General features: G+C 55.7%; 1 protein-coding gene across 1 annotated transcript; it reads right to left on the minus strand.

Moving 5' to 3' along the window:
* Positions 1-14,891: 14,891 nt before the first annotated feature.
* Unc5b (unc-5 netrin receptor B) lies at positions 14,892-90,787 on the minus strand. The gene is made up of 17 exons (XM_046419880.2): positions 90,270-90,787; positions 32,721-32,945; positions 29,922-30,065; positions 29,470-29,573; positions 28,648-28,828; positions 27,864-28,031; positions 27,096-27,260; positions 26,914-26,946; positions 24,600-24,794; positions 23,963-24,355; positions 23,285-23,372; positions 22,139-22,307; positions 21,810-22,043; positions 20,769-20,918; positions 20,186-20,350; positions 19,204-19,385; positions 14,892-17,939 (listed from the first exon to the last, which is right to left on the minus strand). The coding sequence occupies exons 1-17, from the start codon at positions 90,346-90,348 to the stop codon at positions 17,774-17,776; spliced, it is 2,841 nt and encodes a 946-aa protein (XP_046275836.1). The 5' UTR covers positions 90,349-90,787; the 3' UTR covers positions 14,892-17,773.
* Positions 90,788-141,586: the final 50,799 nt, after the last annotated feature.

Raw genomic sequence — 141,586 nt, forward strand, 5'->3', positions numbered from 1 at the left:
GCCCCTGGGAATTGAACCCAGGGGTGCTTAACCACTGAGCCACACTCCCAGCCCTCCTGTATTTTTATTTTGAGTCAGGGTCTTGCTGAGTTGCTTAGGGCTCTGCTAAATTACTGAAGCTGACTTTGAACTCAAGATCCTCCTGCCTCAGTCTCAGGGAAGGATTGTTTCTTAAAAAGCAGAAGAAATCCTTTTTGGGGAAACTGTGGTTGGAGTTGACAACACTGGTTGTGTAGGATAGGAGATAAAGAAAAGAAGGTAGAATGTCCACCAAACAAGAGTGGATCGCCTCTTGATGCATCTTGAACGTCTGGGCACAGTGCACTGTGGTGGTTCCAGAGGCCTGCAGTCAGGGTGGAGGTGATCAAAGTTCACCTTGGGGCAGCAGCTGGAATCAAGCCTAAGCCCTGAGTCCTAATGGCCTTGGGACTCCATCTTGAAAGGTTGTTTCAGTATTACATTGAGACAGGACCAGGACAGGGGACAAAATGGCAGTTAAAGTCTGGGGCCTTTATTCATAATCTGCAGCTCAAAGTCTTTCTCCCCTCTTAGGAAGTACAGAATGTGCCTCTTCCTACTTTTTAATGGGTGGGAGCTGGGGGCGGGCACTGGATATTGAACCCAGGGGCACTTAACCACTGAGCCACATTCCCAGCCCTTTTTATTTTTTTATTTTGAGACAGAAGCTCGCTAAATTGCTAAGGGTGATCTTGAACTTGTGATCCCTCCTGCCTCAGCGTCTCTGCCTCTCAGCGTCTCGGATTTTAACAGTGGTCCACTTTATACTTTGAATACAGTGCTTGCTGCTCTGCCATTGAGACTTATTTTTTATGTATATTTTTTAGATAGACTTTATTTTATTCATTTATTTATATGAGGTGCTGAGAATCCAACCCAGTGTTCCACTCATGTAAGGCAAGCGCTCTACCACTGAGCACAATTCCAGCCCACTGTGACTTCTAAAATGGACATGTTTCTTTCTCCTCCACTCTCCCTGCTCCTCCCTAATCTCAGGGGAAGCAGGATGACCTTTCTTCCCCATCCTAGGCGGAGTGATCTGTCTTTGACACACACCCACCATAAGAAAAGAAGTAAGTCAGACTTAGGGAAGGCACCAGAAGATCTCAGAGATGACTGTCACCCAAATTAACAAGTGAATTATAACTCTGAACGGAGAACACTTGGAATGTGGACTTTGAAACACTTGTAAAGCCCCCGTTCCCCCTGGTAGGCAGAATCCCAGCCTTTGGGACAGGAGCCCCCTGAGCTCCTTTGCTAGCAAAGCAATAAAACTTCTTTTCCCTTTCTTCTCAAAACGGTGTCCTCATTATTGGATTGGCACTGGGGACAAGGTAGCTGATGGACTCCAGGGCAGAGACCAGGGAGGTGGGGACCTGAGGAGGCTGTGCAGGCAGCCCCAGGGCTGACTGGGGACTGGGATTGTCCTGGGTAGGCCACATCGGCCCCTTCTGATAAGTCCTGAGGAGTCCCAAAGAGGAGAGAAAATCATTTTCTCTTTACCCTTCATTGTGTGAGTTGGTGAGGACCCCTGAGACAAAAGACAGAGTGACAAGAGAAAAGCAGACTGAAGTTTATGACAGGTGCAGACACAGGAGACACTCAGAGAAACGAATCAGTCTCACAAATATGGCTTTGAGGTCGGCTGAAACCTAACCCTCAACCAGAAGGCGGAGAAGGCCGGGCGTGGCTCAGCGTGGGGCACCTGACTGGCAGGTGCCAGGCCTTTTCCCTCCCCATCAGGGAAAGGAAGAGGGGAGTTGGGGGGGGCCCTTATGAAAGGGGGGGCGGGGGGAGCAAACAAAAGTTTTGTTGTGCAGATTCCAGGGGCTCTGAGGGTCTGGCACAGATATAGTAGAGCAGAGAGGGAAGGAGATTTCCTTTACAGATGTAAATTTCCCTTGCAAAAAACAGCTCCTTGTTCTCAAGCTTTCCCTGTATCTGTAGTTTCTCCAGATAACCAGCCCATGATGATCCGTGTGCCAAAGGGCACGTTGTGGTCTCCCACAGTCCTAATTTGCAGTAGCTTCTCCTGTTCCCATCAGCACCTGAAATGGAGCGGCCACTCTCTTGTGCTGTGAAGGTCCCCCCTGCCTCGGGGTGGAGCTGGGGAATGTGGAACAGTGCCTCTGGGTAGTGTTGATGACAACCACCCCTTACGTGCAAGCGTAGTCAGGGTGCCAGGGGAATATTGTAAATGATGGATTGCTGGGCACCCACTAGCTGTCTTTATTGATTTTTTGATTGATTGATTTAGGTACCAGGGATTGAACCCAAGGGTGCTTAACCACTGAGCCACATCCCTAGCCCTTTTTATTTTAAGTCAGGGGTCTCATTAGACCCTCACTAAGTTGCTGATACAGTCTTTGAACTTGTGATGATCCTCCTGCCTCAGCCTGCTGGGATTGCCAGTCACCACCCCATGGCATCTTTATTCTTGTGCACGTGTAAAGAAAATGGAGGAGGAAGAAGGAGAAGGAGAAGAAGTAAGGGAGAAAGGAGAGAGGAAATGTCCGCACATCCCAAGCCCTGTTCACTACCCGGGTATTTTATAATTCCCAGCCTTCCATGAGCATCCTGTCTCTCCTTGACTCAGGAATGCCCTGAATGGTTCTGAGTGCTGAGTGGAAGCCGTCTTGCTAGTTCAACAGGACCTGCTCCTATCCCCAGGGAGCCAGTGACACCAGGGGCTGGCAGGTGGGGCCCGTAGGGAAGTCCCCGACTTGGGACTTGGTAGACAGAACCAGGCTTTGTAACCAGATGGCCCTGGGCTTGGGTGTCACTTTGGTGTCCCCAGGAAGCCAAGCCTCAGTTTCCTGTAAAGGGTGGGGTAATGTTGACCTAATAGCCTATGAGGCACACAGCAGGTGCCCAATAAATATCACTGGTTGCCTTCAAGGGAGGCTAGCTTGAGGATGCTGCAGGGGCCATGATGTAACCAGCCAAGTGATGTGACGCCCAGATGGTCACACTGATACCCTGTATCAGAAGACAGATTAACAAGAGGAAAGTGTAGCAGATCTATTTGAATGAAGTTCTGTGGGACCCAGGATCCTTCAGGAAAGAAGACCCAGAGACCAGAGAAAACAGTCTATTGTCAGGCTTAGTTCCACGAAGCGGGGACTGCCGCAGTCTGGCTGGGCACAAAATCACGAGCCACCACACAGCTTGTAGATTCAAACAGCAACTCTTTATTCCCAAACTCACACCAGCCGTCTACAATCACGTTCTGGGGAAATCCACGTTCTCTGCCCAAATCCATCCCCACTGGGCTTCTGTCTCCCAAAAAATACTATCTGAATCCCGTGAGAACTCAAGGGGAACTCAGGCAGCAGGATACGCCCTATTCCCAACAGGAATAACCTTAAACCTGGAACCACCCTAAACCCGGATACGCCCTGGTCCTTGAGCAAGGTCACCTACATGCAATGTCACTGCAAAATGTCCTATTTCCAGGAGTCCTTCCACTAAGCAACATGGGGTACGCTGGCAAGGAAATTGTCATACCTACTTGGCTAATGGCTCCCAGCAGGGGACACTGTGTAGAAATACCTAAAGGGCAAGCCAGCCCTGTCCACAAGAGGCCCCTTGGCCTCTGATCCACCTTCCTTCGTCTGAGATGAGGGCCTTCAAGAGAGAAGGCGAGAGTGCGGTATCCAGGTTTTAGGGCTGGCTTTGGGGAGAGGGCTCTCGTTCTGTGACCCAGGGCCAGTGGGAAAGAGGAGGACAGAAGGTTCAGAGGGTCCTTGCTTCTGAACTGCTCCTTAGGCCTTCCAAAAAAAACCCTTTATTTTTAAATTTTTGATACCAGGGATTAAACCCAGGGGCACTTAACCACTGAGTCACATCCCCAGCCCTTTTTTATATTTTATTTAGAGACAGGGTCTCTCTGCTTAGGCCTTCAATAAGTTGCTGAGGCTGGCTTTGAACTTGCGATCCTCCTGCCTCAGCCTCCTGAGCTGCTGATACCAACATCCTTTAGTTCAAAGTACTTAGCATGCCAACTACTCTATTACTATACTTGGGGCACAGCTTTGCCCCCCAAGGAGCTATGTCACTGAATCTCAGGACCCCATGAGTTGGGCACTATTGACTATCCCCTATTCCTTATGAGAACACTGGGGTACAGAGAAGTTAGTGGCGTGCTCAGAGCCACACAGCTGGTAAGTAGCACAACCAAGATTCAAATTGATGCATTTCTGCCTCCAGAGCCCAGCAGGGGCTCCTGGAAGTGTTTTGGTCCCCTTCTTCCAAGCCCAGAGCCCTGCAAGCTCCCCTCTTCCCTACCTGGAGTCTGCTCTCCTGCAGGTGGTTTTACTTGGCTCCATGGTGCAGGTGGTTCGAATCCCCTGAGCCTTAAGCCTCCCCCCCACCCCCCAGTCAGTTTAGGCAGCCATCATCCGGGAATCGGGTTTTGCAGGCTGATGCTGCCATCTTGTGGTGATGTCCTGTCACTGCAACAACCAGGCAGCGCTGATTCACCTGGGTCTCTTTCCAGGGTTCCTGGGGGTCCCCACGCAGGACCCAGGTCCTGGGAAGTAACATATCACCCATAACTGCTCACTCATAATTCCCCCATCACCGATTCTAACTCAACCCCACGCTGACTCTAATCACCTCCCTTTGCCACTTGCTGGTTCAGCAGCTCCTTTGGAAAGTTCTAGACTCCTGCGAACTCCAGCCCTTGGCCCTTCTGCTCCTCCATCCTCCAGGTGTCTCTTGCCTTCCGTCCTGAGCCAGCTCCGAGCCCCCAGTCGATCTCGGCATTGAAGTCCTAGCAGTGCCTAAACTCCACCACCATGGCCTCCTGCTGGTTCCGTGGGCCGCGGTTACCGCTGTTGGCCGGTGACGAGTCCTTGCTTCCCCAATGTTGAAGAATAACACCAGAGAAGCACTCCGAGGCAAGGTCAGAATGGAAAGTAGAAGTTTATTAAAGGACAGCAGAAAAGACTTCTCCCGGAGGAAGGAGGGGACCCAAGAGGTGGAATCCGTGGAAGTGCGGTTGTCTCCCCTTTTTATAGTTTTTGGTGATGGAATGTAGGTGGGAAGGCCCGAGGGGTGGGACACAGGTGGGCCAGAGGAGTAATCTGGGCAGGAGGGACTTCATTAACACTTCTTTGGGATGGGCTTTGGGCCTAGGGCTTTTCTGGGACTTCATTAACATTCCGTGAGTTGTCCTGTGTTTCCCGGAATTCATTCTCAGCATGGCCTCCATTTAGATCTCACTCGATATTAGACCCGGTTTACCTAACTACACTGACTGCCTAACTTTAAATCTGGCTTCATTGCCACGCCCCGATGGACACGCCCTGGGTGGACACGCCCTGGCCTCCCTGGAGTCACCAGCAGCCAGTGGGTCTGCTGGAATTCGCAGTTGCCAGGCAGAGACAGGCAGTCCCCAGCCCTCGTCCTGGCCCCTGCTCTCCAGGAGAACTGGACACACCGTCCTCTACTTGCTGACCCAGATGCTCTGGCTCCTGCGTCCTGCCTTACAGAGGAGACAGACGCCCCCAGTTCGCCATGTTCCTACTCCTCAGCCCCAGCTCTGCTCCACCCGCCCAGTCTCTCTCCTAAATTACAGCGGGCAGTCGTGGGCTCCCGCTAAGGCTGGCCCCTCCCGGGCTCCAGGTGCCTCCGCCTGCCCAGGCGCCTCCCAGCCCTCTGCCTTCTCAAGGCCGCACTCTACTGAATGCGGTCCACTGTCTTTTGTTTTCTTGGGTTGTGGTTGGGTTGTGGCTTTTTGTGGACATGTAACCTGTACCTAGACCAGTGGGCAAATCCTCGGTGCGGAGTTTATGAATGACCACAAAGTGGAGCACCCACACACCAGCACCCAGACCAAGGCACCAAGTGCTCTGGGGCCCCAGCAGCTCCTCGATTCTGGTCTCTGGCTCAAACCCAGGAGCCCTGCAGGCAGTGGTTGGTGTCCACCATTTATGATGCTGCAGCTGCTGTGGCCAGGGACGAGGTCTCGTCTCTTCCCTGGTGTCCGAGGCCTCACTCAGGAGACTCAAAGACTCAAAGACTAGGGTCACCTGAGCATCCTCACTTACATGTGTCTGGGTGACGCTGGCTGTTGGCAGGAACCTCAACTGGGATTATTGGCCACAACATGCGGCTTCTTTATTTGACTGCTCAGGCCTCCTCCTATCATGAGTGTGTCACAAGAGAGCGAGGAGGACATCTGGGTGCCCCCACCCACCACAGTACTGGGGGTTGAACCCAGGGGCACTTTCCCACTGAGCCACACTCCCAGCCTTTTTTATGTATGTATGTATGTATGTATTTTGAGACAGGCCCTTGCTGAGTTGCTGAGGCTGGCCTCAGCCTCCTGAGGCACTGGGATCACAGGTGTGCACCACGGCACATGGCAGAGATTCATACAGTGTTATGACCTGATCTTAGAAGTCACACAAGGTCTCTTCTGCTGTACCCTGTGGGTCAAGGAGTCACAAAGGTCCTCCTGAGTTCCAAGGAGAGGAACAGACTTCCCCTCTTGATTAAAAAGTGTCAAGATCAGTGGGAAGAAGAGCATATCAGATGGGTGATATTGTTGCAATTGTATTGGAAAATGTAACCTGCCCTGATGGTCACATAACCTATTATTCCTTATTCTGCTGATGGCATATAGTTATACATTTCCCCCCTAGTTTTTATTTTTCTAATTGCAGTTTAGTTACACTAGCATTACTTTGGATAGTGTTACCTTGATGTTGAAAGGTTAATAAAATAGGTACTTGTCACTCCGTTTTTCTATATGCTTAACAAAACACTGTTGAAATCCTGAGAACTGTTTGCTAATCTTGTTCCCAGAATGTGCTGTCCCCAACTGCCAAACTGCAGAATGCACTCCCTCACTCGGTTGCAGGCAAACTGCCCACTCGCCCTGACCCGTCAATGAACTTCCCTCCCTGCCGTCTCCAAGAAAAGTATATAAGCTCTGCTTAAACTGTTCCCAGTGCTCTATCTCTCTTTGCTCTAGTGAGCTCTGAGCCCCAGCATGCTGGTCCCCAAATAAACCCTTTTGCTGTTGCATGAGACAGTCTCTTGGTGGTCTCTTCCTCCGATGTTTCGCCGGTCCCTTACAATGTATCTTTTTTAGACCCTTTTAATTTTATCAGATGTCCTTGTATGTGTGATAGAAGGAGCAAATGTGACTCCATTTTGTTTTATGACTTCATCCTGTAAAACAACCATGCCAAGTAGAAGAGTCATGACTGGAGCAAGATGTTCTTTTCCTTTTGCTATAGAAACCTTTAAGAACACAGAACTACCTAATGGGGCATTGTTTCTGTAACTAGAGTAACAGGGCTCTGTTTCTGTAACTGGGGTGACTGGGCTAACTGTGATTGGTTAGGCTTCCCTCTGCTTGACTGCCCTGTCCCGCTTCTGTAACCTGGCTTGCTTGCATTGGCTAGACCCCCTGAACATCCCTTTTGCGGTTTTCAGGCTTATAAGGAGTGCCCTTGCAATTGTTCTCGGCTGATCAGGGGAACAGCTTTATGTTCTGGTCAGCCGCCACCTGTGTGCTTCAATAAAGGCTTGATTCGATTATACGTGAGTGGTCTGGAAGTCAGTTCATGAAACCCTGGGACAAAGCTTTAACTATAACATATGTAAGATGTGTTTCTTATAAGTGGCACTTTTTTTAAAAAGTCCATTCTGACTTCTTTACGTTGTACTTGGAGTCTTTTGTCCATTTACATTTAATATGATTATTGGTAGACAGAAACATTGGAGTTTAACTCCAGTGTTTTTTTTTTTTTTTATTATTATTAGCACAAATGGTCTAGGCTCCTTTTTCTCCTCTTCTTCCTCCTCCTCCTCCTCCTCCTTCTTCCATTGGGGCTTGAGTAATTGAAAAAAATTATTCATTTTTCACATTTTTGTGATTAATATTCAGTGGAGATTATACTCGAGTTCAATATCAATGAGCAAGTTTCCCACTTTCCCAGGTAATGGGGGTGCCTTCGAACACTTTAATTCCACTTACTGCACCCCAACTTTTGTGTTGCTATCTCAAATAATTATTCGGCATTATTTAATACTCACGAGGCACTGCATTTTCCCTTTCCACAGCCCCCGTTAATTTCTGTGTACTCGAAGGCGCCTTCCTTCGAGTATTCCTAGCACAGCATGGAATGCGATCTGGCCTGGGGCCTAAGGGACAAGAGTGTGTTCCAGGAGGCTGGTGGCCGCCTCTCTTTCACCTAGAAGTTGACCATTTGTCTGGACCTTGGACTCCCTTTCTTAGCTCTTGTGTGGGCTCTGGGAGCCATGTGTCCCCTGTGGGAGGATTTGTGTCCCCGTGAGTGTCAGGGAGCTAGTGAGTCCTGAATGGGCACAGGGAGAGGACGGGTGAAGGACAACCACAGGGGGCTTAACTGACAGGCAGGCCTCTGGGGTGGGGCCTGGCATGTCACCACCTCCCCCAACCTTAACTAATCACCCCCCCTTAAGAGAAACTATTAAGATCATGTCCCCCCTACAGGTGGCCTGACCCTTCATTGTCACTGAAACAATGTGGCAACCTCCAATTTCCCTGGCCACCAAACATGCAGACCCTCAGGAAGAAAGCCTGCGAGGGCTATTCAAAGGGTAGTTAGGGGTCAGGAAATTGAGACAAAAACAGGGGGACTCAGTTTTCCTCAAAACTCCAACTCCAACACCCCACCTTCTCCCTGCGGGTCCCCGCAGGTCCTAGGCTGCGAGTGGCCCTCCTTCTCGCTCTCTTCCTGCCCACAGCGCTGACCCCCACAAGCAGTCTTCCCAAAACAACCGACCGGAAGCCCTGCCTGGCTCAAGTCCACAGGATAGGTCACATTCCTCACAAACCACTGACCCTTTACCTGCCGGGGGAAAAACATGAGTTGTCCCAAAGAGAGGGGACTTCTGTGACCCTTCCACAGAGCAGGTCCCAGAACTCAGGGGAATTAGGAGAATTCTCCCTCACCGGGAAACCTGGAAGAACTGGTTCTGATTAGAACTAGTCAGCATGGATCAAAGTGACCTACAGTTGTCATGGCAGTGGGGACTTGAAAGTCCAATGTCATCTTGCTGTCAGTTGTCAAAAGTCGAGAAGTGGGCGCTGGGGATGTGGCTCAAGCGGTAGTGCGCTCACCTGGCATGTGCGGGACGCGCTGGGTTCGATCCTCAGCACCACAAACAAATAAAATAAAGATGTTGTGTCTGTCGAAAACTAAAAAAAAAAAAGTTGAGAAGGGGACCTGGGTGGGACTCTCTGGAAACCTCCTTAGGACCCCAAAATAAATCTGCAGGGTCGGAGGGACATGCTATCCTTCTGTCTACGGGGACCTCCTGTCACCCTTGGGAGTGTCACCCTTTGTCTTTTTCTACCCTTCAGTAAGCTCCTGCCTTCTACTCTGAGTGACATGTCTGAAATCTTTCTGTCACCACTGCAGGAACCGGCAAAGGAAGGGCCCCCAACTGCCCGAGCCTGGCAGCAGGCCCTGCCCCACAGCATGAAGTGGCAGGAGGACCCACTCTTGTCCTCCGGGGCTCTGTGTCTGCCCGTTCCCTCACCCCCTAGGCCCAACCAGTGGTCTGACTCTCAGAGGAAATCAGATGTCGGGCGGGACGAGGTCAGGTCTGCGCCTCTGGTCTCTGTGTTGGGATCTACCTTGGTGTGAAAGGGGACTCAGTGTCTGGGAGAACAAGGGACCTCTGTCTAGCGTGAGGTTTGACATGTCACCCCTAGTGTCAAAGACCCAGAATCAGCCTGTCCTTGGTGAGTGGGGAAAATGGGGTTCTGTGTCCACCAGATGCCTGGTCTCAAGGGTCAACGGAAGCAGGGTTCCTGCAGACGCCTGCAGTTCCTGTCTTGGTCCTGTCTGTGGCAGGTCCAGAGACATTTGACCGAGGGCCAGACCTCATAAATGATGGCGTGCCGAGGTGCCGATCTTCCTGCAGAGAGTTGGCTTTAGCTTCCAGCAGGAGGTGGGAGAGGGGTGAGGACGCTGGGTTCGGTCTTGCTGGCCCGAAGTGCCCCCTGTTGGCTTGCTCCTGGGCTGCGGGTTTGGAGACCTCGGGTGGGGCCTGGGCTCTTTACCAGGCTCCTGCCCCTGGGTGGGTCTGTCCAGGACTTTGCTGAGAGTCTCAGCGTCCCCGCTGCTTCTGTTGACACTGAGTGATGAGCAACCAGCCCATCGTAGGGCAGGAGAGAGATCATGGAAACCTCTCTGAGCTCCTCTCTGGGGGCTGGTTCCTCCCGCCCCTTCCTGGTGGTCTTCCCAGACTTCCCTTACCCCAACCTCACAACTCGGCTGGATTAGAATTATTTTTGTGGTACTGAGAATTGAACCCAGGGGTGCTCGACCACTGACCACACCCCAGCCCTTTTTATATTTTATTTGGAGACAGGGTCTCACTGAGTCGCTGAGGGACTCACTAAATTGCTGAGGCTGACTTTGAACTCGTGATCCTCCTGGCTCAGCCTCCTGAGCTGCTGGGATGACAGGCATGCGCCACCGGGCCTGTCCAGGAACTTGCAAACTTACAAACTTGCAGTCCTCCTGCCTCAGCCTCCTGAGTAGGTAGGATTTTACAGGCAGGCACCACTGAGTGGCCCTGGCATAATGTGGTGTATTTGTAAGTTGACTCTCTTCCTTCACCAGCCTCAGCGCAAAGCCCTGGTCCATGCGGCGGGGTCGTGGGGAGCTGGACTGACAGCAGAGCCCCGTCCTTCCCTTCTCCTGCAGTGGGGGCAGTGGACTCTAGAGATGGAGGCGGTTTGATGGTATCTGGAGGAGGCCAGCAAGGCTGTCCGTGTGAGGGTCATGCAGTATGGGGAGGCAGGGCTGCACTGGGCGATGCTCTCCTCCATGTGGGGCCCTTGAGGGAGCAGAGGAGGCGAGGGCCAAGGGCTCAGGACTCTGTCTTCCCAGCAGACAAACTCCGGAATCAGAGCAGCTCCAGGCCGGACAATCCCCTGCCTCAGAACCTTCTCATCACTTCCCCCCAGATCACAAACCAGGCGGGTCTGGTTTGACCTGCGCAGCGTTTAAAAGCCGTTTGTGCCAACGACAACATGTAGAACGGGTTCACATCCAAACCCTGACTTCTCAAGGCAGGAGAATGGGGCAGCCCTGGACACGGGCCCTTCCTGGCAGCCGCGGGTTACTGAGCCTGGCTGAGGCTGTCCTGTCCCAGAGCGCTGCCAGGCGGTCTCCAGTTAGCCACACTCCCCACCGCTCCCTATCGCATCTAGCTGCACTGCAGCCAACTGTGACGGGCCAGCGGACAGAAGGCCTGTCCCCCGGCTTCACTCCGGCAGAGCCCCATGCTGCCAAGAACAGGGGGAACAAGTGACCCGCGGAGACAGGCTGCGTCTCAAGAAACAACTGAGTGGGCGCATTTCTTCTAGTGTTGCTGCGGCCACTTCCCTCAGTCAAGGCACCAGCCACTGGACCCAGGAGACACTGGGTTTGATCCTTGCTCGATGGACAAAGTTCTGAGGCCTGGTTTCTGTGGCCCACCCCAATGTCAGGGAGCACATCTAGGTGGCCCCAGTTGGTGGCACATGCCCCTGGCTGACTCTGCACTATCTAACAGTACTGGCCCTGTCCCTGTGCGGGGCTCTGCTCTCTGTACCTGTGACCACACTGTTCCCTCCACCCCAACCTGCCCACCCTCACCTGCACAGGCACCTGTCTGTCAAGGCCACGCAGCTGGAAGGCCTCTCCATTCTTCGAGTCCTGTGGGATGTGCTGCTCAGGGCGAGTCCAGCCTGGCTCATCCCCGTTACCGTCAGGGTGTCCAGTGGGATCCAGGTCTTTGGCGTCCCAAACAAAGAATTAAGCAAGACACACACAAATAACAGGCAGAGGACAGGTTGACTGAAGGTGAAGGTGGAGGTGGAGGTGGAGGTGAAGGCAGTGCTCTGTGAGGCAGAGTGGACAGGGCTGAGCAAGAGAGAGGCTCAGGGCCCCGCGTCTGGAAACCAGTGTCTCCCCACGTGGACCTGATGGAAGACCTTGCAATTGTGCCCACTGGTTACATCTGGTGAGAATTTTGAATACCGCCCACTTTACCCCATGGGTCCGTTTTAAATGCTGAACCCGTGGCGGAGTCATCATGGTGGTAATCCTCAGTGGTGGGAACTGTCATGGTAATGGGACATCATAATCAGGGACGTGACCAGTATCCTCTCTTGTCCTCCAACAGCGACCTTCTTATACTCTGCCACCACCATCTTGGTGACCTGAAATCCTATGGAACACCCACACGCCCCAAGTGCTGTGCCCGCCTGTGACGGAGTCTCCAGGAATCACCGACCTTGCCTTGGGGAGGCCTCTTAAGTTAAGGAACCAGGTGGAGCATGTTCCGTCCCCAGCGACTGGGCTGGGCCACTCCATAGTGCTGCAGAGATGGCACCGACTCCTGGTGCACCTGCTGACACCGTCCCCAATTCCTGGGTTAGTGTTGCCAAGTTCTCTCTCTCTCTCTCTCTCTCTCTCTCTCTCTCTCTCACACACACACACACACACACACACAGACACACACAGTCTCAGCACCCTGGCAGACAGCAGCCTTCACGTCTAGTCTGTCACTTACAAAAGGACATCAGCATCTTCTCTTAGTAAGAAATTTCATAAAAGCAAGTGGCTGAGTCTCACGGGGTGGCCCACACCACCTTGACATTGGGGTCGGCCACAGAAACCAGGCCTCAGAACTTTGTCCATAGACCCAGGATCAATCACAGTGAGTCAGGAGGCTGAGGCAGGAGACCAGCCTCAGCAACTTAGCGAGATCCTCTCTCAAAATAAAAAGTCCTGGGATGCAGCTCGGTGGTAAGGCACCCTGGGATCAGTGCCTAGTACCGGGCGGGGGACAGGTGGCTGTGACCTTTGCCTCTGTGTCTCCACACATTGGCTAACCGAGAATCCACGTCTCAGAGAAGCCATCCAATGTGTAAGACATCGAACCTTCCAGAAAGCCTCTCTGATGCCGGGCCCAGTCGGGGCCGCGCTGAGCCTCCACAGCCCCTTGCCCACCTGCCTGCCCACCTCCAGGTGTGGCTGTGGAGTCCTGGGACCTAGGAGGGGCTGATGGATTTCGGAACGACTCCTTGACAAGGAAGCCTGGACCTCCACCCCACCCCCTTCCCAGCTTACACCTTGGAAAGCCAGCACCTGGGGTCCCTCTTCTCCAGCTCCTGCGTCCATGCAGGGCAGGGGTATGGGAGACGCAGCGTCCTGCCAGGAATGGGGACTCCTGGGCCAGTTCTAGGAAGGCTGGACTTTCCCCGTGCAGGGACTGGACAGGCGCTTCCCACCACAGCGGGAGGGGGCTCTGGTTGCTGCTGGGTGGGGGGCAGCAGGAGGCTGGGCACGGACAGCCCTGGGCCCGGGGCCTGCCTGACAGGGGTCTCAGAGTGGGGGAGTTCCAAGATGGACGGTGGACTCTCAGCAACCACAATGAGACCGACTTTCCTTCCTCTCTCTCTCTCTCTCTCTCTCTCTCTCTCCTTCTCCTTAATGGAACACAGGGACGCTATATGACTGAACTATGTCCCCAACTCTTTCTACTTTTTACTCTGAACAGGGTCTCACTAAGTTGCTCAGCTGGCCTTGAATTTGCCATCCTCCTGCCTCAGCCTCCTGAGTTACTGGGATTACAGGTGTGTGTCACTGTGCCCAGCTGGTACAGTGTCTGAGCCCCCCTGGGCGGGGTGTGTCCCCTCCTCCTTCTCCCTTGTGCGTGTTCTCTCTCTCTCTCTCTCTCTCTCACACACACACACACACACACACACACACACTGTCCAGGGCTCTGCCTCCCTACAAGGCCATTTGCTCCCTCAGACAGCAGGTCCGCCTGTCCTGGTAACTTCCCGTCTGAGACCCGCCCACAGCACATGCTCCCCACACAGAGGGATGGCTGGGACAGGCTCCAGGAGGTCAGGGCTGGCAGGGACCGTGGGCACCACGCACTTCAGGGCCTGAGCAGGTTGAGTTCCATGGCCAAATACACCATTGACACGGGTGGTCACAGGAGAGCAGCTTCCTCACGGGACTTTGGCCCTCCACCTGCTGATGGGCTTTGGGACTCTCCATGAAGGGGCCAGAGAGGCACTCACCCCAGACTTTAGGAGACCACAGGCTCTCCTCAGAGACACAGTGCATGCTGGGAAACGTGGGTCCAGCTCCAACTCACCCAAGGAAACCTGAGGACCATGTCGCAGAGGGGACCAGATTAAATGGCCTGTCACCAATAATACGGCATCTTTGTAAAAAATAGAAAAGGGGACTCCCCCATCCCCAGTTACCTCCGCCTCGGGAAACTTGACAGCACTGTATTGATTTTATTAGAACAAGACTCTGCTGCCATCTGCTGGAAACAGTAAGTGCACAGCTCTCTGCTGCCTGTGGGTGGTGCCTCGCCCACTCCGTGGGCTGCTGTTGTCCAGTGCGTAACCAGCCCAACCATGCATGGCAGCCCGGGGACCAAAGTCACAGGAGCCCAGTCTGCCCTTCAGCCCTGTCTCCCTGCATACCCTTCTCCTGGCCCAGGTGAGGGCTCTGAACTGACCCCTCTGCCTCAGCCCCCGGAGGTCTCTTCTGCACCGGGAGGCAGGGATGCTGGGGCCTCTCTCAACCCATGACCCAGCCCCTGGCAGACTCAAATGAGCCTTGAACAGTTCCATGATCCTGCATGCGGGCAGCATGACAGCACAGGGCCCAGGTGCAGAGCCACGGGACTCACTGTGGGGTCGTAGGGAAGTCCTTTTCCCTCTCTGTGTCAGTTTTCTGTTCTGCACAATGGGTGTGATCATGTGCAGGGCTCAGAGCTGAAGACCCACAGTGCCACCCTTCCCGATTGCTGATGACAGATGTCAAGAAGACAGCACACGACTTGGACTTTTTTATTAGACTAGGAAATATAATTTATTTCATAAAAATTAATTTTGTTACAATAGGAATGCTAAACGTTATGTACAGGTTGGAGTTTACAGAAAAAACACAGGGGGGATTGGGGGCCATCCCTGGGTCCTGTGCCCCTCTGGACATAGAACGGTGCCCATGACCCAGGCAGGGGTCCAGCCCTTTGTCCCAAGGACAGCGGCCCCCTTCCCAGGCTCCCGGTCACCTGTCCTCAGAGGCCTGCTAAGGGACCCGGCTCAGTTGCCTGGGAGCTGGGGAAGGGGACTGGGGGGCCTGGCTGGTCCAGATGAGGTGGCCCCTGGCCCGGGTGCCAAAGCCCGGGGCAGGGAAGGCAGAGGCACGTAGAGGATGCACTGACACCCTGTGGACTTGGGGGGACAGAGAAGGGTCCCCACCTCCAGGTGTGCAAACCTGGGGCGGAGAGGAGGCCACGCCCCCCACGCAGGTGGGGACAGGCGCAGCTTCCCAGAGGGGCATCCTGTGCCCAGGGAGAAACGCATGCGCACACACACCGAAGGGACGAGAGACGGGACACCCCTGTGCGGCCCTGACAGGCCCCTGCGGCACCCACGCTGCTGACGGGGACAGCACCCAGGCTGCTCCTCAGGAAGGAGTCAGAGCCGCCTCCGACCCCACCCCAAGATGGCAGTGTGGGGACGACTGCTGGAAGGGCCCAGCCGGTTGGTTCTGAGCTCCAGGCTCTGGTCCATAATTTCTGGAAGTCAGATTGGAACTGGCTGGCTGCCCCCACCACCACCAAGAGCCCCTGTCCTGGGAGGCGGAGGGGACATAGCAGGCAGATTGTGGTCAACTTTACCCATGAGGGGTCCCTTCCAAAACCCAGAGAATGGTGTGGGCCTCAGACAGCTGCAGGGCCTTCTAGGCATAAAAAGGATATTAGGCCCAGAGAAGGCAGTGATGTACCTAAGGTCACACAGCAGTTTCACCGCAGAGATGGAACTTAATTCCTGCTCTTGAGCTGCAGGTGGGTGTTTTAGAGCCTGTGAGGGGGCAGCACCAGCAGAGCCCACCATGGACTGTGATCTCCAGACAGGAAGAGGCCCTCACCTGTGCTGGTAAACAGTGGCGTGGGGCGGGGGCAACCCACAGGAGCCGGCGCTCTTGGTACAACAGGCTCACTGCAGCCCTAAGGCAGCGCCACAGAACCACCTGGGCCAGAGCCCAGAACCCGGCCGACCCCAGCACAGGCCCAGGGAAGGAATCCCCTCTACAGCCTCCAGCAGGCCTCCCCTGCCTGTGGCCAACCCCGCTCCAGTGGTGGGGGGAAGAAGCCCCAGGAGCCCCCAGGTCCACTGCAGGGAGGCCAGGCTGGGGACACGCTGGGACCGCAGCCCTAACACCTGCTCCCCTCTCAGGAGACCAAAGTGGCAAAGGCCAAGGTGCCAAGACTGACCCCTGCCTTGCCTTGGGGACCCAGGGGGAGGAGCCTTGGATGAACCCCCTGTCCACCGTGAGGTCCTGGTCTCTGCCCTGTGGTCAGGCCAAAAGGGGCCGGGAACTCGTTTCTCCTTAGAGGCCCTTGGAACATTCCAGAACAGGCTGGGGGGGGGGGGGCAGCTCCTCCATCCTGGGAGCCCCACCCACTTCCACACAGCAGTGATGGGGGGTTGAAGGAGGCGCCTGCTGGGATCAGAGGTGGGGCTTGGACTCCCCCCGACACTCCTGGGGGACATGCGGTCTCCCCACCCAGGCTGATAGCAACACCTGCCCCAACGCCACCCCAGAGCCATGTGGGGTGACAGGCCTCTGACAGCCCCTTCCGTTGCACGGGAGCAGAGGCTGGGCAAGGGCAGACCGTGGGTCCTGGGTGCCAGGAGTCCCCTGGTCTGAGACTGCTGGCTGCGGTGGGGCTGCAGTGACCCAGGCCCCTCCCCAGGAAGGAGGGGTCCTGGAGCGTGTGTCCTCGGCTCAGCTCCGGGGGCCACTCCAGGCCACACGCCTCCCAGGAGCCACCAGACCAAGAAGAGAGAAGGGCCTTCGCCCGGCCACAGCTGCCCGGGCCCCGACCTGCTCCTCCTGGGGTCTGCGGGCTGTGGGAGCGCCCTGTCCCTGTCCCTGGGGGCAACTCAGGGCCAAGAGCCTGCCTGACTGGCTCCCTTCACCGCTGGGGAACTGAGGCCTCGTCAGCCTTTAGTCCAAAGAGATCCCTCAGCAGCAGAGACCTTCAGTCTCAGAATCCGCTCAGTCTCTCCCTGACACACGCACACACTCACTCGGACAGAACACACCCACTCTCACCTGTACTGGGGGGAAAAAGTTTTCCATTTTTTTTTTTTTGTTCATTTTCTTTCTTTCTTTTTTTTCTTTTTCTTAAAAAGGACCTATCCAAATATCTGGATAAAAATGGTTTGCGTTTCCTAAGAAACTGGGCTTTCCCTTCCCTGGGGGGCGTTTCTCTTCCTGGCCCTGCTGGCCCGAGGCGCCTGCTTGTCCTCCTTCACTTCTTGCCTGTGGACGGGGAGCGATGGCCTGGACTGTGGGGACCGGGGGGAGAGGGAGAGGGAGTGGGGCTGGAGGAGTCCGCGGCGGAGGGAGAGGGAGTGTGAGAACGGAACCGACCCCAGGGACTCAGGAGGTGGGTGGAGGAAGGGCCACCTCCTGGCCCCGCGAAGTGCCCAGGGCCTGCCCCAGCTCCCACGGGGAGTGAGGCCAGGGGAGGCAGCAGGCTAGGAGCACCGGCCCTTTGGGCAGCGCAGGGCGTGGCTTTTCTAAGGCTGGTTGTGGTCGGAAGGGGGAGGAGCGGGGGCAACTCCACTGTCGGCCTCCATGAGGAGGCTACCCCGGCCTCCGTGCATGGCCTCTGCCTGTCCCTGATGGCCCGTGGTTCTGGGCACTCAGCAGTCCCCGTCAGTGGCCATGGCCACCAGCATCTCGCTCTTGCCCATCTCCTCCAAGGCACTCGCCAGGCTGTTGAGGTCCCCGTCGTCCTGCTGCAGAGCTTCCCAGAGGTCCAGGATCACGCCCGTGGGACTCGCTTTGGTGGCAAAGTAATTCAGGTACCTGGAGTGGGAAGGAGAGGGGCATGTGGCACCGGGAGCGCTCAGTGCCTCCCAGGAGCCTGGGGTGGAGGAAGCACAGGAGGTGGGAAACTGTGGGCTCCAGCGTCCCGTAGTCCTGGGTCTGAATCCCAGCGGACGGATTGGCCCCAGCAAGTCAGTGGCCCTCTCGGAGCCTCAGTCTCATCTCTTAAATGGGAACCTGTCAGTCACTCCTGGCATGGCAGACAGGATCCACGCTCACACAAAGCAAGGGTCTAGGCTTCTCTGGTCCTGTCCACAGGCACGGCGGGCTGGGGACGGGGCGACATGGCCAGTCTCTCTTCTGCCTTTGCCCGGTTCTCTTTTGGTACCAGATATTAAACCCAGGGGCTCTTTACCACAGAGCCACATCCCCAGCCATTTTTATTTTGGGACAGGGTCTCACTAAGTTGCTGGGGTTGGCTTTGAACTTGCAATCCTCCTGCCTCTGCCTCCCAAGCTGCTGGGGTGACAGGCCTGCGCCACCCACGGGGCTTCCTCCCCCTTTATTCCCTGCCTGGTCTTGCCCCGTGGACTTCCGAGAGCAGGAACAGGGCCTGCGCCGTCTGAGAGTCCTCACTCGTCATTTCTGTAAGACATCTTGTCTACGGCACCTGCTTGGGGCAGGGTGGACATTTTTCAATGAGTCACTTTTGTCATCATAGGCCTCTAGCATTGGAAGTTCTCACAAAGAGGTTTTTTTTTTTTTTTAAATTAAAAATATTTGTTTTTAGTTGCAGGCGGATTATGCAGGTGGATTATCCTTATCTATTCATTTATTTTTACGTGGTGCTGAGGACCGAACCCAGGGCCTCCCACGTGTGGGGTAAGCACTCTACTACTGAGTCCCAGCCCCAGCCTCACAATGAGTTTGACACCGAGGTGTGTTCTGTCACTGGGCAAGTGTTTTGGGGGCATCTGCTCTGTCCCTGGCACTGAGGTGCTGGTGGTGACCCCATCTAGCTGGTGCCTGGGCTTGGTCTGATTCTCAGGTCGTCCCACAGATGGGCAGGTGGGGCATTTTGCAGACCACGGTGGGAAGGCACAGCCTGGAGAGTGAGGTGGTCCTCAGCCTGCCTGGCTCGGAGGCTGGCGCTCGGAGCTCGACCCTCCACCCCGAAGCAGCATCCCCAGACTTAGCGCATCCAAACCGAGCTCCTGACCTGCCACCAATGGTGGAGACTGATGCCACCCCTGCCTACCAGACCGAGGACGAGGCCACCTGGGCTCTGGTCCCGGACACTCACCGGTCCATGGAGAGCTTCTGCGCCAGCAGCCGCCAGTCACTGCCCCTCGAGCTGGGGGCATCGAGGCTGTGGCATATCTTTTGGCGGATGGACAGCGGGATCTTGAAGGCATAGGGTCCCAGCTGGGTGGTGACGGCGCTGCCGGGCGCAGAGCAGAGGGCATCCAAGGAGCCAGCAGGAGTCTGGAGGGTGAGGAAAGAGGGCCACGGTGCTAGGCATCTGCTGCTCTGGGCTCCCTGCCCTGGACAGCAGCTCAGAGGCTGGGCCTCGCCCCTCCCTGGGGCAGCCGGCAGCTGCACAGGCCAGGGCCTCTTCCCCCAGGAGCAGACTCCTTCCCAAGCCCAAGGACGTGTGGCTGCTCCTCAGCCAGCAGGGGTGTGTCACCATAGGCTTCTATTGTCATCGTAGGTGCCTGCTCCTGGCTAAGGCTGACGGGTGGTCAGGAACCCGAGGAGCCCCACCACAGTGCAGCCCACGCAGACCAGTTTCTATAATGAGGAAAATACAGTCCAGAGGGGGCAGAGCCAGGTGCCCAGGGTCCCATGCTAGTGGGAGGCAGAGCTGGTGCAGGGCTCTTTCTACTGCACTGAGGAGGAGGAGCAGCATCGTCACCCTGGGTGGCTTGGGATTTTAACCTCAGTCTGGATTTACAGTGGCTGAGCATGGTGGCTCTGTCCTTGTGCTGACCTGGGTGCAAACCCAGTCCCATGGCTGTTGTGACTGTGGGATACCTGCCCTCCCCCAAACCTGCTTCCTCATCTTCCAGACGTGGACCATCAACTGTCTCCCTGGGGTCGTGCTGATTTAGTGAGGTGACGTGTGTCACCTGGTCACATGTACCTTGCACAGGAATGGCACACAGTGATGGTTGTTAACCAAGTGCCTGTTCTGACTTGGGAGGTGAAGGCGAGATGTCTTTGTGGGAGACCATTTCTGCCACGAGAGGGGGAGCCCGGGGCCGTGTGCCGCAGCCCCGCCTCACCTCGGCCAGCGTGGTGTGCAGCTGGACTATCTGGCCCTCCCCTTCCACCTGCCGCACGCAGATCTTGCAGGTGAGCTCGGTGGCGGCCAGGCTGTGCCGCTCCAGGGTGAACGTGCAGTGCACGGCCTTCTGGCTGCCACTCCAGATGTGACAGAAGGGGATCTCCTGCGGGAGGCAGCGGTCAGGGCCAGGCCAGTTCTCTGGGGCCTGGAGGCCAGGAGGGCGGGGCCCTCCGGGGCGTTCAGGTCTCCCCCCCAGAAGGAAAGGGGAGAAGAGCTGTGAAGCGCCCCTAAGCTGGCTGGCTGAGGGGGGTGCGTGGGTGTCTGAGCCGGGACACCTCAGGGAGCCGAGGGGGTCCCCGGCTGCAGGGTGGGGCAGAGGCAGTCAGGACAGTTGGCCAGGCACGCACACTCAGGTGGACGATGGGTGTGGGCTTTGTGTGATGTGGGAGAGTGACAGGCTGTCTCGGGCCCGGAGGCTGGGGTGTTCCTGAGGACGGCGCGGAGACCGGCCGGGCAAGACAGAGGGCGTGAGAGCCGTGAGGGGTGAGGCAGGAGCAGCCGGGTGCCCCCAGGCCCCCCACCTGGTACTTGGCCAGCAGCTTGCTCCTCCAGTGGGCATGGGGGACGTCGTGCAGGGAGAGGCGCAGGTTGTGGTAACTGTCCTTGAACAGCAGGGGCTTGGGCTCCTCCACCAGGTAGCCCCCCAGCGTCCGCTCCACCTCTAGCACCTCCTGCGGCCGGGGCGGGGGCAGGGGACTGCATCAGGCTTGGCCTTGGGCCCCTTCCACTAGCGGCTGAGGGGTGGGGCGCAGGGACCCACCTGAGCACGTGCAGGACCCGGGGGACCCGTGAGCGAGTGCTTTGGGTGAATGGATGTGTGGGTGGACCTATAGATGGCTGGGGGAAGAGATTGACGGTGTGGACAGACGGATGGAGAACTGCACGGACAGACAGGAAGAGAAAGAAGGCTGTGGAAGTCGGTGTGGAAATGGGTGGGACGTGAATAAAGGGATATTTGGAAGGAAACATAAAGGAATGGAAGGGAGATGGCGGGGGACAATGGGCTGTTACCGAGTAGGCCCATGAACAGAACTCAACATGGATGGACGGACAGACGAGGGTTTAAGAAGCAAGCCCATCAGTAGACCTTTTGTCTTGATCTCCACACTGTTCTCTGGCCAGAGTGGACCAGCCAGTGCCCAGCACCAAGAGATCCGGGCCTAAGAGCATTCCCCAGCAGCCTCCAGCCCTTCCCGGGCCGCCTGGGCTCCAGACAGGTGGTCCCAGCAGGAGACCCTGTCCCCCCGGCCCTTCACCTATGATGCCTCAGCCCACAACACGGAGCTTGACAGTCCCCCACAAGCCCAGGACGGACCACAGCCCAGGGAGGGAGGGGCAGGGGGCTGGCACTCTGCTCAGGCTGAATGCCACACTGGTGGCAGCAGCGCTGCTGTCTGGATGCCCTTCCCTGCTGTATTGGGCTCAGGTGTGAGGTCACCCTCCCCATCTGCCCTCCCGCAGACCAGCAGGAGCCCCGAGAGCCTCTGCCTGTCTCCCGCTTGGGGCTGCGGCCTGGGGCTGCGGCAGGAAGGGTGCCAGGCTGGGCCGAGGCCTGGCTGTACCTTCAGGGCCACGGGCGTGTCCTCGAGGCAGTAGACCCTGAGGCTGTACTCCAGGGAGGTGCACAGGGCCGGGGCGAAGACAGCCAGCTGCAGCCGCTTGCAGGCCGCGCGGGAGTAGGACTCGCCCGTGAAGACGTAGGTGCCCAGCTGGTCCAGCAGGACGTGGCAGGACCTGGCCTCCAGCTGGCAGTAGCAGGGGGTGTTCAGGGTCTCCTCGTCCAGGGTCACCACCTCCTGCAGGGCACAGAGGGTTGGAGTGCACCGGCCCTGGGCATCCTGGCGGGCCTCCGCGGGCCTCCCCGGCAGGTCGGGTAGCCTGGGCTCCTCACCTCCCAGTGGCCCTGGTGGGCCTGGGTCTTGAGCTGGAAGATCCAGTCACCAGCAGTGACCTCTGCACAGTGGGGCACCGTGAGGATGACTGGGCGGCACAGCAGGAGGCCCGTTGGCCCGCAGGTCACCGCGGGGCTCAGTACTGTCTGGGTCCCTTCTGACAGCGGGCTGGGGCCAAGCAGAGGGCAGGAAGGAGGCTGTGAGAGGAGGCTGAGGACTCGCAAGGGCACAGGCTATTCTGAGCCTCCAGCTCTGCCCACAGCCTGGGCCGAGGGCAAGGCTCTGCCACTGAGCTCCGGACCCCGAGGTTTTGGGGACGGAGGAGGTAGAGGAAATGGCGCACACCTTAAAGTTGTTTCCAGAGTTTTGTGGTCACACCAGAGCACTCTCACCACCAAGCCTTAGCACACGGCTTCAAAGGTTCTGCAATTTGGGGAACTTTTTTTTTTTTTGGTACCAGGGATTGAACCTGGTTCAATTGATTAAGGAGTGCTTAATCACTGAGCCACATCCCAGCCCTTTTTATATTTTATGTAGAGACAGGGTCTCCCTGAGTTCCTTAGGGCCTCAATGATAAGTTGCTGAGGCTGGCTTTGAACTCATAATCCTCCTGCCTCAGCCTCCCAAGTGGCTAGGATTATAGATCTGCGCCACCACACTTGGCGGGAACGTTCTTAACAGATATGGCTAAATCACCCTCCAGAAGGCTGGTACCAGTCTGTGCTCCCACCATCACGCCATGGAGGGCTACGTGCCTGGGCTCTGGGAGGATGAAGATATTATTGTTTGGAGAAAAAAAAAATCCTTGTGAATTCCTTAAGCAAAAATCATTCCCGATATCTCACGGATATTCATTAATTTCGACTACGAATCAGGTAGAATGTTTTCTCATAAACTACAGGTCACTGTGTGTGGTGGTGGGGAGGAGAGAGAGAGATCACTGGTTCATATCCTTTGCTCATTTTCATCTTGAGATGTTCAATTTTTCTTATTAGTTTATAAAGGCTTTTTACATAGTGAGGCTATTAGCCCTTGGTCCTATTTGTAACCTGTCTGTCAACCACTCTCCACTTCTATGATTTATGGGCAGGTGGCGGAGAGGGAGGCAGAGCCGGGCAGCCGGGGTAGGGTGGTTCTCTACTCACAGGGTGCTTTCCGCCTTGTTGATAAGCAGGTACATCTCGTAGAACTTGCCCTGGGGAATGGCTCCATTGGGCACCAGTAGGCTGACCCCTGGGGGGAGAGGGAGGTCAGCAGGGAGGGGGCGAGGGGGGAGGGAGTCAGGAGAACAGGGCTGGGAGGTGGCCAGCACAGGGCAGAGAGGGAAAGACATCCGAGTGCCAAGCAGTCACCAGCCAGGGACAGGGAGATGGGGCCTGGATGCAAGGAGAGGCCAAGTCATGGCCACTGCGGGCCTGTCCACTACATAGGGCCTCCGACACTGCCTGGTGCCTGAAGGCATCGGGCCCCTCACACCTAGCTCAGGGCAAAGGCGGGACGGTGCTGATGACCAGTTTTGCACCGAGGTGGGCGCCCTTTCTCCACTGGAACCCGGGACAGTGCTCTGCAGGGCTGCTGAACTGTCCCCGACCAACAGAGACGGTGAGCCTCTGTGAGTGGCTACCCAAGGTGCCCCTGGCCTGGAAGGAGCAGAGGAGGACTGAACCCCGGGTCTTCCAGTTGGCACCTCTATTTTACTGTCCCCTCTTGCCCTTGAACCCCACTGTCCCCATCTGAGAAATGGGGGGAGGGAAGCCCTGTTCTCTGCTGGCTGGGTGGTGAGCTGTGCAGAGGACTGGCCGAGAGGCAGGGGACAGGCCCACCTGTGCCCGGGAGGCTGAGCCTCCCACCCAGGCAACCGAAGGTGCCGCTGACGCTGCTGCCCGGGTCCCGGGCCAGGCCCAGGGGTTGCTGGGAGCCCAGGCTGGCGCTGCGCAGGTGCAGGAAGTGTGCATCTCGGGAGAAGTCGCCAGGGTAGGTGCCCGGCGGGTAGGTGACTCCCAGCAGGTCGGCCCCGTCTGGCCGGCCGGGCCCGGAGCTAGTGGTGCTGGAGCTGTAGACCTTGATCTTGAGGCTGGGCAGGGGGTCAAGCAGGGGCGAGTTGGTCATGGGGATCTTGTCGGCCGCGTCCTGCAGGGCGTACACTGGCCCACGGTAGGCGCCAGCGCTGGCTGTCAGGTCGGGGGGCACCGAGGGGTGCAGGAGCTGAGGGTTGCCTGTCGGAGGGGGGTGACGGTCAGACAGGCATGCCCCGCTGGCCGGGTCCTGCCCTGTCCTGGATAGGCGCCCTCCTGTCCCACCCAAGGTCCAGCTGCAAAGGCTCGACGGCCACCCACTGCGGGAAGCTCTGGGCAAGCTCTGGAGAAACCCTGGGAGGGAGAAGGCAGCCTGGGCTCTGGTCACCGCCATGCACCCCCAGGTCCCCAGCCCCCCCGCCCCCCCGCCTGCCCGGGTCCTTACTGGGCCTCGCAGTCTTGAAGTTGACTGGGTGGAAGCCCCCAGTGAGGGCAGCGGACGAGTCCGTGATGTCCGTGTCGAAGTCGCGACAGTTGCGGCGGTACACCACGGCGCCCACGGCCATGAGGACTGCCACCACCACCAAGATGGCCACCACGAGGCCCGCGTACAGGGCCACATCTCCTGAGGCCTCCAGGACTGCGGACACAGGAGGGCTACATGAGGGGCAGGCCTGCTGGCCCCGTGCTGAGGTCAACTGAGGTCTGCCGTGGCAGGCTGGGGACTCGGGCCAGCCTGGGAGCCTCTGAGTCAGTCAGTCAGTCTCTCTCTCTCTCTGTCTCTCTAGTATTTTTATACATTTTTAGTTGTCGATGGACCTTTATTTTATTTATTGACACGCGGTGCTGAGGAGGGGACCCAGGGCCTCCCACATGCCAGGCAAGCGCTCTGCCACCGAGCCCCAGCCCAGCCCCCAGCCAGTCTCTACACTAGTAAAATGGTCTCCAGACCCCGGCCAGCCTCCACCCGCCAGTGAACTCACTGCTTACTGCTGGGGAGACGGGGACTGTGACTCAGGGACGCTGGCCACATGATCTGTCCTATCAGAGCTGAGGTTTAAACTAGGGTCTCACTCTGAGCCTGCTGCACTCGCCATAGGACCACAGGTCCTGGCTTCACAAGTGCCTTCCAAGGGCTTTGCTGGGGGCGGGGGGGGGGGGGAGTGGCTGTGACATGAGCCATGGAGTGGGGGTGGTGGAAGACGGATGGGATGGACCCATGTGACACGGGGAGGCTGTAGCTGGGAACACCTCTCCAAGGCCAGGCAGGAAGGCGTCAAGACACAGGAGGCGAGGTCAACAGAACCTTCCATGATGACGGCAATGTTCTATGTCTACCGTGTCCACACGCAGCCACCAGAACATGTGGCTACTGAGCAACAGAACGGGCTGAAGCAAAAGCCCCATCAGTTCACTAAAACTGACTGGGAGCTGGGTGCAGTGGCGGACACCTGTAATCCCAGCAGCTCGGGAGGCCGAGGCAGGAGGATGGCCAGTTCAAAGCCGGCCCTAGCAAAAGTGAGGCCCTAAGCGGCTCAGGGAGACCCTGTCTCTAAATAAAATACAAAGTAGGGCTGTGGAGGGGGCTCAGTGGTCGAGGGCCCCTGAGTTCAATCCCCGGTACTCCCCTGATTTGGGTTTAATTTATTTAAATTTATTTAAATATAAGCTTCAAAAGCCACATGTGACCAGTGGCTATCACACTGGCCAGCTCAGGCAAAGCCAAGATGGCAGCCGTTGAAATGGCTGCTCTTCCGCTGGCCCCTTCTGGGAGCTCCAGGAAGCACCCTGTGCTGTGGGCCTCAGTTGTAAGGCCACTTCCCTCACCCGGATTCCCCCAGCCCCGGGGGTCAGCCCGAGCCTGATGTTGCAGTAGGCCATGGCCTTCCGCCTGGACGTCTGCTCACTTCCGACAGCTGCCTGGCCCCTGCCCGCCAGGGGTCCACGTTCTTGGGCTCCCCCGTGGACCACAGGTCCCTCGAAGGCCTGGGCTCCTACTTCCCGAGGCTCCTGGCACTGCTCCCCAGCGTGGTGTGGCTCTGAACCTGATGTCCTTGCCCGCACTGGGGCCACTTGCCTCATGATTTCAACTCTGTAATCAGCCACCAGCCTGGTCCCCTAGGGGGCTGGCCAAGGGCCCCACTGCTGGTCTCACGATTCCAGAATCACGTGGACGCTGCACTTCAGTTACCACAGCCAGCCTGCCGGACGCTTTACTGCTCTGGACTGTGCAGGTCCGTGGCCGTGGGGACCCGTGGGGACCCGTGGGGACCCGTGGGGCAGGGGCACAGGGCTCTCCGGACACAGGGCAGTGGGCATCTGGGGTGACTTGGGAGGTGTGGCCCAGCTGCAGGGTTGCAGTACAGGGCACTGGGGTGGACAGGTGGGGCCCTGCCCCACAGAGGGAGGCCAAGGGCACAGGGCTAAGAGCACCAGCTTTGGCCACAAATTCTGGCCTCAAGCTCTGGTTCTGCTGTTTCCGGGGGGGGGGGGGGGTCCCCGGGTAGGCCCCGCCTTCCCGCCGAGACTCAGTTTCCTGCCAGGCACGGGGGAGCCAGGGTTCTCTGGGGGCCTCCCCGTCAGCCCAGGGCCCGCCTGCCTGCCCATGATGGAGGGCAGACATGCAGCGTCCGAAGCAGGAGGAGCCCCAGGAGCTGGGCACGGTGGGCGCCGTCCATCTCCCTGCCCTGCCCCCACACCCGGAACCCCAGCCAGGGAGGACCGTGGGGTGAAAGAGGACAACTGTGAGGTGGACTTACGGTGGCTTTTGGGGTCGCTTAGAGTCCTCTTATCTGTTGAGGGAAATAAAGGGAGAGCCAGTGACACAGATGACAAGAAAGGGTGCAGAGAGGGCGATGGACACGGCGCAGGTGAGGGTCAGCTGTGGGGGCGGAGGCGAGGCTGGGGTGGGCGTCCTCCCCGGCCCCTGCCCCGGACTCACTCTGCATGCACAGCCCGTCCGTGCAGTTCTTGGAGTCCAGCAGGGTCCCGCTGCAGTCGCGGCCTCCGTTCTGGGGTGGGGGCGCCATACACTCGCGGCTGCGCCAGTGGGCGCACTCGGTGCTGCAGGCCGACCACTTGCTCCACTCTGTCCAGGCCCCGTCCACTGCAGGAGCAGGTGCAGGCGCGGTCACCCCGCAGTACATACACAGCGGCGCTTGCGCACACACCTCCGAGGAGGGACAGGGGGACAAGCCACAGAGAAACCCACACCACGGCCACGCAGCCTCGGGCTAGCAAGCGGCCACGGGCACCAGGTGGACAGAGAACACAGAAGTGCTCAGACACAACCAGATGCACAACTGCAAACCCAGAGGACAAGCCCCGCTGCCACCCGGACCCACAGCCACAGGGAGAAAACAGCCAGACACGCAGGGGCAGGCAGAAGGGGACGCAGGAGACAGAGGGTTAGACTGCTAGCAGGACAGGGCCCTGCGGACCGAGTGCATCAACACTTGTATACGGCAGCTCTGGAACCCTGGCCAGGGGCAGGGAAGAGGCCCAGGCTGCAGCCCAGAGCCTCCACCTCAATCTCAGCTGCAGCCCAGCCCAGCGAGAGGCCAGAGAGGGGAGCTCTGGGCCAGCCTGGGCGGCCCCCTTCCCTGTGGACACTGGGGAGAATGTGGACCTGACTCTGGCATGTCATGCAGGCAAGCGGGTTGGGGTGGGCTGGGTGTGGGCAGGGTGCCACCTGGCCAGCGGCCCTGACCTGGGCACACGGTGGTGCAGGCGGTTTTCTGGAAGGCCTGGCCCTCACAGAAGGCACCTCCGTTGAGCGGGGCGGGGTTGGTGCAGGTCCGGGTGCGCTTCTGCCAGCCTCGGCCACAGCGGTTGGAGCAGGGCGACCACTCTGCCCAGCTGGACCAGCCGCCATTCACTGTAGGGACAGCAGTCATCACCCAGGTGGCCTGGCTGTGGGTCACTGTGGCCCCCAAGCCCACGCCTCTCTGCGGAGACCTCCATGGGCAGGCTGAGCCGTGACACGGGCACCAGGAGGACCTGGGGGTCACTGTCTGCTCCCTGACCCATCATGCCGTGAGAAACAAAGGTCCAGAGAGGCCAGCACTTACCCAGGTCACCCACTCACAGCGGGCGACCTGGGACTCGCCTTGGGGCTGCATCCCAGGATGGGACTCTTTCTAGAACATTCTAGGACCACCTTAGCTATGGCTCTTTCCCTTGCACTCCTGAGGCCAAGGGGTCAGCAGAGAGCTGCACACAATCCCGGCAGCAGTCCCCAGCTGCCTGGCAGAGGTCTTCTTCAGGTGGCCAGGGGCTCTGGACCAGGGTCCAGTTCCGACTTGGAACCCAGGAAGGTCTGGCTTGGCCACTGATTTTTCTGTGTGACCTCGGGCAATTCACTTCCCCTCTCAGGGCTGCCCCCTCCCCACCTGATCAGGGGTCCCGCTGGCCTTGGGTTGGGGCAGGGTGGTGGGACATAGAGCCCCAGGCCCTCTCCCCCCCTCGGCCGTTCGCTCCCCGCAGAGCCCCACCGTAGACGATGACGGTGGCCGTGGTGCTCCGGCGCTTGGCCACGATGTTCTTGGCCACACAGGTGTAGTTGGCCGTGTCCGACAGGCGGGCCTGGCGGATGATGAGGTTGTGGTCGATGGTGATCAGGAAGTTGGTGTCCTGGGTGGGGTCGATGACATCCTCATTCCTGAGCCATTCCACCTGTGGGGTAGGAATGGGGGTGGTGAGGACACAGGGCCTGCCCCCTACCGGGGGGGTGGTGTGGGCCCACCTAGAGGGGTCTGGCCACGAACAGAGCTGAAGTCCTATCTGTGTCCTCCCCACAGTGCTGACCCAGGGAGGCACCTCCACTGGGCCGGGCACCAAGCTGGGAGCCCCGTCTTCGAGCGGGGCAGTCTGGGAGGAGACCCACCCCCAGGGCCCGAGTGAGGACGGGGAACGTGTCTGGAGCATGAGGACGGTGGCGAGAAGTGACGGGTGGGGGCACTGCCCTGGATCCAAGGGCCGGGTGGTGAGGGCAAAGGTCACCAGCCTTTGGGCTGGTGCACACGGGGACACACTGAGACCCCTTGGTATCCATAAAGCTGGGCCTTGGTTCTGGGTGGGAAGGCCTACTGGAGACGGGGCCCAGGTGCCCAAGGAGCCCTGGTGTCCCCACCGGTGGAGGGCCTGCTGGGGTATGGCCTGTGCCACCTTCTGCAGGGGTGATGGCTCCCCTCTCGGTTCTGAACCTCTCCCCATCTGTGACACGGGAGGCTGAGAGGCTATGGGCGCAGCGGCTGTGACAAGCGTGAGACCCGTCTGCTCTCAGCCTTACCTGGCACTGCCACGTCCCTACTCACCTCGGCCACAGGCACCCCCTCTGGGGGGCGGCACTGCAGGAGAACCTCGTGGTCCAGGGGCACTTCCTTGCCCAGAGGCTCCTGGTCGAAGTTCTTGCGCAGGTCTGGAGGGCAGAGGGCACAGTCAGGTGGGGGTAGAAGGGCACCCGAAGTAAACACCATGGCCACCAGGGGGCAGTGCAGCCAAGGGAATGGCTGACGTGCGCTGGGGGAACTGGGTTCCCTCCCTGAACTGTGGGTCCTTGGCCCAGGCGGCCCAGGTGGGCGAGAAAGCTGGCAGTTTCCTCTGCAGGTGAGGAGGGCCACCGGGAATGCCCATTTCTGGGTCTAGGAACCCTGTGAGCTGCAGGCGGGTTCCCAATGTCTGCAGAGGGCATCTACAGCCATAGAAGTGGGCTCCTCCTCTGGCATCCAGGGGAAGGGAGAGGCCCTGGAGGGGCCAGGGAGCTTACAGGCAATGCGCACGTAGGCCCGGCGACTCTTGGTGGTGCCCGCGGAGCTCCAGGCCACACACTGGCACCAGTAATCCTCCAGCCCAAAGAGCTCCTCCACCTGCTGCCGCGACACCTCGATCTGCACTTCACGCACCCGCAGGCCTGGGGGGGAGAGTGGGTCAGGGGCAGGCCACAGCCACCAGCTGGTCACTGCACCCATCTGCGACTGCCTGCCTGGCCTGGATCCCACATGCCACCCAACAGCCCTGGAGAGCTTGGCACTCATCTGGGGTCTCATCTCCAGACCCTTCAGTGGAAGGACCCAGACCTTCCATGTGGCCTCCAGGCCCTGCAGATTCTACTCCCTCTGCAAATCTCTTCCCCAAAACTCGTGGGAGGACCAAGACCACCTCCTCCAGGAAGCCTCCCTGTCTGCCTCCTGTTTCAGAATTCCTAAGACTGCACCCCGTTACCAGAATGTATCCTATCCAATCCTCACATGGATTGTTAAGTCCCTGAGGACACGACTGTATACATTGCTGTACATGGCACGGTGGTTAGATGGCTGGCCAGGTTTGAATCCAGGCCCCATCTCACTCCCCAGCTGTGTGACCTTCACTATGTTACTTAGTCTCTCTGAGCCTTGATTTCCCATCATAGTAAAACACAAAGGATAAACTCTAAATGACTCATGGCAATTAGCTTGTCAGAACCCAGCCCAGGTGGGCACAGATTGACTCTGGCAAGTTGTTTGGATCTTATTTAGCCCTTCCTTTCACATCAGAGAAACTGAGGCCCAGAGAGGGTAAGTGGCAGGCCCAAAGTCCCCCAGCAAGCTGCCAGTGGAGTGGGGGTCAGCTGTCTTGTATCTTGCCCAGGTTGAGATCTGTCCCCTAACACGCTACTTCTCTGGATCCATCCCAATAAAGTCATCGCTGTCACTCTCCCATATTGTCACAGGTGGGCTCCCAAATAGCAAGGAGAGCCCCAGCCCCAAAGGCAAAGGAGGTGACAGTGGTGTGTCAGAGAGGGTGGCCTGCAGTGCCAGCTGCCGGCTCCGAGATCAGAGTTGCTGGGCCCACAGAGCAGGCCGCGCCCCTCCTTCGCCAGCTGGGAATCAGGTGCAGGCCAGGGTCGCCCAGTGGAGGAGGTATCCGCCACACCCCGTAAGCCCGGCACCTTGTCCACGTCTCCCAAGTATGGTGGCTGAGTGGCAGGCCACGTGTGGCCGGGACATCCAGGGGGACCACCTGCATGAGTTGGCAGGAGCTGGGGAGTCCCCTCCTGCTGGCCTGGCCCAGAGCTCTGTGCTCCCAGGGGCCCCAGGAGCACGGCAGGGCTGGGGTGCAGAGCAGGAGCCGCGGCCAACCCGGCCTCACTGCTTCTCCGACAGTGGCCTGTGAGCCGCATCCACAAGTGCAGCCGACGGGGACAGTGTGCCCCAATTTCTGTGTGCCTGGTGGCAGGGAGTAGGGGCCTTGCCGTTACCGTTACCGACAGCCACGGGCTGTTATGACTCCTGCGAGTCATCCGAGAGGGGCCAAGCAGGCAGGAGGCGGCCAGGCTTTGCCTGGACCCCCGGCTGACCTCTAATACAGGCCAGAGGACAGAGGAGACTGGCGTTCAGATGTCTACCATCTCTTGTGCTAGATATGGTCCCCTGACACTGGGGCTCAGAGAGGTCGGTGACTTCCCCACAGCCACACAGCTAGAGAATGAGAATATCTGGGGGGTGTGAGAGTGTGTGTGTGTGTGTGTTTGCATGCATGCCTTTAAAGTGTTTTGATTTGGGGTAGGAATGGTAGCTTCAATCTATTTTTTATAAAACTGAATCGTGGTAAAATGCACATAACCAACAACGTGCTGTTGGAACCCTAACGTACAGTTGGGCAGCCTTGGTACATTCTGGGGTTTGGTTTTTAGTCTAGGTGAACCCCAAATACAGGTTTTTCATGCAAAATAGAAATCAGAGGAGGGGGGAAACAGGAGGGAACAGGGAGAAACAGAGAGGAGGAGAGAGGAAAAGAAAAGAGAGACACAAGGCAGGCTGGACGGACACACGGACACACACACACACACACACACACACACACGTCAAGGGAGGGCCGGGCAGTGGGGAGGAGCTGGGAGCTCAAGGAAGCTGCGGACACCGCAGTCCACTAGGGCCGGGGACACCCTTGGCCTGGGGCTGCTGGAGGGAACAGCAGTGAGTGTCCCCGCGGGGTGCCAAGCCTGTCACCCAGGCTTGCTGCGCTGTGGACGGGGTTGCTGGCCCCGGGTGTCCTCGGGAGGTGAGGAGCGGGCTCTGCCCCCTCTCCCTCCTTCCTTCCTGGGATTTGGGGGCACCCAGCACCACCTGCACGACATCTGCTTCTCATCGCAGCGTCGCGCCTCCCAACACTCAGGACGTTCATGCAAATCCCCAGCCCTGCTGGCCCCGAGCACAGGATAGGGGTCTGTCACTTGTGTGCAGGGAAAATGGTCCCTTCCACCACAGGAAGGGCCTGGAAAGTTAGGAGGGCCCTGGATTCTCGTGGGTGTCCCGGGGCCCAGGGCTGTGGACGGGGCTCCCCTCTCCAGGTGGGGGCAGAATCCCAGTCCCCCCAGAGCTGACCCCTGACCTGAGAAAGAAGGTGGAAAGAAAACGCAGGTGGGAAGGGATGTGGCAATGTCACCCCAGGCCAGGCGGGGACCCGTGGCCTGTCCTTGGGGAGATTCCCATCCAGGGTGACGCCCAGATGGGAATCTGAAGACCGAGGGTCGCGGCTGCGTCAGTGCGCGTGGAGCCCAGGCCAGAGCCTCGGCCACGGGACCCACCGGTGGCCTCGTCCAGCCCCTCCTGCGTGGCGTGGTCCTTCTGGCCGACCCACTCGCCATTGCACTTGAAGTAGACCTGCGTGGCGGGGCGGGCGCGGCAGCGCAGCTCCACGGGCTTGCTCTTCACCAGGTAGGCGTCCTGCGGCTCCTGCAGGAAGTGGGGCAGCGGCTCGGCCGGCGCCGACGGGAAGGAGTCGGGCAGCACCTGGCTGCCAGGGTCAGGGCCTGCGGAGTGGGAGACAGACGGCCGTGAGCCCAGGCTGGGGCCCGGGGCCCTCTGACCACCCTGGGGACTCCAGGGAGGCAGAGGACCCGCTGGGTGACCTAGCGAGCTCTTCACGCCTTGGGCCTCTGCCTCCCCATCGTCCTGCTCTTCAGAGGCCGAGCCTCTGGGCCCGTCCCAGGCTGGGAAAGCCAGGCAGCCCAGGGAGGCTGGCCCAGGGAGGCTGGCCCAGGGAGGCCGGCAAGGGCAGTCCCCAGGACCCCCCCAGCGGCCCCTGCCCTGGCCCTGCCGGGCCTCGCTTCCGTTCCCCATGGTGAAGGCACAACACGGGGGCTGGAAACCCGGGGAGGCTGGGACTTAAACCAGGCCAGCTCTGCCCTGGAGCCACAGCTGCCCTTTGCAGCCCCAGCCAGCCCGATGATGAGGTGGGGACAGCCAGGGCCTGCAGGGGCGAGGCGCCCTGGCGGGGTGGGGCGAGGGCACTAGGCCTGGCTCCCAGGTGCTCAGCCCCCACAGGCCTCCTCCTCTAGGGAGCCCCAGAGGCGAGGCCCTGTGGGACTCCACCTGGAGCCCTGCGGGACTCCACCTGGAGCCCTGCGGCTGGCCCCTCCCAAGGCGGCTCCCACCCAGCGGGTCCACGCCCACCCACGTGGATGAGGAAACTCCAGAGAACAGGCGAGGCTGTGCCCAGGGCAGTGCCGCCCAAAGAGGCCAAGTGGGAACGCCTGGGTCCCTGGAAAGAACAGCACCTCGGGAGGGGACAAACAGGAAGGGAGTAGCCAGACCGCGGGAGGAGGAGACCAGGCCCGGCCTGCGATTGGCTTGCCAGGCACTCAGGAAAACTGGCTTTCCAAAGCCAAGTGCCAAACAATCAGGAGGCTGGGGACAAGCCGTGGGGGGCCTGTCCTCTGGCTAACTGCTACAGAGGACCCAACAAAGGACGCCGTGGGGGGGGCACATCTGCCCGGCCCTCCACCAGCTGAGTCTACCTCCCACTGGGGTGGGAGGCCAAGAATGGACCCTGACCTGTCCACTCCAGGAGGCCATGGTGGCCTTTGGGAGTCTCCCTGTAGGCAGGGCCCAGGGGACACCTGGTTTTCCAAGAGCAAAATGAATAAAGCAAGTCTGGAGACCCTTATGTGACTGGGCTGCTGTCACTGGCTCCAGGCCCCGGGGGGTGTGTGTGAGAAAGATGGACAGACGGACCCAGGGACCTGAGGGAGAGAAGGAAGCCAGCCAAGAGCCCTGTTCCGTGTGACCCAGGGTGAGTGCCTGAATCTGCCCTGTCACCTCACCTCTGAAGAGGGCCAGGAGGCAGGGGGGCACAACCTCTCTGGGCTCTGGGGACCCCGTGACTGCCTCAGAGAGGGTCTGGACACAGGAGGCACCTGTTGCTGCATCTGGACCTCAAGGGCTCTCCAGGCAGCAGGAGCTGTTTTCTGCCCTTTCAACAGTTAGATCATCTCGTTTCTGAACGACCCCGTAAGGTGTCCTCTGTTCATCCTTATTTTATAAATTGAAGCTCAGAGAGATGAAGCAACTTGCCCAAGGTTGCACAGCTAGCAAAAGGCAAGGTTTGAATCCAAGAAACAGACTTCCGTGTTTGGGTGTCGCCCAGAACTCCTTGCCCTGTGGCTGTGGGTGTTCCTGCCCTTGGGGATCCCAGGAGCACCCTGACACTGGCCGGGACTTGCAACTGATGGCCTCTCTCATCAACAGCAGGGATGGGACCATCATTTTCATTCAAAACTGGACAAACTGAAGACCACCCAAACAGGGCCAGTGACTTGCCCTAGGCCCCCTGGTTTGGGGGCAGCTAACCTGGAAATGGCACTGAGGATTCCTGAGCCCAAGCCCGGCTTCCCGCACCTGCTCCCCTCTACAGGCTCTCGGAAGGCGCGTCAGCAGGCCTGGGGTGGCGGGGTGGCCAGCACGCTCATCCCCCTTCCAAGCACGGTGCCGGCCCCCGGCTGCCTGCTCTCTGCGGCACTGCAGGCCGTGTTTACGACGGTTTTATAACCCTAATGCCGCTCATTTATAAAGCGGGCGCAGATGCCATGGAGGAAGCAAACATTAGACATCCATTAGCGCAGGGCCGCGCCCGCAGCCCCGCCCCACCCCGCGCTCTGCCGGGCGCTGGTGCAGACATTCATCTCTGGCTTGGGCAGGGACACAGCCCGAGCTCTGCCTGGTGGCACGGGATGGCTCGGTATGGAGCTGGCTCCCCCTTGCCCACATCCCCATGGTCCAGGGGACAGAAAGGCAGGTGCGGACAGGAGGCCAGGGAAAAGAACCAAAGGACACCCCAGATTTAACGCCAGGGGAGCCTGCGAGGACGCGCTGGCTGGCACACAGTAGGTACGCAGCTGGTGGAAATCAAGCAGAGGCAAATGTGGAGGAGGGTGCCCTGCTGCGTAGGGCTGAACTGGCCCCTGCCCTTCCTTCTCCTGGGCCCTGTGGCTGAGGGAGGCTCGGCCAGTGGTCCAGCGGTGACCTAAGCCAGGCCCCGTGGTGCCAGGGGGGAGAGTAAAGGTGTTCAGGGGCCTGTGGGCCCTATTCTGCTGGGCACCATTCAGAGGACATGTCCTGTCCCCTCGGCGCATCCCACGACAGCCCTACATGGATCGGAAGTTTTTGTCTTTAGTATCTCAATAATTTTTTACGGCATTTCCAGGTCCCAGAGAAAGTCCCCAAAGCTGGAAACTGTTTAAGTAGCTACATCCCAACAGAAGTCTTTATATCCTAAACGCTAAGTAGCCTTTTGGAAAATGCTTAAATTGAGACAGAAACAGAATGTTTTCGCCCCATTCCTAAGTAGTCACAATGACATGCCGACGGGGATGTAGGCACCCACTGGGCACAGTGCCACCTCCCAACCACAGAAGCAGAGTGGACACCACCACCCCTACGACTTGGGTACTCCAAAGGGCCCAAAGCTCAGCTTTGCAAAATACCATGCCAAATCCAGGAGAGCAGTGATGTAATGCTGAAACTTGGAGCCACCTTCAGAGGTCGTTGCTGCAGTGTCCAACAGTGTCCCTTGGAGTGTGGAAATACCCTGTGGCACCCTGGGGTGCCATGGCATACAGTTTGGGAATCAGAATCCTGCGGGTACGGCACTGTGATCATCCCGTCTTTCAGACAGGGAAACTGAGACCAAAGTGTCTAAGTCATCGGTTGGGGGCTATGACACTGGCAAGAACAGAGCTGGGGTCAGATTCAGGGAACCTGTCTTCTACACTCCACTGGGTGGAAATTGGCACTTGTGTGCGCTACAGCTTATGTGCTGTGTGCCTACGTACCCGTGTGCAGGGGCTTCAGATACTCTACCTCCTCCCAGTCGTCAACGTGGGGATTATGTGCCCATTTTACAGAGGAAGGCACAGGCATCGAGGGACTTCAAGGGTCCCCTGGCAGTGGGACCAGTTCCTAATAACACAGCTCACTTGGGCCTACGTTGCAAACACCCCTTGCCGTTAAAGCCACCCGTGGGCTCGGAGCCACACGTGCTTGATCCCACCTCCTGGCTTCCCCACACCTCTGCGCATCTTTACTAAGGGTGCCTCCTGGAGCCGACCCAGCCCCTGCCAGGAGGGACATTTCCCACATACAGCGTGCGGCTGTGTGTGTCTCCGCGTGTGTCCTAATAGCAGTCCCAGACATAGTGACAGACGGTGAAACACAGGCAACCCAGCCCTGAAGGACGGAGCCCCAGCCTGCATCTCAGGGGACTGACACTGCCACGTGGCCTTTCCCTCTAAGGCCACCACCTTAAAACGAGGAGGCGGGCCAAGTCACTGCCTCAAGGCCCCCTCTGGCTCTTAACGCTCCGAGCTCTTCAGACCCCACGTGGGGTCTCTGTTCCCATGGGAGAGCATTCTCCTTCACAAAGCACGTGTGCCCAAGGTCGGGCGTCTTTCCTGCCATCGCCACTCCTGCGTGGCTCACCAGCCCAGCAGGCTGGCTGGTCCGGAGGGGGCTGTGGGTGGCCCTGGTAGGCGGATGAGAGGCATTTGCAGCAGACCCTCCAGCCACGCCCCACCGCCTCCCAAGCCTCAGATCAACATGAGCACCAGGGCCTCTGGGTGCTGCCTCCACTGGGGCCGTTTGAACCTGCCCTCCTACTCACCTGTACACCTGCCTGTGTCCACAGAGGTGACTTAAAGGGTCAGCTCATCCAACATCCCTGCCAAGCCCCCATCCAACTTTAACTGGCACACCCCCGGGGCTGGGCACGCTCTGCTGCCCTTCTCAGCCAGGTCTCCTCTGGTCGGACCCACCAGTTGGAAAAGTCTTCCTCGCTATGGCTGCAACCAGCCACTGCGACCTCTAACCTTCGAGGTCACACTGACCTGCACATCCTCTTGCCTGTGACAGTGCCCAGTGTCTGGGGGAGTAGCTGGCCCTCCCTGACCTGCCCATCTTCTTCTGAACATATAAGACAGTTTTGCACGCCCACTCTATCCTGGCTCCCTCATGGTCAAGGTCCCTGACTGGGGAGGGGAGGTGCCAGGATGCATCTGGCTGTCACCTTCTGCTTCTGGCAAGAGCATTTGGAATGGGGAGTTCAAAGGCTCCTTAACGATTCTGGTAGCTGCTCTCGGAGCGCAGGGACATACCACAGCCTTCTTGGTATCCCCATGAAGTCCAGGTCAGGGTACCTGTCTGGAGGGACGGTGGAGCTGGCAATCATGAAGGACAGGGCTTCTTCCCAGGGGCTGGCCTGAGCCACGCTCACAAGCCCCTAGGGCACGCAGGCTGAGGACACATGTCCCTTGGTCTGCTATCACCCGAGCCCCCAGAACCCTGTATTCTACCTGCTCAGAGAGGGAAAGTGACTAACGTGACATCACACAGGAAATGAATGGTTCAGCGCCAGAACCCAGTTTCTGATTTGGGGTTGAGTTAGGAAGATCAGGTCCAAAAGTAAGTACAGTCACAGTGGGACAGGGGACAAACGCTTTGGCTCTTTCCATTCCAGGTCCATCTCTGATCGGCCCTGATGTCTAGGGCAGAGGCCTCACTGCGAGGCAGCAATTGTGGGACAGGGAGGGCTTGGCTGGACACCCCCATGGCTGGCTTTTGTCCATGGTCCCCCAGGCTCAGCACTGGGGGGAGCAACCTGGGGCTGAGCAGGACAGGGAGGGGAGAAGGGGGCCAGGCGGGGGGGTGAGAAGAGAGAGACACCCCTGCTGGGCACATTTATCACGGGCAATCACAGTCTTTCTGGAGCCCCTGGACACCGGCTAATGCTCCGCAGACCTGACCTCCCACTGCATGGAAAATCTCCTCCATTCACCATGAGGCAGTTTGCGCAGTGGGGGTGCGGGGAGCTGGGGGAGAGGAGCCCGCTTATTATTATGTTTTAAAAACACACAACCCCACACGGTCAGACCCCTCCCTGGACACAAAGCCCTTCCTCCATCTGGCCCTGGCTCCTGCGGCTGTGGGGTTCGGGCTGGGGCCCCCTCAGAGGCAGCTACAATGGCCGCTACTGGTGACAAATGGGGGCTGGCGAGCCTGGGGGGCTGAGTTTTCCCTAACAAAGAAGGCCCCTAGCACAGCCCTTTCCCACACCCTCCACAGACCGTCCATGCCCAGGACGTCACTTCCTGTGCAGGCTGCAGGAAGTGGCCCAGCCAATGTGGGCAGCTGGGGCAGGGGCGTGCATCCTGAAGGGGGGTCCAGACGCTCCTGGGAAGCTGCTCCCTCCCAGGACTAAGGGGCTAGTGAAGGCGTGGACGGGGCGCTGGGACTGGACTAGGCCACCCACTCACACTGGGCTACCTGACTCACGGTGGCAGCTGGGGAGACTGACCCCACGCTCTCCTTCTGACTCTCAGCCGGGCCTGGGCCCCTGGGGCCATTTTAAGGCCCAGGTCTGATGGGGTCCCCACAGCTGGAGGCCTGGGCCCCGAGGAAAGGCTTTCTGTCCCCATCCCCATCCCCTCCCAGGCGAGGAGCTCGGAGCCCTCTGGTCTGCCCCGCTCTGGATACTGACCACCCATCCCACACCTGGCACTAAGAACCTGGGCGGCACACATCGCCCACACCACAGGCTGCTCCATTGTACAGAGGGGGAAACTGAGGCTCGGGGGAGTCACAGGCATGCTCAGTCAAGGTCACAACCACAAGAAAGCCAGCAGCTCTTGCCATGAAGCCATGATGGCCCCGAGGGACCAGCAGCTGCTCCCTGTCCTCCCAGGAGTTCCCAAGGGGAGGGGTCTCAGTTTCCTAATGACCCCCCACCTGTCCTCCCACCCTCTGTAGGCCTCACCCTCCCAAGGCCTGGACTGGTTGGGGGCACCCGTGCCCAAGAGGTCTGTAGGAGAGGCCTGGTGGCAGCCTGGCGCAGCCCCCCCAGGGAGCAGCTGGAGGAGGGGGACACTGGTTAGGCTCACCTGGGCCACAGGAGCCCATCCATTCTCTGGCATGCCACTGTCTGATGGAACCTCTCCTAAACATTGCCCTCTAGAAAAACTGGGCACTAGACTCCCTGGGGAGGAGAGGGGGACTTCATTTTTAAAATCCTTCCTTTGCCAGGTGGGTGCAGTGGCACATGCCTGTAATCCCAGCAGCTTGGGAGGCTGAGGCAGGAAGATCTCGAGTTCAAAGCCAGCCTCAGCAAAAAGCGAGGTCCTAGGCAACTCAGTGAGACCCTGTCTCTAAATAAAATACAAAATAGGGCTGGAGATGTGGCTCAGTGTTCGAGTGCTCCTCAGCTCAATCCCCAGTACCGCTCCCCTCAAAATCCTTCTTTAGCTTCTAATAAAAACACTCCCCCACTTTCTGATTACAAAGAAAATACCCTGGTATTGTCATCAATTTAGAAAAGATAACCATGAAAATAAGTCACCCCACTCCCAGCGCAGTCGAATCAACACTGTGTGTTGATCCTGTGACTTCTTTCAGGTGCCCAGATATTATTTAAACGGGTTCCGACCGCGTACAGTTGTGTAGTCTACAATTTCTTTTCAGAGCTCTTCACTAAATTAATAGCTATCAACTAAGTTCATCTGTTAAACCGAGAGCAAGGTGCACGGGGATCTCGCTGTCCCGTGCTCTAGGGGTCCCTCCATCTCGAGGTCACATTCTGCCTGTCTCTCACACAGTGGCACACATGGGGGTGAAGGCCAGCTGGGCTGGCTGCTCCTGACCTGGCTCTGGGGCCACTGAGCTTCTGTGGCATGCAGAGCCGGCACGGGAATCGGCTGGGCAGTGACCTCACGGTGGCAGTTTGGGTGCTGGGCAAAGATTCCCTTTCTCCTGGCAGAGTCAGACCCCCATGGAATGTCCTCTGACCCAGCAGCTGTCCAGGGCCGGGCTGAGCAGGACAGTGGTTCTGCGCCCTCTCCACACCACCCTGGGAAGCCCAGGGTCAGCCTGCCCGTGAGTGCCCTGGGCACAAGCTCCCCTGCATGCTCAGCACGAGCCCTGGGAAGGAGACCCTTCCTTGCAGAGGGAGGCGACCTCCAGCACGTCGCCCGGTGGAGGAACGCTGCCCTCCTTGCCCGCTGCACCAGGCCCTGGGCTGCAGGGTCCTCAGACCCGAGTCTAGCACCTTTGCTGCAGATGGGGGTCCTGAGGCCGGGGAGGGTTAACAACTGCTCCAAGGCAAACAGCCGGCCTGCGGCATCACATGGGCATGAAGGGAGAGAGACAGAGGCACCCCAACCCCAGCCTTCGCCAACCTGTGGAAAGTGGCGTGGGAGAGAGGGGGACCAGTGGGGCAAGACGGGCAGAGGCAGAAATGGAGTCACAGGAGAGGGGCAGAGAAAGAAACCCTGAGAGAGGCCGGCAGGGGCAGGGAGTGGGAGGGGCCTGCGGAGCTGGGGAGCAGCCTCTCTTCCCACTTTTCTGAACCTGAATCCATGGCTTCCTAATTGGGCCCCAGGGTGGAAAGAAGAGGGCAGACCTCTCTGGTCTCTCTCCACAAGGTGAGAACTGGGATGCATGGGCCCTAGGAGCACCTGAGACCAGAGGAGAGGAGTAACTTGCCTCAGGTCACACAGCAGGTTGGAGGCAAAGCTGGACTGGGCGGTGGCCACCCCGGAACCCAGTCTCTCTCTGATCCCACGGTGGGGAAGACCCTGGCCCTGGGTGTGGGTGATCGGCTAAGTCTTTGGCTGATGGGGATGAGGAGGTGGTAGCACTGGCCAAGGGGAAGGCCCCTGTGGCTGTGGAGATGCCTCAGGAGGGACATTTCCTGAGGGCCATGCTCCACCAAGCCCACAGTGGGACCCAGAGCAACGTCCACACCAGTGCTCAGTCAGCCTCCAGCCCAACTCCGCGGTCACGGGTGGTCCCTCTGCCTGCCGGCCACCACCCTCGACAATTGGTGCAGCTCCGTCTCAGTGCCCTCCTGGGTGGCAGCCGGGCGCCCTCCTCTGGCTTCCACAGCTACCAGCTGGGATTCCTTGTTCAGGCCCCCCTCATCCCACACTCTGCCACCTGAATCGCACTGCTCTGTCATGACGAACTTAGGGACACCACTTCCCTCTGGGCCTCAAATTTTTGGGGGATAGGGTATCAGGGACTGAACCCAGGGGTGCTTAACCTCTGAGCCACACCCCAGCCCTTTTAAATATTTTATTTAGAGACAGGGTCTCGCTGAGTTGCTTAGTGCCTCGCTAAGTTGCTGAGGCTGGCCTTGAACCTGTGAACCTCCTGCCTCAGCCTCCTGAGCTGCTGGGATTACAAGTGTGAGCCACCGAGTCTGGCCGGGCCTCAGTCTTCTTGGGGAAATGGGACCATTTCTACTTGCTTTGCTTCTCAGGGCTGTTGGGCACATCAAGGTCACAAGTATGGAGGTATTTCGCCAGCTGGGCAGCCCCGTGCCTGCACTGGTTTTCATGATGGCTTCTTGTGGTGAGAATTCGTGGGCGTGCCCTCGGGGTGCAGGGTGCAGCCTGCCATCTTGACCAGCGGCTCCCTGCCCCCACCCTGCGCTCTCAGCTGGCCACCCCGGGAGGACAGGAGCTGCAGAGGCTGATGCAAGCCGGGAGGAGGGAAGGAAACAGACTCGCGTGGGGGGACAGCCCCGGGAGACGGCCGCTGCCCTGCCCCCGGCTGGTTTGCACCTGCTGATGTAACCAGCCGGCCTGCTTGGCTCAGGGAGGCTCACTCACCCCCAAGCCGGCAGCCAGAGGCAGGCAGGGCAGGGGGCGGTGTGCAGGAGGCAGGGGGGGCCCAAGCTGGCACTGCACGAGGTCATCCAAAGAGCAGGACCCTGAGGCCAGTGGGAACCACCCTCAGGGCTGTCCCTGGCTCTGAGCCTGGGACCTAACAGGCCCTCAGGTGTCGGTTCCTTCCATGGATTTCTTGAGGGGAATAAGGAAACCTGGGGGGGGGGTGAAAACTGGATCCTCCAGAGGAAAACCCCAGCGCGGCCCTGAGTCAGCCGCCAGTTCACTGGGAGCCGTGGGCCAGTGCCTGACTCCTGGGCCTTGGTTCACTTGTCTATAGATCTTCGTGGTGCTCAAAGACTAAGCATGTCCCCAGGCCCCTTTGTTTTCTATTTTGAGACAGGGTCTTGCTAAGTTGCTTAGGGCCTCACTAAGATGGCCTCCAACCTGTGATCCTCCTGCCTCAGCCTCCCGAGATTCTGGGATTACAGGCATGTGCCACCACACTGGCCCACTTATCTTTAGAATGGGCATGATGTCACTGTGCCCACCTCAGAGACATATGAGGACAGAAGTGTGAAAGGGTGACATGACACTAAGGTATGTAGAGGGCTTGAGGGACTCAGGGACAGCTTGAGAGTAGGAGTGGGTACTCACTAGGAGCCTGGGACTCTGAGGCTGGACAGGGGAGGCAGGGCCCAGCAGCCATGCTCTCTGCCTGGCCGGGTTCCAGGTCTCCCCTTTGGGGAGGAAACCTTGGAAGAGGAGCACGTGGCTCCCCAGAGGCCTCCAAGGAGCCATGGAAAACAGGCAGGAGGCGGGGGTGTCGCTGCGTGGCAGAGCACCTGCCTTGACTAGCTCGTACACACACACACACACAGCACACACACACACCGCACACACACACACACACCGCACACACACACACCACACACACACACCGCACACACACACTGCACACACACACCACACACACACACACACCACACACATCACACACACCACACACACACATCCCACACCCCCACACACCCCCCACACACACACCCCACACCCACACCACACACACACACACCACACACACCCACACCACACCCACACCACCATACACACCCCCACCACACACCCCACACCCACACCACACACACACACACCACACACACACACCACACACACACACACCACACACCACATCCCCCCACACACACCACACACACACACCACACACACACACACCACACCCCCCACACACACACCCCACACCCACACCACACACACACACCACACACACACCACACACACACACACCACACACACACACACCACACACACACACACCACACACCACATCCCCCCACACACACCACACACACACACCACACACACACACACCACACCCCCCACACACACACCCCACACCCACACCACACACACACACCACACACACACACCACACACCACATCCCCCCACACACACCACACACACACACCACACACACACACACCACACCCCCCCCACACACACACCACACACACACACCGCACACACCACACACACATGCACACCCCCACCACACACCATCATACACACACACACCACACACACCACACACACACCCACACCACACACACACACACCCCACACCCACACCACACACACACACACCACACACACCACACACACACCCACACCACACACCCACACCACCACACACACCCCACACCCACACACACACACACACACACACACCGCACACACACCGCACACACACACTGCACACACACACCACACACACCACACACACACACCCCACACCCACACACACACACACACACACACCGCACACACACCACACACACACACACCACACACACACACACCACACACACACACACCCCACACCCACACACCACACACACCCACACACACCCACACCACACACCCCACATACACACCACACACAGATAAAACAACAGAGGAAGACTGAGAAGACGGCTCCTGGAAAGCCCAGGGCCTGGGGAGCGGGAGCCCGGGTCTGCGGCGCCCATGCCTCCCGCCTGCAGTTGCTGGGGTCGGCCTCTGGGGTGCCCCCTCTGGCTCTCCAGGCCCCGGGGCTGGTTCTCAGTCAAGCCTCTCGCTTGGTAAGACGGCCAGCCTCTCCGACCACCACAGGCCCGCTGGGAGGAGGCGTCCCGCTCAGCTGTCCCCCGCCCTCTTGGCTGGGGGAAGAGCCCCTGTGCTCCCTGCCCGCCTTGCCCAGTTCCGCCGGGCTGCCCCGAGGGAGGCTGGATTACTGGGGCTCTCAGGCCACGAAGATGCCCCCTTTCTTTAGCCGTCCCCGGGGCTGGCTGGTCGGCAGTGCTGGCCAGACCCAGGCTCTGTGCCAGGACTCCAGCACAGGATTCAGTGGAATCTGCCCGACGACCCCGCGGGCGCACGCTCCTACCCGTGTCCCCAGCGTGTCCCCAGCGTGGCGGGTGAGAGAACGGCGGCAGGGCTGGTCAAGACGGTGCCTAAAATCAGGGGAGGGAGGAAGGCTTGCAGCGTGGAATCGGGGTCTCTCTGACCCATGTTCTTTAACCCCTCTGCAGTGCTACCCAACAGGGCTGTGGGCTCCCCGCCCCGGCTGGGACTCAGGGGTGCGCTGGGCCTGAGAACGTGCGTTCCCCATCCGTCCCCGGGGGCCTGGGTGCCCACCAGGGCACTGAGCGCAGGCAGCTCCCCCTCGGCCCTGGAGACTTCTCCCAGGGACTGAAGGAATCACAGGTGGCTGGTGGAGCCGGTCAGGACCCAGGTGTGGTAACGCAGGGTGATAATGACAGCTATCGCCTGTGTTCTCACCTGGGCCTCCGGCTCATCTGCCAGCAGGGGACCACACTGTGGTGTTTCTAGCAGGGACCAAGCGCGATCACACACGTGAAGGGCCAGGGCAGTGCCCGGCGCATCAGAAGCCACGCGCCGTGATACAATGACCCAGGTTTATATCTACCCCTGCGCACCATCTCACCCCAGGACCCTGTGACACGGGCATCCGCCACCGCTACTGTTCACCTAAAGTCACCCAAAGTCACATGGTTGCTAGGTGGCAGAGGAGAGAATCTAAGCCGGTTTCGACCCCACTGGCAAGAACGGCCCTGGCAGAGGTGCCCCTCGGCCCGCCTCCCCGGGGAGGGTGGTGCTGTTTTCTTTTATTTCCTGCCACCTTTCCAGTGCACCCCACTCCCAGGTCACCCAGGGCGTCATCAATGTCACCCGTGAGGGGAGCACATCTGAAGTGGGGGAACCTGAGGCTGGCAGCCACCACCCTTGGTGGTCCTGGACGCCAGCTTCCCTCCCTGGCTGTGTTCCCTGGGCATCCACGGGAGGGGGGGTAGCTGGCTCAGCTTTTGACCCCGAGGTCACCAGCATCTCCTGAGAGCCCTGCCCCCAGGCTCCTGGCTCCAGGTTGCCCTGATGAAAGGGTTTCCAGGTGGCTAATTTTAGCTGAGGGACAGATATTTTCCCAGCCAGAGGCACCTCACTGGACAAATGGCCTGGGGTTTCCTCCCTGATTGTTCTCAGCTGGGGGCTGGGGGCTGGCTCCAGCTCAGAACAATTCCCTTTGTGTCTGCTTCCGGGTGGCCCTTACTCACAGAAAAGGAGACACCCTTAGGTTCTCAGCCCCCAGCTCCCCGCCCCCCACCCAGCCTGGGTCCTCCTCGCTCCACAGTCAGGGGCCTCCCCCCAAAGTGGCTCTGTTGGTTATAGGATCCTCAGGATTGGGGCAGAGAGGAAGGAAGGGCTCCGGCCTCAAGATGCCTCCTTGTGGACAGATGGGAAAGCTGTGGCCCAGAGATGGTGTGATTGGCCTAAGGCCACACAGCACTCTGGCAGAGCACTCTTGGACTGTGTGACATGCAGAACTCCTACTGCTCCCACCCAGCACAGGGACACCTGGGAGGATACCTGGGTCCTGACAGGCTCTGGCCCAGGCTGCGAGCCTCCCATGGACACACCTGGAATCTCAGAAGACCTAACACCTGTGTGGGCACCGCACAGTCCAACAGGGCTCCGGGCAGGGTCCTGCAGCCCCCTGCTGTGCTAAGCCCAGCAGGCCCCAGCGGGGTGACTAGGGTGACGGGGAGGGGGGGCACTCAAGGCAGGGGTAGTGGCCCTCTGCCACCCAGGGTGCGTGCCTTCACGTGTTTTTACCCGGGCTTTCTGCCTGGACTCCATCACTGAGTGCCTAATGTTGAGCCCCCAGGGCCAGCTGTGCACACAGTAGATGCTTAATGAGTGCTTCTTGAGTGATGAGTGTCCCTCCTGAGTTCCTCTGTGTCCTCTTCTCCCTGAGCAGTGGCCTCAAATCTTCCCTTGCCATGGAAGCCCGAGAAATGAGGCCCTTGAGGAAGACCAAGGCCCAGGGTGGCCTCCACCCCCAGCTCTGCCCCTGCTCCCCCCCAGCTCAGGGGCCCTCCCTGCCTCCACAGGCCTCCTCTGTAGCCTCCCTGAGCCGAGACCCAGCACGCTATAATTAGAGTCCTCCTTCCAGGCCCTGGTAATGAGGGGGTGTCGGGTGCCAGCCGTAATTACAGCCTGGTTAAAATGAACAGGAGCCGCCTCCCGCCAAATTACAGAGTCTGCAGCCGGACTCCCTCCTGCCCGCTCCCTTTTTATGGGGCTGGTTAAAGGAGGGACCGGAGTCGATGGGGAACCAGCTCGGGCCGGGGCTGCGGTCTTGGGAGAGTCGGGAGCTGGCAGTTTGGGCCTGTGCTGCTTTGAAGCCACCTTCCCACCTCCGCTGGCCCCACCCTGTCAAAATTCCCACGGCCTTCCTGCGGGAACCCCAGCGAGGGGCTGTGTCTGTTCCCAGCCCGGGTCACGGACTTTACGGTGGATGGGCACAGCAACCCACAAGACAGGTCCCCACCCCATCTTACCCGCCCAGGTTCAGTGCTGCAGTAACTCGCCCTGAAGCGCACAGTGGGTGAGGGACACGTCAGTGCTCCTGCCAGGCCCACGCGGGGGAAGATTCTGGAGCATGGGTACCCTGCATGCTGTGCCCCACTGCAGTGCCCGGGCCTCCCATTCATCCTGAGAGGGATGCAGTTGGCAGGCTGTGGCCCGAGAGGCCCAGCGGGGCCATCCTTCCCTTTTAGGGATAGAGCTCGGGCTGGGTGCAGCTCAGTGGGGGCCCTTGCCTAGCTAGAGGCCCTGGGCTCCTCCAGCTCTCCAATGCCACCTCAGGATCCACGGAGGCCGAGCTGCCGCCCGGGGGGCCTTTTCCACCCCAAGCCGGGCCTTGGCTCAGACCTTGGGGTGCCAGGGCGTGAAGGGCTACGCAGAGCACTGAGGCCAGGCTCTCCTGCCCGGCACCCCCAGGCTGGGGCGGCACGGCCGAGCCATGGTGGGGACTGGACAGAGGACTCTACAGGGCCGCGTGGGTCAACGTGATGGAGAAGGGATTCTCCCATCCCTGGCCTGGCTGGTCCCCGTCCCCCAGGGAATGGCGACCTCTCCCCATGGCCGCCAGTGCCTGGCAGCCCTCCCTGCCTCTTGGCCGGCTTTCCTCCCAGCTGGAAGGATGGCTCCTGCCACCCACTGCCCACTCGCCACGACCAGCCCGGGGTGACTCAGTCTCCCAGTTGCCGCCTGCTCCTCCTCCCCCTCCCCTCCTCAGCGCTCTCCGGGCCTCAATAGCGCCTTTGATCCCAGCTCTCAAGGCCCCTGAACAAGGGCAGCCTGTCGCCTCAGCAAGGTGCCAGGGACAGAGCTGTGACGAGGACAGGGTGGGCACGGCCCCCGTCACCAGGACGGCCCAGGTGCTACACCCAGAGGTGCCCCGTTTGGAAGGCCCGAGACTCTGGGGAGGCGCCTGGCTCACTTGGCTCTTCCGGCCAGGACCTGAGGGCATCTGCAGAAGGACACCTTAATTAGGAAAGAGGGCGGCTGGCCAACGGGCTGGACACACCCACGCCACCAGGGGCCTCTGCACGCCCAGCCCGGGCCGGGCCCTCTTGCCTGCTCCTGCGGCTCCACCTTGGGTCTTGGGAGGCCCCCTGCAGCAGCCCTGCTCGCCCACCTGGCGGGAGGCCCCTGTGGAGAAGTCACTCTGGGCAGGGGCAGAAGCAGTGGCCACCCTGTGCTGAGTCAGAGAGGGGAATGGGCACCGTGTGGCCACCCTGTAGACCCCAGTGCTGTCCACCAGAAGGAGCAATGGCCAGAGGCCTGCCTGGCTCCCCCAGCTCCGGCTCAGACTGCTCGGTCCCAGGAGATGTCCCCAGCAGGCCACCCTCGCACTCCCACGTGAGGAGGGCAGACCCAAAGCTGCCCTGGGCTGTCTGCCCCTGAACACGTCAGGAGGGAGCTGGGGCCTGGCTGGGAGTTGGCCACCGCACTGTGCTCCACCCTCCTCCCTGTGTGTCCCCAGGCAGGTCACAGGGCTCTGTGCCCTAATTTCCTCCTCTACAAAATGAGGTGATCCAGTGTCTCCCAGGCTTGTTGTTAAGGTAAACAGAATCACAGGGTGAAGGTAGTCAGTACAGGGTCTGCCCAGGCACTCAGGAAGCTCAACTTAGTTCAGGTTCAAATTCTCTCCACAGACTTCTGTTTTGTTTTGTTTGTTTGTTTGTTTTTTGATACCAGGGACTAAACTCAGGGGCACCACTGAGCCACATCCCCAGCCCTATTTGTATTTTATTTAGAGACAGGGTCTCACTGAATTGCTTAGGGCCTCTCTAAGTTGCTGAGGCTGGCTTTGAACTCATGATCCTCCTGTCTCAGTCTCCCGAGCCACAGGATTACAGGTGTGTGCCACGGGCTGGCTCTTCATCGACTTCTAATGCTGTGTGATCCTGGGCCAGCCACTTTACCTCTCTGAGCCCCACTTTCTTAATCTTTGGATATACACTTCTTATGGATACAAAAGTGCTTATATAAAGGGCTTTACAAACTATAAAGGGCTGTCATTACTCCTTTTCTGATGAACACTTCACCTCCCTCCACCCTGCCTGTGAGGGAAGGCTGGGCCATTTCTACTCTGGCTCACTCTAGGGGATTCTGGTGACACCTGGCTCACATGGCCACATATGGGCTGCCCACCCTAAGCTCAGCTCCTCCTGGACAGGGAGGTGACATCCTTGGGCAAGAGGAAGAAGTGGGGCTTGGGTGCTGGCTTGGAGGAGCACCTTCAGCTACCAGGAGGATGACCCACCAGGCGGGGCCCCACCCCTTGAGAAAGGGCGATGTTTCGGGCGGGGGTGGGGACACCTCAGTGGCCCGGGGGCAGGCAGGCCTGGGCAGGAGCTGCCTGGGCACAGCCATCCTTGCTTCTTTGCCCTCCCCTGAAGAATCCCAGAGGCGTTCCTTGGGAGGCCCCAGGCGGTGTGACTCTGGACAGGGCCCCTCCCCTCTGGGCCTCCTTCACAGGTGGCTTGTCCTGCTGCCCTGGGCTGCTCTGAGCAGAGGGTCCAGGACTGGCCCAGGGCAGCAGGCCCCGCTCACGGCTCAGAGCAGGCCAGGCCACCTGGAAGACCTGCAGGCTGGGTGAGGAGGGTGGGGTGGTCTCAAAACCCCCCAAAACCAGGACCCTCAAAACAAGAATGGGGAGTGGGCGCAGTGGTGTACCCCTGAAACCCCCACGAATCAGAGGCCGAGGCCGAAGGATCACAAGTTGGAGGCCAGTCTCGGTGGTTAAATGCCCCTGGGTTCAATCCGTGGTACAAAACACACACACACACACACACACACACACACACACCAAGAACGAGTGGCAGCACCAGGCCTTCCCCAGGCTCCCTGACCTGCAAGCTGTCTCCTGCCACCCTGGCTGGCCAGCATGTGGTCACCGGCAAGATGAAGCCACATAGGTTCCTCCAGCCCAGGCCGAGAGGAGGGAGCCCCGGCTCTGCCCTGTGCAGGACTGAGGACACCCATATCGCCGGGAGACTGAGGGCCGGCTCTCGGTGGAAAGGCCTGACACGCTCAGGACAGAACCTCCACATCGACAGGTGGCTTCGCCCCTCTGGGCCTCAGTTTTGTTTCCTTTGGGTACCAGGGATTGAACCGGGGTGCTGAACCACTGAGCCACACTCCCAGCCCTTCTTTTGTGTGTGTTTTATTTGGAGACAGGGTCTCACGGAGTTGCTTAGCACCTCACGGTTGCTGAGGCTGACTCTGAACTCAAGAGCCTTCTGTCTCAGCCGCCCGAGCTGCTGTGCCCGGCTGGGCCTCAGTTTCTTTACTTGTGAAATGCAGCTAAAGGGGGAGGGGGAAGGAAGAGTGTGACAGACCGGAGTCTTACTTCAGCAGCTGCACAAAGGAAACTCTCACAATGGTTCTCGGTGATGGCATGCTTTCCTTGGGAGTGCTGTCCAAGTCTCCTGCCTCAGTTTCCTCATCTGTGAAGTGGGTATCAGAATATCGCCTACTCCATGAGAACACTGGCCTGGCTCCCAGCCTTGGCAGGCACTGAGTATTTGTTGGAGTCACTGAGACCAGGTGACCTGGCGGAGTCTCCTGCACACCTGGCCACAGCCTGCCCATTTCCAGGGAGAGACCCAGCCTCCTCTCTGCCCTGCAACAGGCTCCTTGTTGTCAGGCCCCAGATGGCTGCAGGGCCCCAGCCAGGGACAGCACCTTCCACACCCACACGGCACCCCGAGCAGCACCTGGCATGAGGAGGAGGAGCGGGCACCCTTGCTTCTTCCCATTCCACCGTGGGGACTGTCACCGAGGGACTCACCCCTTAGGTGAATGGTCGGGAGGCCTGCAGGAGACGGGGCCGAGAGGTGCCAGGGGCCTGAGAATTGTAACTGAAGCCGACATGTCCTCGCCGAGGCTCAGAGCTCTCTGCCCAGGCTTCCCAGTGCTCTCCGGGCCCCCTGCCCCGGGAGGTGACACAGGGTCCACTTAACAGAGGAGAAAACCGAAGCTCAGGACAGGTGGGTGGGGCCGGCTGGTGCCCTCGCTGCCCAGGGCTGGCAAGCCGCCTGGTGGAGGCCATCGGAGAGAGCAAGCTGAGCCCCAGGGAGCTGGTGGCCCTTCGTCTGCGCGCCTCTGCACTGGGAGGGGCACCCGACAGCAGGTGCTGGACCCGCTCCCAGGTCCTCCTGCCAGGCCGCCCAAAGCCTCCTCCTCAGAAGGCACCTTAGTCCCTGCCTCCCGCTTGGCCACCGCTCTCCTCTTTGACCTCCCAAGGCCTCCCTCTCTGCCCCACTGCTCTCCACGTTGCCTGGAATGTTCTTGTGACACCCCAGGGAAGTGAGGACCTGGGCTCTTGTCTCAGCTCAGTCATCAACATGCTGTGTGACCTTGGACAAGTCCCTGACCCTCGCTGGGACCTTAGTTTTCCATCCGTCATTGAAGGGTTACACGAAAAGCTTAGATGTTCCATGAATATCAAAACCCCCTCACCAAGCACGGCTGGGCTGCCGCTGGGCAGCTGGGGCCTTGGGCTCCTGGCTCACCTCTTGGCTCCCCAGTGGGTCTCTGAAGAAGCTGCTCCAGGGACCGGGCTGCCGGGCACTGCCACCCTCTGGACTCCTGAGTAACCCGCCTGGGCTCCTTCTGTTCTCTCGGAGCCTTCTGTGCCTGTCTTTGGCCTCTGCCCAAGTTCCCTCCCTCCCCAGCCCACCCTCGCCTGGGGCTGGTGGTCCTCCCAACTGGCAGGACTAGTCCTCTCCGTGCAGCTTTCACCAGTCAGTAAGTACAGCAGGCCGGGGGGCGCACGGGGGACAAGTGGCCATAAATCACGCGGCCTGCCCCCAGCGGGCTACCAACAGCCCAGTGCGCCCAGAGTGCTGCTGGCTCAGCAGGTCCTCCCCTCCTGAGGAGCCAGCGGGCTGAGTGCTGGGTGGGGGGCAGTGGCTGGGAGGTGTGACAGATGCAGCCACCCACCTGGCCACCTCTGGGCATGACAGGGTGACCACAGCATCCTGGCTCCCTTGCAGCATCCCCTGCTGTCCAGAGGAAGAAGCAGGGGCCATGGCAAGTTACTGAGACTTAGCCTCAGTCTCCTTATCTGGGAAATGGGTGGCTCACGGGAGATAACTTGGGACTCTGTCATCACCAACAAGGCCCAGTGCAGAGCCAGCCAGAAAGGCCCAGGACACCACGGCTAGCCTTGCCCAGGGGACTGGGCAGGGAGGGACCACAGATGTTTAAAGCCACATCTTTAACCCCTTACTTCCCCCTTGCCTAGCTAGACAGGAACAGTGCTTCTGTTTGGGGGTGGGAGGACCCCGGAAGAGCTGCTGGGAGTCAGACCCACCACGGAGAAGGGCGAGGATGCCAACCTGGTTAGCGGCTGGCGGGGCGCAGGCGCCTTGGGCTTCCTCCGTGAGAAAAGTTTGGTTAAAAAAATTAAGTGAGATCACAGGGGTGATATTAAAAGAGCAAATTACTGTAAAGGGCTTCCGCTCATTCCAGATCCGGCTGCAGATGGATGGCGCTAATTACCAAGGAGGAGGAGTGGCCTGCCCTGCCCGTGCCGCGGTCCCCGGGGTGGGGGGGACTCTGGCAGGGAAAACCCTGAGTTCCTTTGGTCTGCAATCCACATTCCTCCCCAGAACCTGGGCCGTGGGGAGGCGGGGAGGCCTGTGCTCTGCAGAAACCCTTCCTTCCGACCCGCTCCCAGGCTGGGACCCCTGAGAATGACAGCTTGGGGTGACTCCTGCCGCAAATCCACAAAGCAACAGTACGAAGATGGGCTTTTGTCTTTATTTCCTAACATTGGTGTCCACTTCTAGGACGTTCCTTCTGGGAACTCCACTGCGCCCTGAGCAGGAGATGTCCACTGCAGTGTTATTTACCAGAGAGAAACACCTGAGCCCCGGCCACAGGCCAGGTAAAGGACACCCACAGGTGGGTCACCCTCAGTCAATGTGCCAATTAGGAAGTCACTAGTTACCCAGGAGAGGCTCCTGGGATAAAGGTGACTGAGGAGGTCACACCGTAAATGGAACCTGGACATGCCTGGGAGGAAATGTCGCCCTGTGCGTGCAGTGGCGGGGTCTGGTGGGATTGTGGGGGATTCTTTTCCAGATGCTTGTTTTCCATGTTTGGGGAACTACTGCAACATTATCTGGAATACAGAGGCAACCAACTGACCACTCTCGGACCAGAAGTGAGGCGCAGAGAGCCAGGGCTGGTGCTGTCTCGAACAGCCCCAGGGACTCTGGCAAGTGACCCTCAGGCTGCGGCAGTGAGGTCCAGCCCCAGACAGAGCGGCTGGGGGTGGCAGGTGGGGGTGGCGAGGCTCCTGCACCTGTTGCCACAGGAAGGCCTCCCTGGGGAGGCTCATTGTTCTTCGCCAGGAGGAAGGTGGGGGCAGGGCCAGCGGCTGGCTCCAAAGCCAGGAAATAAATCTTCCCCCAAACCCAGCATCTCCATTCAAGCCAGCTTACTGATGGGGACCCAGGGGGCCCGGGGACGGGGAGCAGCCTTTCCAGGACTCGTGAGAAAATCTCCCTGCTCTGGGCTCATGGCGTCTGGTGGACTCTGGGGACCCATCGCGGAGGTTTCCTCTGGCTGTTTCCTGGTATTGTCAGCCCCTTGTCCCCGACAGCAGCAGGACACCAGGCGCCCAAGGTCCCAGAGCCACCTTCTTTCTAGTCCTCCCTGGTCACCACAGACCACAGGAGCCCAGGCCTTGGTGTGGGGAGTGGGTCCAACAGCCATAGGCCATGTGGGATGTGACAGGCTGTGAGCAGGGGACCAGGCTGTGAGCAGGGGACGTCAGTTCACCAGGGAGCCCGGGTGAACTGACATGAATTTGCATAGCCACCTGCTGCAGCAGGAAGAGGCCTGAACCAGAGTCAGACCCTGGAGTCAGTCCCCAAAGACTAACGTGACAGGATCTCCAACATCCCTGTCCTCCCTGGGCGTCAGCTCCATCTGCGGAACAAGGGACTGCTGATCTGCCAGTCTGGGCGTGATGGGGCATGGGTGGAGCTCATGTGATATGGTGGCAGGAAGAACACCCCTGACGATGGCTGGGAGGGGTCCCCAGGAAATCCAAGTGACACCCACTTAGGGTAGGTGGTCCCTGAACACTCCCTGGGAGACATGCAGGAGCCGGCCTCTCCAGCCTCCCGGCTTCCTGCCCCGTCCACCGTGGTGCCCACCTCCAGCCCCAGGCTGAGGGGCGGCGGGGAGGGCAACGCGCAGGCTACTCCCCACCTCTCTCCCCCAGCAGCCCTGGGGAGGCCAGAAGCTCCTGGAAATGCTTTCAGCCGGGTGCCAGGGGGTGTGGCAGGGCCCCGGGGGCGGAGGGGACTCAGGACACACACATAAACACGCCACAGCACCACCACTGCTCCCAGCCCCTCAGTCTGCCCTCCGCCGCCCTGGCCCTCCCTGTAAGTCTGCCCATCCGCTCAGGCATGTCCAGGGCAACAGCCAGCGGAGGAGAACCTCATCCCCAGGGCCTCTGCTCTTGCTGCCCCTTGCGTCAGGATCCCCTGGGCATGGTGTCAGAGCTCCAGGTACTGCCAACCCCAGCAGGGCCTCGCGGGGGGTGGCCGGCAGGGCCGGGACAACCCAAGGGGCAAGGGGGCGGTGGGGTGACTTTAGTGACACTCCATCCTAGGGAGCGGGGCCTCTAGGGGTCCTGAGGCTGAAGTCCAGTGAGCGAGCCCGAGGGGGAGGGTAGAGGCCCAGGTGGCGGCCGGTAGGGGCTGGGGGTGGGTGGGGTGGGCAGGAGTAGGCTCTGAGCTTCACAGGAGCAGTGGCTCTGAGCTCACAGGAGGTCCTGGGGCCTGGTCACATCTTCTCCCCTCTTGTCCCTTGGGTTCTCCAGGAGACCTGTTCTCCTGCTGAGCCCCCAGCGGCTGCCCATGGAGAACAGTCTGCTGGGCTGTGAGCTGGGCCTGGCCAGCTCAGGGCTCCGGGGGTCACTTCCTTCCACTTCTGCAATGCACTTCCTGGCTGCCAGTGCCTCCCCTCTCCCTGCAGCTCAGGTCCTGTCTAACACGGGAAGTCTCAGGAGGGTCCAGCCTCAGCGAGTCACCTCCCAGAGCCTGTCTCCCTCACTCCAAAGAAGGACAAGCGCGCCCACCTCAGAGGGCTCTTCTGGGGTTACATTAGCCATGGATCCGTCAACCAACCCAGCACAGATCCCCGCCCATGATCAGAGGGGATCTGTCACTGTCAGCAGCGCCCAAGTATCAGGGTAGAGTGCTCCTGAGCCAGGAGCGCTCTCAAGCCTCTGTGGCAGCCGTGGGCACAGGTGGACTCTGGCTGGCCTGATGGGTGGCAGATCAAGCCCTGCCCACCCAGGTACAGAGCCACAAAGTGAGACAGCTCTGTGGCCTGCTGTTCTATCGCGGTTTCTGCTGCCCCAGACCCAAAGTGGTCCCGTTTGACAGATGAAAAACTGAGGCCAGGGGAGGGTAACAGATCAGCTTGAAGTCACACAGCGTGTGAGCAACTCTGAAGGGGCTAGACCCGGAAATATGAAACTCAAGATTTGGACACCACTGAAGAGTGTGTTCACACACACTCCTTTTCTTTTTTGAAGCACAGACGTTTGAGGAAATGTTGTAATATAAAGAATACCAAGAATACCAGCTTTAATACTGGGATATTTTTTGCTGGGGGTGTGGAGGAAGGTACTACACAGCACCATTTAACCAAATGGTCACTCTGATACACTTCGAAGACACAAAGTCCTAGGAAAGCATGGTCCATTTGAGAGGAAATCAAACGAGTGGCTTGACATATACATCACAACAACAACAACAAATTGAAGAAAAATAAACATCCCGCTCGATTCTTCCCTGCTGGTGAGGGGCAGCGCGCTGCAAGGCCCTGGAGGGTGGGAGTTGTTTCTAGATTCTTTCTTTTACCTGCTCAAGGTTGACTGCGTGGTCAGGTTCAGACGGGACGGAGCCCAGGGTCTGTGCAGGGACCGGGCACAGACTGCAGTTTTAATCACGGTGTCTGCGGGCGCGTGGGGAAGGGCCGGGAGACTGCTTTTAAAAGCAAACTTATTAAAGTGGAGGCCACCTTCCCAACACGATTCTCATTTCCCACCGTGGGGCAAATGGAAAATCGCCCTGTAGGATGGAGGGTCAGCTGTGCTCTGTGACCTGCAAGTCTGAGTCCAGGGCAGCTGTCAGGAGAAAATCCAATTTGCCTTTAAATGTCATTTCAGAGAATTTCAAGCACACCAACTACTTATGGTATGAAAGGGGAAAGGGTACAAATCTAAAAGCTACACAAAGACTTCGGGAAGCCAGATGCCGTGGCGCACACAGGTAATCCCAGAGGCTTGGGAGGCTGAGGAAGGAGGATCACAAGTTCAGCCAGCCTCAGCAACTTAGCAAGACCCTAAGCAACTCAGCGAGACCCTGTCTCAAAATCAAATATTAAAAAGGGCTGGGGATGTGGCTCAGTGGTTAAGCAAACCTGGACTCAATCCCTGGTACCCACCCCTGCAAAAAAAAAAAAAAAAGACTTAGGAAAACTACAGTCATAGGGATGAGTCTCAGACAGACACATCATCAGTGACTTGTACAGGTTTTCTTGGGCTGTCCCTGGGTCCCACAGAACAACTGAGAAGGACAAGGCTCATCACATGTGTGGGCATATGCCTTCCAGTGAGTGTGAGTCCCACTTATTTTGCTCTCTGTGGTTTCAATCACCACATTTGACTGAAAAACTATTAAAAGGAAAATTCTAAAAATAAACACTTTGTAACTTTAAAATCACACTCTGTTCTGAGCAGCATGATGAAATTTCACACCCTCCCCCCTGGGGTGTGAATCATTCCTTTGTCCAGCGTATCCATGTTCTATATGCTACCTGCCCTTTTGTCACTCAAGGCCACCTTCCCGATAGGATTCTCATTTCCCATCATGGGGCAAATGGAAAATCGTCCTGTAAGATAGAGGGTCAGCTGTGCTCTGCGACCTGCAAGTCTGAAGTCCAGGGCGGCTGTCTCCTGCGCCCATCTCCAATATCAGATTGGCTGCCATGGCGTCCATCACAGGGCTTGTGTTTGAGAAACTTGTATTTTACTGAATCGTGGCCCTGGAGCGCAGGAACAGTGATGCTGACGATGTGGAGATGACAAGGAGCCGTAAAGTGCTTCCTTGAGGTGAAAAGGTGGAAGTTTTCAACTTAGCAAGGAAAGAAAAAGAATCATTTGCTGAAGTTGCTAAGATCTATAAGAAATCACTGCTGTTAATCTCTTAGGTGCCAAGTTTATGAATTACACTTTGCCACAGGGGTGTGTGTGTGTGTGTGTAACTGATGTTGACCTTTGCAAATGAGTCCAGATGTGGCCCTGGAATTTTCAACACAAGACAGCCACCCTTGGGCTTTCTGAACATCCCCTGAGATGGCCACTGCTGCCCTCGGTTTGGAGGTGCAGGCCATTCAGGTCTGGGAGGCTGGGTTAGAGAAAGTCAGGGTCAGGCTGGGCCCTGAGAAGGTTCCGGACACCCCTGCCACCCTTGCAGGGCCACACCCCTGCCAGGCCAGATGGATGAGGAGGAGGCGGCTGAGGGAGAAGGGCACGGTGGGAATTCCCAAGACAGGGCCAGGTGAGCAGCCAAGCAGGGAGCATCCTGTTTGGGTCCAGCAGAATGGCCGGGGGCTTGGGGTTGCTCAGAGGAAGACCAGAGAACCAGGGGACAAATGTCCAGCCCACAGCTCCTGGGAGCAAGGCCATGGTAGGATGCCGTCAGCAGCCAGGTGGCTCAGGCCCAATAGGGTCCTACTCAGGAGCTGTGGGGTGCCTGCTGCCTGCTGCTGCAGCCGTCCCCCCACAGGACAGAGAGATGCCACCTGTGGCCCACACGCTGAGCACCTGGCTTCTGAGCATGGACATCTGCTTCCCACCCTACGCAGGCAGCAGAACCAGAGCCTGAGCCCAGCATGAGCAGAGGGAAATCCTGGCACAAGAATACAGAGGCCAGTGCCCTAGGAGGGGCCTCTCCAGAAGATTCCATCAGCCCTTCCCCACAACCCAACGCCTGCAGGCTTGACCCTCTGTGTAATGGACCACCCCTCAGCCGCAGGCCTGTGCTGCCCCCTGGACACCTGCCCCCTTCCCTCCTTGTTCTCTTGGGCTATCGGGGAGATGAGGAGGGGGAGGAGGGGGCTGGGGACATGCCAGGGACTCTCCTGGAGTCAGGGATGACAGCTGGGAAGCCACATCCTCAGGGAGGGCTCCAGACTCAAAGGGCCTTGCCTGGAGGGCCAGGGTCCCATCTCAGTTGAATAGGCTCAGAAACACGCAGAGGGACATCACTCTGCCACCATTGTTCCCACCCCCTGGGAAGGCCTCAGCCCTTGCAAGCTGGTGTGGGGCAGTCGGGTCAAGATTTGGGGGGCAGCCAGGAACTGGCAATCCCAAATGGGCTCCCCTTGACAGCAGGGCCAGGTCAGGGCAGGAGCTCAGGCTGTGCCGGGTGCTGGTGCCAAGGCCTGGTGGGCAGCGCGCCCGAGATGCAGGGGGAGTGGCAGGTGGTGCCAGCCGGGGCACGTGAGCAGGATGGACATGTGGCCGGGCCATGTTCTCATGCTGGGTTCAAGCCCAGGGTCAGTGCAAGGAGGGACTGAACCCTTAGACACAGAATGGCCTGCCTGGATGTCATTCAGAACCAATGCCCTCTTTGCCAGGAGCTATGTTGGGACCACCAGATGACAGGAGCATGGTGCGCGCCACGGGCCTCGGGGACGAGTGGGAGTAGAAGGACAGGACCGGCCAGGTGCGTGCTTTGCCTCTTTCTGTGCGTGTGAGAAGCTGTACCCACAGCCTTGTGGGTGCGGGTCAGTGTCCCCGGAAAGCACAGACGTCCTCATGACGGTGACGTGTACACGGTAGTTCTGGGTAAGGGTGTGAGCGCAAGAGGGACTTTAAACAAACGAACCCCAAAAGACCTCAGGCTGCAGAAAGAATGAGGAGCATCGAGGGCGGCGGATACAGCGGGTCTTCTGGGGACAGCCACACTAACTGTGTCCATTCTGCAGGATACATAAATGACTAATGTAAATTAAAGGATAATTGAAGCCCTTTAGGCCCAAATATTTAAATTATTTAACAGGAATAGGAGAGAGAGGGAGAGAGGGCTGAGTGTGACACCCAGAGAAAGCGCCAGCTCAGGGGCAGGCGAGGAAGGCCCCGCCCCCTCCCCTTGAAGGCCTCCTGCCGCCTCCCCCCCCTCGGGCTCTGTCTGCACTGCCTCCCTCCTGGCTGGGCCCCGGAGGGCTTTCCTGCTGGGTAAGCACTGCTGAGCCAGGCAGGCTGCGGACCAGGGTGGGGCACCCAGGGTGGGGCGACTTGGTTGCCTTTCTGCTCCCTGAGGCGGGGCCCAGGAAGACCCCAGGAGCTGAGGGCTGGTGCCAGGGGGCCTGGGTGGCTCCAGGAGACCCGCACCCCCTTCCCTGAGATACCCGGACCTGGCAAGGCAGTGCTAGAGATAAGGGGGGGGGGTCGCTAAGCCCACCCCCACCACGCAGGGAGGAAGAGAGGCCACCAGGAGGGGAATCAGCCACTAGCCAAGGGCACATGGGAGTCCCCAGCCTTTCTTCCTTCCCCTGAGGTCCTCAGATGGGTCCCCCAAGTCACTAGGAAGCCTTACTGGCCTGGTCCCCCCTCCAGGGCAAGCCCGGGGAGGGAGCAGGGCTCTCCCCTGGCCTCCGCCAACCTGCGGGCAGCCCACAGCCTGGTTCTTGGGGTTCTGCAGCAAGAACTGGCCATGCAAAGGGCCCTGAGGGGGGTGCGGTGGCTGCTCATGTCCCCTGACCAGGGCCTGGGGACAGAAGGTAAGAAGGCCCAGACTCTGGCCCCTGAAACGGACAGATTTGGCTGGGCTGGGCGGGAGGTCAGTGCGCACAGGGTCAGGTCTGGGAGCTCTGAGGCTGCGGCCTCGGGAGGACAGCACTGGCAATGCTGGGAGCCTCCATCAGGGCAGCCCTCAGTGGGCGGAAGGAAGAGCCAGGGCTGCCGGCCACCTCTCCTCTCCCGCGTGTCTGTGGAGGGGTGCCCTGGGGGCCGGCCAGGTGGACAGCACCTTCTCCGCGGCCCACTCTGCACATGCAGCTCTGGCCCGAGCCGCCTTCCCTGGTGTTCTGGAACATTCACTCTGCCATCGCTGTGACCTTCTGTCCTCAGATAAAGGCGGTGCCTTAGGAGCAGGGATGGACCTTTGCTATCTTTACTGTCTCAAGAAACCAGCGACGAGCTTCCTGAACAATCCTGCGGGGCCTGGACATGCCCCTGGTGGACAATCGTGGCCATCAACTTTGCCCTGGAATCTAGGCAAAGAGGCTTGGGGACGAACGCTCTGAGAGCAGGGGCAGGACCAGACGGGTCCCAGACGGCCTGCAGGGTGGGTCCTGGTCACACGGGGAAAAGGCAACGGAGCTCAGGGTCAGCCTTAACCATAGGATGGACACTCATGGCCTTTTCTCCCTCAGAGGAAGAGGGTGGGGTCCACGGGGGTGACCACAGGAGGCTCTGGACAAACAGTGTCAGGAGGAGTCCCTCGCCCTCATCCTCCACCTCTCCTCAAGTTTGACACACTCTGTCCATCCAGCTGTCCACCTGTCCTTCCCTCCTCTCCTCCTTCCTGCCTCTGCCAGCCCGCCTCTCACTGGTCACCCATGCCCTGGTTATGATGGATAGGAGCTGACCATGCACCTGGAGGACATGCTACTTGGCCACCTCCTGTAGCTCAAGGGGCTCAGCCAGCCTCGGGAGGGCTCCCCCACCATCCTGAGAGCCCCCTGCTGTGGTCTCACCTGCCCTGGGGCTAGGAAGGCCACCCAGGCAGTCCTCCACCCAGGCAGCCCTCGAGAAGGAACCCGCGGATCCTCTCCCCTCTGCCCTGCTGGGACCTCTCCACGTCCTCCCCCTCCCCAGGCTACAGTATGACCCCGCTGCCCACCACCTTGTCCAAGGATGACCTGCCAACTCCACCCTTCTTGGAGGCAGCCCCACCAATGGGTGGCTCTCTGAACGAAGGCTGCTTCAAGTCCCCACAGAGCCTTGTCTCAGGGCATCGACCATCCCCACCCTGGCCAGCCCTGCCAGGGTTTCTCTGTGGGAGGGGAGAAGGGAGACGAACCCCGGCAAGCGAGGCATTGGCTCTGTTATGCAATAGTCACCTTTTGGGATTTCCTGGTCCTCATGAGGACAGCAGAGTGGACACTGCTGTCCTTCAGTAGGAGGCAGGAGCTGGGAGCCAGGAAGGCCTGCAGACAGAGTGGGCCACAGCAGTCCCCAGGGGTCAGCCGGGGGAGGGCAGCGACAGGAGAGCCCAAGAAGCAGGCAGAAGGCTGGCCCTACACTTCTGGAGCACATGGCGGGGACAGGTTGGTGGCACACGGCCTGCTGAGCAACTGCCACCTGGGATGGGAAGGCGCACTCTTCGGACTCAGCCGTCCCTCCACTGCCCTGGTCAGAGGCTGCTGGGGAGCCTGGTCTCCCAGCCCACCCCCAGAAGGGCAGTTCAGACCCAACCTCCATGGGCTCTGGCCCTCGGGTGGCACCAGCAGGCTCTCGCGGCCTCTGCGGGGGAAGGCCTGATGGGGCCCGTCCCACTCAGCTCACATCAGCCTTGGAGCTGGAGTAGGCAGGAGCCTCGGGATCCTGACAGCCGGAAGCTGCCGCCTGGGGCCTCAGCATCCCACCGCGTCCAGGTGCAGCTGGACCCCTCCGACACCAGACCCAGCTTCCCACAGCCAGCGTCCCGGACAGGGCACACACCATGGAGGATAAAAAGAAATCTTTTCAAAAGTGGTCCCAGGGTGGGGGATGGAGGTCCGAGGGAAGGGATCCCGGGACAATAGTGAATGGAGCTGGGATTATTTCCTGAACTCTGACTCCTCGTGGGAACGGGGTTATGAAAAGCTTTTCTCAAAATGGCTATTATTGAGGGGGCCGTCCAAAATAAACACAAGCACGCACACACGGCGCCGGCAGGAAGTGGGAGACATCTGGGAGACATCTGGCTGCGGAGCCGGGAAGCGGGTCGGGAAGGGCCAGAGGGAGCTGGGAACGTCTGCGTGCTGTGGTCACCCACAGTCACCCATGGCCACGCCAGCACGCCCCCGCCCACCAGCCCCGCTGGGGACGCACATGCCCACATGCCCACGAACCCGTGGGAACCCACGGGAATCCGCAGGATCCCAGCTCACGGTGGCTGCAGGACGCGCACTCTGGGAAACGGACATCCTGGCTCTCAGCACCCTCCCTCCTCCCTCTTTGGGCTGCTGTGATCCTTCTGACTTGCCTCCGGGAATACACAGGCCAAGTGCTTCCCCACCACCTGTTCCCTGGTCACCTCCAGGAGCCACCGGGGAAACGTAGGGAGGAGGCCCGGCAGGGCTGGGGCAGACCTAGGCGAGTCTCCAGGCAACCCCAGGCCTCAGTTTCCCCCTCTGCCTGGCTCCCAGGGGAGGGAACAATAGAGAACGTCCACCCAGCTGACATCTGCCAGCCTCTGCCGTGCTGGCCCGTGGGGCTAGGTGCCGGCTGGTGGTTTAGGGGGTCATGATCACACGCCGGCACCCAGGTTTCGGGGGTTATGACACCCGAGTGGTCCTGGGGTAGGGAGCCACCTTCTCCCAGCAGGGCGCCTCCATGCTGCAGGTATGGACCTGTCACCATCCTATGGAGACCAGAGCTCAGAGGCTCTTGCTGATTGGGGGTCCTTTACTGTTTCTGTGTGACAATGTGATGTCACATTGTGCAGAGGGTTCCTCCAAAGACACCTGGATGGCAGAAACCTTGTTTTGTGCAATTGCGAGTCCTCAAAGATTATGTAGCCCAGTACCGGACCTGACAGAATAAGTGATGGGTCGACAGGGCCATGTGGGTTTGTAAAAGAACAGACTCCACAGACAGATTCTTTGGTGTAGATCCTGGTGCTGCCACCCACTAGCTGTGTGAGCTTAGGCAAGTTGCTTCACCTCTTTGGGCCTCGGTGTCCCCAATTATAAAATGAGAAGAACAATGCTGAGTTCCAAGGGTTAATTAAGTAGCATGACATGTCAACCCCCTCACACAGTGTCTGCTGCTTGGTTAGCATTTAATAAATAGAATAAGCTGCAGATTTTAAAAGTAGTCCCCATCCTGTGGCCTTAAGTGGTCACCACTGCTGTGTCACTTCCCTCCACACTGCACCAGGCAGCATGGGACAGGCAGACCGGGCTTTCAGGTGGGGTGGCCTGGGAGGAGGGGGCGTAGTCCTGGCTAAGGGCTGCTCTGTCCCAGGCACTTGCTGGCTGGCATCTCCCCAGAGGCTCTGAGAGCTGTGCTGTCCAGCCCAGGGCCACCAGCCTCACGTGGCAGCTGAAGCCTTAATTAAAATAAAAAAAACTCTGTCCCTTCAATGCACTAACCACATTCCCAGGGTGCAGCAGCGTGGCAGTGGCTACCATTGGGACAGCGTGGGTGGAGGACACACCCACTCCCCAGGAAGTCCCCTGGACACTGCTGCTCCTGAGTGTGGTTTGATGGCCTCAGTGCACAGGGGAGGACATGGAGCCCAAAAGCCCACTCTTCCTGCTCAGCCTGTAAGTGGCCCCAGCCGGTTGGGACAGCTGGGTCCTCATTAGGTGCTCCCCAACCCACCTGCTGGAAGGCAGGGACACACCTGGTGCTCTGCTGCTGACATGGCGGAGCCCATGTGGCCCACTGGTCCTCGCCCAGGCTCACTGAGGTGCCTCCCTTACTGTGTGCGAGATTCTGGGGCTGCTGACCCTGAGCTCAGATGTAGGGACCCAGGGGACAGAAGTGGCATGGGGGAGCCATGCCAGGGCCTGCCAAGCCAGTCCCAGCTCCGCAGAGGCAGCCAGGCCTTGTAGGGAACAAGAGCCACACGAAGCCACATTCCAGCTGCAGAGGTCCCCCAGGGAGCTTGTGTCCACAGGCTGCATCTGTGTCTCTCAGAGGGCAGGGAGGGGACAGCAGCCCAGGCGCTCTCCCTCCACCCCCACAGGGAGCAGAGCCCTGACCCCGTGGCACAGAACCCAGGTGCTGTCTGCGTGGCTGCTCCGTCTGCCCCCTCCCTCGGTGGCTTCCCTCTTTGGGCTGAACTACCTCTGGGGACCTCCAAGTGTCTCATCACAGATCTTACTACTTCCTGCTCACGTTGTTTTGCACCCTGAGTCTCAGTGTCCTCATCTACACAAAGGGACTTGTCCCACCTGGTGGCAAGACGGGCTGTGCCCCTGTGTGTGTGTGGGGGGGGCCTGGCTCTTGATCCACGGGCACAGAGAGGGCACAGAGAGGGGGACAGAGGCTCTCACAACTGACCTCCGGGCGCCTGCTCTCCCCAGCGCCTCCGGGCTGTGGGGTAGGCCCAGGAGGAAGGGCCAGGGCCTTGGCAGAGTGGCGGGACAGGGTGGGCCTCTCCGCAGGTCTCCAGCACCTGGATGTGAACCCAGCCAGCCAGAGTCTCCCTCCTGGCCTGGGGACTCCAGGCAGCCATGTGGCCTCTCCAGGCGAGGAGGGCATCCAAGGCCACTGCAGGACGACAGGCAGCAGTCTGGGCCATTATTATCCCTGTTGCTAGAAGTCACGATTCCTGTACACCTGGCCTTCCCTGGCCCTGATGGCCAGTGACACTGCTGTGACACTGTGTCCTGGGGCAGCCCTGAGAGACTCTGGGCCTCACCTTGGGCATGGGAACGGGAGGCCCCTTCTGCTCGGCTGGCCTGTGATGTAGAGATAGAGACCTCCTGGGGAGGGCCGGCCTAGGCCTGCTGTCTTGGAGCCAGGGACCACAGTCAGGAGAGCCCATCCTCCAGGGACAAAGTGAGATAAGGCCACTAAACACGTTTCTCCCTCGGGGCCCTCTCCGGCTAGGATCCTGCGGGCTACCCAGGCAGTGCTCAGCAGGGGAGGAAAGGCCCAGCTCCTGCCCACTGCGCACTGAGGCCTCCAGCTCATTCCTGAGCAGACCTGTACCACCTTGGACACCGGCCGTCACCAGGTTCCAAGGTGCAAGGTGATTCTGTGACCCAGAGCTGAGCTACGGCGCCCTGGGGGAGGACCTCAGCCTCCTTTGCAACAGGCCAGCTTGTGTAGACCACTGGGGGGCGCCATGGCGACGGCTCCTCTAGGGACCCCTTTGGCCTGGGTGAACCACGGAGCTTCCCTGGGCTGCGTGGGTGACGTCCCTCCAGTTGAGCTGCATCACAGCAAAAGGGGCTCAAGAGAGAGGAGACTTACGAGGACACGAAACCCCAGCCGAGGCCTGTTTCTCTGGGACTCAGTTTCTCCATCTGTAAAATGGGGACGGATCTTCCTACTTTAGGAGATTTTGAAGATGAGTGGCCCCACACAGTAGCATGCTGGGAACCAGTTCCTGGCACACAGGTAGGCCACCATGATGATGGACCTGGACACAGCAAGGCCAGAACCAAAGAAACCACAGCTTCTTGGATTCTAGGCTGGTAAACTCAGAGAGGCTTAGAGGCCAGCCCAAACCTGCCCTTGAGGCAGGAACCCCACGGAAGCCATCTTGGTGGTTGGGGACTGGTACCGGGAGCCCCCTCTTTCTTCTGAACTTCTTCTGACTTCTCGGCCACAGGCACTTCAGGTCAGACAGGGGGATGGCCAGAAACACCAAACACACCTCTGCTGCCCCTCCCCCGGGTCTCTTAAACATGAGCCTGAGTAGCCGGAGGGGGGGGGGGGAGACAGGCGTCTGCTGGGCCGGAGGAAATCATCGTTGCTGGCCTCTGCTTAGCCGTGACCCTAACAGGAAGTGATTAGGTGGGCCCTTGGGAGGCTGGAGTCTGGGGGAGCAGAGAGCAGGACGAGAGGCCTCGCTGCCCACGCCCGCAGCTGGCCCTGTGCCCCGTGGGAGCCCACAGAGGCTGCGAGGGCCCCGCAGCACCCAGAGCCCGCCCTCCTTCCCTCCTGGGTTCCCAGGATCCCCCTGACTGTGAACTCAAGAGGTGACGTCCAAAAGGAACCCAGTGACCTTGGTGCCTGCTGGCCCGGGGGCCAGGGAACAGAAGCCAGAAGATACAGAATGGCGTGCCACACTGATGGCTGTCCAAGTCATCCAAATACGCAGGGCCATGGCAGGAGGCGAGGGTGGCTGGGAGACGTGTGGCTAGCGATCTCTGGGGCTCCTGGGTGCAGGCAGGGCTTCCGGCGGGGAGGCTCAGCAGGGGCAGCGCCTACCATGCCACCCTCTCCCCGCCTGCAGCCCCTGCGGCTCTCACCAGCCGCAGAGCTCCGCCAGCTAGAGGAGTCCCCCCAGGTTGGGCAGCTCCCCAAGGGCAGGCCTGGGAAGGTTCACTCTGGGTGAGCACCAGCCCGGGAGACGGCGCTCACATGGAGACTCCCGGATGGAACTCTGACAGCTGCCCTGCCAGATCACCCAGGACCCTGGGCATCGCCACCACATAGGACCCACTGTCTGCCTCCAGGGGACACCTCGCTCAGGCACTGGGGGGACGGCTGGGCCCTGCCATGCTCAGCACCAAGTGCGACAGCAGCATCAAGAGGAACAGGGCCTCTCACTGCCCCTGGGACCTCCCATGAAGTCCCCGGGGTTGGGGGCATGCTGAGGAACACACCAGTGAGCCCCCAACTGCCAGGACCACACCCTGCCGCCCAGCCATCCTGCCCAGCCCATCCCTCTTTCATTCCTGTGCCTGTGTCCAGCCCTTTAACCTGCAGGAACTGTGGGGGACATCTGAGTGGGTGCTGCAGCAGGGAGGGAGCAGGTGGGGTGTGGGCTGGTCAGCCCTGGGGAGTGACCCACACTCAGTTCTGTGTCTCAGGCTGACAGGGCCAGCCCCGCTGGGTGGTGTGGGGGACCCTGCCGGGCCTCGAGGTGCTCCCCAGGACAGTCTACCCCTGCGATCCTCCGTCCACCCCCCCCAGGGACCCCCTCCCAGGCAGGCAGGCAGGAAGCAGGCTCTCCCCCTGGGCTGCGCCTGTGGGGAGCAGTCCCACCACTGTTTATTCAGTGTCTGAAGGGCCCACACTTCTGCCTGAGGGAGTCCCAGGCGGGGGCTGTTTGTGGTAAAGTTACTGAGGCGACTCTGGTCCCCTCCCAATTACCTGCCTGCAGGGGCCTCTCCCGCTGTCCTCAACTCTCCCAGCTCAGGTTTCCCCCTCCCCAGACCCAGGCAGCTGGCCAGATGAGGGAGATGGACAAATGGACTGGGCGGCGGGTACTGTTTTCTCTTGTCTTAAGATAAACACTGAATAGTCCCCTAAGAGAGAAGGAAGGACCGTATGAAGTCCAGGTAAAGACACTCGTATGAAGTCCAGGTAAAGACACTCGGAAGCCCAATAAAGCTGCGCCCTCCTGACCCAAGAGGCCACAGGCTGAGGACGGTGCACTTCCCCGCAGGCTACTGTGCACTGGGCACGGAAGCATTCGCACAGTGACAGCTGACACAATAACAGGCACTCAGGACGGGCCAGGCTTTGTGCCGAGGGCCTTCTGAGTATGTGCTCAGCCCACACCACCTGAAGCCGCCTGCCCCTCTACCCATTCCACAGACAGGAGGCCTGAGTCCGAGAGGTGAGATAAGGTAAGTGATCAGAGATTCAGATGCAGACCACGGACCCCAGAGACCCTAAGCCTTGAGTGACGCTGCGCTTGGAAGAAAAGCATTTGAACTTCGTGATGGCGTTAGGGGGCAGACTGCTATTAATTCCATTTTGGGGTTGAAGATGAGGCTCAGATGGGCTAAATAACTTGTCCACAGTCGCACGGTTAAGATCTCAAACAATGGGCTTTCAAACCAGTCTGTTACCGAGCTGTCCACATAAACATGAGTCTTGGTGGCTAAGAAGAAGGTGGCCAGGTGGCCTCTGCTCACCAAGTGGCCTCTGCTCATCAGGCTCCTCGGTCTCACACCCAAAAGGATCAAGCCCAGGCTCCGTGGTCTCTGCTGCTCCACACCCACTGGGGCCTCCTGGCCTTCGTCACTCTTGGCAGGCCCCTCTGCCCCCCCCCACTCCCACCTTACACCCTCTCCCTCCTCGGGGAGGCTCCTCCTGGAGCTGGGAAGATCTGAGCAATCTCCACCTGTGCCCTCCTCCCCTCAGCCAAGCAGAACTCTGTGAGCTTCTGGGGGACAGTTTTGGGTCCCTTTGGGGCTTGGCAAAGAAGAGAACTGTGACTCGTGGGGCTCCTGTGCTCAGGAGCAGGCCCCTGTGGCCTGTATGTGGAGGCACCCACAGAGCTTCAGGGCCCAGCCCGGGTCTCCAACCGCCCCCAGAGGAGCAGCAGGGACTTCTCTGCAGGAGCCACCAGGAACAGCAGCAGTGGACGCCGGGCTGCACGTGGGAGCTTGGGCAGGGAGGCCCTGTACCGAGGAGGCGGCCACTGTTGGTCTAAGGCCCAGCTCCGAGGGGCACTTTACGGCTCTCTGAGTGGGTGCTCTGCTGACAGCTTCTCCGGCGGGTACCTCCCGGCCTGGCTGCTTATTTACGAGCTGAGGCTCCGAGGGGGAGGTCAGGAATCCAGCCCACACCACCTGATCCTCAGCTCTGGCTCCGGGGCCAGGAAGCCATAAAAAATGATCTTGCCGTCCCTTCCCCCAAAGGGGGGGTGGTAGCAGAGGCTGGGGGCAGGGAAGACACAGGGTCTGTTTCAAAGCCTGCAAAAGTGAGCAGCCATGAAGGAGACCGCAGACCCTCGGCCTCCTCACACCGACGGCCCAGGCTCCTGCACCAGGCTTTGCCCAGCCCTGGGCTCCGGGCCTAAGCTGCCATTGTCAGCTGTACTCATATTTATGGGGCATCTACTTCAAGCCCGGGGGTCAGCTCCAACATCTCATTCAACCTTCACAGCATCCACGGGTGGCATCTGTGGACTCAGGTCTCCACTGTTCTCTGCTGTCCCCACCAGGCCTCCTCAGTTTACAGGTGATGTGTGTGTGAAGCCCAGAGAGGGAAAAGAACTTGCCCGAAGTCACACAGCATGGTAGTGGCAGAGCATGGGCCTGAACCTACCACTCCTGACCCCAGCACTCCTGACCCCAGTGCTCAGGGCCCATGATGCAGACTCCAGGAGAGAAAAGGGCAGGCTATTGCAAGATGGAGATGGGATGCTCCCTTCCGGTGGGAACTGGTCTTGTCGTCTATACCCTGCCTGAACGTGGTGGGGCACTCTGCAGGGCTGGAACTCTGGGATGGTGCCTGGTCCCAGGCCCAGCTAGTGGGGAGCTGCCCCTCCTTTCCATAGCAGCCCTGGCCATCCTTTAAAAGTCCAGTCCCAGAGCCGCAGGCTGGACTCCAGGAGCCCTCTAGCACCCCCCTAAGTGTCCTCAGCCCCCATCTGGCTTGGGAAGGGCCAGCGTCGCACAGGATGTGGCCGTCTGGCTGACTGCAGCCTCCACCACATCCCCTCTGGGCACCATCCAGGCCCAGTGCTGAGGAGCGCTGACCACGGAGTGACCCCGCCCTCTGTCCCCATCCCAGCCCACTCTGGCAGGGCCTCCAGTGCACATGCCCCTTCCTTCCCCCTGCAGAGGGTCAGTTCCACCCAGAGAACCAGCGCTCAGCCTCGGCTGGGCTGGGGCTCCAATTCCGGTGGCACTTGCAATGGCGCAGATGGGGGTAGGGGGTGGGCGGCTGCAGGCCTCGGGGAGGCCTGGGCCCCCTCCCTGGTGGCTCCCTGGTGAGGGGCTGTCTGCAGATAATCAGGGAACAGATTTGGAAAGAGGGAGGGAGAAAAAGCTCTCCGGCGCCAGACGGGATCCTTATCTTCAGGGGCAGAATGTCAGGGCGGTGGTGGCGGGAGGGCAGGGAGTCCAGCAAGAGGCCCAGGACTCCTGTTTCTGCAGCCAGGGAAGGCAGAGGGGACCCTCGGGGCCCTGGGAGGGCTGGGGGTGGGGGGCAGAATGTATGTGGGGGTGTTCTGGGCCAGAGAGCAGGAATCTGGCCCCTGGGGAGGGGACCTGGATGTCAAATCCTGCCCTCTCTGGCCCATCTCTACACACAAGGGTCTCGCCACGTGTTCAGACTGGCCCTGGGAACTCCAAAAATGAACACCCTGGAAGGGACCCAAGGTCCCCAGGTCCCCCAAGTCACCAACAAAGCAGCTGGGTGCTGGGTGCAACCATCCCAAAGAGCTAGCCCTGCCTGCGCCAGGAGACCTGGCCATGTTCTCTGAGGAGCTGCACCTCTGCACTCTTACCCAGAGGAACAGGACCAAAGTCCACCTGGGAGTATCCGCAGATACCATCAAGAAAAGTGAAGGGAGGGCTGTCCTGCCTGGGGCCTCGGCCTCGGGCCTCCGCCTCGGGCCTCCTGCTCCAGTGCTGGGCCCAGACCTTTCCCATGAAACCCCGCAGGAAGCAGGCTCTCTGATGGGCAAGTTTCCCCAGGGTGGCCCCAAAGCCACAGAACCAGGCAGCACTGATTCCTTAGCCTGGACTTCCCTGGGTCTGGGCTGATCCCAGGGATGAGGCTTCATCTCCATATGGGTCCCCAACCAAAGCTGGGCATGGTCAGGTGGGGGTCAAGGCACAGGCTCCAGACCTGGTTCAGATCCAGCCTCTACCAGCTTCTGGCCGTGTGACCCAGGACAAGTGTGCTGGACGCCCCAGCCTGGCTCAGCCTGCTCACCTATGACACAGAGGAGATGTCCTTTGGGTCTCATGTTCTGTGAACGTCCCACTTGACCTCACAGCCGGGGTCCTGACCCTGGGGAAACCTGACCCCTAACGAGAGCCAGGAAGCAACACAAGCACTCAGCTCAGTCAAGGAAACGGCAAAGTGCGCCCACGTGTTCTGGGGCCACCTGAGGCGGACTCTGGTCCTCTTTGTTCATCTCCCAGAGGGGAAAATGCCAGGAAGGGTCCTGACAGAAGGGAAGACCCAGGCTGGTTGGGCTGGGGATTCAAAGCAGCTCCCCCTGCCCCACCACCCGCCCAGGAGGGCCTGGCTGGCTTGTCCCCCAGCTGTCATGGGCAGGGGCTGGTCCTCATTAGCTGCTGTGGCAGCTGAGGGGACATGGAGATTGTGCAGGCTTCAGCTATGAACCAAAGCCAGGCCAGGCCAGGCTGGTCCCCTTTGGGCTGCAGTGCTGGACTGGGGGGATGGGAAGGAAAGGGGAGGCTAGGAGGTGGGGGTGGGGTGGACAGCTTGGCGGGGGAGGGGCAGGGGTGAGAGCTGGCTGGAGCCTCTAGCATTTTCCGGGCTATTATTCTGGGCAACTTTTTATTTATTCAGAGGTTGGGGATGCGGCTTAGCATCTGTCAGCTCAATATTTATTACAGACCCATCAGCCCTGGACTGTGGACCCCGTGATGGGGGCTGCCACAGGGCCCCCTCCCCCATCGTCTCCTCAGAGTCAGGACACACTGGAAACTCTGCAAGGAAAGAAGAAGGGCCCTTGCTTCCTGTCGGAGAGCCGGAAGCTCACTCTTGGTTCACCTTTAGGAAAACCGAGGTGTCAGGCAGGGTTTGCCTTGCTCAAGGTCACGGGGCACACTGATCCTGGGTCCCTGATCTCTCTGCTTTCAGGCCATCAGAACAAATGCCGTGAAGTGAAAACATCCCAGGTCACAGCCAGAGGTGTGACAGTGACCTGCCCACCAGTCCCCAACCAGGTGTAGACAGAGCTGGCAGGAAGCCTGGTGTAAGGTCACAGCTTTGCCTATGAGGTCCTCGAACCCCCACTGCACGGCAGGGTGACCAACCATGCCCACCTCACAGCCTGCAGGGACCGCAGGGAGGCCTGGGAAACTGTAGAGTGCTGTGCCGCTGGGATTTGTCACTCCTTTACATGCTGCATGGGCTGGACCGGGAAGAAGAGGCGGGGCGGGGACTGATGTCTGCCCACTGTCACCAAATCCCTTCTTACCACGGTTTCCAAGGCAAGACAGGAGGTGGCTGGCTCATTAATCAGCAGCAAGAGCCCCCTGTTAATGACTGAAGCCATATAAATGACCCAGAGCAACGCAGGGGGTGCCAACTGGCGGAACTCACGGTGACATCATACACCCATCCGGCTCCAAGCCTTCCAGCAGCCTGAGGTCAGCTCGCAGAGCCCTGGCACCTCCCCCACCAGCCACACACGGAGCCAAGAGGAGCCTGGCACTGCCAGGGCTGGGGCTGGGCCACCAGCTCGGATTCCACAAGTTCCTCCTTCCTCGTGCACCGCCCCCCACGGTGGCTTCTCCAGCAGCCCCCTGACTGCGTCTCAGCCCCGCATCCCCCAGGAACAAGGCTGCGGCTTCTCATGTAACAGGACGCTGTGGTGTGAACTTCTGGTAAATGAAGATCTTATTTAAAACTGTCAGGGGAGGGGAAGGCAGAGCTGCCGTCTGGCCAGGAAGAGGAGGTGCTGGGGGTGTTGTGCCCAGGGCCACCAGCTGTTCCTGGGGTGTCATCAGGAAGGGACCAAAGGGCCCTGGACCGTGCTCTGCATCACCTACGAGGCTCAAACAGGGTCTCCCCTTCTGGAGAGTCCGACAAGGAGGTCACCTCATTGGGGAACTCAGCCACGTGGAACAAAGTGGCTTGAGTTTGTAGGACTTCTCAAGAATGGCAGGACTTGGTTTAGAGAGCCCTGGGGGGTCAGCGGAGGCTGGGGTCCTCTACCTTAGCTGCCCAACAGGCCCTCAGAGGGAGCTCTGAAAGACCCAATGCCCAGCCAGGCCTTACAACCAGTTACCACGCAGCTAGGGCTGGGAGTCGCTCACCTGGAATCAACTTTGTCAGATCCACAGGCCACACCGGGCCTGGACCTGCAAACCAGAGCCACCCGCCAGAAGGCCAGGCATCCTGTGAATTTTGAACAACTGCTAGGAGTTCCCGTGCACCATGCAGGTTATTCATTCACTGGGCACCTGCTCATGGAGGGCCCGCCCTGCACTGGACACACCATTCTGGGGATCAGGGGGACATCACTGAGCGACATGGCCCGGCCCTCCTGGAGGGGGAGCCAGACCAGAAGCCCACAAACACTTCGGCACATAATTCCAGTTGGGAGTAGGTGCAGGGGGAGGGGAAGTGTCATTGTCATCGTCAAAGAGGCAGGAGATGAGGGCAGAAGGCTCTGAGGAAGGGACATATGAGCCAAGACTGAATGATAAGAAGGAGCCGGCCATGCCCAGGTCAGTGGGGCAGCACTCCGTGCCGGGCCAGGTTCACAGATGTGGGGAGTGATTCTCCTCTCCACGAGTGTGGAACCCACACTCTCACCAACCCCGCACCTCACGTTTGCCGCATGCCTGGCTGGACAGGAAGTGCTCGGGAGAGGCTGGCAGGCATGAGGGTGGCACCCGCTGCCCCTCCGGAAGTTCTACAGATTGCTGGGCCAGGAACCCAAGATCACGGGTTCAACCCCATCATTTAACAGATGGAGAAACTGAGGCTCAGAGGGGACGATACAGTCCACTGTGGAGCTTGCTTGCTGCTGTTGAGTCCCCTGTTGCTGGCTGCTCTCTGTCAACAACCCGCATCTTCCAGCCTGCGGGTACAGCCTGCAGCACAACCTACAGCCTGCAGCACACTCGGGAGCTGGGCTGGTGGGAGGTGGGGGGCCCCACAGGCCCAAAACCTCTCACACTGGAGGCACATCAAAGGCCAGACAGAATGGGGCCAGATAAGGTGATGGAATCTGGGATTTGGTGGGCTCTGGAATTTCCCTTAGGGGGAAGGCGGGTCCCAGCTGTCCACCCGCTGGAATCATCCAAGGGAGAAAATGACATAGAGTGGGTAGTCCACGTCCCCAAGTCAGACCTGATATGCACTCATGGACAGCGTGGCAGCAGGAAAGCAGGAAGGGGACTAGCCGTTGGAATGTCCCTGCTTAGGAGAGGCAAGCTGGGTCACATGGTGAATAGACCACTGAAACTGCTGGCTAACCTGGCCACCGGCCTGCTCTGGCTCCGCCCCGACTTCTACCTTTGCGGTGGAGCCAGGTCCAGCCTGCTCCAGTCGGTAACACTCAGGTGGACAGGTGTCCTCCAGGGGTGATCCTGAGGAGTCCACAAGGCTTTTCTCCATCTCTCTTTCTTTCTTTTTTTTTGGTACCAGGGATTGAACCCAGGGTCACTCAACCACTGAGCCACATCCCCAGCCCCTTTTTTTTGTATTTTATTTAGAGATAGGGTCTCACTGAGTTGCTTAAGGCCTCACTAAGTTGCTGAGGCTGGCTTTGAACTGCAATCCTCCTGCCTCAGCCTCCCAGGCCACAGGAATGACAGCCGGGTGCCATTTTCTTAACCTTTCTCAGCCACCAGCAGCCCAAGTCGTAGGTGGTAACTCGGGCAGGTTGGCTCTCTCCCCTCTGCCTCAGTTTCTCCATCTGTAAAAGGGAGGGAACACTTGTCCTGGTGATGTCGAGGGTTTGGTGAGCAGCTCAGAGCCAATGCTAAGGTGCTCTTGCAGATGGGGTCCTGCTGTGAGGACCGGGCACACCTGACATGTGACGGGTGGAGGGCAATGCTCATGCTGGCTCTTACCCAGGCCAACGGGGCACTGGGCCCTCCCGCGCCCCTTGGCGGAGTCAGCCAGGCTGCAGTTCCTAGGAAGCTCTGAGGACCGCACCTCCTGCCCCATAAGCACTAGAATTCCCTGGAGGAGCCCTGGACAGCAGGGAGATCAGGGAGTGAGATGGACCTGCCCAGGCCCCACCCTTTCCAGCAGAGATGGGCCTCTGGGGGGCGGGAGCACTCGGGTCCAGGGGGCCTCGACTGGAGGGCGGGGGATGGCCTCCTCTCCCTAAGAGGCCAGACCCTCTGCTGGCCCTGCCCCCTCCCTCTGCAAGCTCCACAGGATCCAGGGGCGGGGTGCAGGAGGACACTGTGGAGCCCGACCTTCCTGCGATGTCGGCCGGCCTGGGCCCCTGCAGCTCTGGAGGCGTGAGGTCTGGCTCAGCCCCTTCCCCCACAGCCCCGCTGACCGCCCCTGGGCTGCTGACCTTGCTCTCCGCGCCCAAGAACACTCTCATGATGACAAAGCGGCTGGCTGATGGCGGCTGGGACCCACCAGGAGGAAAGCGCCCGCTCCTGCTCTGCCCGCGGCCCACAGCTCCTTCCTGAGCCCATGACCGCTCCCCCTCTCAGGAGAGCACTTGGCAAGGCAGTGCAAAGTTATTCTACTCACTCAGCGCCCAGGCACTCCACTGGTGACCACTGAGTCCCCAGCACTTCCGGGGACATCAAGGGAGGTGTGTGGGGGAGGCAAGGAGACCCTGTATCAGGGAGCAGACGGGGGGGGGGGGTGCGGGGGGGCTCGTGGAAGCAGCACTGAATCTGGAGTCCAAGGCTCCTGGGTGAGGCTCTGGCACTAACGGCCAAGAGTACGGGGGTCACCCGGCTTCCCGCAGCCCCACCAGGTCTTCTCCTAAGACCCCCGTCCTCCCGGAGACACTGCGAGGACTCGACGCAGCAGCAGTGTGGGCAAAAGGGCCACGTCACACAGAGCAGGCCTGGTGGGTCCCTCCTGTGCCCACGCTCAAGCAGGGGGCCTTCCACACACCTGGTGTGCAGGGGGCATGCACTGAACAGACCCTCCCAGGTCAAGTTGACCGCAGTGAGCGAGCCTCTTCAGCATCTTCTGTGGCTGCGCGCGCGCATGTGTGTGTGTGTGTGTGTGTGTGTGTGTGTAAGAGAACAAGGAACTGGAGAAGCAGGACTGAGATTTCCTGAAGGCCCCCAAGCCACCTGCAGACCCTCAGGCAGATAACAAGTGAAACCACACGGCACAGCCAACCTCCCCTTTGCACTCACGGGCTGTGTGTGACCTCGGTCCCACCTTCACTCATGAAGCGAGTGGTGGGACCCACTGTCCCCATTTCACAGAAGAGGAAGTCCAGTCCAGGTGCTCAAGGATGTGCTCAGGACCACCGGGAGGCAGAAGCCATCGTCCATGTGGGGAGGGTCCTTGTGGGCAGCAGGGGGAACCTGCCCCCCTGGGCTCACTGCTTGGCTCTGTGAGCAGAGTTGGGGGACACCTGAGAGGAAGCAGGGCGTGGTCCCCAGGCCACGGACAGGGCGGGGATGCAGCTGAGGGTGCAGAGCCAGCCTGCGAGGATAAGGGCCTGGGTTTGATTCCCAGCGCGCACACACACACACACACACACACACACGCACACACACAAGGTATTGCCAAACTTCCTATCTAAAGGGTTCTACCAATTTTCCTCTCCACCCATGGCGTCTGGAAGTGCCAGTTCCCCGTCCCCCACAGTGGAAGTTCCACTGGGTTTTCCAGGCGGAGCAGACGGGCATCTCAGAGTCGCTCTGATTTTCTTTCTCCAGGAGTGAGCGAGCCGGTTGCAGCTGCTGTCGCACATCACTCTGTGAATCGTCTGTTCGTGTCTTCTTCCCACCTGTCAGGTTCCGACTCTTTGTCCCTTAACACTTGAGAGTACTTCATATCTCACTGCAGTCAAAATGGCCGTTATCAATAATATAAGCAACAACATACGTTGGCGAGGATGCGGGGAAAGGCACACTCACACATTGCTGGTGGGACTGCAAATTGGTGCAGCCAATATGCAAAGCAGTATGGAGACACCTCAGAAAACTTGGAATGGAACCACTATTTGACATGATTATCCCACTCCTCAGTTTATACCCGAAGGACCTAAAATCAGCACACTACAGTGACGCAGCCACATCAATGTTTAGAGCAGCTCAACTCACAGTAGTTAAGCTATGGAACCAACCCAGGTTCCCTTCAACAGATGAATGGATAAAGAAAATGTGGTACATATACACAATGGAGTATTACTCAGCCATAAAGAATGACTTTATGACATTTGCCAGTAAATGGATGAAACTGGAGACTATCATGTTAAGTGAAATAAACCAATCCCCCCCAAACCAAAGGCCTAATGTTCTCTCCGATATACAGAAATTAACACACAATTGATGGGGAAGATTCACTGGATTGGACAGGGTGGACTGGGGGGTCAGGAGGAGGAAAGAGAATGCGAAAGACTGTAGAATGAGTCAGACATAACTTTCCCATGTTCATGCATGAACACACGACCAGGGAAACTCCACACCATGTCCAACCACAGGAATGGGAAGTTATGCTCCCTGCATGAATGATGTCAAAATACATTCTACTGTCATGGATACTAAAAAGAACAAATAAAAAATTAGGAAACAGAGGACTTTATATACTAGGGATGGGAGCCTTTTGTCCACGGCACACATTACAGATATTTTCTATCAGTTTATGAAATGTGTGATCTTTTGGCTTTTTTTTTTTTTTGGTGGTGAACTGAACCTGGGTGGGACTGAACCCAGAGTCTGATGCAAGCTAAGGTCACGCTCCACCCTGAGCCACACCCCAGTCTAGTCTTTTCACTTTATTTAAGGTGTTTTGTAAATTATTTACCAAAAAAAATCTAAATTATACAAAAAAAAATGACCACTCTTGTGTTGCTTTGGACTTGGGAGTCATTGTTAGAAAGCCTTCTGTACCCAAAGTTGAAGAAGAGCTCACTCTTCAATGTTTTCATTGGGCAGTTGTATCCCTGATCACAGTCGCGTCTCTAATCCGCTCGGGTCTCAAGTTTCACTTTTTGCTGAATGGTCACCCATTGTCCCAGCACACTCATTAAGAAATCTTCCTTTAGCCCAGGATCTGAGTAACTGCCTTTTTCATATACTACGTTTCCACACGTGTTTGGGTCTGATTCTGAACTTTTTATTGTCTTTGTTCCATTTGCCGATTCTTGTATCATGTCACATGGTTGAAATCACAGAGGTTTTGTAAAATGTTTTGCTATCCGGTAGGAATAATTTTCTTGTTCTTTAGCTTTTTATTATGCTTCTAATTTTTTTCTCCTGCTCAATTGCATTGGCTACAGCCTCTAGCACCGTGTAGAACACTAGGAGAGGTGCTGGGAATCTGTCCATATGGTCTTGATGGAAATGCCTGCAGTGTTTTCCTCTCAAAGAAGACACTGACTTGAGGCCTAGGGTGTGTGTATGTGTGTGTGTGTGTGTGTGTGGTGTATTTTTTGGTACTGAGAATTGAACCCAGGGGCACTTAACCACTGAGCCCCCTCCCCTTTTCGTATTTTATTTAGAGACAGGGTCTCACTGAGTGCTTAGGGCCTTGCTAAGTTGCTGAGGCTGGCTTTGAACTCACAATCCTCCTGCTTCAGCCTCCCGAGCTGCTGGGAATATAGGCCTGTGCCACCACACTCAGTTAGGGTATACTTATCAGTCTTAAGAGTAGTCCTCAATTTTCTTGAGTGCTCGTATATGAATAGGTACAGAATTTTATCCAAGGTGTTTTAGCCCCTATGGAAATAATCATGATTTTGTTTCCTCAGGTTCATTAATAATGGTGCCTAAGCCGGGTGTGGTGGTAGAAGGGTCACAAGTTTGAGGTCAACCTGGGCAATTTAGGGAGATCCTATCTCAAAATAAAAATTAATAAAGGGCTGGGGATGTGGCTGTGTGACAGAACGCCCCTGTGCCTTCCCCGGGTGCCCTTCATCTGGCTGATGTTAATGATATTGATGGGTTAATTCTGAAGCACCCTTGAATGCCTGGAATAAGTCAGACATGGTGGAATGTACCGTTTAAAAGAGAAAGACAGAATGGGACTGAATCCCAGTGACCACAGCACCTTTTCCCTGTCCTCTAGGCAAGTCTGAGTCTGTCCTAAGGTGGTCTGTGCAGCAGGCTTCCTGATTCCCACTTCTCAGATGAGGAAACCGAGACCTTCCATAGGAAGCAGCCTGGTCAACAACACAGAGCTAGCAAATGAAGGAGTCAGGATGCAACCCTGGGTCTTGGTGACCCCAAAGGCCTTGATGATACGCAGGTAGCACGATTGTCTCTATTTGGAGTCATTTGAATGCACCTTCTCTGATCAGCTGTGGGAGGGCTATGTCTCCTTAGGAATTAGGGGGTGGAGAAGGGGCTCCCTACTTTGCAGAAGCCAGAGTGCTCCTCAAGCCAACCCAGGCTCAGCAGAGAAACGGGGTGAGGGGCTGACAGGGTGCTGCTGGCCAGGCGTGCTGTGGGCATACAGTCTTCGTGCCAAGGGAGCCGGCACTCCCCCCGGGCGCACCTGCACCCGCCAGCCTCAGCCCCGCTCTGCCTGGGCCTCTCTCTGCACAGGGGGAGAGCCACTGGAGAATGACACAGGTCCAGGGCCGGTGGGCTGGGAAGGAAGTGAGCTCTCCTGCCTGCTGGTCCGCCGGCCCCAGTTTTCTAAGAACGGGCGACCAGCCGAGGCTTACGTAACCTGGAGTGGGCACGGCAGATGGCGCCTGCTTCCAGCCCAGCGCTGACACTAACCTCCCCTGACGTGGCGCCCGGCCTCCTCTGCTCCGCCGTCCTGGGCACGCAGCAGGGCTCAGGGCACGGAGAGGGACGGCAAGTGGCCCAAATTCTTGTGATCTGGCTCAGGCCCTGGCCAGCCAGGAAGGCAGAGAAGCCAGAGCCCACCCTCCAGGAGGCAGGTTCCCAGGGACACTGGGCCCCTCCTCGCCGTCCCCAGCCGCCAGGTCCTGCAGGATGCACCGCACAGTCCCGGGGCCTCCGGCCCCTGCTCGGCCAGCCTCCTGCCTCCGGCACCGCCCTGGCCTTTCCTTTCCCAGCCCACTGCCACTCAGACTCTTTGGTTCCTTTTGCTGTAGGTAAACCGAGGCTCAAAGAGGGCAGGTGACTGGCCTGTCACAGACACAACTGCCTCCAGCCTCCTGGTCCAGGCACTCTCCAAACCCCTACGGAGGCAGGCCCTCCCCTTGCTGATAACCCCGGGCGGTCACCAGGTCACCTCATGGACCACACTAAACTACCCCATGGTGTCATGTGAACTTTGATGACTGGAAAGGGTCCCATAACTCCCCACGATGACCCCGGGCCACCTGGGGCTAATTTGCTCCATGTCGAGCGGGGAGCACTAAATAGAAAGAAGAAAGAGGGGTGACAGTGATTTGTGGGTTGATTTTCTTCCAGGCAGGAAGGGAAGGAACCGGACCTGCCCTGACCCTCTCATCCAACCTCCCCAACAGGGCACCTCGTTACAGGGCCCCACATTATCCACCCAGGCTTGGGGAGGTACAATGTGGGAGGCAGCCAGGGCAGGGTTTTAGGATTTCAGGGTGACCCTGTTCATTTGGATTGAAGAAGCACAGAGAGAGAAAGGTACTGGCCCAGGGCCACACAGCAGATTAGCCATGTGGCTGAGATTTGAATCCAGGTTTCCCAATTCTCAGCTCAGGGCTTTCTTTTGCTATTCCTTGATGTTTGTGTATGTGTGTGTGTGTGTGTGTGTGTGAGAGAGAGAGAGAGAGAGAGAGAGAGAGAGAGAGAGAGAGAGAGAGAACGAGGGTGGGGGAGACAGAAGCTGGATAGGCCAACTGGAAAATATGGGGCCAGATCAAGCTTGCAGTAGGGGTCACTGTGCCCAGCAGGCCTGGCTGACCTGGTTGCCAGGCAGGGACACCAGATCACCCTGCAGCAGGGGCTCCTGGCAGAGGCCGGTGGGTGCCCAGCTGTGAAGGTGGCACCTGGGCCAGGCTTGGCACCCAGGGACGTGGAGTCTCCAGGGTGCTCCCTGCACACTGGACATGGGGCCATGGAGAGCCTGGAGTGGCCAGACCTGCGGCAAGGACCGCTCAGTTCTGCCAAGAAGCTGGTGGCAGTTGCCAGGGACGGCTGGGGCCTGGCCTGGAGTCAGCCCCTGGCCCGGGCCTCCTCCTAACACCCGCTCTCAGCCCACACCTGCGGTAGGCCAGAGCCAGTGACCGTGCAAGGGGCGCTCTCTGGAGTCACCTGGAGTGGTCAGCGGGCTTGGGCGTGTGAACAGGCAGAAACATTCTGCTGGGGGCAGCCACAGCGAGCCACCCCACAGGCGGCCAGACCTGCTTTCTGCACAGCAAGGGGATTTAAGGATTTAGGGAGTAAAGTCTTTCCTACCTAGGGGCTTGACCACAGGAGCTTCCTGGTGACAGGAAGTGCTCGAGAAAGACAGCAGGGGGAGGGGGAGGGGGAATGAGACTCCAGGTCCCCTGGCCGCCCGCCCCTGCACAGCGGCAGGTCCCTGCCTGGCAGCACCACTGGCTCCTGGGTGTGCAAGGCTGCGCTGGCTGCTCACTCTGCACCTCCTGAGCACCTGCTGTGTACCCAGCGGGGTGCTGGAGCCACAGGTGAGTGAATCAGACAGACACTCCCTAGTGGCTCTGGGCCCCAGCAGGTCGTCTCCCTGGTCACCTCAGCCCACCCTGCCTCCAATCCTGTGGCCCCAGCTCTTGACAATGACAGACCCCCAGCCCATCTCCGTCACTGCTCACTCTGCCCTGCTGGGTCACAGAATGACCGAAGGTGGGGTGGGGGAGGGGCCAGAGCAACTTTCCTGGAATTTCTGACTCAACTTCTTGGAAGCCCGGCATCTCGCTGGGTGCCCGCGACGGGTGGCAGGCGCCTCTGATCACATTACAGGGCTGCTTCCCTCCTCTGCTCCTGAGCCGGTAATGCCTCCCGACGCCACCTGGGGCCTCTAGGGGCTGCAGGCTCCTGGGGATGGGAGCAGAGGACGTCCCTCCCAGCCCTGGAGACTCGGCCCGGCCAGGGCCTGCTCAGTGGGCACCCAGGAGCAGAAGACAGCCCCTCCCCTCCTGCGCTCACCCCCCCAGCCCCTACTCTCTGGCCAACGTGGAAGCTGCCACCAGGCCACCAGGGCCTGTCCTCTTGCTCTCCGGCCCAGAGGTGTGGCCGAGGCCCAGTCCTGGCCGGGGCAGCCAGGGTGGGGTGGTGAGACAGAGGGGGTGGCAGTGGTGGTCGGGAGCCCCACTCACAGGTTGGCTCCGGTCACATGGCTTCATTCCAGGAAGGCCAGCACCGGCCTGTCCCTCCATCTGTCCCCTGGAGGGACGCTGAGGTCCCAGGAAGATTCAGTCCTTCACTGCAAAGCCCTGGGCTCTCTCCACTGCAGTGAGAAGAGACCCCTGGGCCAAAAGTCTGGCTTTGCCAGATGACGAGACCCGAGCCAGCTGCTGGAATGTGGGGGTGCCAGATGCCCCTCCCTGCACCTTCTCGAACCCCGGCCAGCAAGGTCTTCCCTCTCCATTTGCCTCTGCTTATCCCCCAAGGGCTGGTCAAATGCCATTGTTCCCTCCTCCAGGAAGCCCTCCCTGACCACCCAGCCTATGAAAGCCTCCTTTCAACACCAGAGGCATTTTCTGTTGTGCCACCCCACAATTGGCACCAATGATGATGGTGACAATGATGATGAAGACAGTGAACATTCCTGAGCACTTCAGAACATGCAATGCACGTTATCTTAGTCATCCCTGCAACAATCAGATGAGATTGGTGCTATACTACTTCATTTCACAGATGATGAAATGAGAGCTCAGGGAAGGTAAGCAACTTGCTCTAGGACACACAGCCAGATGGCAATACAGTCAGGATTTGATCCCAAGTAGTCTGGGTGCACAGCCTGCCCTCCAAGTACAACACCAGAGCCCTTGGAGAATGCACATCTTGGGTCACTTATGATGGGTCCCTCCATCCCACACCCCTTGCACCCTAGTATCACAGGACTGGCACATGGTTAATACTGGCACAATTTTTCATACAAGCCCTTCAATTCTTAAAGGGCCAGAGCAAAGTTGTCCATCTCTGACCCCAAAGTACAGCACTTTCTCAGAATGAATGAAGGAGCACACGTTTTAGGGGCTGGAGTTCCAGTATCTGATGTGAGGACAAGAGTCCTCAGCCCCTTTCCCCACAATCAGCCCTCCCTTGTCCCTGAGAAATGAAAGTGAATGCGTGGGACCAGGTCTGGGTGGTCCCTTCTATCACACCCTCCACCTGAGCCCCAGGAGAGGTGTGGGGGGGGAACTGCCTCTGGAGGGGGCGTGTCCTTCTCTGCCTCCTGGGCCCCACCTGGATCTGGGGCTCTTGGTCTCTGAGGCAGGAGATGCTTAGAGAGCAGGAAAAGGGGACGGAGGTCTCCGGGGGAGATTTATGGCTTCAGAGAGAGGGAGAGAGAGAGACCCAGGGCCGCGTAATGCACACAAGGGCATTCCAGTCAATATATTGACTTTCCGGAGGGGCTCTGTAAACACGGGGCTCTGGGCCTAAGCCACCTCTGTGTCTTGCTGGCAGCTGGGGCCTCTTCCAATAGAACCAGACAGAAAAACACACAACTGTCAAGGATCCGCCTTCTACCTCTCCCCAACTCCAAACTCACAGACAGGGGGGAAACCAGCCAACCAGGACCCAGAGAGGGAAAGGTACTGGCCCAAGGTCACACAGCACAGTGAGGGCAGGAATGATCTTTCCTCCTTGGCCATGGGCTGCTGGGCCACACCACTCTCCCTTCAAGGGCTTCCATGCTAACAGTACCAGGGGTTGCTATGTGCTGTGCCATGCTGAGGGCTTTATGGTACATCAACTCATGTACCTGGGGGCAATCCTATGGCGATAACATTGGCACCCTCATTTTATAGATGAGTAAACTGAGGCACACAGCATTAGGTGAGCCACCTGAGGCCACCGGGTGATTGTGTGCCAATGTTGGGAGGCTCCATTGACCACAAAATCCCAGTTGGCCTGTGCTGGCAGCTAAGGCCTTGGGGCACAGCCTCGGTGAGGAGGGGCTCAGGACTAACAAGGGGTGATGACCAACGTGCCTCCCCTCTTACAGGCCACAGAGGCCCCCTTGCCTTCTTGCCCTCTCTGTGTTTGGGAAGGCAGGGCAGAGGCAGAGACACCTTCCAGGCCTCACCCCAACACCATCCCGAATCACGCCTACAAAGTATCTGCTGGGTCCCCTCCACTTAAGGCCACTGAGAGACTGAAGAATAAGAAGCTCTGACCTAGGTCCCAGCCCATGGGGCCAGCGGGAGCTGAGGGGGCACATCAGTGCAATCCAGAATGCCAGGAGTGGAAATGGGCCACACAGTAGTTCCCCAAGGAGTGCCACCCCAAGGTGGCAGCCAGAGTGGATGCTGACAGGGCCACATTTCCTGAGAGTGGGGCAGGTGGGGATGGCATCCCAGCTCTGTGCCCCAGCCAGCCAGCCCCATCCCACCCTCTCCAGGAAATGTTCTTAGAAAGACCAGAAAAGGACCAGACACAGTATCACCTGCCTATAATCCCAGTGGCTTTGGAGGCTGAGGCAGGAGGATTGCAAATTCAAAGCCAGCCTCAGCAATAGCAAGACCCTAAGCAACTCAATGAGACCCTGTTTCTATATAAAATACAAAATAGGGCTGGGGATGTGGCTCAGGAGTCAGGTGCCCCTGAGTTCAATCCCTGGTACCTCCACCCTCAAAAAAGGTCCAGAAGAGGAGAGAGTGGCCGCTGGGGCGCGCCACCACCCCCAGGAAGCCCTGAGGCTTAGATGGTTTTACTCTTCCTACAGGAATTGTCTGTTGCCCTCAGGTGACACCTGAGACTCTCTGAATGTCATTTAGCATTTCTGGAGTGGACATCAGCATCCCCCATGGATCTCCTTGAGGACCAGAGCCAGAGCCGCTGTGGCTTTGACCAGGGCTCCTGTCCTCAGCTTCCTAAGTGAGCCTCCACGTCCCAGATGGGGTTCTCACAGGGACAAAGTGAGTCCCACCTGTGACAGAGTTTTGTAGACTCCATGCGTCTGTTGCTGGGGCTGCTCCTGAGTGACACAACTCAGTCAGCGGCAGTCCTCAGTGGGGACAGAACTAGGAAAGCCAGGGAACCCTTCTGTGACCCAGGAAGGACAGGGGGCCCAGCACGCAGCTCCTTCAGTTTCAACTGCTTCCCCCAGGGCCTGCCAAGGTGCTGCTCGCCCTCAGAGAGCCCACCCCCTCAAGCTCCACCATCTCCCTTTCTAGAAAATTCTATAGGAGATCTCACTGCCCTTCTCTCCTTCCCAAGGGAGGTGAGCCTCCAAATCTCAGCCTCTCCCACTTATCTGGCAGGCCAGCAGGGAGCCGAGTGCGGAGACCCCATTCCTCTTGGGGCAGGAGCCCAACTCCTGGGTGGACTATGGCCCACCAACCTTCCTTCATCCATTTACAGCACCAGAACCATGCTCAGGTAGACTTGGGGGGGCGGGTGGTCCTGCCCTTCCAACAGCAAAACCCGGGACAAACCCTGCTCCTTGCTGGAGGGCAAATGTCCTGGGTCCCATCCTGAAGAGGAATCCCCAGCAGGACGCAGTGGATGGAGCTTCCCATGCCTGGCGGTGACTCACTGTCCCCACTTTACATACTTCTATTTATACACAAACACAGCACAGCCTCCCCCACACACCCAAACACACACACACACACACACACACACACACACACACACATCCTCCTGTACAGAAGACACAGACCTCAACACACCCGCCTGCTGCACCTCACCTCCACACACACCAACACCCCAGAGCAACAGGTCCTGCCCACCCCTCCTCCCTCCTCCTAATTCTCTCTCTCTCCTCCCCCCCCCACACACCCTCACACTGGGCGCAGCCCAGTGGAGGTGAGAAAGGGGGGCCGCGCTCGCTCCCCGCTAGGCGGTGGCGCTAGAGCTCCCAGGGCTGCAGCGGACCGATTTAGCTCGGCTGGGGAGGGAAGTGGCAAGAGGGAAGAAGGGGACAAGAAGGGGCGGGAGAGGGGCACGCGAGAGGGGCGCGCACGCTGACACCTGGTGACAGCGTGCGGGTGCAGCGGCGCTGGATCCAGCCCCCCGGAGCTGCGGAGCTGCTGATCAGGCGGCTTTGTGGAGGGGGGACCGCGGGGCTCGGAGCTTCGGGAGTGGAGGGAGAGAAACAAAAGGGGTGGGGGCGGGGAGGCGGCTGATTTACGGCGCACTCCAGCCAATGTTTTCACTGCCATTAGCATCGCCCAAGACCGGGAGCAGAGCAAGGGGTGCCGCGGGGACCTGTGGCTCGGAGCGCTCCACCTGGGTCTGTCTGCCCGCGGGGGCGCAGCGGCTGGGGCGGCTCTGGCCGGTCACCCAACTCCCAGCGAAGAGCCGCAGCTGGATCCGGGATGCCAGGCTTCTCCCCAAAAGCCCTAGGAGGGGGTCCCCATCAGGCCCCAAGGGGCAGGAGCGGGTGCCCCACAACCGACTCAGGAGTCCAAGGAGCAGTGCCAGAGCCCTTCCTCAGCCCGGAGAGGGCTCTCCTTGTATTATTCTAATTACAGTATTTTAAATTTCCTTTAAAAAAGGAAGAAACAAAAGCACAGAATGCATTGGTTTCGATTCATTTCGGCTTCCCAGCTTTAATGACTCCATTTGCGGAGGCTGTTTAGGAAACTGGGGAGGAGGAGGAGGAGGCCAGCAGAATTGCCAGCTCAGGCCTGGGCCTCTGGCTTTCTCCGCCCTTCTCCCTGGGGGCCATCTGCCTAGGCAGCAATTTCTCTGGGCTCAGGGCCACCAACCCCAAGTCCCTGCCTAGGACCTGTCCCTTGGCCCTTTCCTGTAGGCCTCAGCAGGCTTCAAGTTGTCTCTTCCACCCCAACCCAGGTCTGAGGTTCAAAGGATGGCACTGGAGCCTGCAAACCCTACAGAGACCTGTCCATTGGAAATCGCTAACCATGTTCTCCAAGCAGTTGGGATGGAGGGGATCAGCTTATCCCATGCCCATCCCCCAAGTGCTAGGCAGCCTACACACATGAACAGAAACCCTGGTGGCTCAGGGTGTGGGCCTGATAGATAGGAATGGGTGACTATCTCATTGCAGGAAAAAATCCAGGACAAAGTGGGCTGGGGAAGGTTGGACTCCCAAAATGTCAAGACAAAAAGTCAAGACACATTCTGTCCCCAACTTCACAAAGAGACACAGAGCTCTTAACTGTGAAGAGCTGCAGTCCTGGGGAGCTTTTACCTTCCCCAGGTCAGGCTGGGCACTAAGATCAGTGCTGGGGACTCCTGTGGTGCTACACAGGAGCACTTACCAGTCCTGAGGCCTTGCTCCTGACCTTTGGCCTGGTTCCATCCCTTGTGGTTCCAACTCTCCAAATGCCCCTCTTTCCCCAATCCCCGACGCCAGTCCCGGTCTAACTCAGCTGCCAAAGCAATGTCCCCTGCTGTAGGTGGTGCCTCAATTTTAGCATCTCAACCCCAGACCAACAGTGAGGTGGGAAGAAGGAAGGAGGCAGAAGCACTAGATTGAGGTTTGTGGGCCTGAGTGCAAATCCTGACTCTGTCCCTGAGTCCCAGTGTGACCTTGGGCCTGTCCCAAAGCTACCACAGTTAAATTAGTGGATTGGAAACAGGAGGATTTTTGATCCTGCAGAATTCCCAGTTGGTTTGGGGGAGGGGACAGAGCCTGAGGATAGTGATTACAGCAGAAATTCCTCCCCTCTCCCCTGCAGTGGTACTTTCACTTTAATGAGAAAACCCATTAAGACACTTGATTTTCCATTTGTTTAAGTGAGATGGGTGCTTGCTACAGTGTAGAGGGAGATAAGGACAGGCTGCACACACACCACGTGTGCACATACACCATGCACACACACACTGTGTGTGCACACACTGGCACATAAAGCTAGACACTAGGAAAACTCTGATTAACTGCACCTTCAAAAGAAGTATTATCAAGACACTCCGACTCTTCCCCAACCATCCCAGCCAGAGGCCCAGGAAAAGTTCATTAAAAGCTCGGGAAAGGTCGGAAGTGGTGGTACACACCTGTGATTCTAGTGGTGCAGGAGGATTGTGAGTTCAAAGCCAACCTCAGTAACTTAGCAGACCCTGTCATCATTAAAATACAAAAAAAGGGCTGGGGAGGTGCCCCAGGTTTCAATCCCTGGTGCTCCCCCCACCCTGTACTCCCACCCTGCGCCAAAAAAAAAAAAAAAGCTCTGAAGGGGTGGAAGAGAGGAGATTCTTAAAGCCAACTAGAGCATTGAGTGGCCTCCAGGGGCCAGCCACTTGCTGACATCTTCTTCTAAGGTTCCGGGGGTCCTATGGTTCCTGTTTTGATTTCTCTACCATCAAACTTTGTGGCTGGAAGAAATTCTCTGTGCTGAAAAGGAAGCTCATTCTTGGGATGGGGTTGGGGAGAGGAGAGAGGCGCCTGCCACTTCAAGGGAGCCTGGGTGCCCTCAGGAAAGAGCCCTCTGTAGGCCTGGCTTCCCCTGCCTTAGTTTGATAGGAGGCTCAAGGCAGCAGGGTAGATGGGGATGGAGGCGGGGCCTGTGTGGCTTGAATCAGCCTGGCTACTGGACAGGGGCCCTTACATACAAGGCCTGCAGTCTGTGTAGAGTGAAGGCAAAATTTGGGCAAAACCAACACTTTGGGACTTGGTTTTCCCCATCAGTGAAATGGGACTCGTGAGAGATCCATCGCAAAACCCAAGCAACACTCTGAGAGAAAGATGTTCAGTGCTCTTGGCATTGGGGGGAAAGGCTGTGTAGGAGGAAGGGCCATGCTCTACTCCTGAGGCAGGTTTCTAAGGGCGGCACATTCTGGGCAAAGGGAAGGCTGCAGGCCGAGCCCACCAATTGGCCCCTCTCCAGGCTGGTGGGCAGGCAGCCCCTGCAGCGCTAAGTAATGAGCACGATTCCAACAAGGCTTCTCCTTGCTAGTGAGAAATCAAAGCCGGGTATTAGAGGCCATTTCTGTCTGGGCACGGTTCGTGCCCAAATCCATCAAAGCCCCGGGCCTGGGGTTTCTTCTGGGGAAAGAGGGGCTGGATGCTTTGTTAAGCAGAAAAGGCAGGCCACCTCCAGTCTTCCTGGCCCAGCCCACCCACCCGGAGAACACCAGGTCCACCAGTCTTGGCTCTCTCCTGGCGGAGCCCTCACCCTCGGTAGCCTTGGTATTTATTCCTGATCCCACTGCCCTGCTGGTACACAAACAGCAACCCTGCCCATGTGCCACTTGAAGTCTTCATCTTACCCTTCAATCACCTCCTCAAACACCCTTAAACCAGAAACCAACACCCCAAGCCAGCACTCCCACAGCTAACTGCACCCTTTAAAGCAAGGTTGGTCATTCAGCCGCCTCCCTCCCCCCTTCCCCATCATTACCTTCAAACTTCAAAACACTGCTTTAAATACCAGAGTCTGCCCAAATCATAATTAACTTGGATCAAATGGTTGTTTGTTGTAACTTTTCAGCACACAGCTTGGGAAAAAAAAAAAGGTGGGGGATGTGCTAAAACCAAGCCCTCACTCCTGGCCGTGGGAATTATTAATTCCAGAGTGACGGATCTTTAGCTATTGGGGAGCAGAGGAGGAGAGCGGATGTCAACATCACAGGGGAAAGGGGGGGGGGGCTGCGTCATCGCGTCCACTTTCTGCTCCAGTTTTCCTGCCTGATTCTCAGCTTCAACTCAGAGAGGAATCGGTCGGTGAAGATTGTCCCCTCCTGTCCCCACCCCTTTCCCAGAGTGGGCGCCTCGGATTAGAGCCAGTCCACCTGCTTGGCTTAGGGTACCAGAGAGGATGCCTTCAGTGCGTCCATCGCCTCCCTGCCTAACCTGGAAGAGTCAGTTCACTTGGCCTCGCCAGTCCCGCTACAGGGCGGGCGAGACACGTACACATCAGTGCAGGTCGGGGGTTTTATATCAGGAACCCACCAACCCCCTTAAGGCATTTTCCTGGATCTGGAGCAGGTGCTGTACCGAGAGGCAAGCGCACCTGGTCTGTTCCCTGGACAGCAAGAATGTCAGTGACCCATTTAAATGGAAACTCAGCAGGATCTCTACCTACTCCCGCCCTCCTTCAATACACACACCAACACCCGAGGCGGGGGGCCTTCCAAACCTGCGAGCCCACCATCCCCGGAAAGCTGTGTGCAGGATTCAGCCCCTCCCCCTTCAATAGCCAAAGCCCTCCGCTCCGGCCTCCCCGGCTGGCGGAGCGCATCCTGCGCTTCCCGTACTGGGCAGGACTCTCGCTGCCTCCCTCTGGTCTGCAGATTCCAGGCATAGGAGCCTGGGCGAGCTGGGACCTGGACTAGGAAGTTGCAGGCGAACGGCAGACGGCGCACACCTGGTCCGCGTAGCGACAGTTCTTTTTCGGCGCCCTCGCCGCACGCTGGAAGGCAGGAGTCCCTTGGAGGTGGTTCCTCGCGGAGGCTCTGATCCCGAATCAAGGGGAAAGGTGCGATCCCTCCCAAGCGGGAACAGGAAGCTTCCGACTTACTCTAACCCACCCCTGGCCAGCGCCCCCAGTGAGGTGGCTGCGCCATCTACCACTTTAGTGGGGCAGAAAAACCAGCGTTCTAACTTGGGCACCCCTGCCGCTTTCCCGGTGCACCCAGACTCTACCAAAAACAACCTCAACTTTGGGGATGAGCGCAGTGAGACGCCAGGGTCCTTTCGTCCCCAGCCCCGAAGCCGCATCACTCCCTACCTGCTTGGCTCAGCCTCGGGTCCCAGCAGAGTAGCAGCGCCATCAGCAAAGCGCCCGGCGTTCCGCTGCGGGCCCACATGATCCCGCGGCCCGGCTCGGGTGCCTCTCCCCCAGGGCTTTCTCCCTGGCCCCAGCCTCGCCGCCGCCGTCTCCGCCGCCGCCGCCTCCTCCTCGCCGTCCTCCCCGGCGCCGGGCCGAGCCAGCCCGTGCCCTCGGTGGGAGCAGCGGCAGCCACGCTGCGCGGAGGGCCGCCCGGCGCTCGGAGCGCGATGGGTGCCGGGCGCGCACTCCGGAGCCAGGCTCCGGCGCGCCCCTCTTTTGCGCTCCTGCGGCTCCGGGGCTCCGAGCGGCTCTGCGGGCTCCGGCGCCCCGGCAGAGAAGTTGCGCGACCCGAGGGGAGTGCGCTCAGTGGCGCTCGCAGCGGCCGGCGCCGCGCCGTCCGAGTCCCGGAGCGCGCCTCTCCGCGCCCAGCCACTCCTAGCGGCCCCGGCGCCCTCACCGGCCCCCGCCGCCTGCCACAATGCCCAGCGCCGCTGAGAGTCTTAGAGTCAGCCAGCTGAGGCGGGGACCTCGCGGGGACGGGGCGGGGCCTGGAGGGCAGGGGCGGGGCCGGCGGGGGGCCCTCGAGGGGGAGCCCGACGGCCCTCCGCGTGGCCAAGCAGAGCTGGGGGTCCTTCAAGGGAGGTCCTCGAGAAACGCTGGACCCAGCGCATTGGAAAACCTGGCTGCTGGAAGAGGTCTGGAATCGGAGTCCACCCAATTTTCGTTTCCAAAATCTGAGCTAATGTACCTTCACGCCTTCCTTTAGTTTGGCTATATGTCAGCCTTCGCTTCTGATGATTAAACTCTGGACTCTCCCTTTTTGCATGGTCTATGCCTTCCACACGTGGAGGTCTTTACAGAAGAGGCTTCCTCAGACCTCAAACACCAAGTCCCGGCTAAGCTGGGGCTTAGAACTGTGAATGTGGGCACCTATTAGGATCATCCTGGTGGGTCCTACTTTTCTATATGATCTTTGGCAGACCTGTTTGCCAGACCACTGGGAACCCCTGTGGCATCTGATCCTAAAATTACAGTGTGTGTGTGTGGGGGGGGGGGTTGTCGTGGGGAGCGCTGTTTGCTGCTCAGTGCAAACTTGAACTCTCCCTTACCTGTGTGACTGTGAGTTACTTAACCATTCTGATGCTCCCTTCATCATGATCATCTGTAAAATGGAGAATAATGTTAACTATTTCACAAGAGAATGTAAAATTGAATAAGGAGAGACAGATAGATAACAGAAACTGCTATTCGAATGTCACAATCTCTTTCTAAGATCATCCCCTCCCAGCCAGTCTGATTCTTGGGGGGAAAGTCATGACCTCCCAAGAGTGAAGTGGGAGGTCAGGTGAGGTTTGACACATGGGTGGTGCCTTAGGATTGAAACCCAGAGACACAGGAGTGGATCAACACCACCAGCAGAGAGGTCCAGTGTGCCAGGCCCAGGACTAAGCACTTTATATGTATCATCTCAGTTAATTTTCATAACTCCCTGAAGCAAGAACTATTTTACATATGGGGGAACATACATATGCTCCATTTTACAGATGGGGGAACTGAGGCCCAAAGATGTAAAGTCATTTATTTGTCCAGCTGCAAATGGTGAAGCGAAGGCACCACGGGAGATGGGGCTGGGAAAAAACCCTCTGAGCCGGACTCCTCCTCCTGGACACCCTCTCCAGGGGCTGGATCAGTTCTGAGAAGGGGCTAGCAGCCAGCAAGCCGGTCCCCCGCTGCCTAGTCCTGAAAGAGATTTCCCTTTTCCCAGAATCCCTCCTCAAGTACAGGTGTGGCCTGCTTCAGGAAAGTGTGAGAGGAGTCAGGGAGGTCCAGCCAGGCCCGGGAGGGTGGGCTGCTGTAGGGGCCAAGTGTCTCAGGAGGGATTGGAGGAAAAAGGGCTTGGGGCCAGGCCTGCCAACTGGAAGGAGATCAGGCAGAGAAGCAACCAGGACCTGTCCTATCCATGTCCCCAGAGGGAAGATGAAAGAAGATTTGGCCCAACACCTCCTCCCCTCCCCCACAGTCTGGGGTCTGGAGCATGGGGGGGGGACACGGTGCTTGACTTCAGTCTACCTCTCCAGTCCTATGGCTGGGCACCCAGGATCAGGAAGGTGGATATGGGTGGAGTGGGACTCTCTGGGGAAGGACTTTGGTCAACTGAGAAAAGCCTCTGTAGGCCAAGGTAGGCGGGTTATTTTTAGCTTGGCCTGGAACAGCCCAGGCAAGAACAGTGGATGAGAGCCCAGAGCGTCACCGCCCCACCACACCCAGCCCGCTCCAGCCAGCCACACGCTGCAGGCACACAGCAGACACACGACCCTAGACACAGTCCCAGGCACACCCCCAGACACACCTACAGGAGCAAACATACTACAGAGACATGCAGGTGCACAGTGAGCTCCCTCCCAGGAAGGGCACATGTACAAATAGGTATCCGACCACAGAAACACCCACGGCCAAGGACATGTGAGTCAAAAAAGCAAACACACAGGCACACACATCTGAGGACACCAACAGCACATGACTCTAAAGACACATAGGTATTTAGCTACTTATGTGCCGCCAGGAAATAAACAGGCGTGACCCAAGACCCACACCAGTTCATCATCCACCGGACACAGGTGCATGGTCAAGGACACTGTGCCGGAGAGCCCAGCCAGGACCTCAGCACAGCCATGGCGTTCAGGGACTATAGGCGCCACCTCCATCCCAATCAAGGCCAGTGGGATATTGGAGACTTTTCTAAAAAGTTGCAGTCCTTGGAACTTTGTTGTTCAGGCTGTGACTTCCACACCAGCCCAAGTATCAGGTTTCGTGGCTTTGTGTAATTCCTGCCTGGGAAGAAGGGGGAGGGGCAGCAAGCAAAGGCAGAGCAGTCATTTTCCTGTCTCCTGCCAGACCCTGTCCCACTTTCCTCTTTCCACTCTGGATATATGCTTACAGAAAGTCCTGGGCTCGCCTCTCCCTCTAGGACTCCAGCATGGAGCAGGGAATGTCCCCATTATGCTCCAGTGCCTCTCCAGTCTCAGGGACCTCCCTTCTCCAGCCACCTGCCGCCCAGCCACACTGCAGGTGGGGCTCCGCCCTAGCCCAGGCCGGAAGAGCACCACAGGGAGTCAGACTGCCCAGAGTCACACCTCCACCTCCCAGGACTGGGGAATGGCAAAGCCCCCTCTGCTGGGGTGACAACTTCAGAGTAGCTGTGTTAGGACTTATTCCCCAACCTGTGCCCTGCTCACTGCGAAGACACTGCTGTGACTTAAGCAAGAGAGTGGCACAGGAGCTGCTGGAGGGCGGGGGCTCTGACTTTCCTGTTTACTGTGTTGTATTCAGTTCCAATCCGACGGCACATAGTAGGGATGTGGTTGATACTGATTGAGTGGATACATGAATGCATTGGCCTCCTTGAGGCTGGAGGCCAGCAGCCTCTGTGTGATACCAATGCTTTGAAGTCGGTTCCAGAGCCAGTTCTGACCCTTTGCAGAGCCTGCAGACCCTTCCAGGGGTTACTTTCATTTCTTCCCAAATCAGAAAAGAATACAGGAAACAGAGAGATCTGGAATCTGGAGTCAAACCCACAAGAGTGGCCCCAGCTCCAGTCGCTGCTCTTACCTGCAGGGAGAGCAGGGGTCAGTTAGGGAACCACTCCAAGAATCCGTTTCCTCCATCGTAAGATGCAAATAATAACTGCCTCATAGGATTAAAGGAATATGCATAAATCCTCTAATCTAGCTGAATAAAAGCTACCTATGTTATAATAATTATTTTTTGAAAGCAACTGTAGGGGCTCCCTGCAGGAGCGGCTGGAGATCGGGATTGGCGCCTCGCCCGTCGGCCGTTTCCGGCAAGTGCCACTAGGCGGCTCGCTGCCGCTTATGCCTCCCCAAGGCCGCCGCAGTCTTTCTCCTAATGCTGTGGGTCTGGGGAGAACTGTCCCCAGCCAAACCCTGCCTGAGGACCGCCTGCGACAGGGTTTCCGCCCCGGGTAGTCAGGGAAAGAGGATTATCAGACTACATGGTTTGCAGGATCTTGAGTGGGGAGGTTTGGAAATGAGCCTTGGTTGACCTGCCCGGTGAAGAACGGACCCCAGATGCCTAGACCCGGCAGAGGGCAGGTGCAGTAGGGTTGAAGTCCTTGGTGACAATGTTATCACAGCTAATGATGAGCACCATCGTCTGCATGCAAGGTTCTGTCTTAAATCCTCCACACGATGGTGTGATGGTGCCTGTGATGGGAACCGTCTTGCCCCCATTCACCAAATGAAGGAAAGGAGGCAGGGACAGGCCACCCACCCAAGGTCACGCACTGCTATTAGACGTCGCAGTGGAGACTCGTATCCAGACGGAATGGATCACAAGCTGGTCTCATTTTTTTTTTAATTGAGATAAAACTTACATAACACAACATGTACCATATTAACCATTTTAAAGTGCACGATCCAGTGGTTTTTAATATACTCATGAGTTTTACAGTCATGCTCACTGTCGAATTCGAAAAGATTTTCATCACCCCAAAAAGAAACCCCACGAGGTTAAGCAGTCACTCCCCCGCCCCTGACAACCACTAATCTACTTTCTGTCTCTATGGATTTGCTTCCTCTGGATAGTTCATATAAATCAAGTTATACAATATGTGGCCTGGGTCATTACACGTAGACTCAGCCTCTGCTAAATCTTTGACAATATTCCTTCTCCAGCCTGTCTTCCCCTATCTTCTCTCTGCCCCTCACGGGAAGGCCTTCTCCTGGGTACTCAGCAGTTAGTCACCAAAGCCTGAGGTCAGGCAGATTGGAGTTCAAATCCTGTCTCTATTTTGGGCAATTTATTCATTGTCTCTCAATTCTTTTTTAACTGGTGTTAATTTATAAAAGGTAACTGTTTATGTTAGAACACTTTTGGATTGACAGAAAGACTACAAATATTGTACAGAAAGTTCCTACGGGCCCCTGTGCAGTCAGTAACCTTTACTGTAGTGTGCTCACGGTGATTGGTGGACCAGTACGCATACGTCATTACCAGCTGAAGTTAATTCAGATTTTCTTAGTTGTGGTCCAGTGACCTTCTGTCCTGGGATCCTAATCCTGGGCCCCACATTGCTTCTGTGGTTGTTGCTGGCAGTTGAATCTGCCCTTGTTTCTGATGACCTTGACAGTGTTGAGGGTTATCGGTCAGGTACTTTGCACAATGTCCCGTCAACTGGGACTCGTTCATCTTGACATTCTTCATAATTTTGAACAAGGGACCTTGATTTTCTTGTCCCTCTTGGCCCTGAAAGTTCGTGTAGTGAATCCAGGTTTTGGGGTATGGGGCAGGGGAAAGGCAGGCTGAGCCCCCGGCTGGGACATGTGGCGGGCTGAGCCAGCAAGGCTCCGTGCTCCCTGGGGGGCTTCACTGCTCTGGAGAGGGTGTGCTTGGAACTAGACCTGGGGTGAGAAGGAGACTGTAAACATGGAGGAGGCCCGAGGAGGAGTTTCAGCATCCAGAACAGGATGAGCAAAGGCCCAGGAGCAGGAATGGGGTGGTCAGGAGGCAGCCAGGTCCTGGTCCTTTGATTCAAACAGTGTAACTAGATGCCACGGGAAGAGGAGGCCGAGAAGACAGGAGGGGACTCCCTCCCGCCAGGGTCAGCTCTGCCATGCCGGAGATGAGCCTGGATTCTGGAGAAAGCAGGGAGTCCCAGGTGCTGACTGAGCTGGAGAGAGTCCTCCTCCCCCGAGTGCCAGAGAAGCATCTTTTAAGACAGGTGTCAGAGCAGATGGAGTTAGCCCCGTGCTGACCCATGGTGGGGGCAGTGACCCCCATTTGAAAGCTGGGAACACTGAGACTTGCGTTTCCCTGCTTAGGGAGAGGCAGAGGCCAGATTCAGACCCAGGCAGCTGGTTTCAAAGTCCGCACATCTAATAAACCCAACCAACGCAGCACGCGGCTCCCTAAATACCCTCTGTTTGGTACTTCTCATCTTTTCTCTTTGATCCCCTCAATTGTTCTTGGAGGTAGGTGTTAATCGTGGGCACATTAAAGTAGAAACCAGGATTGCACATGGGAAAGGGACTTGGCTCAGATCCCATGGTGAGCGCAGATTCTGAGCTTGAGACAGGGTCCCATGGCCAGGCCACATCTGCAGCCTTTCCCAGGTCTTGCCCAAGTCACCGATGGCAAGTTACCCATGTAGAGGACAGGTTTAAGGATATCAGGTTAGACCTTTTAACCCTTCTCATGCTCTACTGTTTTAAACATTCCAGCTTAAATGCATTCAGGTGAACATCAAGTTCCTTTATCTAGTAAAAACATCTAGAACTGGGCATGGTGGCACATGTCTGTGATCCCAGCAACTCCGGAGGCTAAGCAGGAGGCCAGCCTCAACAACTTAGAGAGATGCTAAGCAACTGAACAAGACTGTGTCTCAAAATAAAAAATAAAAAGGGCTGGGGATGAGGTTCAGTGGTCAAGTGCCTCTGCATTCAATCCCTAATACTATATATATATATATACATATGTACATATACACACATACACATATAGCACTACATACTTCATATTTGTCTTTAAACTGTAATAGTACAGCTCTTGACACATAAAAACACCTTTTACCATTTCAGATATGCCCAATATCTGTATTGCTTATGTGATGTTTCCAATATTGTTCCTGTAATAATGCACTTTTAATCAAATGGAACTCAATATTTATGCTATCCAGAGAGAATAAGGTAAAGTGTGATAATATGAGATTTATATTTAAATAAACATTACTTACAAAATGCTATCTTGAGAATTATGTCTGTAAAGCTTTCATTTAGGCAGAAGGAGGATCACTTGAGTTATAGAAGTTCTTTCAACTAAAAATAAGAGAAGTCATTGATATTTTGGGATTGAACCCAGGGGCGTTCAACCACTGAGCCACATCTCCAGCCCATTTTTTTATATTTTATTTAGAGACAGGGGTTTCGCTGAGTGACTTAGGGCTTTGCTAGGTTTCTGAGGCTGGCCTTGAACTGCAATCCTCTTGCCCCAGCCTCCCGAGCTGCTGGGATCACAGGTGTGCGCCACCATGCCCTGCTAGTGGGAAGTGTTCTTGAGGAGATTCACACGATTCTGAAAAGGAGGAGAAAAAGAGGTCCTCGCCGTGAACTGTCTTCTGGGATGCATGGGCTTTTTTTTTTTTTTTCTTCATTATTACTATTGATAAAACATAGAGAACGAAACATACATCTTGGAAGAAGAGCAGAGGAAAGAAACGCTAGGGCAAAGTACAGCAGGCGTGCATGTGTTTTATGTGTGTGCGTGTGCTGTGTGCCGGCCCCTCGGGGGAGACAGCCAGAGACTTCCCTTTCTGTCTCCTGACCCCTCGATGAACGGCCACGGTGGAAGCGCTCATGCCGTCCAGCTTTCTGTGATCAACTCATCCTGTTACGAATATTCAGATTTCTCTTAGCTTTCTGCTGTCGGCCTGGTTCTTGAAGGTGGCCCTGCTGGCTCCTCATCTGCGCGTGCTGCTCTGATTTCTCCTGTCGTTCTGGCACCTCTAAGCAGGACTCGTGCTGTCAGCAGGAGCCTCCAGCCAAAGACTCTCAATGGGGCTGCGTTTTCAGGACTTTTACCTTTTCCTGCTCCTAGCTTGGTAAGTTGTATGATCTGATGTTTTTCAGTGAGTAGAAACGTCTGCTCCAAATTTAAGAGATCTATATAAAAATTCAGTGGCCCCTGCCCAGAGCAGCATCCCCCAAAGACATACGCGGGATGGAGGACTAGCCTGATTGGGGGGAGGGGGGCTGAAGGTCAAGGTCAAGGAAAGGAAGGTGCTGGACCAGGGCTTCCTCTTTCTAAAACTTTGAGATTGAGGTGTAATTTACATACAGTGGATTGCACAGATCTTAAGGGCACAATTTTATGAAATCCGACAGGTGAGAACGCCTAGTAACCATGACCCTCATCAAGATATGAACCTCGGCATCCTTTCAGGAAGTCCCCTCCTGTTGCTTCCCAGGTGACCCTCACCCCGCTGAGGCAGCTGTCCTCCTGATTTCTAACATGACAGGTGGGTTCTCGGGTTCCTGAAGGTCACATAAACAGAACGACATGACCTGTCTTCTCTGGGCTCCTCCCCTCTCTCGGTGACATGACAGATCCATCCAGGTTGTTTCCAGGAATGAAAGTTCATTTTTCATTATTTCTCAGTTTTGTTAGTTGTTCGAATCACCACCACCTGCTTACCCGTGCTTCTCTAGACATTTGGGTTGTCTCCCATGTTAGCCTAGCATGATCAAAGCTGCTACGAATGTTCTTTTTGGTACAGGGATCGAGCTCAGGGCACTAGACTGCTGAGCCACATCCCCAGCCCTTTTTTTTTTTTGTATTTTATTGATAGACAGGGTCTCACTGAGCTGTTTAGGGTCTCACTAAATTGCTGAGGATGGCTTTGAACTTGCGATCTCCTGCCTCTGCCTCCAGAGCTATACGAATATTCTTACGCAAATATTTTTGTGTGGACATGTTTTCATTTTTCTGCAGCGAATACTTAGGAGTACATTGCTGGGTCATCAAGTAAAGCATATAGTTAGCTTTATAGAAAATTGCCCAAACTGGTTCCCAGCACCAGGTGTTGTGACACATGCCTGTAATCCCAGCAGCTCCAGAGGCTGAGGCAGGAGGATCGCGAGTCCAAAGCCAGCCTCAGCAAAAGTGAGGCGCTAAGTAACTCAGGGAGACCCTGTACCAAAAAAGCAGAATTCAAACAAACAAAACCCTATTTTCCAAAGTCACTGTACTACTTTACACTCCCACCATCAATGTATGAGAGCCCAGTTGTCCCCCATCCTTGCCAACATTTGATATTGTTGGCCTTTTTCCATATTAGCCTGTGGGTGGGAAGTGCTCTCTTGCTTTAGTTTTATTTGGTGTTTCCCTGATGGCTAGTGAAGCTGAGCATATTTTCATGGGTTTATTATCCATTTCATAATCTTATTTTGTGGTAGGGTAGCAGGGATTGAACTCAGGGGCACTTGACCACTGAGCCTCATCCACAGCCCTATTTTGTATTTTATTTAGAGAGAGGGTCTCGCTGAGTTGCTTAGTGCCTCGCTTTTGCTGAGGCTGGCTTTGAACTTGTGATCCTCCTGCCTCAGCCTCCCAAGCCACTGGCACTATAGGTGTGTGTGCCACCGAGCCCCACTGATAATCTTATTTTTAAATGAAAGCTCTGTTCAAACCTATTGCCCAATTTTTATTTTTGAGTTGTGTTTTTATTATTGACTTTTAGGAGTTCCTTAAATATTGCAAATGATATACACATACTACTTTATCAGCAGTAGGTACCGTGAATATTTCCTCCTGTAGTCTGCTTTCCATCTGGTTAAAGGTGTCCTTCTTTCTTTCTTTACATTTTTTTTTCTTTTTGGGTACCAAAGACAGAACCCAGGGGTGCTCTGACCCAGAGCCACATCCCCAGCTCTTTTTAGTTTTTTATTTAGAGACAGGATGTTTCTAAATTGCTTAGGGCCTCACTAAGTTGCCTGGGCTGGCCTCGAACTTGCGATCCTCCTGCCTCAGCCTCCCTAGTTCCTGGGATCACAGATGAGTGCCACTGTGTCCAGCTTAGCAGTGTCTTCCAAAGAATCAAAGTTGTAAATTTTTGCAAAGATCAGCTCTTTAAGTTTTTCTTTTGTGATTGGTATATTTTGTGTCCTAAAGATAGCCTCCTGCTTCTCCTTTCATCAGTTTTATAGTAATCAGCCTTGTGCTGAGGTTTATTATCCACCGGGAATTATTTGTTTTGTGTTCAGCCAGGGGAGGGACTTTTCTCCATCTGATTATCCGGCTGTTCCAGCACCATCTCTTTGAAAAGACTTTCCTCTCCCTGTTGAATTGCTTTGGCTGCTTTTATCCAAATCAATGGTCTGTGTAAGTGTGGCTCTATTTCTGGGCTCTATTCTGTTCCTTAATTTGTCGTCCTGACCCCAACACTACACCACCTTTATTACTACAGGTTTATAGTTCATCTTTAAGCCTCTAACCCTGCTTTTTGCTTTCAATATTATTTTGTCACTTCTAAATCATTAACATTTCCATTACCTTTAGAACCAGCTTGTTAATTTTTATAAAAGCACCTTTGGAATATTGATAGGATGGCACTGAATATATACACATCTACTTGGAAGAATGAACCTCTTGATATTGAATTTTCCAAAGCGCAAACAGGCATCTCTCTCCGTGGTCTTAATTTTCCTCGGCATTGCTTTGTAGAGATCATGCCCATTTTTAATTACACGGGTGTGTGTGTATACATTGATTTTATGACATCAAAATGTCTTTAATGACTAGTTAGAAACAAATTATAAATACAAAATTAAATTAAAAAATAATAAGTGTTTTTATAATTCGCATCTTTTAATTGTTAGTCTAAAAAGACAATTGGTTTTATACACTGACCTTGTCCACTGTAGTTTACTAAAGTCACTAACTAGTACTAGTTGTTCTATCCTCTGTTCCTCTAGATTCTGAAGCCAGATTTAAAGTTAGGTAGTCAGTGTGGTTAGGTGAATCGGGTCTAATATCAGTGAAATCTAAAATGGAGGCCATGCTGAGAATGATTCTGGGAAACACAGGACAACTCGTGGAATGGAAAGGCCCTAGGCCAAAGTCCACCCCCAAAGAAATGTTAATGGAACCCAGGGAACAGCCCCAGCAGATTTGAAGATAGCCCATCCCAAAGAAGTGTTAATGAAGTCCTTGCTGCCCAGATTACCTTTGTCCCAACCCTTCCCCCTACATTCCATCACCAAAACTATAAAAAGGGGAGACAACCGCACTTCCACGGATTCCACCTCTTGGGTCCCCTTCTTCCTCCGGGAGAAGTCTTTTCTGCTGTCCTTTAATAAACTTCTACTTTCCACTCTGACCTTGCCTCTGCGTGCTTCTTTGGTGTTATTCTTCAACATTGGGGAAGCAAGGACTGGTCACCCGCCAACAGCGATAACAATTCTAGACAAACACAAACATATCGCCTATAAATAAAGGCATTTTTAACTCATTCCCTCCCAAGGCTATGAATTGCATTTATTTCTCTTGACTTATTGTACCGTCTGGAATCTCCAGTATAACACTGAACAGAAGTGTGAGAATGGACACTATTCACATGTGTGGGATCTTAGGTGGAAGGCTGTCAAGTTTCACCACTTTGGCTCTGTAGGTGTTAGCTCTGGGACTTTCAAAGCTGTTAGCATATTGAGGAGATTTCTTTTTATTCTATTCCCACTTCACTTAGTTATTTTTAAATATGAATGAGACCCAGGTAAGTGGTGCATGCCTATAATCCCAGCGGCAAGGGAGGCTGAGGCAGGAGGATCACAAGTTCCAGGTCAGCTTCAGGAATTTAGTGAGGCCCTAAGCAACTTAGGGAGACCCTGTCTCAAAACAAAAAAATAAAAAGGACTGGCAATGTGCCTCACTGGTTAAATGCCCCTGGGTTCAACCCCCAAACAACAACAAAACAAAACCCCAAAATATCAAAAACTATAGATGTGTATTAGATTTTGTCAAATGCTTTTCTGTATCTATTGATTCTCTCTCTCTCTCTGTCTCTCTGTATATAATTCCTTTTTTTTTTTTTTTTTGCATGTTTGGTATAGGGGACTGAACCCAGTGACACTCTACCATTGAGCTAAAACCCCAGCCCTTTTTGAGACAGGGTCTCACTAAATTGCCAAGGTTGGCCTCAAACTTGTAATCCTCCTGCTTCAGCCTCCCAAGTTGCTGGAATTATTGTTTTGTGTCACTGCACCTAACTTTATTTTTCAGACTTGGTCTCTCTAAATTGTCCAGACTGGTCTTGAACTCATGATCTTTCTGCCTCAGCCTCCTAAGTAGCTGGGTTTACAGGTCCGTGCCACTGTGCCTGGCAACAAGATCTTATATATTTGCTTCTACTATTAACTGGTGAATTGTACTGATTAATTTCCAAGCGTGAAACCAGCCTTCATTCCTAGATAAATCACATTTAGACATGATCAGTTTTCCCTATTATATGTTTCTGGATTCAATTTGCTAATACATTGCTGAAGAGGCTTGCAGCAATGTGCATGAGGTATATTGATCTGTGATAGTTATTATTTTTTGTAAGGTTTTGGTTTAGGGTCATAAAATGACCAGTGGAGGGCTTCCTCCTTTCCTGGTTTTCAAAAGAGTTTACGTAAGATTGGAATTGCCTCGTCCTCATATACCTGATAGAATCCACCAGTGAAGTCACTTGGGACTGGTGTTTCCTTGTGGAAGGTTTTCATCACGGTTTCAATTTTTAAATAGATTTTGAGCTATTGCTATTTTCCACTTCGTCTTGGACCAGTTTTGCGAGGTTGTACTTGGATGGAATCGATTACCTCATCTAAACATTACACACTTAAGTGCTCAGCTTTGCCACCTCTGGAACCTGAAAGGTGACATTCCACTTTTCCTTCTGATAGTGACAATTGGAGCTTCCTCTTGTTCTCTCCCCTCCCCCATTGTTAAATCTGGTTAAGGGTTTATGGATTGTATCAATTTTCCAAATAACTAGATTTTTTTTTTTACTGGGAATTGAACTCAGGGGCACTCGACCACTGAGCCACCTCCCCAGCCCTATTTTCTATTTTATTTAGAGACAGGGTCTCCCTTAGTTGCTCAGCACCTCACTCTTGCTGAGGCTGGCTTTGAACTTGCGATCCTCCTGCCTCAGCCTCCCAAGCTGCTGAGATCACAGGCGTGTGCCACCATGTCCAGCTCTAAATTGGTCTTTGATGCATTTTTCTCCAATTTGTTTTCTGTATTTTTGCTCTCCACTTTTTATTATTCCCTTTTACTTCCTGTGGGATCAATTTGGTCTTCTTTCTCTTCTGTCTTAACATAGATGGCTGGACAGTTGATATTAAGTCTTCATTTTATTTTATTTATTTATTTATTTTTTCAGAGTAGAAATTAGAAGTTTATTAGAGGACAGCAGAAAAGACTTCTCCCGGAGGAAGAAGGGGACCCAAGAGATGGAATCTCTAAGTCTTCATTTTAGAAGGACCTCACTTATATCCTCTAGATTTTTATATTTTGTTTTTTATTTCACTTAATTTATTCAAATAACCTACAAAAGGGGGAAAAAAAAGAAGAAAGCCAAGAAAACAAAAAAACAGAAGAACACATGAAATAAACAATAAGATGGCAGACTTCAGACGTACCGATTATTACTGTGTGTGTGTGTGTGTGCGCGTGTGTGTGTGTGTGTGTGTGTGTGCGCGCTGCTATGCATAAAACCTAGGGCTTGGTTCAAGCACTCCACCACTCTCCCCCTGAGCAACACTCCCAGCCCCCATCATTACTTTAAATGTAAATAATCTGCATATACCAATTAAGAGACAGGTTGGCAGGTAGATTTAAAAACATGTTTTGTGACTACGTGTACGTCTACAAGAAACTCAGGTCAAAGATAGCAATAGAAATAGCCAAAAGTAAAAAAAAAAAAAAAAAACAAGGGGAGATATACAGCATAAACAATTTTTAAAAAGCAGGAGTGTCTCCATCAGTATCAGGTAAAGTCGACTTCAGAGCAAAAAAATGACCTGGGACAAAAAGGGACATAAAATATTGGTATTAAGAAATAATGCCCCGGGCTGGGGATGTGGCTCAAGCGGTAGTGCGCTCGCCTGGCATGCGTGCGGCCCGGGTTCGATCCTCAGCACCACATACCAACAAAGATGTGTCCGCCGAAAACTAAAATAAATGTTAAAATTCTCTCTCTCGCTCGCTCTCTCTCTCTAAAAAAAAAAAGAAAGAAATAATGCCCCAAGAAAATTCAGAGGTTCTAAATGCATATCTACAAAACAGCAGAACTTCAAAATACACAAAGAAAACTGATAAAACTGGGAGGAGATAGAGGAACAGACAAATCTGCAATTAGAGTTGGAAACTCAAACGTCCCTCTCTCAGCAGCTGGTGAGATGCAGGCAGAGTTCCACAAGGACTAAAGGAACCAGGAACGGAACACCACCATGGGCAACAGGATCTGATCTTAATAGACTGTTCCATACATTAGTACAGCCATAATTCTTTCTAGTGTGCACAGAAAATGTGCAAAAGTAAACTACATCCTAGATGATAAAACAAAACCAACAATGAAAAGAATTGAAATCAGAGAGTCTGTTCTCTGACCACAATGGAATCCAACTGGAAACCAATACCATAAAAATAACAGGAAAACCTCCTAACACACAGGAATTAGATGCTTTAATAATCCATAGAGCCTACTGGAAATCCCCAAAGAAAACATTTTTTAAATACTTTTCGATCTGAATGAAAATGAAAATACAATAAACCACAATTTGTGAGATGCAGCTAAAGTTGTGTTGAGAGGGAAATCTATAGCACTGCGGACTCACGTCGGAAAGAAGATCTCAAGTCATTTCACTAGGTTTGGCCCAGGAATTATTTAGGAGTATATTATTTAATTTCTCAACATGTAGTATTTTGCAGATATATATATATTTTTTGTTATTGATATCTAATTTACCTAAGTGTGGTCACAGAATAAACTTCATGATTTCAGTCTTTTAAAATTTATTAATTTGTTTTCTGTATGAACATATATGCTCTACCTTGATATGTGCATATCTAAGAAATGGATTTTGAAATCAAGTGTAATATTTTATAAATGTCAGCTAGGTTGTTAGTTGAAAATAACCCATTGATTATTGAAACCTTTAACATCCTTATAAAATTTTAAATCTTTTTCTATCAAATATTGTAAGAATCGTGTTAAAATATCCAAATATAATATTCTTCCTTTATCCTGTAAATATTTATTTCTTGTATTTAAAGCTCAATTAAGTATATAGACATTCAGGGATGTCTGGTCTTCTTTTTTGCTGGGGCAGGGACAGGGTACCAGGGATTGAACTCAGGGGCACTGGACCACTGAGCCACATCCCCAGCCCTATTTTGTATTTATTTAAAGACAGGGTCTCACTGAGTTTTTAGCAGCTTGTCATTGCTGAGGCTGGCTTTGAACTCGCAACCCTCCTGCCTCAGCCTCCCAAGCTGCTGGGATTATAGGCATACACTACCACACCCAGCTGTGTCCCTCCCCTCCCCCCCACCTCCCTGGCTCAGCATACTTATTTTGAGATTCAATCATATTGTTGGGCTGTTCAGTAGTTTATTTTCATGTATTTACTTTTGCTAAGTAGTAATCTATCATATGGATCTATCACAATTCTCTTACCCAGTTACCTGTTGATGGACATCTGGGTAGTTGCAGTTTGGAACTACCACATCAATATTTCTCTTGGGTAAATTATCTAAGAATGGAATGCCTGGATTTATGGTAGGTGCTTGTTTTTTTTTTAATTTTGAGATACTGACAAGCTTTTTGCTAAAGTTTGGATTTGTTTTATTGTGTCCCCCTAAAGGTTCATGATCACAGGCTTGGTCTCCAGGGTGGAGGAGTTGGGAGGGCCTGTGGGTCTAGTGAAAGGCCTTGCTGGGGGTGCTGCCTTCAGAAGGGTTTAAAGTAGCTCTCTGTAATCCCCTGGGTGGTCTCCCCAGAGGGTTGTTATAAAAGGAGCACCACCCCCCACCCCAGCTGCCTTCTGTCTGGAGATGTAATCCCTTGCTCCTGCCCTTGCCCCCACCATTCCCCAAGGAGCCTTCACCAGGGCCTGCACTATGCTATCTGGACTTTCAACCTCCCAAACTGTGAGCTAAATATGCCTCCTTTTCTTCATAACTAGTCTGTGTCTATCCTAAGCCTTGGCATTTCCATATAAATTTTAAGACAGCTTATGGATTTCAACGAAAGAGTCCATTGGGGGTTTTATGATTGCACTGTTTCTACATATCAATTTGGAGAGAACTGATATCTTAATGGTATTAGGTCTTTAACTTCTGTCAACATTTTATAAGTCTTTAGTGTCCAGGCGTTTTCACCTCTTTTATCAGATTTATCCCTAAGAACCTCATATTGTGAGGCTATCGTACATTGTTCTTTAAAAAACTTAATTTACAATTGGTGATTGTCAGCATATCGAAATACAATCGACTTTTTTAAATGTATTGATCTCCTATCGTGCAACCTTGCTAAACTTACTTATTAATTCTTCTACCTTTTTTTGCAGATTCATCAGATTTCTGTGTTTTTTACACAGACTATCATGTTGTTTATGAATGAAGGAAGTTTTATTCATTTCTCACTGACTTGGTAGCCTCTTCTTTCTTTCACTTGCCAGACTTTGCTGGCTGCACCTGAATGTTGACTAGAAGGGGTCAGAGTAACACCTTTGTCTTGTTCCTGGTCTTCATTTAGTCCTTCACCACAAAATATGTTAGCTGTCATTTTTTGTAGTGCCCTTTATCAGATTGAAGAGGGTCTCCTCTATTCCTTATTTGCTGAGAATTTGTAACAGAAATGGAGGTTGCCATCCTACTGCCTCAGCCTCCCTAGTAGCTGGGATTACAAGCATGTGTTGCTGCAACCATCTTAATAGTCTTTGTTCTGAAATCTATTTTATCTGGTGTTGAAATAATCACTCCACAAATCTAGAGAGACAGAACATAGATTAGTGATTGCACAGAGCTTCAGGGTGGTGGTGGTGATGGTGGTGTGTGGGTAAGGGGCACTGGAATAACTACCAATGGATATGGGATTTCTTCCCCCCACCCTGCCTTTGGTACTGGGGATTGAATCCCAGTGGGGCTCTAACACTGAGCCACATCCCCAACCTTTTTATTTTTAATTTTGAGACACTAAATTGCTTAGGGCCTCACTAAGTTGCTGAGACTGGCCTTGAACTTGTAATCCTCCTGCCTCAGCCTCTCCAGTCATTGGGAATACAGGTATATATCACCTTGCTGGATGCATATGGGATTTCTTGGCGGTTTGCTTGTGGTGATGGTTGCAAATACTAGAAATGCTTGAATTACATATACTTTAAGTGACTTGTCTGCTGTAACTATCTCAATGATATATACGTATAATGTGTATGTATGAGGTTATATACCATATACATATGTTTGTGCGTAGTCACTAAAGCTTTCTTTTGGTTAGCATTTGCTGTTTCAGATAATTTTTCACTTCTATTATTTCCTCTTTTCATTTTAGAATTACTATTTATTTCTCCTCTGAAATATTCCATTCCTAAACCCTTTATGCCCACTTGTCCTATAAAATATTTGTAATAGTTATTTTAGACATTTTAACATAGAATGTACAAAAAACAACAAAGTCATCCATGGGTCTGCTTCTAGGGACTATGTTTTCTCTTAACGGTGGGTCATATTTCCGTGGTATGTTGTAAACGTTTAACCATCAGTTCTCTGAAGAAAAACAAGAACAAGAGGACAAAGAGGTGATGGCAATAGCAGCAGCAGCCCTGATGGGTAGCACTTGTCAATTTTCCTCGTGTAATTACTCCCTCCACAGCAGAGTTTAAGCCACCAACATAATGCAGCTTCTCAGCAGAGCTAGGAGCAGAAGGGCACAGTGGCCTTGGTAAACTGAGATGGCTGCAGCGTGCCTTTGCATATTTTCCTATTTCTTCATCTATATCAAAATATTTATTTTTTTCTAAATACCATCTATATTTTTTTAAAGTAGGGACTAAAATATAATTTGGCTTTTGTTTGCTCATTTCATTCACAAAGAGGAGGAGGACTGTCCTCTGTCTGAAGTGCAGGGCGAGGGGCAGATCAAGCCGATTCTTCCCAGATGGTGTCGATTGCTGCTGGGCTTCAACTTTAGATTGAGTCCACCTCTGATTATCTCTGTCCCCAGCTCACGTCCGTGGGCAGCTTTGGGTCCTGTTGTGTGAGCGGGAAAGGGCCGGGCTGCCATTTCAGGTGGCCTTCTGGTTTACCATTGGATTCAACCAACAGGCCCTTGATTTGGAAGGCTGGGGCAATGCCTGACACCTACTCTTCCCTCCCCCAAGAGCGATCGGGCCTAGGGGCAGACCAGAGGCTGCGGGAGCCGAGGGCTGGGACAGGATGGCTCTCAGGCCCCTCGTCTGGCCAATGGCTGCAGATGAACAGAGAGCACACCAAACTGCCTGGGGTCTGGTCTCCCTTAAAACCTCTTCTCCACTCCTCAGCCAGTGACCCTTTAAAGTGCCACCCAGATCCTACCATTTGCCCCTCCATGAGGGCCTTGCTTGTTTACCTTGTGTCCCCCCTGGGCAGAGGGCCTGTGTGTCTCCCCAGACTGCGCCCCTGCTCGGGGAACAGCTCCTAGGAACCAGGGCAGTGGGGCTGGGGGAGCAGCCTGGAGCACGAGACTGGGGGTGGGGCTGGGGAGGGTGTGGGTGGGGCAGGGATGGGGGAGGGGGGATAGGGGAGGGGTTGGACAGGGACAGGGGAGGGGCGGGGCAGGGACAGTGAAGAGGTGGGGCTGGGTGGAGCAGGGGTGAGGACCGGGTAGGCTCAGGTGCGAGCTGTGGGGCGAGCTCAGTGGCCTGGGCAGGTGGTGCCTGAGGACCGGCTGAGGTTAAGTTGATGAAGGGGGCTTGATTGTCATCCCGGCCCACGTGTGCCGGAAGCTGGGCTTGTTTTAACCAAGGTCTTACCTGAGGTGCCTCTTACAGATGTGTACCTGCATTTAACCAGATCAGAGCGTATCCTGAAGTATGGGGAGCCAAAGACATGCAGGGCTAGGGGTGGCATTTTAGACACTGTGAAACATTACAGGAGAAATATTTGGAGACACTTTGTGCCTAAGCAGAACCTCAAAGTCTTCCTGATATGCTGTGACCCGCTCCCAAGGGGGACGGCCACCTGAAGGGATGTGGCTGCTCCTAGGTGTCTGTTGTGGGAATGGTAGGACAGCTGCCCTGCTCATGCTGATGGTGACTCTCCCCTGCTCTCTGCGGTAGGCTTGTGCCCCTTTCTTAAAACTCATCCATCCCAGGGCTGGGGATGTGGCTCAACGTGCTCGCCTGGCATGTGCAGGGTGCTGGGTTCGATCCTCAGCACCACATAAAATAAAATAAAGGTGTCCACCGAAAACTGAAAAATAAATATTAAAAAACTTCTTAAAAAAAAAAAAACAAAAAAACTTATCCATCCCAACTCCTCATTTGGCCAAAACGGACCCAAAGCCCAGAGTGGGTTGTGACTTGCCTGAGGTCACACAGCAACAATCCTCTGGACTCCTGGTCATTGCTGCACCCCAGTGTTTTCCAACTGTGTTCCAGGGAGCCCCAGGTTCCCCAGCAGTGTCTCAGAAGCTGCTGCAGAGGGAGGCTCCACCTGCCTCCTTCGGACAAGCAGATCTCTGTGGAAGGGTCTGTGTGAAGAAAGGATTCTACAACTAAAAAAGGGTTTGGAAACCACAATGAACCTGGGCACAAGTGGCTGGAGACTTGGGAAAGATGGAGGAGGCAGGAGGATGGGCCCTCAGAGAGTCTGTACTGACATCATCCGCACCATCCCTGGGACAGCTTGGTCCAGGGAGGGAGGAGTGAGTTGATGACCTCCTGGGGAAGATGGTAGGGGAAGCGCATGCTCAGCACCTGGTCCAGGAGGAGGAGGAGGAGGAGGAGGAGGAGGGGGGAGGAGGAGGAGGAGGGGGGGGAGGAGGAAGGGGAGGAGGAAGAGGAGGGGAGGAGGAGGGGGAGGAGGAGGAGGGGTGCATCAATACAAAGCGCTTTCCTAGATGTTTGTTGATTGAATACATTAACAAGACGGCCCATTCCTGTAGAGACAGGCGGTGCTCAGAGACAGAGGACTGAAGGAAAACAGGAAGCAGGATGCTGGCAGCCTCTGCTTCACATCTGGATTTGCAAATCCAGCTCTCCACCAAATACCCATCCCCTTACTTGGTCTGTGGTGTCACCACTGTGCTGAGCTCTCCTACCTTCAAAGGGTGGCACAAGTGGCAATATTATCTTGCATCCCCTTCATAAAGGTTGGGAGTGGGATATAAGAGGGAAGTTCCAGGTGTCTTCCTACTTGGGAAAACAGGTACAGAGAAGCAAATTCATTTTCCCAAGGTCACACAGCCATTCCAGGTTAGTGCTACAGTCTCTAGAAACTGCCTTTTTCAAGAACTGGCCCTCTAGATTCTCTATGACAAGGACCAAGTCAAAGGTGACTTCAGGGACTGGGTAAAAACCTCTTTCTTGAAAAGCATCCAGAGAAATTAGAGAGAATGTGACAGGCCGGGCAAGCTGATCGGGTCCTCCCTTGGCCTTGGGAGAACGTAGCCCCAGATCCTCTGCCTCGGGCACCCCTGTGTGGCACTAGAGTTCCCAGCAGACCTGGGAGCCCGAGGTGGGTTCTGCACACTGGTGGCCAGAGCCCAGACATTTCCAGGCGGGAAAGGGGTCATGTTTCACTGCAGTGGTGTTCCTCTGCAGCATCAGAGCTGAAAGGTCTGACATGTGTCACATTTAAAGAACTGTCCCAGCTCTGTGTTCCCCTGGGGGCCCCTGCCAGCATCCAGCCACGAGAAGTTAGTTGAGACTGGTTGATGACACCTGCCTGGCCTGTCTGCACCGAGATCGGGAGGTGCGAGAGGAGGCAGGGAGAGTGGGAAGCTGGCTTTTCACGCCTGGCTGAACTAGCGCTTCTCTGGACATGGGGCCTGCTGACACCTGGAGGGGTGCAGAACCTAGAGACAGCGCCCCGACTCACACACCCCATTCCCCGACTCACACACCCCATTCCCCGACTCACACACCCCATACCTGGACTTGGGGCATCTTGAGAAGAACATACCATATCCTTTGCCTCAAAGCACATTTGCTCCCAAATTTGGGGTGAACACTGGGTGGTCTGGCAGCCCAAAGAGGGCCCTCCCCACTCTTGGGGAGCAAGAGGAAACCTTCCCAGGGCCACATTGGTCTGAATCGCCTAATGAGTCATGTATATTCTAATGCTAAATTTAGTCCTGCATCCAAGACCTGAACCACTGTCCAATAGAAGCCGAGTACAAGCCGCTCGTGGGCTTTTTTTTTTTTTTTGGTCACATACAGGAACTATTTCTTCCTTCAAGTATTTGTTGATATCTTTAGTTAAAAAAGAGAGTGCCAGGCATGGTGGTGCACGCCCGTAATCCCAGCAGCTCGGGAGGCAGAGGCAGGAGGATCCTGAGTTCAAAGCCAGCCTCAGCAACGGCAAGGCGCTAAGCAACTCAGTGAGACCCCGTCTCTAAATAAAATACAAAATAGGACTGGGGATGTGGCTCTGTGGTTGAGGGCCCCTGAGTTCAATTCCTGGTACCCCCCCAAAACAAACTATAACAACAAAAAAGTTCGTGTGCAGCTTGCACTCCATTTCTGGTGGATAGTGGTACGCGCCTTGGACACTGGTTGGCGGCTCTGGCCATTGCTGGATGCTCAGTGGCTGCTGGACTCACAGCGCAGACCTCCAGGGTGGTCTTAAATTTTGCCTTCAGCCTTAAACACACACCTCTCCTTCCCTCTGGCCTCTGCAGAGCTCCCTTCACAAGGCTGGTCCTTCCTGGATGCATGCCTAGGCCCTGTCTCCAGTCCCATGCTCCAGACCCTGTCCCCAGACCCCGTCTCCTCTGAGAAGGCTCCTGGTAAGGGAGCATGCGTGGAAGGGGCTCCCCATCATTCCAGAGCCTCAGGCTTCGTCCCTGCAGGAAGGGTTGAGCCAGATGGGCCCCCACCCTGACAGTCTCTGACTCTGGCCTCTGTCATTTCCTGTCCCTCCAGCCTGGGAGGACTGCTCTGTCACCACATGGAAAGTTGGCAGCAGAGGGACCCACCCTTCCCTTTCCCCTGAGCTCTGCCCATGTCCCCTTGTCCCTTGCAGGGAGGTAGACACAGCCACTTTGTTCTTAGAAGGCCATTGTCCTCACCGAGCCCCTCTCTGGGGCTGACCAGGCTTGTCAGAGTGTGTATGGGGGGACGGGCCAGCACAGCATGGCTCCCCCTCTTCACAGAGCTGAACCCCTTGGGAGAAGAGCAGCCAGGGTGTCACAGGAGGGCAAGCCAAGAGCACGAAGACTCTCCAGGAGCAGGAAGGGCACTTGCCCCACGAGTCACGCCTCCACTCTAACTCTGGGCCTCCTGAGCTCTCTGAGCCTCGGTCTTCCCATCTGCCCAACAGGACCTTCTAATTCTTGGAAGATGGTGACCTTTGAGAGGACAGGAGGGCAAGCTGGCAAATCCAGCCACACCTGGACAGTCCCTGCACCACCTGGAGCACCAGCTCAGCCACCCCCTGGGGGCCTTTTGCTCCCGAAGTCAGCCTCAGTGCACGGGATTTGAGCACTGTGCATCACAGGGACCCCACATCTCCACCAGGGCCTCCCCTGCCAACTGCCCGTCAACAGAGGGACCATCTCTCTCTGTCCCCCAGTCTCTTCTCCGTGGGAGGCTTTTCACCCCATTCCGTCCTGTGAGCTGACGATGTCCTGGGAGCTTGCAGGCCGAGTGGACTGGCCTCCCCAGCTCTTTCCAGGAAACACCCCCACTCTCCTCCAGTGCCTGTGACTCCTGGCAGCCAGGGGTCCTCAAACCCACCCTCCTGTAGTTTGTATTGCAAAAGCGTTAGAAAGGCCACAGTGCATTTCCTCACCCCACAGTCCCTGCCCCCAGAAGACAGCTCCCAGTCTGTCAGGGAGGGGAGATGGGCGCCCAGCTGGAGAAGTTGATAAAAGGAAGAGGCCATCTTCTTAGCAGGGGGCCAGAGGCCCCTCTTCACCGGGGATCCTGGGGGGCACTGTTTTAGTCAGCTTTCTGGCCACTGTGACCAAAAGACCTGACAAGAACAATTTCAGAGGAGGAAGAGTTTATTCGGGGCTCACAGTTTCAGAGGTCTCAGTCCACAGACGACCGACTCCATTCCTCGGGGCCTGAGGTGAGGCAGGACGTGACAGTGGCAGAGTACGGCGGAGGAGAGCTGCTCAGGACATGGCACAGGAAGTGGGGATGGAGGGGTGGGGGACACACACAGTAAGCTCAGCTCACAGAATACGAGCCCCAAAGGCACTCCCATGACCCACCTCGTCCAGCCACACCCTACCTGCCGCGCTTACCACCCCGTTAATCCCTATGGGTGCATCAACTGATTAGGGTGAAGGCTCTCCTAACCCATCGCTTCTCCTCTAGGCTTGCATTCCTCCCACATGGGCTTTTGGGGCCACCTCTTATCTAAACCACAGCAGGCACAGAGTGGGAACGTGATAGAAGGATCCAGAGAGGGAGGCCGCACTTAGGAGGTACCTGGTACTCACCTGTTGAACCACTGATCGAGTCTTCTAGAGCTGAGGCCAGGCCTGTGAAGCAGTCCTGGGCCACCCTAAGGCCAGGGGTGTGCCTGACGCTGCTTGGAAGGAGACCCTGCTCTGGGCGGGGGTGCCTGGGCCCTCATACCAGCCCTAGGCTCACCCTGTGTCTGCCGTCGGGTCGCTCGGGTCTGGTGTCAGGAACGTTTCTACCCTGCTTAGTTTGTTTTACAGTTTTTTAAATAATAGCTAGAAAAAAAGGGCGACCTATAGCCTCATCGCTTCTTTAGTTTTCAATCTATATTTATTTATTTATTTTTTTGGTATGAGGGATTGAACCCAGGGGCACTTTTTCACTTAGCCTCATCCCCAGTCCTTCTTATTTTTTATTTAGAGACAGGATCACACTAAGTTGCTCAGGGTCTTGCTAAAGTTTGCTGAGGCTGGCTTTGAACTCGTGATCCTCCTGCCTCAGCCTCCTGAGCCACTGTGACTATAGGCGTGTGCCACTGCGCCTGGCTGCTGCTTTAGTTTTAGGTGGTGGAAAGCAAGATGTGGTAATGAGTTGACAGTTTGGGGTACGTTTCTCCATCATGACCTACAATTGGACAGGTAATTTGTATTAATGTGGCTAACATATCTAATTTTTAAAAATGAGTATATGCTTTGTTTGGGGGTGGAACTTGCCTTTCCACTTAATATTACAACGTTGGTGCTCTTCCAGGTCAACACACAAACATCTACAGCACTTTTTTTTTTGTACTGGGGTGCTCAAGTACTGAGCCACATCCCCAGCCCTTTACGTTTAGAGAGGACCTCGCCAAGTTGCTTAGGGCCTTGCTAAGTTGCTGAAGCTGGCCTTGAACTTGCGATCCTCCTGCCTCAGCCTCTGAGTCCCCAGCAGATCCCTGCCATTCTGCTCCACAGGAGCCCCTCCTGGTTCACCCCAGATGGACACCCTCATTCCCTCAGCCAGTCACCTTTAACACCTCCATGAATGATTTTTAAAAAAAATATTTTAAGTAAAAAATAGAGGTCCATCAACAACTTATCTTTATGTGATGCTGAGGATCGAACTCAGTGCCTCACACATGGTGGGCGAGTGCTCTTCCGCTGAGCCCCAGCCCAGCCCATGAGTGGTTCTTAAGTGTGGGTTCTGTGTACGAGTGAACAGAAACCATGCCTCAAGGCCACCTAGGCCAGTCAGATTCATGAGATGGGAAATGCCATGTCTTGGTGGCACTTGGTGTCCCTGCCACCAGCCTCATGAATGGGGTGAGGATGTGGGTGAGACTCTGGAGGGCATAGTGCCTCCTCCCAAAAGCTGGAAAGGTGGCCTGCGTAGTGTCACATTGTGGCAGATCCCAGGTTTCCCCAGGACCCGTCTCCTCCCATGGTGCTGGCTCCCTGCTGCCCGCCTTGTGCTGCCCCGGTGTTCCCAGGTGAGCTAGGAACGGGGTAAGCACGAGACACTCTGTCACCTGGGGGGCTGTGGGGGAGAGCAAAAGCAGCACCCCTCCAGGGGGAGCCAGGGAACACCCATCAATCCGAGGCCAGGCACCTAGAGGGCCTTCTGGGGGCCACGGGGAATGTTAACTTACCAGGGTCCCTTCCATGGTACTGGCCTGGCCCTGGCCCTGGCCCAGCTGCCGGCCCAGCTGCTGAGAGCAGATAGAGGTGAGGTGGTGGAGGGGTGGCTTGGCGCTGACCCCAGTCCCTGAGGAGCCCAAGAGGAGCGACATTCCTGGCCGAGGCCAGAGGGAGCCGCACATCAAGGGCCATGATCACAGCTGTGGACTTGGACAAGGCACAGAGGAGGCCGCACGGTGCGGACATCCCCCACCTGCCCGCAGGGAGTGAGGACCTGGCCCCCTCCCTTCTGCTCCAAGGACGGGGCTGGGCTGCCAAGGGAGTGGGGGTGGGAAAGGTTCGAGGCACCCGGGGACTCAGAAAGGAGGGAGATGCTATTAAAAATATAATTTGTTATGTGTGTTTTTTCTGATTACAAAAGCAATGCATATTCATTGTAGAAAATTTGGAAAATAGAGATAAGCGCAAATAGCAAATAAACCCCCTTCCTAATCTCCCCGTTCAGGGACAGCCACTCTTGTCCAATGTGAGGGCTAAGAACACAAGCCCAGGGCCAGACTCCTCGGGCTGAAGTCCCAGTTCTGCCACAACTGGCTGTGTGACCTTGGACAAGTGCCTTAACCCCTCTGTACTTCAGAGAATACCTACAGTGTGTCCTGCCTGGCCTGGCTGTGAGGGTGAACGGGAAAGGCCGGAATTCTGACTCAAAGTGCCCGGGGACCGTTAGCCTCAGGTGTGACACAGATCCTGGCTACCCCCCCCCCCCCCAAACATAACCTGGCTCCAGTGGGACTCTTGGTCCATTCTGCACCCCTAAGTGTCTGCCCTCCAGCGTCCCCCCATCTTGGGAAACTATACCCCCGGCCCTTGGGGGGCCAGGCACTGGGCTCACCCCTCAGGTCCCCACAGGATCTTGCAGAAGAAAATCGGGGAGACGGGGGTTGGGGATGAGCCTGTGGGGAGGGGCATGGCGGCCAGGAAGAGGGAGTGGAGGACAGACCAGGAATTGCAAGGGGAGGAGAGCAACCCCGTTTGCTGCCTCCTTTAGGGTGCTCCTCCCACCCTCCCCAGGCTCCAGCCGCCTCCCCATGCTCTTGGGCCTGTCAATAATTGATGGCCCGCGGGCACAGGACTATCAATAATGCAGGGCAGGGATGCTCAGCGGCTCTCCACACCACCCCTTACTCCCACATACCAGGCGGGGCCCAGGCCTCCCCTCACCCTCGTTCCCCCTCCACCCAACAGGACCTCCCGGCTCAGGAGTGGGGCTGGTGAAGGATCAATCCACCAAAGTTCATTGAAATCCATTTGTAAAACTTTTTTCAGAAATCTCAGTGGGGCCCAGGCTGGGGAGAGGCTCAGGCAGGAGGCCAGCTCTGCCTCCCGCAGAGCTGCCTGGCCACACCCAGGGCTGGGCCTCAGGTCCCCCAGGCAGGCCGGGTCTGTTTCCCTGCCTCTGGATTCTACCACCACTCAAGTCAGGCAGGGAGCACCCCCAGAGCCTGACCCAGCAGGCAGCTGCCCAGGTACTGAGTTTTAATCCCGCCACCTGCTGGGAGTGTCCTCACCGGCAATGACACTGTAGTATCTGCTGACATCCCCTCCACCCCACTCTGAGATGGCCTGGGAAGCAGACGTGGCCTCGGGAGCTGGGAGAACATTTTGCAAACTGACAACAGGACAAAGTATGGGGTGGTCACTGTTGCCGGGCAGGCGGTACCTGAGGCCAGGCATTTGGGAGACGGGATAGAAAGGCTTGGGGACACAGAGACAGGCCTGTCTCCTCAGAGCTTCCTGTAGAGGACAGGCAGGTGACCGATGGTGAATGAAGCAGGCTAAACGTGAGGCTACAGGGAACGGTGGGGACTGTGGAGAACTGGAGGTGTACTTCCTGTCCAAAATAGCTGGTGACCACTGGACAGCAGCAGACAGCACCATGTGGAGACCTGAGCCTAGGGTCCCCACAGTGCCTTCTGTCCAGAAGATCAAGGAATGGGGACGTTTCTGCAAAAACTCCTGATTTTTAAATATGGGTTAAAAATTTAAAATTCTGAAAGCAGAAGGGGGCTACTGGCCACATCTGGAGCCAGCCATTATTGGGCCTACACACTGGTTGCTTTTCCATGATTTTCCAAGAAAAGAGCAGTTCTAGAATAGCAGAGGGGCTGAGGGAGCTTTGGCCGGGAGCCTGGATCTGGGCCCGGCCTGCTGGGTCTCCACTGCGTGCTCCCCTCCTGTGAGTCTCCCAGTCTTCCATGCGAAATAGGGGTGCTGGACTAGGTGGCTGTGAGGCTCCTTCTGCTCCACAGTGTGGGAATGTTCCCAAGTCTGGGGACTTGACTCTCACAGGTGTCATGGGCCAGGGGACTCAGGGGAGGAGAGGCTTAGCATGGGCCCAGCCCAGTGGGATTCACACACCCAGGGTTTCTCTTTGGAAGCATAACCCAGGTGAGAACCCCTAGGTCCACAGTCCTTTTGGCCTTTGGTAATTGGGCCCTCTGGTAGGGTCTAAATCAAGCTCTCCACAGCTACACACTGTTTATGGCAAATCAATGCCATTAACGCTAACATCAGTGGTGGGATTTCCACCTGTCAAACATTATTCCACGGTTATTTGACGACTCAGAACAACCCCATGAGGTAGCATTATCCCTCTTTAAGATAAAATTAAAATAAGCAAAACCAAACAAAACCACGAAGGCTCAGAGAGGTTAAGCAACTCTCCTCTGGTTACACAGCCAGTGCACATGGGAGCCACGATTCAGACCTAACTCTGTGGAACTCAATCTCCATCCCTCGCCACGCTCTGATCCCAAGTGGGTTTTAGAAGGACCCGACACGCCACTTTCACGCAGGCTGGGGTGGGACCTGCCTAGGACTGCAGGGCAGTAAGAGCCATCTGCCGAACCGGGATGAAGCCACGAGGAACCTGGGGTGGGGGTTCTCAGGTCACCCGTCCTGAGCTTCTGACCACTATCCTGAAGGCAAACCACACCCACAGTCCAGGGGGCTTTGGGGCCGGAGAGGAGCTTAGATCCGATGGTGGCAAAGCCCAGGACTGCTGCGGACAAGCTTATGGGGATCCTGGTCCTGCAGCTTGGTGGCTCCCAGGAAGGGCCGCGCAGAGCCCCCAGGTGCCCCTCTGCAGCAGGAGTGACCTGCAAATGCAGCCATGGTACCTGTGGAAGGCCTGGCTCAGGGAAGCCCCAGGGGAGTGGGCAGCTCAAGCCATTTCTCCTCCCCACTGCCCTGGTATCTGAGTGGTGGGCAGGGGCATTGCAAGAGGCTACCACAGCACTGGGTGCTAAGAGATGTTCTGCGAGAGGAAGCGGTTTACAAAGCAAAGTTTGAGAAGAAAAAGCAAACAAGTCCCTTTGAGGCTCCGCTTCCCATTCTCCCTGGGGCAGCGTTGAGGATCTGGATAGGGGAGGACGGGAGGGTGGAGAAAGAGACCCAGGCCCTCAGTGGACCTGTGGGCTCACTCCTGGGCTCTGTAGACACCAGGGAGCCCATTCTGGGGACAAGCTTTTTCTTGGGGACAGCCAGTCCCCAGAGTTGGGGCTCAAAGGCGGACTTGTCCTAAACCAGAAACTGGAACCGGGCAGGTTGGACAGGACCAGCAGCCAGGCTGCCCTGGGCAGAGAGCCACCTGGGCACGGGTCCTGAAGACCAAGGATGGGGGAGGCCAGAGTCTCAGGGCTGGGGGGCTCGGGGGTCAAGAGAATCACCTGGAAGGATCCTTGTTATTTCAACTTTTCTCGTCTTGCCACTTTACACCACCAATCTCATCAGGGCAACCTGTTAAAGACCCAAGCCAGTGTCCAGTCCTAGCCTAAGTACGGGGAGCAGATGAACTAGCCCTAATGAGGTCCAGAGAGGACCTCACGTGCACAGATCACACAACAAACCTGGACCCTGAATTCAGAAGAGAAAACTCCTGGCAACCATCCGGCATCGCCCCTCCCCTTGGTCCTTAGCTCCCGCCCCTTAGCCCCTTAAAGCCACGTGTGCAGCCACTTTGCAGATAAGCCACACCTGGGAGGGGCACGGGAGGGCCACACCTGTGGCCTCGCCCCTCCTGCAATATTAATCTCACTCTTATCAATGTTTCATCTGTTTCTATTCCGCATTGTCCTGCTCCCGTCTTCTCACACTTGAACTTGGGAGCATGAAAAATAGATGTGCTTGCTCCGTGGCCCTTGTGCTTTGCCCAGGTTTGGGACCTAACAGGAATCTATTTTGTTCATATGCTCTTTTAATCACCCACCTCCTGGCTCAGTCAAGGATGCTAAGTGCACCTTGCTTCCTGGCACAGCATGCTTCTGTATTCCTGTTTTACTGTCGGGGCTCAGAGATGCTTGCCTACTGGCCCAAGGTCACACAGGGAAAGCTCATTCATTATGAAGGAGCAGAAACCACCTTAGATAGTTGTTACTCCTTTAACCTTTTAGCTTAGGGGGTCTCCCCTTTTGTCTTTCCACAGTATCACCCTAAAGCAGCATCCTCTATCAGAACATCCTCCAAGGCCCAAGCCCTGTTCTTTTTTTTTTTCTTTTCTTTTTGGTACCAGGGATTGAACCCAGGGGCGCTTAACCTCTGAGCCACATCCTCAGCCCTTTTTTATATTTTATATAAAATATAAAACAGGGTCTTGCTGAGTTGCTTAGGGCCTTGCTAAATTGCGGAGGCTGACTTTGAACCCCTGATCCTCCTGCTTCAGCCTCCCAAGGCACTGGGCTACAGGCGTGCACCATCAGGCCGTGCTAAGGCCCCCCCCCCCTTTTTCCTGACACATGATGAAAATAATACAATCTAGGAGAGAAGTGGAAGGAGATAGGAGAGGCAGCTGTGGCTTGTTCGGCATGCCCCTCCTCAGAGACCATGTAGAGAAGCCCAATGCCTCGGTTTTGTAAGAAAGGTCCGTGGCCACACGTGCACCCCCTTCCCACCCTTCTCCAATAGTCACACAGGGGGCTTTGCCCCTCCAGAGTCCCTGCTGGAGCTGCCCTGCCCTCACGGGCTCTTTGGAAATCTTTGCTGAGCCAAATCAACTATTTTGCACAGAGAGCCACTTGAGGTGTGGGTCTCGCCTTAGCAATTCTGCTCAACTGGTCTCAGGTGGACCCTGGGGAGACCACTGCCCGACAAGGGCTGGGCCAGCCTCCCCCACCGCCAGCCCTCTGGTTCGGGCTGGAAGGAACAGTAGAGGGCAACGCAGAGGTGCCCTGGTTCTCCAACCCCAGACCCTTGCCCTGTGTGGGGCTCTGCATCTCTGCTCCCCCAGGCTCCCCAGTAGGGACACGGGCTGCAGCACTGCCCTCCACTCCCTAGCACGGTGCCGGGTCCTCCATTTTTGTCGTCTAGACTCAAGGCAAATGTGGTTCAATCTCAGCACTGAGGCAAGACTAGATTCAAGGAGGACTAGGGACTCACCAGAATCCCTGGGAAGCTGGCCACAGAGCTGGGCCTTGGTCCCGGCTCCTTGAATTTCTAGAATGTGCTGGACGTGCCCACACCTGCCCCTCCTTCCCCCACCATGGGGACCCAGGTCCAGGGAGCACCTAGCACTGCCTCCCATTCCCTGAGGTTTGCTGAAGTCCCAGGGACCCCAAAGCCCTTCAAAACCATGCCACACATCCTCTGTAGAATCTCCAAAAGCTGACCTCACAGGAGCAGAGAGAGAAGAGTGGCACCGGGGGCGGGGGGCGGGGGGCGCTGGCAAGGGGAAGAGGCTGGTGAGTGGGTACAAAGTTAAAGTTGGGGACCAAGTTCTGCTCTTCTATTGCACAGTAGGGTGGCCGTTACCAATGTTATTTCTAATTAGCTAGAAGAGAGGATAGCACATGTTCTCACCAAAGAAATGACAAGTGCGTGAGGTGCTGAACCTGCTGGGTACCTCGAGCTAATTGTGACCACATTCCTACGTGTATGAGAGCATCCTGCGTAGCCCATAACCGCGTAGACTATGAAGTGTCGGTCAGCACAATCCCCACCTGTCAAGTAGAGCGCTCGTGTTAGCTTTTTTGTCACTGTAACTAAAAATACCTGATGGGAACAACTTAGAGGAGGAAAAACGTATTTTGGGCTCAGGGTTGGGAAGGTCTCAGTCCATGATGCGCCAACTCCACAGCTTTGGGTCCCAGGTGAGGTGGAACGTCATGGCAGAGGGCAGGTCAGAGGAGAGCTGCTCGGCTCATGGTGGCCAGAAAGGAGAGAAAGGGAGAGAGACAGAGCTCAAGAGCAGGGACTCGCCTCCAGGGATCCACTTCCTCCAGCCACCCCCCTCCCTGCCTATAGTGACCACCTTGTAACCAATCAAATGATCAAGCCAGCAAATAGATGGATCCATTGATTAGGTGACAGCTCTTACTTCACCTCTTGCATTGACACAAGAGCTTCTGGGGACGCCTTATATCCAAACCATATACCCTCTTATGCAATCCTAAGGAACCCCCCCCCATACTAAAGCTGTTCCCCCATGTAGCTGCACCACCCCTTCACTGATGGGGTGGGACGCATGGGCCCTTTATGTTCTAGAGACCCTAGAACAGTGGTTCTGAATGTGTGGGCCCAGGCTAGCAATATTGGTGCCACCTGGGAACACGTTCAAAGCTTCTATACTCCAGCTCAGACCTAGTGACCTCTGGAGCCCAGCAGTAGTTTTTTCCCTTTTCTTTTGATTAGTGGCACTGGGGTCGCACGCAGAGGCATTCTGTCACCAAGCCACACCCCAGCACAGCATCCCCGTATTTTGCTTTTTTTTTTTTGAGACAGGGCCTCCCTAAGTTGCTGAGGCTGCCCTTGATCTTGAGATCCTTCTGCCTCAGCCTCCTGAGTTGCTGGGATTCCTGGTGTGTGCCATCACACCTAGCAATAATAACCCTTCTCGAGCCTTCCAGGTGCTTCTTGTTTTCTCCCCGTGCTGGGGGTGGAACCGAGCCCTCGTGCATGCGAGGCAAACGCTCTGCCCACCTCTCTACAGCTGAGTCCAATGCAGGCCACGGGGTTGAGAGCAGCTGATCTAGAGGAAGGCGCAGGAGCAGGTCCCTATAAAAACCTCCCTGCAGGCCTCACCTACTGCCTACTCGGGCCTCTGGAGGGAGGGGTTGTATCTCCACCCACCCACATCCCAGGCTGACGCAGGTCTCCCGAGAGCAGCTGAAGTGGTCTTCCTCCGAGTGAGCTGCCCGGCGCCAGGGCCTTTGTCTGCGGCGAGCTCTGTCCCCTGCGAGGAGAGCTGATGGAGTGGGAAGTAGCCTCGCCCGGCTGGGTCTGTCCAGGACTCCTGACTTCTGAGATGAGCCACAACCCAGAGGATGCACGTGCGCCAACTGCAAGCAAGGTCTGGGTGAGAACTGTCTACTGTGCCTGCTGCCACAGCTGCCTTCCCAGATGAGAGACTGGGTCTGGTAGGAGGAAGAGGACGCTTGGCTTGGTGACTGGCCGTGCCCTTTGGCTTCTGGCGGAGGCCATGGTGCTCTCATGGGGGGGCGGTGCCTGGAGGCCAGGGCTGAACTGGGCCCAGGCCCTGAGTGGGGTAGGGGTCCTGGGAGCCTCCCTGGGGCAGTGGGGTCCTGCGCCATGCGGGAGGGCAGGGAGGCGCTGGGCAGCCATCTGGGGGGAGGGTTGTGGGGACCGGAGGTCTCTAAGGCGTAACTATGCAAGCTTGGCGCCATGAATGGTGGAGGAAGCGGGGAGGGCGTGCTGGAGGGAGGCCTGGGGGTGGGGGAGAGGCTGCTGGCGGAGGGGCTGTGAGCGCTGCCTCTGTCCAGCCCCAACCCCAGGTGCCTGGAGCAGGATTCCTAGGCGCCTGGTCCTGTCTGGGCTGCTGGACGAGACCTGGATGGTGAGGAAAGGGGCAGGGCTGGCCTTGGCCACTAAAGCAATGCTCGTAGGCCTTAACCCCCAACTCCTGACAGGGTCAACCACTACCTTGGACGTCAAGGCAATGTCAGACGGGACCCCAAGTGACATGGCAGGGTTTAGCTGTTGGAGCTAAGGATCGTCTTGGAGAAGCACTGGGCCCCGACAGAGCTCGGGGCCTCCCCGCGGCAGTTTGGCTGCCTCGAGCTGGCTGCCTAGTGCTCTGAAGTTCAGGCCGCAGTCTCCACACCACCTGCACCCCTGGGTCCACTGTGCAGAGCCGGCTCTGGTGTTGGAGGCTGGCAGGGTTTGCTGGCTTGGGAAGGAACGATGACCAAAAGCACAGGGGGCACAGGCAGTGGTAACGTGGTGTTCCTAGAACCCAGCTAGGGCTGGGGTGTTGGCTATTGCCTAGAAACCATCTTTGGGGGAGAGCAAAGCCCAGACCTTGAAGCCCTTCCTGAGGGCAATCCTGGGGATCACAGCTGGGAAATGGGCTAACCTTCCACCCTTCACAGGACTTCTTAGGGTAGGGCCCCCCTTGGCTTCAAGCTCCCTCCAGCAGGGTAAGCCTCTGTGGAGAGAACACTGGCCAGATACGAGGGGAGGGAAGGTGCAAGTGGCCTGAGGTTACTGAGCAGGGCAGGTGTGGGTAATAGGAAGAATACAAGCTACAGGTGGGAAACATGTATCCTCACTCCTCGTGGAAGCCGAGGGGGTTAATGACTCTAGGCAGTGGAGAGGGGGCAGGCTGTGATGAAGAGCTGAGGTCAGGCGGGGAGGCCTGGTCATAACGGGGTCCAGGGGGAAGGGAATTGGTGTGCTGTGCTCATGCTGGGGGTTGAGTGAGGCTGACTGAACATCAGCCAAATCTATGATGGCGCCTCCCCCTAGCCTGACCCAGCTTGCATAGACCTCTCTGGCTCTCTGGGATCCTGTGGGCCAGGCTGCTCTGACCAATCCCAACAGGTCTCTTGACCCAAGAGACTGAGACAGGCTTTCACTAGTGAAGGCCTTTAAGTACTCTGGATCTTGCAAGTGACTCTGGACCTTCCCTGATAGTTGGACCCTTGCTCTTGCCGCAGCTGCTCCAGGGAGTCGAGATACTCCTGCCCTGGCCTTGGGACAGGGCCCTCTGAGCACCCCGTGGCTGTAACGAATCCTGCCTTTATTTCCTCTGGAGGAAGTAGGCCTCCCTGTGGGCACCTGAGAGCAGCCTCTCTGGCCCTAACCTCTGGAAGGTTGTCTCCTCCGAAGAGCCTTGTCTCCCACCCCCCACCAGGGTCCCTTAGCCCCGTGTCTTCCAACTTCTGCCTCCTTCATGGTGAAGTGTAGCGTGAGGAACTCGCTGGGTTCCCGTCCTCCATGTCTCTGGCAGGCTCCCCATGCTGGCTGTCCTCCCCATCACTCCGACTTCTGGGGACTGCCTCGAGTCAGCCAGCTTGTTCCTTGGCTCAACTCTGTCCCCTGGCTGCTGCACCCTGTGCTTGAACTACTTTGGTGGCCGACTTGGTAACATGGTCTGTCTATGCAGCCCTCGGTCCATCTTTGGACCTCAGAATCTGATCTGGCTAACGACCCTGGAGTAACAGCTTCTGAGCTCTGGCTTGAGCTGGGTTTCCAGCTCAAGGGGGTGTAGGTTACTGTCTGCACACGCCTTCAGGGAGGACAGATCTCAGAAGTCCTTGAAGGGGTTCCATTCCCCAGGTGAGTGGGGAGAGGAGCTCTGGGGTGGAAGAACTCGTCATAGCTCTCTACCCACCCAAACGACCTCTTGGGGCAGAGCCTTCTCTACCTACCAGGTGGAGGGGCACAGGAAGCCAACCTCGGACTGTTGCCCGCCAGCCCTGGGGTGGGGGGCGGTGGGGTGGGAGGCTTTTTTGTCAAGTAGCAAAGCAACTTCTCACCCGTTGTCTGATGCGAATCAAGACGGCGCCTAGCACTTTGCCAGGAGGAGTGGTTTGTGAAGCAACGCCAGCGAGCCATTAAGATGGTGAGGAGTCCTTATTGGCTGACTGCTGTATCTAGATGACGTCAATTGAGTTAAGCTGTAACTAGCTGGGTATATATACCTCTGCTGTCCGGCAGAGAAGCGGCTCCTGCTACCTCGGGTGCCCGCTACTTTGAGTTCTCGCTCAGTTCCCGCTGAGTTTACTCGCAATAAAGTAGTTTCTGCTTCAACCTTCAAGCTGCTTGTCACCTCTGGGTTATCTTGCCCAGCCGGACTGTGGCATAAAACTTAACCCTTCTTACGTTAAACTTTTTATCTGGGGGGATTTATATTCCCTTCCTAATTCCCTCTTGTAGTAAGTACAGTTTAACAACTTGAGCTCTTTCAACTATGCCTTGTCCCTGTGGATTACATGGGATTCCTGTTATATGAGTAATGCCGAATGATGAGCAAAATTTCTTGAAAGAAGCAGGAAGTATAGCCAGGGCCATTATCTGTTTTTAACTGTTTTGGAATGCCCACAGTGGCAAAATCTTGTAAACAACGAGATAATCTTTAATCTCTTCTCCGGTATGAAGGGAGCCCATCAAATATCTGGAAGAAGTATCAACTGTAACATGTAAATATTTTAACTTTCCAAATTCTGGCAAAGTGCCAGGTGCCATTTTGACTTGCATCCCAACAGCCTGTCTCCTCCCCCTTGGCTTGGGCCTTTCTACCTGGGCCTAACTGCCTGAAGATACCTGGCGAAGTCTGACTTCCTGCAGGTATGGTGAGGGGCCTGGCTGCATATTTGGGGAAGCAGACTCTGGATCGCCTGGGTCCCTGACGTCTTCATTGCTGTACCAAGTTGCCCTGTTGACCTCTTGGGTAGAGCCACCCTTGTATCAGGTTAAAATGGCCCCCAAGCCAGGGGCTTCTTCCTTGTCCCCCCCAAGTGCCATCTTTATCTCTGGGCTGCTCCTGCTAGGAGCCGGCAAGTGATCATGCATGTTTTTAGCTACAGCTAGTCCTAATCTCCAGGAGTCTGATAGAGAATAGGCTGTGATGGCTGTCAAGTCGTGGATTCTACTTGACTAGAGAATACCATCATTGGTAGTAAACAGGAGCTAATCAAGCATCCAGCAAACTAGACCAGCAGGCCCACGGAGACCTTCCCAGGTCTGTCCAGCACAGCCCGTGCTGTCTTTGCCATGTTTGTTCCCCTGCCTCGGCCATCCTCAATCTGGATGTCTCTTGTTCCCTTCTCCAGTAAACTTTATACTTCTGCAAGAGTGGAGGAGCTGTGAGGATGTCCAGACCAGTTTCTGGGACCTCTTGAATGTAATGACTGGTCAATGGCTGTTGAGGGCCCTGGGCAGTCTTGGGGACAGGGTCTTGGGTCAAAAGCAACCTGCAAGATCCAGAGTACTTAAAGGCCCTTGCTCCCAGAAACCTGCCTCAGTCTACTGGGTCAGAAATCTGTTGGTCTGTCACAGTATCTTCTATGCCAAGAAGTGCAAGTAGCTGTCTTGACCGACAGATGCAGCCAGTTAGCCTTAGTCGGGACTGGCTATACCTGAGCAATGTGGTCTGTTAGCCTGGCTTACCCTCATCAGCTGCTGTTTCTGAATCTCGATTCCCCTGACTTTTCCTGTGTCCTTCATTCCCACCCCGACCCAAAAGTCTCAGGAATAACCTGGATCTGCTGCTTGGCTTAGGGACTTGCTCATACTGTAGCCAGAACACCCACTAGTCTCTCACAGCTTGCATCTGAAAGGCTTCAATTCACTTCAACTTCTGAAGGCATGCTTATCGGGTATGGAGCTCTGGGTTGATTCCTTCCCCTGTGCACCGGCATCGAGGATGTCTTCTGGCCTGTACTTCGAGACCGGCTGTGAGCCTTGCTACTCTGGGCTCTTCCTGATCACTTCTGGGGTTCTTGCTCCATTGGTCCTCAACTGGATCTCAGTTTGAGGTTTGCTTGACTCCTTGGTATCACGTATCACTTGGAAAACTCTTGATCATTATTTCTAAACTTTCCTCCAGTCTAGAGTTGAAGCTATTCAGGATCCTGGAAACATCTGTCAAAAGAAAGTTGCACAAAGTGGTTTCTGACCCTGGGTCTTGTTGAACCTGTCACTGAGGATATTTGGCTGTCCACTGAGTCCAATGCAGTGAAGGCTGGTACTAGGGACAGCTGGGAAGCTCAGCCTTGAGCTTGGAGAGCTGCGTTGGAGTCGGGATGGGACTGTTGGCCGCTTGGCGGTCAGGGAGGGGAAAGTGTCTAGGACCAGGCTCCCACATCTCTGGAGACTAGGAGATGGGCACTTCATGTGCCTGTTCAGCTGCTGTTAAGAATTCCCAGCTGGGCTGGGGACACAGCTCAGTGGGTAGAGTGCTTGCCTTGCATGCACAAGGCCCTGGGTTCAATCCCCAGCACCACCCAAAAAATCCTGGGCAAGGGAGAACAGAAGCCCTCTATCACCTGAGGGGAGGTGAAAGGGTATAGGCCAGATCAGCTTGACATCATGGATCTTTCCTGAGAACTCTTGGAGAGGGGGCCACATTCTAGCAGCTGTGCCGAAGACTGGAAAGGAGACCCTAGATCAATCCAAAGTAGACTTCTCTTTCAGAAAAGATGAAGTGTCTGAACGCCCCCAGACCCTATGTAGGGGTGTCTATACCAGGAACAGGAGATGGCCCAACCCAGTGCTTTCTGGGCTCAGGTGGTTGGATCAAATGTTGTATCACTCACAGGCTGTTCTCTGCTTTGAATACTTGGATGGCAGGGAGGAAAGTAGACTTTAAAAAAAAAAAAAAAAAAAAAATCAAAGTTCCCTTTCCCCCAGCACCAGATTTCTTGGTTGAAATCTGACTTCAGTACCAAGACTTTAATTTTTGATTATTCTATCTTAATTTCCAGCTCGGTCACATCTAGAAGGCTGCCTTCCTGATGGGAAGGTCAGACTCTGGAGGAGGGTAAGGGGAGTGGACTTGGGAAGAACCCCGGGCTGAAGTCCCACCAGGCTCTCGGTGGTGGTGTTGGTGAATCTCAATAGCCTGATTCCCCAAGTGGGAAGTAGTGGGAAGTGTCTCCTGGGCCAGCTTGGGCAGGCAGGGCTGGAGGCCATCTGGCAGGAGGACACCAGGCTTCCTTGGGCAAGCTGAGTCGCCTCTTGAAGGCAGCTGAGCCTTTTTTTTAATGGTTTTTTTTAATATTTATTTACTTTTAGTTCTCGGCAGACACAACATTTTTGTATGTGGTGCTGAGGATCGAACCCGGGCCGCACGCATGCCAGGCGAGCGTGCTACCGCTTGAGCCACATCCCCAGCCCGGCAGCTGAGCCTTTTCCACCCTCCCTTGCAGAGAGGGCTCATCGGGGGTGACACGGTGTAAGCCTGGGCATGTTGAATATGCCTCTCCATAAAGATGGATGGAAGGGCTCTAGGTTCTCCAAATGGTTCTGCCGTCAAGAACTTGGGACACCAGGACATGCTACAAATCTAGCATAACTGGGATTCTGGGAGATTCCTGTTCCACCTGACAAAACATTTATGTAATTGACGACAACGGATGTCAGCTACAGGAGAGCTGACCTTGGCTGTGAGTGTAGTACTGCAACCTGCTGCACCTAATGATGACAGTAGCCTGTCCGGGCTCTAGAGCCTAGAATTTTCAGCTTCAAGGAGAAGGAAGGCCGGCAGGAAGGACAGCACTGTGCCAGAAGTGGAGACTTGGCAAGGAAATGGTGCTGATCTCCAAATAGAGGAGGGTGGAAGGGGGATGGATCTAGATCTTTCTCTTGCCCCTGCATAAGACTTGGAGCCCAGCATGCATGTGGTCCAGGCCCTGTGTCTCCATTTGGATGAACTCCCATCTGTACTGGGGGTGGAGGAGTGGGAGGAAGACTGAGCCCTCACTTGAAGTCTGGAGGCTGAATCTGCCTGTCAGACTCTGGTCAGCTTCTTTCCCTTCGCATTATGGGCCCTGTTTCTGCGGTGGCTGTTCTACTGAGCTATCAAAACGCTCGTTTCCGACTGGGCTCTAGTGCTTCCTTTCAGGCCTTTCCTGGCGCTCACCTCTGCTTATTGCTTATCTCTATTAAATTTTAACATAGTAACTTAAAAATCCCCTGTATGATGACAGGTCCTGGTCATTTGTGCTTTGTCTTTAGACTGGTGGGTATGCCTTCTTAGCAAGTCTCCACCTTCTGGTGAAAGGTGGAGATCCTTACTGGATGATGGGGACTGAGGGTATCGGACTTCAGAATAAAGGCTTCTGTATCTGTCCAGGAATTGAGTCTGAAATGGTAGCTTTAAGAACCAGAGACCCTGGTTTTCTGGCGTTCCCTAAGAAATCTTCAAATGATCGAAGCTCTGGGGCTCAGACGTAACCCACTGTTATGCTGGAATCCTGTGGTAAGGAGTTGAAGGGAAGCACTGGGTAACCTTATGACCAGATCCTAAGTGTCTGAGCCTTGAGCATCTTTCCCTTCTGAGATGGGAAGGCTGAAGGGGTTGGAGCTGACTGTCTCCTGCAGGTCAGAGGCTCTAGGAATGTTATGGAGAATGTTATGTCCTCTTCCTTCTTGCCCGAGGCAGGAAGTCTCTCACCAACCTGCCCAAGAGCACTCTGTGGGCTTCCTGGAGGCAACTCACAAACCTCTCTCCCTCAGAACTGCTCAAGGTAGTTCCACCCATCAGTTCTGATGCTCCTGACCAGGTCACCTTGCTCATGGTATCGGCTACAGCAGCTTCCGCAAGCCAGCTGACACTGGCCAAGTCTGCCTTTCTCAATTCTCGGGCAGCAGTTTGCCTAAGACCCCAGCTTTCTAATAGACCTCAGCTTGTTCAGCATCTCCCATTTGGTATCAGGGAGTGTGACTTCACGCTCCCCGCACTTATCAGTCTACCCCTCAAAGTGACCACAAACTTCCTAAGACTTCCAGACCGCATTCTTCCCACCAAGTCTCGAACAAAGTCTCATAAGACTTGCTGCAGGTAGAGCTCCTTCCCTCTGCCTACCCCTCAGGATAAAATGGGGGTTCTACCTTGGCCGTGGCGTACTAAGAATCGTGGGGGCCATGATAGCTTTCAGCTTGGCTTATCAGGCTTTTAGGAGAGCCACGCTGAGAGGCCACAGCCGTGTGAAACCCCTGTTCTGCCAAGTGCCTAGGCGCTCTAGAGGACTGTGGTTCTCTTGCCAGTGATCTGGAACCTGGAACCTTCCAGGTCAGCAAGGGGAAGAATAGTTTCTCGGATTGGCGTTAGTGGTTTTTGGCTTGACTCCAGTGGACCTGGCTCCTTACCGAGTCTCCATCTTCCGTGCTCTGGGTGAGGCTCAGGAGGACATCAAGTCTGTAGCACCATGGACTGAATGACTTGAACTTGAAGCCTCTGAATTGGTAAATGGGACTAGGCTAGCTCCCCCCGCCTTAGCTCCGCTTGACTGCAGGATCTATTTTTGACAAACTTTCCCTTTTTGAGGCTGTATGATGTGGGGTTTCACTGGCCATGTACTCGCGTAGGAACACAAGCATGTCCAACTTGTCCTGCCTCTCCTTCTCCATCCTCCCTCTTCCCCTCATTTGTCTAACCCAACGAACCTCTATTCCTCTACACCCTCACTGTCAGCATCTGCATATCTCAACATCCAGCCTCTGCCTTTTTTGGAATTCTTCCACTTAGCATGAATCTCCATCCTCACCATTAGAGGACAAATCTTGCCCATGTCACACGTGGAATCGGTTTGGGATTTTTGAATCGAGGGTCTGTGGTATGGTTTAGACTCTCCTAAGCTCCTGTAGAAGCTTTAGGAACACGTGGCCATTGTGCATCAAATACCAGATGGCCAATCTGACAGCATGTGGCACTAAAAATTGAAGTCTCTGCAAAGCCTGGGCTCTGAGCCTAGAGTAAAAAACATTGTCAATGAAAGGGACTCGTGTGGCCCTAGAGGAGGCCTGTGTTTTTGGTCATGGTACACCAGCCGCAGGACTTGGATTGCTATGTTCTAGACACCTTGGGCAGTTGGATTCTCATGTTACTAAAGTCTCTTCTTGTTGGGGGAAGGTGGGCAGGGTTGAAAATCACTGTCACGAGTGGTAATCATCTGGACAAAGGGCTCAGCTTTGCCATGCTCTGTGGAATGGAGGTTGAAACCTAGCCAGGCCTATCGGTCACATATTGAGTTCCTTGGGAAGCAGACTTTGAAATTCACATGCAGCAGGCTTACTAGGTATCTTCGTGGACTAAGGCCTATAGAAGAAAGGGAGACGAAGGGAAGGGTGGAGCTGGGGGGCAGTCATCACTGGCCAGTCCCCCCAATAGGGTGTTGTGCCACTGGACAGCTTGAGAGCTGTCCCAACTTGGGGACCTCCACCACAGCTTTTCTGCCTCATCTCCACAGGTATGTGGACATCAAAGCTTGATGATAATGACAACAGTGTCTTAAAAGACACTGCAAGTCACTTGACTTTACTTCACATTTCTGAAGTGCTGTACTTCATATGTACCTTCTCTACTTTAGGCACTTCTTTTTAACATCTAGGTATCATGCTGACAAATCTTGCAGGCATGGGTTCAGTTCTGAAATGGCCTATAGGAAACCATAAATTAGTTGACCATGACCTTCATTGAGAAGGACTTAACCTCCATCAAACACTTCTAACAGCCTGAATACTTACTATGGTAAACCTCAAACATGAGTATACTGGTTTGGCTTCTGAAACTAATTCTAATGGGAGCAAAAGCTAACCCTGTTCTTGACTTGTCTGTGGCTCTCAACATTTTCCCCCTTTTGTTTAATTTAAATATGCCAGGCACCATCTTGTTTACGGACCCTAACACCCTGTAAACACATGTCTGGACATCTTATCTGGGGGGCGGTAAAAAGGCTCTGGTTCTACAGTACTCTCCACTAGGAGAAACGGGCATGTGTCTGGGCCATGAACTTGGGTGTGGAAGCGCACCCAAGGGAGAACGAGGGTGAGAAGATGGAAGAGCTCCGTGAACTATGGGATGACCTAGAGTCCTAAGTTAGGAGTTGATGGAAAGGGCCACCTGGAGGCTTCTGGGTGTTATGCATCAGTAGGCTTCATGAGGGATAGACTGACCCTGCCCGCAGCAGCTGAGTGAGAAATGCCTCCGCTCGCCTTCATCAGTATCAAGACTCTTGTCTCAAACATCCATAGGCTTATGTGACTTGGGCTATATCATAAGGACCTGAAGTCAAAGGATAGTGTCCACTGCTCGTGCAGCCTGGAGACGCCTAGTAGTGTAGCCTAGGCTGGCAATGCAGGCTCAGGGATGGGCAGGGTGCACTGTGGGGGTCTGGGGGCCCTTGTGGGCAGAGTGGGTGCCATGGCTTGGCTCCTGTTGGCTGGGCAGGCCTGGGCTTTGAAGTCTGTCTCGCTCTTCCCACTCACTTTCCCTCTACTACTTCAACTTGATGGTACTTAAACCTGTACTACCTCTGAATCGTGAAGCTTGATGCAAGCAACTCCTGAGTGAAACTGGGAAATGAGGGTCAAACTGCACAGGGCTTCAGGGCTGGCTTCTGGGCAGCGACGTGAGAGCTGCTTGGCTTCTGTTGGGTTTAGTGCTTGGCAGTGAGCAGTCCCTGGGTATGTCGTCTGCCTTGTGTGTCCTCGGGAGGATCGATGCCCATAGCAGCACGTGGCTGGAAGCTTCATTGGAAAGCTAGGGGTGGCTGCATTGTGGGTTCCTGGAAGCTGGGAAGTCACCTGAACAATATGGTCCCTCTAACCTAAAGTGTCATAAGCAGCTGAACTGAAAGATGAGAGACTGATGGAAGGCTTTAAGGTCTTGTATTCACTGTCTTATGTTTCTTTGAATAACTCTTCTTCCTGGCTGAGATTACTGCTGAGGGTCTCATCACTCTAGATGTCGCATCTGGCTGTCATCTTAAAGTATTCGTGCTAAACATGCAGAACTGTCATCTACTAGTACACTAAAAACCATTGACTTCCTTTGCTGAATTGTATGCTAACTGCAGCTGCCAACTCCAAAGAGCTAATGGCCTAATTCCTAGGACTGCTGTTATTCTACTGCTATCCCATGGCTGCTGATGCTTTCTTGGATGCTGCAACCAAGCCCTAGGCTTCTCATATCCTTGCTCCAGATATTCATTAATATCAGATATGTCCAGAGTAACTTCTCTAATTTCAAACGGGTCATGGAAATGTGATAAGTCAAATATCTACATATATTTCTTGCAATGCTGGGGATGGAACCCAGAGCCTAAAGGTGAACTACATCCTCAGCCTTGACATGTTATCTTTACAGTACATACTTGAGGTTCAGGAACTTGGGATTGATAGCTCTTACAATCCCAAGTACCAAGAACTAACCTACAAGGTGAGCAGGGCCTAGAATAACCCATGGTGGTGCAGAATGCATAGAGATCACCTCTGGGAATTCTCTTATGCCTGAGGATCTAACGATGAGGTCTTTTTTGGACATAAAGCTGATTATTTTATTCCTTCATGAACTAAACACCTTCAATATCCAGGTTGACTAGAAGGAAGGATACAGTGCTTAATAGACTCTCAAGTCACCAGTGCCATAAGTAATGAGAACACGAGGTTTCATGGAGAAACCTGGATCACTTGGTTTCTTATACTCAATGGCTGAAGGTAGATGATGCCTTTTAAGTTGTCTCGATAGCTTCACTACCATGTAAACTGTCAGTGCTCAAGTGAAGTGACTTGTAAGTAACCCACAGTAGTTTTTTGCAAGTTCTAAATGCGGTTCTAGGGAATAAGGCAGCAGGATCTGCATGGGGATACCTCCTGCCTGCTGATCACAGGCGGTGATGTCAGTTTACAATCTCAGAAATACTCATGGCCTCGAAGCTTGGAGAGCACTCTATAACAGTACATGAAGGCTGCTGAATCAGAAAACCACGTTGTGGCTGGGGCATATAGCTCCTTCCAGACCGACTTAGCTACTGTCTTCACTACTCAACAAACTCGGAGTTGGACCATTTGGACTCTTGAAAATGTGACTCCAGGCCAGAAGGTTGACTAAAGTAGGTGAGGTTTCACTACTTGATTAGAAGACAAACTTGATCTCCATGGCTAATGTGGGGCTAACAAAGTCTTATGTCACCTACTCCCTTTAGAACACAGGCTGCCAAGTCTTGGGACGAGAGACAAAACTGAGGCCATAATGGAGGGACTTCTAGAACTTCCACAAGACTTGACCAAAATGTAACTGACCACAATTTCATACAGGGGTACTAATGAGGACTTAGAACTATTTTGTGACAACTTTGAACAAGTGATGGCTCTGACGAGAACCAGTTAAATATATCAATGACTACATACAATCTTACATATTTAACTTGAGCAAGTATCTGTTCAGGCAGAATAGATACATACTGAACTTGTTAGCATCTTATAATAGAGATCCACTATCTTGAATGGTCATTAGTTGAAGCATTCGGCTGAACTCATGTCTTGGTCCCGAGTTCAAGGATGTGGCTGCCAGGAGGCAGGACAGGGATAAACGGGAAATAAGGCACATTTCCCAGGGGAAGAATCCATAAGGGATCAACATAGGTAACTGGAAGATAACCATTTCCTAATCAGCAGGATGGCAAGGACCGAAGACAGGCATTGGTAAGGATATAGAAAAAACGATCTTCATCCTTCTAGGCCATACAAATGGTGCAGTTGCTTAAATACTTAGCAACTTAAAACGGCAGAGTTGCTGTAAAACTAAGCATCCGTGTCCCTGGCCACATGGGTGAGGTATCTGAATAGTGCTCTTGACCTAAAGTGGGGCTAAGCCATAAACCCTAGGTCACAAACTACTGCTGTCAGGATTTGGAAGACTTGGACCTATTAGGACCTTTTGGTCTTGGATATGTCCCCGAGTCCCGAAGAATACTTGGGAAGTCTTAGACCAACCAGGTCGATTGGAAGCCATGTCTAATTGGAGTTCAAAAGTAAATCTGACTCTACTTGACACCTGAGGCATAAAGGTGGGAGTGGGACGGTGTGAATCGTCCTGATGAATAGACGAGATGGAAACGCAGAAGGGAAGGTCAGGATGCAGCATGGTAGATCGCGCTCCTCACTGACCATGCTGCCTTCTACACATAACAAATTATTCCCGTATCCTATGTTTAAGCTAGATATATCAAGTTCTGACAATCGGATGTCTGGGGCTGTGGCAAGCTAGGCTCTGGAGAGCATGTATTTACAGAGGTGCTCTAATATCTGGTATCTGTCGAGGCGGCTGTGGCTTCCAGTTCCCTGTGTCCTACCTCATGATGGAGGTATTGGATCCCTGGTGGACGGGATCCATGGGGAGAGGGTTGCAGTTGGGCTTGCAAACTACCTCAAAACCTATTCAGGTGTCTGCAAACTTATGACTCAACGTCCTGTTTCTGCCAGGTGCCTAGATTGCTTTTTCTCAAACCCGGACTCCTACCAAGAGTTTAAGGTCATGTTGGTAATGCATAGCCATTGAAACAAGAGGGTATCATACTTTCTTAAAGGTCACTCTAGCAGAATAGATAAAGCACTGTGGGGGTGGAGTGGAGGTAAGTAAAGAAACCAGGTCATCTGAAGCAGTGACTTAATAATGGAGACGGAAAGCTGATGGGTTTAAGATTGGGAGAGAATGAAGAGCAAATAAGAAACCCAAGTATCCAACAAGGATAACTAAGATGAATGCACTCGGCTACACTGGCTAGGGACTGTTGCATGTAGGCTGGAGATTCTGGGGAAAGACCGCCAATAGTCTGGCACAAGCTTTGTATAGCCTCAGAGGCATCCAAGAATGGACATCCAGTCGGTGTCCAGACAAGAGCCGGGAGCTCCCCCAAACCAGAAGGGGGTCAGCAAGACTAGCTCAGTTTCCCATCTAGGGATGGTAGTGGCAATAACTCCAGAAACTGCCCATGTGCTCAAAAGGGTACCCTGAGGGGCCCCAACACTCGATAGCTGGGAGAAGTAGAGGCAAGAGGGTGCCCTGAGGAGTCAGGGTATTGGTGATGGAGTAGTTGGGGAGCACTTCTGACAGGTCAAGTGTCCAAAGCTTAGTAAGGTGAGCATAGAACACCTGTCCTAACGATCAAAACACTTCCCAACTAACAGATCGATGCCACCCAAGGGTAACTTGGTGTCCCTAGAAATGGAAAATAGTAAAAGCGAGACGTGATAAAGAAATATGGAGTAGAGGGGACTTGCTTGAATGGCGTAGCAAGGGAGGAAAAGTGTCTTCTAGCGTCCTCAAGAATCTTGACAGATGAGGGCGACCCAGTCTTAAAAGCTGCCTGTGCCTTACGGGACCCCAGAGGTGCACAGTGTGCCTTTCTGCTATGAGCGTGGTTAAGGCACAGATGACAAGCCAGCTCGTAAGCCTGCAACTAGAGGCTCCTGCTGCCTTGAGCCTGAGAATGAAGGAGAGGAGCAGTGTCCTCACCTTTCACTCCCCGGTGACCTGTTCACGAACACCAGGGCTGGAAGGAAGGGATGCTGGAGTAGACTCCAATGCTGCCTGACCCAGGAGGTTCTCTGCTCCACATTCCTGGAGGTGTGCCAGGATCCAGGCTCAGCTGTTTCTCTAGCTCTTGGATGACAGCAGGAGAGAAAGTGGGATCTTATTGTTGTACAGAGATGGTCTGACTTGGGCCCAGCCGCTGTTGACCTTCCTTTTGACCCTTGGGTGGCATCGATCTGTTAATCGGGAAGTGTGTGATCTCTAGGACTTCACAAGGAGCCTCAGGAAGGGACACTCGGAGGATGTCTAACTGGCTACCTCCTAGGAATGTAAAAACGGACTGAAGGTGTCCTCGCTCCAGAAATAACACTAGTAGCTGTTTCTTTTCCTTGAACTTTTAAATATCAGCATAGCCCAAAGATGGGGACAACGCCCCCACACACCTAAACAAAACATAGAGCTCATGGGAGTTCTGACTCTCACCTCTCATGTGAGCTAGGATCAACGTAAGATCCACTTGCCTCAATGGTTGGAGTCTTGTGCTTAATCTGTGGGGTTCTCCATCTTACAAACCTCTTGTGGGTCTATGTCCCCCCAAAACCCCCCTCAAACGGGGTTTGCTCGCTACATCCCTCTGGTGGAACCTTGTTCCTATTGCTTGTGGTCCTTATAAACCTGTATCTGGCCCTAAAAGATCAGACTCAAGTATCTCCTGGTGAGACCAGCTGTAGGTGGTTGCAGACACTCGAGACGAGTGTAGCATCTGGCTGTTGCCTGTCGAGGTGAACATGCTGCCAGGACCTGGCTCTGCAAACTCGGGAGGGACTGATAGCACACCAGAACTCCAGCTCATACGAGGGTCATAAAAATAGGATAAACGAGTTTTCTTCAACCTCAACCAAATGTGGTTTGGCTTTTAAACCTAAGTGAAGAAGCAGACTGGGACATTATCTTCAGAGGCTACCAGCTCACATGGCAGATATCCTGGAGATGATTATCCTGTAGCTGTGGTAAGACTGCATTGCAGGTGTCTGAGTGAATCCAAAATGGTGCTCGTGTGAACACCTGCAAGGTGGGTAGACTGGCGCTAGTTTACATGGGTCAAGGCTACCTAGGAGTACTGTTGGCCTTTGATAGAAAGAATGGGTAGGAGATGGGCACTTGCCAAGACTGCTATCGGGCTTAAAGCAGGGCACCTTCTCAAAGATCTTGACAAAGGTTGAGATTATAACACTAAGGCAAAGCGGGCAAAGGCTCTCTGGGGAACTGGAGACGTGTTGGTCCTGACCCCTGAATTCCCTTCACTGTGGGCACCAGCTAGACTGTACTCTAGCTTCTCGCATCTAGAGCAGCTCGTGTGCCAAGGTCAAGCCCGTAGAATGACCTAAAACGGTCTACTTGGAAGCCCCATAAAGACTGGGGACCTAAAGGAGGGCAAGAAACGATGTGGAAGTCTAGGTCACTGAACGGGTCCTGGGAGGTCTAGCCAGGAATGAACTTGTGCTATATAAGTGAGAACTCGGCCTCTGGGCTTTAATCATGACTGTTGTAGGTGACATTTGGAAGGGGACTGCTAAACATGAGCAGCTCACTTTCCCTTATGCTCTTCCAACTCTTCACCAAGTTGGTCACTCGACTGTAAATGTTGACGACTAAAGTAGCTGCTGTAAGGCCCCCAGCTGAGCGTCTTCAGAGGGAGAAGTCGATCCAGACCATGTCGGTAGGTCTGGTGCACCCTGGGGGATTGACTAGTCTTGTCTCAATTCTGGAACCAACTTTGTGAAACTCGGAAGGCTGGCTTGTACACAAAGGATGGTGACTTGGGAATATTCCCGTCTCATCTCTCCTCTCCCCCCTTAGAATCCAATAGAACAGGAAATGCCAAACTCTATGCCAGCTGAGCAGCTCCTGAGGGCATTTTTGAGGAAGAAACCGAAAGGAAGCTCCTGTGAATTCATGGGTAGCTACTGGACTTGTTCCTACTTCAAAGGAGCAGCTAAACAGGCTTGGGTGACTAGTCTTGATGGACCGAGGGGCTAACTGCAGTTTGAGACAGTTTTCTACTTAGTGCTTCCTGTATTCCAGCTCAAAAGGAAATGGTCTGAGCTGGAAAAGGGAATAATGGTGTCCCAGGTAGTTTCAGATAGCTTCAAAACCTGCACGTTCGACACAAGTCCTGTCCTTGCCCTATGCCTTCCAGCCACGGGGCATGGTTGGCGTCTACTTGGGCTTCCTGCCTCATTGTCAGAGGACAGCATGGAACATGATCAGAAATGATCTAATTTGGGCCCAGCCATTGTTGACCTTACTGACCTTGGAATGATCACCTAATTCCTGATGATAGGGTAACGTGGGCATTTGGGGCTGAAGCAGGCATTCAAACTGCCAGGCGCCTTTGGGAGAGTTCACCAGAGAACCTTCTAGGAAAGGAAGCGTGAATTCTCCCTAACCCACTGCATTTAGGTCTTGGCAGGGATTCACAGCAAACTTCTTGCTGTGAATTTTGAGGCCATCAAAGTCAGGAGCCCAGGAAAAGACCTCTGTTGACCACCTATGGTGGCAGATGGGGCAGAAGACCTTGGTGAAGACAAGAACTTGGAGGCCACTGGGTGCTGGAGTTTCTCAGGGTTAGTGCTTTACTCTGAACATGAGAAAGTTCCACGTCTGGTCTTGTAACTTTCTGACTTGGAGTTCTTACAAGCCAAGCCTGCTCAAGGAGCAACGTCTGGTCAGCCACATGGGGCAATGCGAGACCATAGGCAGAGGGTGTCCCTTTGCTGTGACTATCTGGCAGGAAGCCACCAGTAGATGTCAACATGTCTAGAGGGTGTAAGGCAAGACGGGACCTGTGAGACATGTTTCTGAAACTTTATCTGAAACTCTAGGCAGTCATTATTGGTCTCCTGGGAGACCTCTACCCCAGGGAGACGTCGTCCTGTTACCTGGCATGCAGCCTTCCCCCTGGTACTGGGTGGAGGCAGAGCTAAGGCTGCCCCCAGCTTCTCGGATTTGCCACGTTTCCTGCCCATGAAAGTAATGGGGGCATTTCGGGCTGAAGCGGGCATTCAAACTGTTACCTCCTCTGGGAGGTGATCACGGAGAAACTTCCAGAAAAGTACTCCTGAACTCTCCCCAACCACATCTAGGTCTTGGTGGGAACATTGTTCACTAGGGAAGTCACATTGGTAAGATCTTTTAGACTTCTGCTTGACGTGGACGTCTGGCTTGAGCTGGTAGGACACCCCCAAGGGCCTGTTTGGAGGTGAAGGAAGCATTGACGTCTCCCCATTTTCATCTCTGAACTGCATCTGCTCCTGGGCATGGCAGCTCTGGTCTCACAGGTCTACTAACCTGCGTCTCAGCTGATCAGTGATACTGTTTGGCTTGCAACCTACTGTAACCTTTAGATTCTGCCGTCATAGGCTTTGGTCTTGGTGACAAAACTTCTGAATTCCCCCCTGAAGTCTTCTTCATGCATAGTGTGGTCTAGAAGAGAAATCCAGTTCATCAATGTAGCCCATCTTGGTCTTGCCTGTATCTCTGGAGCTCACTAGAATCGTGCCACTGGTATAGAGCAATCGTGTCCACAGCTATTGACAACTCTGTAGGTAGTTTATAGCCAACTTGCCACCAATGGACTCTTGGTTTCTAACGCTTTTCCTGCAAATGCTCGGGACTGCTCGAGCCTGCTCAAGCAGGTGTGAGCCTGGGTCCCGAGCCCACTTGCCCCCTGTTCCTGGGGGTGCTGACCCTGTGAGGGGTTCTCTTACTGACAGAGTGGTCTGGAAGGGGAGGTGAGCCTCTTCCTGGCTTCCTGAGGAAGAGTCAGGTATAAGATTCCTGAGACCAAATGAGGGTCTTCACTGATCTGCCTTGGTCAGGGGTGACCCATGTGGGGCTGTCTGGTTCCTCTGTCTAGGGGGACCTCAGAGTGCTGGCTTTAATGGCCAGGTGGGTAGGTTTGTCACCCTTACCACATCTTGCCTCTTTCTGTGACATTCTCTTGTCGGGGCAGGCTACCTGTGGGGCTGACCTGCTGATCACCTGGTTGATCCTTGGGTCTGTTGCTGGCTGCAGAGCCTTACCTGCTGGGGTTCTCGCTGTTCTCTCCCCGGCCCTGCTCACCTCCAGTGGGTGCTCAATGGCCTCGGCTCCCTAGCACTGGCCACGGCAACTAGCCCCCCCCACCAATGGCATGGTGGTGGGCTACAGGCTGGTGATCAGTCTGAGCATGGGTCAAGTCCCCCCAAAGGAGGAGGGTTTTGCCTAGTTGGGACAGATTGAGCACTGTTCCTCATGATCTGTCACACCATTGGTGAACTGCACCTTTAGTGCCGCAGTCCGGCTGGGCAAAATAACCGGGAGGTGACAATCAACTTGAAGGTTGAAGCGAACTGCTTCCTTCAATGCCCCGGGGCATCGGGCCCCCTTATCCGTTTTTTTTTTTTGGCAACAGAGTACCCTCTACAGTAGTCTGAGAACGGCATTCATAAGCCCAATGTTTCCCCTCTACGACATCGTGGGCAAACACTCCAGGATCTGACACCTGGAGTGAGTGAATCTTGCCCGTGTTTTTGCACAGGGACTACAGCTCTTGCTACTGGACTGAAATGGAAAACTTCCTGGCCCTGTGAGGGCAATGGCCCTTCTGACATCTCTCCTGTCCTAGACCTTGGACTGTCCCTAATGACCTTTATCTGCTTGAAGGCAATGTCCTTTGGTCTTTTCTCTGACCAGAGAGACTTTAGGCAGGAAGCCCTCTTTGCTCCTGGCTGGCGGATCCATCCTTTCCAGTTTCCTTCTGCTGGGGTCTGTCAAGGATCGCTGAGCAGGTCAGATGTTCTGACACCCTGGCTATGCCCATGCCAGATTCCTGGGCGCTGGGGAAGTGTGTACTAGATCAGCAGGCGTGGTCTTGCTTCACTGTCACTGTACAGCAGTGTTGGCACCAGTCTGGACAGGCCTAGGGGATCACTCGGCTTCAGAGTTGCTTGTACAGTATTTTTCCTTCATACTTCCAGGCCTTGAAGCATGCAGGCGTGAGCCTGGGTCCCAAGCCCACTTGCCCCTGTTCCTGGGGGAGCTGGGGGTTCTCTTCCAGTGTTAACGTCATCCTCGGCTCTTGCTTCCCCTTCTCCATTTACCTTGGGTCACCGTCACTGGTCTCTTTGCCTTCCACAGGGTCTTCTAGACACAGAAGCTTGGCTTAGGACTGTC

The sequence above is a fragment of the Marmota monax genome, unplaced genomic scaffold (assembly GCF_021218885.2).
Source record: "Marmota monax isolate L192 unplaced genomic scaffold, Marmota_monax_Labrador192_F-V1.1 WCK01_AAM20220418_F8-fsc00019, whole genome shotgun sequence".
Lineage (NCBI taxonomy): Eukaryota > Metazoa > Chordata > Mammalia > Rodentia > Sciuridae > Marmota > Marmota monax.

Bases quoted from the DNA above. Each gene is read 5' to 3' on its own strand.
- Unc5b (XM_046419880.2), bottom strand. From the start codon at position 90,348: ATGTGGGCCCGCAGCGGAACGCCGGGCGCTTTGCTGATGGCGCTGCTA. The intron at 28,829-29,469 runs GTGAGTAGGGAC...CCTACCCCACAG, and splicing joins AGGGGGTGCCTGTGGCCGAG to GTGGAATGGCTCAGGAATGA. The intron at 23,373-23,962 runs GTGGGCCTGTCC...CTCTCCCCCCAG, and splicing joins GCTCAGCCTCCCGGGCACAG to GGGTCAGCCTACTGGTGCCC.